We start from the raw sequence: 144,179 nt of genomic DNA, 5'->3' as shown, positions 1-144,179 counted from the left end.
GGCATGGGTTTGCACTGGCATACAATCTGTTGCCCTAGCTCAGCTCCAACGTGCATGTGTGCGCTGGCCAGTTGATTTTTGGCTCTCACATAGGCTCTGGGAGGGCATTTTTGGCTTCCAGAGAGCCTCCAGGAGGATTGGGGAGGGCATTTTTACCCTCCCCTGGCTCCAGGAAAGCCTTTGGAGCCTGGAGAGGGAAAAACACAAGCCTACTGGGCCCACCAGAAGTTGAGAAACAGGCCATGCCTGGCCTCCAGAGGGCCTTCGGGTGGTAGAGGAAGCTGTTTTTGCCCTCCTCAAGCATTGAATTATGGGTGTGGGTACTCGCATCTGCGTGATAGCGCTCGTGCACATACTTTCGGCACCTGAAGAAAATAAGGTTCGCCATTGCTGTCTTAGAGCTATAATGCCTTCACTGCTTAGGACCAAAAGGATCACAGGTTGTTTATTTATTTATTTATTTGTTTGTTGTTAGAGTTGAAAGGGACCATGAAGGCCATCGAGTTCAACCCCCTGCCCAAGCAGGAACCCTATAATACACCAGTCAAGTGGCAGTTCAATCTTCTCTTAAAAATGTCCAGAGTGTTGGAGTTCACAATGTCCGCTGGTAGGTTGTTCCATTGGTTGATCGCTCTGACCATCAGGAAGTTCCTCCTTATCTCCATGTTGAATCTCTCCTTGGTCAGCTTCCAACCGTTGTTCCTCGTCCGGCCCTCGGTGCCCTGAAGAATAAAGTGATCCCCTCCTCTCTGTGACATTCCCTTGTATACTTGTAGACTGCTATCATGTCTGCTCTGGCCCTCCTTTTCTCTAGGCTATCCATGCCCAGTTCCCTCAGTCTCTCTTCGTAAGTCTTGGTTTCTAATCCCTTAATCATCTTGGCCCTATAATAAAAAGTTCTGGTTTCAGTTGAATGTCAGACTTTAAAATCCTATAATCAACAAGCTTCTGTTCAGCATCTACAATGGATGTTTCAAGAAAGGATGAAGAATGAGTCTATTTTGCACCATGAAGAGGAAAATTTCAGTTATGTTCATTCTCCATTCATCATATTTTAGTCCTAAGTCATTTGGCATAGAAATACAATGGCAAATCTAATTGTTCTTTTTATATTATCTCTGGTTTTAAATTTGACCCAATTTTAACATCCCTCTTATGGAAAAATCTACGGGTATTGAGAGTGATCATCATTTTCCTTATTTAAAAACTGCGTGAAAAATCCAAAATCAAAATAAATTGTAATTCACAACTCAGCTATTGATTTAAATCTTTGCACACAAGGAAGAGAGACAACCTTGCCTGTTAAAATTATCCCTGTCCAATCTTTATATTCACCTTGAAGAAAGTCACAGAACTTAATTTCTACTCCCACCCAAACATCTCAAATAACTGACAAGAAATTCTTGTTCTATGCTGGTCATCAGCTGATATTTTGAAAACTCTGGTTGGTATCAGATGAGGATTTCAAAGTTTAGCGCAGCACTCTAGAGAAAACCAACTAGAAACATAGAAGACTGACGGCAGAAAAAGACCTCATGGTCCATCTAGTCTGCCCTTATACAATTTTCTGTATTTTATCTTAGGATGGATATATGTTTATCCCAGGCATGTTTAAATTCAGTTGCTGTGGATTTACCAACCACGTCTGCTGGAAGTTTGTTCCAAGGATCTACTACTCTTTCAGTAAAAATAATATTTTCTCATGTTGCTTTTGATCTTTCCCCCAACTAACTTCAGATTGTGTCCCCTTGTTCTTGTGTTCACTTTCCTATTAAAAACACTTCCCTCCTGGACCTTATTTAACCCTTTAACATATTTAAATGTTTCGATCATGTCCCCCCTTTTCCTTCTGTCCTCCCGACTATACAGATTGAGTTCATGAAGTCTTTCCTGATACGTTTTATGTTTAAGACCTTCCACCATTCTTGTAGCCTGTCTTTGGACCCGTTCAATTTTGTCAATATCTTTTTGTAGGTGAGGTCTCCAGAACTGAACACAGTACAGTGTTCCCTCGCTTTTTGCGGGGGATGCGTTCCGAAACTGCTCGCGAAAGTTGAATTTCTGCGAAGTAGAGATGCGGAAGTAAATACAGTGATCCCCCGCTCTTTGCGAGGGTTCCGTTCCAGGACCCCCCGCAACGAGCGGGTTTTCGCGAAGTAGCGCTGCGGAAGTAAAAACACCCTCTGCGCATGTGCAGAGGGTGTTTTTACTTCCGCAGCGCTAGCGAGGAGCCTAAGATTGGGGGCGGCGCGGGTGTTTTAAAACATCCCCGCCGACATGAGGGGCTCGCTAGCACACCCCCAAACCCGGGTTGGGGGTTCGGGGGTGTACTAGCGAGCCTCCCATGTCGGCGGGGATGTTTTAAAACACCCGCGCGACTTTCCAATGAGTCCCGAAGACAAACGCGTTGTCTTCGGGACTCATTGGAAAGTCGCGCGGGTGTTTTAAAACATCCCCGCCGACATGGGAGGCTCGCTAGCACACCCCCGAGCCCCCAACCCGGGTTTGGGGGGTGCTAGGAAGCTCCCATTGTTGGCGGAGACCTTTTAAAACACTCGCGCGGCTTCCAAACCGAGTCCTGGAAGCCGCGCGAGTGTTTTAAAAGGTCTCCGCCAACAATGGGAGCTTCCTACCACCCCCCAAACCCGGGTTGGGGGCTCGGGGGGGGTGCTAGGAAGCTCCCATTGTTGGCGGAGACCTTTTAAAACACTCGCGCGGCTTCCAAACCGAGTCCTGGAAGCCGCGCGAGTGTTTTAAAAGGTCTCCGCCAACAATGGGAGCTTCCTACCACCCCCCAAACCCGGGTTGGGGGCTCGGGGGGGGTGCTAGGAAGCTCCCATTGTTGGCGGAGACCTTTTAAAACACTCGCGCGGCTTCCAAACCGAGTCCTGGAAGCCGCGCGAGTGTTTTAAAAGGTCTCCGCCAACAATGGGAGCTTCCTACCACCCCCCAAACCCGGGTTTGTGGGCTCGGGGGGGGTGCTAGGAAGCTCCCATTGTTGGCGGAGACCTTTTAAAACACTCGCGCGGCTTCCAAACCGAGTCCTGGAAGCCGCGCGAGTGTTTTAAAAGGTCTCCGCCAACAATGGGAGCTTCCTACCACCCCCCAAACCCGGGTTGGGGGCTCGGGGGGGGTGCTAGGAAGCTCCCATTGTTGGCGGAGACCTTTTAAAACACTCGCGCGGCTTCCAAACCGAGTCCTGGAAGCCGCGCGAGTGTTTTAAAAGGTCTCCGCCAACAATGGGAGCTTCCTACCACCCCCCAAACCCGGGTTGGGGGCTCGGGGGGGGTGCTAGGAAGCTCCCATTGTTGGCGGAGACCTTTTAAAACACTCGCGCAGCTTCCAAACCGAGTCCTGGAAGCCGCGCGAGTGTTTTAAAAGGTCTCCGCCAACAATGGGAGCTTCCTACCACCCCCCAAACCCGGGTTGGGGGCTCGGGGGGGGTGCTAGGAAGCTCCCATTGTTGGCGGAGACCTTTTAAAACACTCGCGCGGCTTCCAAACCGAGTCCTGGAAGCCGCGCGAGTGTTTTAAAAGGTCTCCGCCAACAATGGGAGCTTCCTACCACCCCCCAAACCCGGGTTGGGGGTCCGGGGGGGCGCTGTCTCTCGGCGCTTTCGTGCTGAGTCCGGGAGCGAACTCGCTCCCCGACTCAGCTGGAAAGCGCCGAGAGACAGCGTGGACAGGCCCGTTCCTTGGCGCTGTCTCTCGGGGCTTTCCAGCTGAGTCGGGGAGCGAGTTCGCTCCCGGACTCAGCACGAAAGCCCCGAGTGACAGCGCCAAGGAACGGGCCTGTCCACGCTGTCTCTCGGGGCTTTCGTGCTGAGTCGGGGAGCGAGTTCGCTCCCGGACTCAGCACGAAAGCCCCGAGTGACAGCGCCAAGGAACGGGCCTGTCCACGCTGTCTCTCGGCGCTTTCCAGCTGAGTCGGGGAGCGAGTTCGCTCCCGGACTCAGCTGGAAAGCGCCGAGAGACAGCGTGGACAGGCCCGTGCGGCGAGAATGAACGGCGTGGGCGGGCGAAGGGCGGGCGGCAGCGAGGAGTTTGCGTGGGCGGTGGGGAAACTCCTCGCTGACGCCAGCAAGAGGGGGAAGACCCAGGGAAGCCGCTGCCATCTACGCATGCGTGCCCGGCACGCATGCGTAGATGGTATTTTTGACTTCCGGGTTGAAAAATAGCGAAGTACCCTATTCGCAATGGTTGGGGACGCAATAAACGGGGGATCACTGTACACTATTTTTGGCTATGAACAGTATCACAAGCCTTCCCGTAACACTTTAAACACCTAAATTGCAATTTTCCATTCCCTTAGCAACCATTCAGATTATTACTCACCATTTTTATTTATTAAAGTTTGTTAAAAAAAATATTTATTAAAGACAGTTTGGTGATGACATATGACATCATCGGGTGGGAAAAACCGTGGTATAGGGGAAAAACCCGCAAAGTATTTTTAAATTAATATATTTGAAAAACCGTGGTATAGACTTTCTGCAAAGTTTGAACCCGCGAAAATCGAGGGAACACTGTATTCCAAATGTGGTCTCACCAGCACTCTATATAGCGGGATCATAATCTCCTTCTTCCTGCTTATTATACCTCTAGCTATGCAGCCAAGCATCCTACTTGGCTGCTTAGTAATCATTTTTGGATGATTGAAATAATGGTCTTTGATTCAAACAAAAACTAAAACCCTGGGGGCGAGGATTTTTGACCCCCTCAGAGAGGGTCTGCAACTTGGGCATCCTCCTCGATCCACAGCTGACTTTAGAACATCATCTCTCAGCTGTAGCGAGGGGATTGTTTGCCCAGGTTTGCCTGGTGCACCAGTTGCGGCCCTATTTGGACATGGAGTCTCTACTCAGAGTCACTCATGTCCTTATCACCTCGAGATTAGACTACGGCAACTCTCTCTACATGGGGCTACCTTTGAAGAATGTTCGAAAAGTGCAACTTGTGCAGAACGCAGCTGCGCAAGCAGTCATGGGCTTGCCCAGACATGCACATATCTCTCCAAGACTCCGTGGACTGCATTGGTTGCCAATTGGTTTCTAGACATAATTCAAAATGTTGGTTATGACCTGTAAAATCCTACATGGCATCGGGCCAGAATACCTATGGGACCGCCTTCTGCCATATGAATCCCAGAGACTGGTCAGTCCCACAGAGTCTGCCTTCTCCAGGTTCTGTCAACTAGACAATGTCATTTGATGGGGCCTAGGGGAAGAGCCTTCTCTGTGGGGGCCCGACCTTCTGGAATCAGCTCCCGCCAGAGATTCGCACTGGCCCCACCCTCCTTGCCTTCCGCAAGAGTCTTAAGACTCATTTATGCCACCAGGCTTGGGGAACTAGACTTTTGCCCCCTGGCCGATGAATGTGTTGAGAGCAAGTTAATCGGATGGGTATGACTGTTTTTTATGGTTCTTGGATTTTTTTATATTTTAAATTTAATTAATTGGTTTTAATATGTTATATATATATTTATTATATGTTGCAAGCCACCCCGAGTCCTCGAAGAGGGGTGGCATAAAAATCCAATAAATAAATAAATAATAAATAAATAAAACTGGGAACACAAGATGGGTTATGAGTTTGTGGGTGAGGAGTTGGGGCCCTGAAAGCATATGTAGATGTGGCTATTTGGAAGCCCAAAGATATAGTTCTGTGGTATAAAACTTCTTCTGCATGCAAGATGTTGAATGCATCACAGCGGTCTTTATAGCTCGCTGACCAACATCTATCCAAATATCAAGTCATTGGATATTTGAGAGCAGCACGAAGGCCTGGCCCGTTTCCTGCCATTCCCCCTTTAATCCCGGCCATCTCGGGCTTTTCTGGGCTGCCACAGGAGCCTTTTGGTGGCTTAAGGAGGCTTTGGCAGTCCAGAGCAAATAAAGCATTTTCCTTTCTCTGGGCGCTTGGAGAAGGAATAAACCCCTGCCAGCGCCCAAAGAAAAGAAACGCTCCCTTCACTCTGGGCAGCAACTGTCCTCCTCCTCTTCTTCCTCCTCCTCCTCCCACCCAAATTCCGAGCTTTTATTTCTTTCCTAATGGGGATGAATAAGAATGCTGTTTTCAGGGCCAACCTGAGCATCTAAACCAGTCCTGAAACTGGGGTGTTGAGGATCAAGGCTGCAAATAATTAATTACTGAATTGGATATCATTGTTCCCCAAAAGTTTGCTATTTTGTTTTTTGCTTAACTGAATCATTTCAAACCTCTTTGTCCTAGGCAGTTATAGAAAAACTTTTCTCATACTCTTTCGGGAGATTTCTTAGATATTTTACAAGTCACTAAGAAAATAATTAGAAAACACTTTCTATATTGTGAATGTAAAATTAGGCTGGTCTGATCTTCTTTTTCCGTATTCAAAAATTGTATGAAAATGACAGAATCAGCATAAAGTGTCATTCTCAAGGATTGCTATCAGATCAAAGCCTTATACACAAAAGATACAGAAACCAGGGCATTGGACTAGACTAGATGATGCCCAAGGTCTCTTAAAACTGTATTATTCTGTTAGAGCTACATATTAGGACCCCCTCTTCAATTCATTTGGAAAGAAATCCACATCTGAATTTGGCCTAAATTCAGAACCCTTTAGGAAATAAACAGAAAAATGCCAGATGGAACACACTAATTATATCAATTCATTTATTTTACCATCACAACAAAGGTACTTCCGTAGAACAAGATTTAATATTCTATCTTCAGCAGGAAAATTTATCAAAGTCCCCGTAGCTTGCTGTACTTGTCCCTCTGGCTGTGGTGCTGTTAAATCTATTCTTCATGTATTGCTCTACTGACCCCTTATAATGACAGCTGGAAAAAACTTATTTGTCCCTTGTTACTACCTGCTTCAGGTTATTCTGCTGAATTTTATGTTAACTTCTTCAGGGAAGAAAACTGTTGCCAAGTTTTGTACAGCAGCAACACATCACATTTGTAAACAATTTATGTTGGACTCATAATATCAACTAGAAAACCTATGACACTTTCTTGAGAGAAAAGGTGTGAAGTGTGATATGACTAGAATGAACATTAAATTTCCTGAATCATATTGCTATTTATTTATGTATTTATTAGATTTGTATGCCGCCCCTCTCCGTAGACTCGGGGCAGCACACAACAGAAATAGAACAATTCATAACAAATCTAATAATTTAAAAACATTTAAAAACCCCATTATTAAGCAGACATGCATACAAACATACCATACATAAATTGTAGAGGCCTAGGGGGAAAGAATATCTCAGTTTCCCCATGCCTGATGGCAGAGGTGGGTTTTAAGGAGTTTACGGAAGGCAAGGAGGGTGGGGCAGTTCGAATCTCCAGGGGGAGCTGGTTCCAGAGAGTCGGGGCTGCCACAGAGAAGGCTCTTTCCCTGGGACCTGCCAAATGACATTGTTTAGTCGACAGGACCCGGAGAAGGCCAACTCTGTGGGACCTAATTGGTCGCTGGGATTCGTGCGGCAGAAGGCAGTCCCGGAGATATTCTGGTCCGATGCCATGAAGGGCTTTATAGGTCATAACCAACACTTTGAATTGGTTTGGTTTGAAAATTAAAGAATAAGACATCTGTATGTTAAAGAAGATGTATAGCTGGTCTTTGTTTAACAAAGAACATTTCTGATTGATTTGCCATTCATTAAGAATACTCTAACATTTTCACTTTTTCCTACCAGCTTAAAGTGACACCCAGATGACCCTGCTGGAACACTAGTTTCTTCAGATAAACCAGCACATTTGTGACCTGACCTTGCACTTTATGTACAGTATAATGAGAACAAAGCATGACTGTATTGGAAATTGATCTGAGGAAGGACATCTTCACATTCTGAAAATTCTTGGAATCGTGACAATGTCGTTTTTGTATGCACCAATGTTTATCACTGATGCAATTAGAATTGTGTAGGGTTTTTCCATAGTCCATTGCAAAGTTTATTTTTTTTTTATTTTATTTATTTATTTATTTGTCAAACAATTATAGGGTGATAATTTGTACATATAAAACATTAGATAAGTAATGATAAAAAGTAGACAATAGGACAGGGACAGTAGGCACAATGATGCGCTTATGCACGCCCCTTATAGACCTCTTAGAAAGGAGGAGAGATCAATTGTAGATAGTCTAAGGTTAAAGGTTTTGGGGTTAGGAGTATAAACCACAGAATCAGGTAGTGCATTCCAGGCATTGATTACTCTGTTGCTGAAGTCGTATTTTTTGCAGTCAAGTTTGGAGCGGTTGACATTTAGTGTAAATCGATTTTGTGCTTGTTGTTGTGGAAGATACAAGTTTCTTATTAAAATGATGGGAGATTTTGTCTTCAGTTTTGGTTTATGTGGTGGCAAATCAGAGAATTGAAGTAGATCAAACAATTTCTTTTAAAAATGAGTGGCTTTAGCTTCTTCACTGACAGCCTTGAAGGAATAGTATTCTTTCATGATTCCAGGAAAGCATCTGATGCATAGATTAGAGGAAACAAAATAAAATTCTGTGAGAACGATTCTTCAGGATTGTCGAATGTTGGGATGATGAAATATATACATTCTTCTATAGTTCTTGCTAGCAGAACAATATCTTTCCTCATTTTCATTTTTTCTGAATCTTGTCTTCTCCAACTTCCAATATGAAATCAGAAAGAATTCTTCCCTTTCTCTTAATTACATGTTTCTACCCTATTGAAGCTTGATGAAGCTTCTTATAAATATGATTTTTAATGCATCAATTCTCCATATTTTTTCCTCTTTTTCACAACTGGAAAAACCTGACAATAATCACCACAACAAATAATTAAAAATCCACTAAAGATCACATTTTTGCCACATATGTCACAAAGACTCTGGTCTATGGCTTAAAATCTCTCCTCCCAATCATGGAGCTCTCGTCTATGTTGAAAACAAAGTATTATGAGGTTTTTTGATGTTACAAAGAGCATTTCCATTAACATTGAAGGATATATTGAATTTAATGTGCTTTCCTACCCCCAGATATCCATGTTGCTGCAATTTCAGATGATGCTACAACAATAGCAAACTCCCAATGTCCCTTAACTTTAGCAAGGATCACGTTGTTGATAAATGTCTCACCTGTTCTTCCTGGCGCATCAATATAATTTAAGAAACATTACTTTCACAAATGAAAGTGTATGTCCCAGCCAGGATAATGTTGCAGGATCCAATCTAGGACCAAAGGTTTATTCTTCCAACTTTCAAGCTTGTACTGGAGCCAATCCTCAGGGAACTTCTCTCTCTCCAGAATATGTACACTGGGCTATTCTACCCATGGTTTTTAAATGGTTCCTTATTGTGTGTTAACTTTTAGTTGTAAACTGGGGGATTGACGACTTGTTATTAAGTTATTAATTGTTGTTTCCTTGTGCTGCCTAATAAGATAATCAGCACTCATATTGACAGGTAGGGGCCCATTTTGATTTGATGATTGAAGACTGGCCCCTCCAACAGGCTCTCTTCAATGGGCCCTCTTCAAAGTGAATACTCCTGTGATGAAATCTAGCCAATCATTTGGCTGCTGGTTAAAAAAAAAGATGCTATTCAGATTTCAGGCCACTTTGGATTGCACTCATGCCCTCATCACCTCGAGGTTCGACTACTGTAACGCTCTCTACATGGGGCTACCTTTGAAAAGTGTTCGGAAACTTCAGATCGTGCAGAATGTAGCTGCGAGAGCAATCATGGGCTTCCCCAAATATGCCCATGTCATACCAACACTCTGCAGTCTGCATTGGTTGCTGATCAGTTTCCGGTCACAATTCAAAGTGTTGGTTATGACCTATAAAGCCCTTCATGGCATCGGACCAGAATATCTCCGGGACCGCCTTCTGCCGCACGAATCCCAGCGACCAGTTAGGTCCCACAGAGTTGGCCTTCTCCAGGTCCCGTCGACTAAACAATGTCATTTGACCCAGGGGAAGAGCCTTCTCTGTGGTGGCCCCGGCCCTCTGGAACCAACTCCCCCAGAGATTAGAATTTTCCCCACCCTCCTCGCCTGTTATAAGCTTCTTAAAACCCACCTCTGCCATCAGCCATGGGGGAACTGAGATATTCTTTCTCCCTAGGCCTCTACAATTTACGCATGGTATGTTTGTATGTATGTTTGGTTTTATAAATAAGGGTTTTTTAGTTGTTTTAGTATTGGATTGTTACATGCTGTTTTTATCACTGTTGTTAGCCACCCCGAGTCCATGGAAATGGCCGGCATACAAATCCAATAAATAAAATAAATAAATGAATGAATAAAATAAAATATCATTGTAAAGAAAAATGAAGCATTGTTACACTTTTGTACATACATCATGGCATCTTGACATTATTCCATCATATCTCTTGGTCCTCTAACACATTTTGAAGAAAGGATGAGTCCTCTGATGCTTATAAAATCATCATTATTCAGTGCATCAGTCAGGCCTCTATATGTTGTTGATCTCAAGATCGCTTGATTTATTGGGATGTAACTGAGCCTCTCACCTTCAATCTTAGCCGGTATGTCAACCCAGTATTGTTGGAACAGACCGTCTCTTCTGACAGATTATTAAACTCATTCGTGTGGTTCATTATTTAATATGCATAGTGACACATGGCCATTGTTTCGTGTTATTCATCATAATGCCAGCCTTCAGCTTCAATGGGAAATAAAAGTTTGCATTGAAAACTGTCATATGAGGGATGTAATTGTGAAATTATTTGCCAACCACTTCCTTGGTTTTTTTTCAACATAAAGCGCCACGTTCTTGATTCTTGTTCACTCTAGTTTGGTATCATGATAATATCTTTGCAGCAATTTGTGCGTTAAATTTTCTCTCATGTTCAAATGCCAATCTTGCTCGGGATCAATGACAATGGACATTTTTGCAATGTCTCAAATTTTTCTTTTTACAAGTTGAAAGGATATCACAGGGTGGGGGAACCTCAGGTTGTCCCATGGCAAGTTTCCCATGATTGTCCTGTGCTGAGATGGCAGAGCTGAGATGGCCATGCCATGACCAAGGTAGCCATGGGGACATGGCAGTGGCAAAATGGTGGCACTGAGATGACCATGCCAAGGTGACCCTGGTGACAGGACATGGCAAGATGGCGGCACCAAGATGATAGCACCAAGGTGTCATAGATCCTGCTGATTGGGGTATGGCATTGACTGTCCAATGTATAGCAACGATGGATTTGCCTTTGAATAATCATAGAAGGATTCCATCCATTTCTTATTGGAAGAACTTATTTGGCACCAAAGGATGTCATTTGGATTATCGTAGGCATATTATGATGTTCTTCCTGAATTCATTTGCAATAACTTCATTCTTGCTGTATAAATTATGATTATTATTATGATTATTATTGTTGTTGTTTTGTTGTTGTTAATAAGAATAAGAATAAGAATAAGAATAAGAATAAGAATAAGAATAAGAATAAGAATAAGAATAAGAATAAGAATAAGAATAAGAATAAGAATAAGAATAAGAATAAGAATAAGAATAAGAATAAGAATAAGAATAAGAATAAGAATAAGAATAAGAATAAGAATAAGAATAAGAATTTATTTATTTATTGGACTTCTATGCCACCCAATCCTGATGGACTCAGTATTTTTATATTACTGTACAACAATATAAAAATACAATTTTAAAAGTCAAAAATAAATTAAAACAATAACCCCAGTTAAAACCCATGACTCAACAATCCAATCAACACATACATACCATTCAATATGATTTGGCCATGAAAGATGTAAAGTTCATGGCCCCCAGGCCTGCCGGCAAAGCCAGGTCTTTGTAGCCTTTCAGAAGGCCAGCAGTACGGACATCGGGGGGGGGGGGAGTTGGTTCCATAGAGCTGGGGTGGCCACAGAGAAGGCCCTTTCTCATAGTCCCGCCAACCTGCATTGCTTAGTCAACAGGACCTGGAGAAGGCAAACCGTGTGCGATCTTATTGATCTCTGGGAGGTATATGGAAGGAGATGGTCCCGTAAATAGACTGGCCCTAAGTCATCTAGAGCCTTATAGGTAAAATTGGAGAGTTCATTAGGGAGAAGTTGCAATTTGCTTCCTGATCTTTTCCTTCATACAGCAGAAATTGGTGATTTCTCCAGGGAAGGCACGGCAGTGAGGCAGTCTGTATCTATCATATCACTGTCAGCAGAAATATTATGCCATGTGAGGCATGAATTTTGCCTTGCTCTAGCTCTGTTGAGGTCTTGCCATTGAAGTTAAGCTTACAATGTTGAGGAACTCTCATATCCAGAATGTTTTATTTATTTATTATTTATTACTTAGATTTGTATGCCGCCCCTCTCCGAAGACTCGGGGCAGAATTGAATCAATCTTCCTTTTTCTTCTCCATCTCTTTTTACCTCCTCATGCCAGGCTTTTATTGTCATTTTGTAGATATGCAGCCCACGGGTGGGTTTCAACTTACCTCACTACTGGTTCACTTCCTCCAGTACCATGGGCCACGCAGTGCAAACCCCCCCCCCCATTTTTTAAAAAATGGTTAAAGTGCTGAAAATTCGGCATCTATGCATGCGCAGGGGAAAAAATTAAATTCATTTTTTAAAAAAAATTAAAGGTGGTGGCATCACCAGCGAGTCGCTACTGGTTCAGGTAAACTAGGAGGAGCCGGGGTGGCGCAGCAGGTACAGTGCTGTACTGCAGGCCACTGAAGCTGACCGTAGATCTGAAGGTCAGCAGTTCAAATCTCATCACCGGCTCAAGGTTGACTCAGCCTTCCATCCTTCCGAGATGGGTAAAATGAGGACCCGGATTGTGGGGGCAATATGCTGGCTCTGTTAAAAAGTGCTATTGTTAACATGTTGTAAGCCGCCCTGAGTCTAAGAAGAAGGGCGGCATAAAAATTTAATTAATAAATAAACTAACTAACTAACTAACTAACTAACTAACAAACTAACTAACTAACTAACTAACTAACTAACTAACTAACTAACTAGTCCGAACTGGGAGGAACCCATCCCTGGTGCAGTCCTTTTGTCCTTCATTTCTTCATCTTTTATTATTTGTTCTTTGTCTCTGATTCAGAAGACATGTATTTCTTTGTTCTTTTGTCTTGTCTTCTCTTCTCCTTTTGTGCCTGCTGTTGTCATTCTGGATACATGCATACCTCTAACTTTTTCTCATATTATTTGTCCTGGCTGATCCTACATCTAGAGTCTCCTACCACTGGCTTCATCCAATTCTTTTCTCTCCTCCTCCTTGTTCCTTCCTAACAATGTTTGGTGTCATCTGTTGACCATGATATCCCACCTTTCTTTCCACATGACATATTATAGGCTAATATTTTTTTTATCCTAATGCTGGATGGTGCCTTCATCACCTCAGAGGAGTGTCTATAATACATGACCATCAGTAATGGACAGCCAAAATTTTTACTGCCACACTGTGGGTGTGGCTTATGTTGTGGCTTGATGATCATGTGACTATATAGGAGTGGCTTGATGGCCATGTGACCAGGTGGCTTGAACGATCATCATCGTTCAAGTGAACTGTTAAGTCCTCAACTTACAACCTCACCAGTGTCGCTCTCTGGGGTGACAATTTGCTTCACGTTTCCTGCGCTCTTCTTCCTGAGTCACTCCCTGCCTCAGGTTGGATAGCTAGGTGAACGGGTGCCAATCAGGTGTTGAGAAAAGATGGGGGAGGAAATGGGCCCCCTGCAACTCCTGCCAGTGCTGGTCTCCCTGCCACCTTCCGTGGAGGAGGAGGAGGATGGGAGGGTAGGATGGTCAGCTGGAGCTGGGCACACAGCTTCATTTATGTTGTGAACCACCCCGAGTCCTCGGAGAGGGGGGGGCATACAAATCCAATAAATAAATAAATTTCCACTGGTGGAACAGCGTTCTACCCTGTCCTGCCTGTTGCCCACCCCTGATGACCATGGGATGCTGCAATGGACAGAGTTTACCAAATAAAGTGGGTGTAACATTGTGAAAAAATCAATTTCTTAAAATATTAATAGATCCCCATTGTTTTTATACATTCTTTAACTTACAAGAATTGAAGAGAGGAGATTCTTCTGTCCAACAATGTCCAATTCTCAATGACTGTCACAGAACATGTCTGGACAAGTTTCTGCCATTTTCTTGGCAAAGATTTTCAGAAATGGTTTTCCATTACAACCTTTCTAGGGCTGAGAAAAAGCGACTAGCCGAAGATCAGCCATCGGTCTCTTTGTTACTAGCTTAATGCCTTAGCCACTACATCAAAATTAACACAGCAAATTTGAGGTGCCTTGATTCACAAATTGTTGCAGCATAATGCAATAGGAGCAGGAATGACCTCTGACTTCCTGCTGACTTCCCCATTGGCTTTGCTTGTGGGAAGCTGTTGGAAATCATGATCATGGGATTGTGGTTAACCACAACAATGTTGCAGTGGCCACGACTTTGCAAATGCCACAGTTGTGAAAATCTTTGAAATTTCAATTACACAGGAATAATGAATCTCAGGTTTTGTATGCATTTTTTCACATAAATAGATGTAAGGTGTTATTCAAATATTTTTGTGCTTTGTTGCAGAGTTTGGACTAACTGAGGGTTGAAAATTTCAATGATTCTACATTCAGTGTAATTATATTTAATTCTTGTTAATGTATTTGTTGGTCATGAACTCTGATTGCCATTAAAGTATACCATACATTTAAATGATTGTTCTACAGTAAGACCTTCACTGATTTGCATCCATATTCAAATTGTTATTCCCTCCTCCATATCCTATAGATCTCTTAATTTATTTTCCCTAATGTCTTTCCAACTATTTACCTGAACCTGTTTTAAAAGTAGCTATTTAAAATACAAATTGAAAACCTATAATGAGCTGCTTTTCTTATTGCTACATTTCATAATTTTGTGTAACTTTCTCTAAAATGATTAGAGAATAATTAGAGAAAGTAAAATAATTAGGCTCTTCTTTTTTCTTTTTTCTTTTTTTTTTGAAATCATCTGTTATTCTACTCAAGTTTCAAAGTATCATAGATTTCTAGGCCAACTTCGTACTCAGTGCAAGAATCCTCAAATTATTTTAGATAACTGGCTATCCAGTCTTTTCTTGAAAACTTATGGTTATAGAGCACCCGCAAATCACAAGTGGACAGTTCCACAACATAGTAGCTCTCATAGTCAAGAAATTCCTCCATAGAATCTTCAACTACAGTACCTTAATTGAAGGAATGGGGTTGAAGTTCAGAGTAACTGGACTCTAGAATCTCTCAGGATATATCTAGTGTTCTGTCGGGCTCTCTGGTAGAATCCTCCCAAAAATTCACAGGTACAAATTTCAGACACACACACGTTTGAAAATTCAAAACAATGTTCTTTATAATGAAAATTTACTCAAACTAAGCCCTCTTTTGGTATAGCAAAGAGCACTCCTCTCCAAACAAAATGGTAATTTATACAAGTCCCTCATCAGTTCTGTGATACTTATCTTGCAGCTGTGAGGCAATTCAAAGTCCTTCTTTCGCAAAGTGAAACACACTTTACTCTGGTTTAGTTTCAAAGCAGGGAAAAATCAGCACACAAAAAGTCAAAGTCAGTAAAGCAGTCATGAAACACAACAAACAATCAGATAATCCTCCACAATGGCCAAACCCACAGGCTGCTATTTATAGCAGCCTCACTAATTACCACAGCCCCACCCAACCACAGGTGACCTCATTTTCTTTGATAATAATCTCTCAGTTGTTGTTGCCTATGCATCGCTCTCCGCATGCGTGGCTGTATCATTAACACTTGTTCTGAATCCAAGGAGGAGCTAGATAATTGATCTCCTTCTGAGCTGTCTGCCACACTCTCCTCCTCCCTGCCACTCATGTCTTCTTGGTCAGAGGAGCCTTCATCAGCAGATTCCACCGGGGGGGGGGGGCAAAACAGGCCTGCAGCATGTGGATGTCTCCCCCACATCCACAGTCCTTGGGGCAGGAGCTGGGCCAGAGCTAACCACAACATCTAATAGCTTAGAAAGTTTATCTATCTGTCTGTCTGTCTGTCTGTCTGTCTGTCTGTCTGTCTGTCTATGTATGCAATGTTTTACTTATCTGTAAAATGCTTTACCATTTAGTATATTAAAATACTATTTTTATTATTATTATCATCATCATTATTATTTCTAATTGTTTCTTTTATCTTTTGAAGATGTTACTGTAACTGGCATTGTTCAAATAAAATGTTTCTTGGCCTTTTTTCCTGGATTTGTATTATAAACCATAAACATGACAAATTTAAACTATGATCCAATAATCACAATTGGTAATCATTATTTATTATTATACTTCATTGCACAGGCAACCAAATATTTAGACTGAATTTGGCATTTTAGTCCATGTCATCCCAAGAACCTGGGATAGGTAAACAGTGATGTTTAATGGTATCATTGCAAGATGTAAGTTGTTCCAAGTAAATCTGCCTTTTGCAATTGACTGATGGTAATTTTGTCAATGCTGATGATAGTCAAATAATCCTACAGTCCTTTGGGGATTACGTCCAGGTTGCTTATTACTATTAATTACTATTCAACTTTATTTTGCTACAGTTGTTCTATTTCTACGGCATATCTGGAAATAGTAGTGTTAGAAACTATAGAAACTATCCACACATTTGCTTAAATCCATATGATTAGCAAACAAGTTAGATGTACATCAATATCTGCAACAAGAATATCTGCTTCTATATACCAGCAGTTTTGCCTCAGGTCAATTCATTCTTCAATTGGAATAATATCTTCAGATATTATCTGGACCAATCATCTCTTTGAGCCATCTTGAGACATGGTCAAAGTTAGCAACTGCACCAGCCATCTGTTCAAAACTAAATGCCTTGTCCCAAGTCAACATTAGTAGCTAGGTGCAAATGACTTCAGCTGCTTGAGATAGAAATGCAAGCAGAGGGACTATTTGCTGCACCTGTTCTTAAGTACAGTTCCTTCCAGAGGAGCTTATCCAGAGATAAGCTTCCACTTCTGGTTGACTGGAAAAAGCATGTTGGATTCGGTCACATTGTTGCAGAGGATCATGATTCACTTATTAAAAATGTATTCAAAATATTACTTGTATAACATCTCTGTCAATTCAGTTTAAGAAATATTTTGTTCATGAAAACATATTTCAATACTATAACTTTTAATAAGCTTAAAATAATGCATTCTATAAATAATTATGTATATTCTATATACCTATTACCCAACCTATTGTTGGATTTTGTGAGTGAGATAAACCATAAATTAGTTGGGGGTTTTTTCATAGAGCAGATTATTATTTCTAGAACAATGGAATGTTATGTTGAAACAGAATTGTGATACAAATTTTACAGCAGCATTGTTAATTACAATCTAAAGTACCAGTTTAAGGCCATGGATTATATTTGTGCATATTAATAAGGTGTGTATTTATGTGTTATTTTAAAACTAAATAGCAAGCCAAGAGTTTGTGGAACTGCCCCTTTATTGCAGCCCCAGAACAACTAGGAAAGAAGTGTATCTTCCATAGACCAGCCATATATCTCTCAAAGAGCAACCACTAAGCAACTGGTTTTTAATTTTTATTACCTTTTGTTAAAATTTATCTCTGATTAAATTCTAACCCAATCTGTTATGGAATTTGTAATTACAAGGCAAGTGAGTAAGAAAACCCAAAACACAGTGTTGGGATTCAAAAAAAAAATTTACTGCAGGTTCTATGGGCATGGCTTGGTGGCCATAGTGTGGCTTGATGGACATGGTGTGGTTTGGTGGGTAGGTCAGGGGAAGGATACTGCAAAATCTTCATTCCCTCCTGATCAGCTGGGATTCTGATCCCAGCTGATCAGGAGGCAGAGAACAGATGGGGCGGGGCCATTCAGAGGTGGTATCTACCGGTTCTACTGAAAATTTTCACTACCGGTTCTCCAGAACTGGTCAGAACCTGCTGATTCCCACCTCTGAATTAGCTAGTTGTGGTTATGAAACAGAGCCACATGGTGGCACATTCACTGAAAAAGGTAATCCTTTGATGACTGACCTTAAGGGAAGGACTCAAAGTTGAGGATATAATTCCCTATTGGCATTGAACAACTGGTAGCATCTGGCAAAACGTTTCTCATCTTACAAGCTAAGTAAGATGATTAGCAGCTGGTTGGGGAAATATTAGGGCGTACACCAGAGTGGGAAATATAAAAGCTTCCTACTTCTACATGGCTCCCTATTTATAAATTTTTGTCATTTTTGCAGATGGAAGTAGATAGTATGCTTTGCTTGATGCAGAGAATCAATTGTAACAGTAGGGAACTGAACAGTAGTTATTGGTAGATCAGTAGCCTGTTATAAGATGACAAATTTCAGGAATTTAATAGCTATTCTCTTCCAGAACTCTTAGGCTTTAAGGATGTCCATTCATGAAAACTGCCGTTGCTCCTGTCTATAATGACAGATCAGTTTAGATAAACTGAAATCATATATAATTTGATTATGCACAATGAAGATATCCTAGCTTGGATAACCAAGAGCTGGAAGGATATACTGTACTGGCAGGCTTGGCTACAATAGTAAGTCTATTATATAATTCATAAGGAAAATAATATAAAAATATTGTGGCTATGTTTCCATAATAATGATACCACTCCTCCAGATTCCTGTGAAGAAGTTGGGTCTCAGAAAGTGAGTCTACCTCAGCCTGAGGACCATAAATAAGCCAAGGTTTCTATTTCTATTTCTACTATAATTGATCATATGGAAAACTAATGAAGTTATTAGCAGAGTTGGAATTTCTGGAATGCTTTTGGTTCAAGACTTTCTCTGGGACTTCAGACTGAGAAAATGGCCAGGAGCAATTTTATCCAGCTCCAAGCAATATATCAGCAACTTTATCTATTTTTAGAAAGCTGGTAGATATGGAGACCTCCTCGTTGACATCTGCAGTGAGTTTCACATGAGGCTACCTTTGGATGTAATGAAGAAACATCAGCTACTCCCGAATTCAGTGATAACTAGCCAGCAGTCTTTGGAATAATCCAAATGGACAACATTGCCATCACACAATATTAAAATAATTTATATTGGTTGCCAATTTATTTCTAGATGAAGTAGAAATGACTAGTGCTCCACTATATATTCCAGATGACTTACCGGTAGATCAGGAATGTCCAGCCTTGGAAACTTTAAGAATTATGGACTTCAACTCCCAGAATTCCCCAGCCAATATTATAAACAAGAATTTTATGTAAGTTTCTTTTACAAGCTTCCCTAAGTACCAATCAAGGCAAAAGTCTTCAGTGCCCCATTATTTTTGTTAATTTACAGTACTGCCGATACACAAAGTTTAAAATTTTTATGTAGGTTAGTATTGCACTTAAGATTCTTGTACTGTATTATGTGTTTGGGGAGGGGAAGGAAAATCATACATTTCTGTCAGTAAAAGGCAGCAATAGACATTTACATCCAAGATTCATATCCAAGATTCAACCATAATCATTATTCAGCCTCAATGGACTATGTCAAAGTGCACCCAATTGACAAACAGTATACAATTACTTATATATGATTTTTTTTTGGCCAGCATGCTCTCTATTATTATTGATGCACTTCATTGATTCAGGCCTTTTCGGTGCTTTTGACTTCCTTTCTGATCTATATGAAATAATAGATAACCAATGATCTATTGGGTCATTGTTTCAGATACTGTATATCTCCTTACCATATTCCTCAATGCTTTGAAAGTAGCCTGCGTTTTGAAACATAGAAACATAGAAGACTGACGGCAGAAAAAGACCTCATGGTCCATATAGTCTGCCCTTATACTATTTCCTGTATTTTATCTTACAATGGATATATGTTTATCCCAGGCATGTTTAAATTCAGTTACTGTGGATTTACCAACCACGTCTTCTGGAAGTTTGTTCCAAGGATCTACTACTCTTTCAATGAAATAATATTTTCTCACGTTGCTTTTGATCTTTCCCCCAACTAACTTCAGATTGTGTCCCCTTGTTCTTGTGTTCACTTTTCTATTAAAAACACTTCCCTCCTGGACCTTATTTAACCCTTTAACATATTTAAATGTTTCGATCATGTCCCCCCTTTTCCTTCTGTCCTCCAGACTATACAGATTGAGTTCATTAAGTCTTTCCTGATACGTTTTATGCTTAAGACCTTCCACCATTCTTGCACAGTCAAACATCAGTAGGTGAAACACAAAATGTTTTATGGCATGTTATATTATGTCATAAAAGGCTTTACTATAATTTTGTCATATTTTATAAAAAATGCCTATTTTCAATTCACAGCAGTCATGGATTCTACACTTTGGATGGAAAATGTGAGTTAAGCCCTTTGAGGTACCCTGGTTCAAAAATTGTTCACCTACGGTTGTTTATTTTCTAAACCAGTGATTTTCAACCTTTTTTGAGCCGCGGTACATTTTTTTACATTTACAAAATCCTGGGGCACACCACCAACCAAAATGACACCCTAAGACACTCTTCTCTTTTTTTCCAACCCTGTCTCCTCCCCTCCTCTGTGTGTGTGTGTATACACACTCTTGAACCATTTCCCAAAACAGGTGAGGGCTGGGGGGTTTTCTCTCTTATTCTTTGGGTGCTTTTTATCATATGCTTTAAATCAAGAGTCACTTCTCTCTCTCCTTTGTTTCTCTCTCTTTCCTCTCATTCTCTGTCTCAATCATTTTCTCATTTCTATTTTTTCCTTCCCATCCTCTCATTTCTCTCTCTCCCTTCCTCTCCTTTTCTCTCTCTCTCTCTCTCTCTTTCTTTCTCTTTCTTTTCTCTCTCTTTCACTCTCTCTCTTGCTTTCTTTCTCTCTTTCTTTTCTTTCTCTCTCTCTTGCTTCCTCTCTCTCTCTCTCTCTCTCTTGCTTTCTTTCTCTCTCTTTCTCTCTATCTCACTCTCTCTCTCAGCAAAAAGTTGTGAGACCGGAACCTGAGCTTCCTTCATCGCGGCACACCTGACTATGTCTCGCGGCACATTAGTGTGCCACGGCACATTGGTTGAAAAACACTGTTCTAAACTATAACTATATGTAAATAAAATCTGGCAATACTTCATGTAGTTTCATTTTATTTTCCTTATACAGCATTTCCTTATTTTAAACAAATATACAATGCCTTTTTATTACAGTCTTTATTCCGGGGATACTTCCTTTCAGTAGATGTTACAATTTAATATTACCGGTACTTAAATTGAAGAACCACTAAAGGATTTCACTAAATCGAAAATAACTTTTTAAAAGTTTCTTTCTTTTGAATACCACCTGGCTTCAGCTTCTACAAAGCTTTTTGCTGGAGAAAAGTCAGATAACATCTCTTTTAATGCATGCCAACTGCAAGTATAAGCAAAAACTACAAGTGATTGAATCTTCTGACAAATTTTTCTTTACTAACAGAAGCTGCAGGAATCTAGCTTGATTACGGAATTAAAACTGGGAGTGGGTGTTAACGACTTTTGTATGTAATTTACATATTCCAAATTATTCTCCAAACTGTTATTAATACCACAGGGTGGAAAACTATGTACAATACTTATTAATTCAACAAAAGGGAAGGAAAGAGAATTTCAGGGGAGAAAACATTCCGAGAAAAAGGTTAAAGCCATTCTTTCACAGTGCCCCAACATTCTTGATATTTCATAATGTTCTCTGAATTTTGAATTAAATATGAAATTCATTCTCAAATGAAAATTTTGTAAGCATTCGATGAAATATAGTTATAGCTTCTTCTATATAATTGTGATATATACCCAAGGACTCCTATTATCAGCTTGGGATGATAAAAGGTTTGTTTATATGAATACAGTTATATGCATCATATGTAGCATTTATTTTGAAGTTACATATTAAAGGTCTCAAGAGGATATCATGACCCGGGGTGGCGCAGCAGGTAGAGTGCTGCACTGCAGGACACTGAAGCTGACTTGTAGATCTGAAGGTCAGCGGTTCAAATCTCATCACCGGCTCAAGATTGACTCAGCCTTCCATCCTTCCGAGGTGGGTAAAATGAGGACCCGGATTGTGGGGGCAATATCTGGCTCTGTTAAAAAGTGCTATTGCTAACATGTTGTAAGCCGCCCTGAGTCTAAGGAGAAGGGGGGCATAAAAATCAAATAAATAAATAAATAAATAAATATCCATTCTTACATGAAAATAGAGGAATAACTGCTAGTTAAAGTCAAGCATACTAGGCAAGATGGAACGAAAAGTCTTACTGTATTTTTTGATGTCTTTGGATTAGACTTGACTTGTGGCAATTTCCTTGGACAAGTCCATGTGGGTTTCTTAGCAACATTTTTTGAATGTTTTGCCGTCTTTCAAGGGCTAAGAGAAAATGGCTGATTAAAAGTCAACCGATCTGGCTTTGTGCTTAAGCCAGGACTAAAACTCAGTATCTCCCAGTTTCTAACCTGGTCCCTTTAACCACTACATCAACGTAGTTCTCACCATATAGGTAGCAACTTCTTATATTTCTACATAACTCTTTCCTTCCTTATCTGTTACTACAAAAGTATTTCTGTCGTGGGATACAGAACTATAAGACAAGGTCTTTCAAAGTGCAAAGACATTTTTCTGCAAAACTTCCTTGCTTACATGGAAAAGGTAAGAGGACCAGTAAGACACCGCTAGAAGAAATAGGATATGAATTTAGATTAATCTATACTTCAAGTTATTTTGAGTCAGGAAAAGCAAGTAACAATACTTGCCTCACTAGCTCCAGTTAGCCTGTGTAGGGTAGTCCGGTCTTCTGAATTGTATAGCTCCTTCCTTGCTAACAAGATAGAGACCTGGAATATTAAATGGCTTGCTATATATGTACTGCATAATCTTTTGTTGATAAAGTTGACAAAATATTCCCAACTTGGATTTCAGTACTGAGGCTAGTTATAAGAATAAAACTTTAGAAATTGTGTGTCTTAATTGAATTCCTTTCCTGTTACAGGTCTTTATTCAGAATGGGAGACATTGTGTTGGATTGGCAGTGGAGAAACTCAGAAACCCTGCCCCTCAAGACAAATGTGTGTTCTCTTATATACCTGATAGAGTAGTGGAAGAAAGAAAAGCACTAAAAAGATTATCTTCAATTTGACTGAAAGTTGATGCATAAACAAACACATACCAGTAGATATCAGAACGGTTAAAGTAATATGGGTGGAATATGATCTTCTTATGTGTTCTTATGTCTTCTTCTTCTTCTTATGTGTTTTCATTTTCATTTTTTAAAAATTGGGATCAGCTCCTGCATAACATACATTATATAAAATTATACACTTGTGTCCATCATCTTATAAAGGATATTGATCCTATAATACAGTTTCTTTCCAGAAACATGTGTAAGTGAAGTGAACCACAACAACACAAGAGCACACAACAGATTTAAACTTAATATTAACCGCTCCAAACTTGACTGTAAAAAATATGACTTCAGTAACCGAGTTGTCGAAGCGTGGAACTCATTACCGGACTCCATAGCGTCATCCCCAAACCCCCAACACTTTACCCTTAGACTATCCACGGTTGACCTATCCAGATTCCTAAGAGGTCAGTAAGGGGTGAGTACAAGTGCACTAGAGTGCCTTCCGTCCCCTGTCCTATTGCTCTCCTATATCTCCTATACCTTTCTTCTATTCCTATATCTCTTCTTCTATTCTTTCATTGATATGTTCTATTACTATACCTTCTTTTCTATTATTTCTTAGATATATTTTACTATGAGTATCTCCTCTATAACCTTCATCGTGCATTTTACTATGTGTATATAGATATATACCCACTAAAACCCTCATTGTGTATTGGACAAAATAAATAAATAAATAAGTAATTTGTGAATTCCATTTTGAATATAGCTCCATTGATAATTTCTGTGCAAGTTGCTGAATTTACTGGCATAGATAACAAAGAAACTAGGACAACCATGTACCTATGAAGGACAAATAAAAATATCATGCAAGAGGATAAACTAGAGTAGAATTTTTAAAATTGGCTGAAGGTCACAAGAAAACTTGCTGCTTTTTGGAAACATAACTGTTCTCCAAAATGGTTGTAAATCTTGCTTTTTGATCTGTGGACAAGCTTATTTTTCCATCACCCAGTCAACACAGTTAAATTTACCACGTATTAATGAATGTCAATAGAGAAAATTCCTTTTTCAGAGGTTTTCTGAGAATGCGTCTCTAAAACTGGCATAAATTATTTCTTGATAAACTTCCCATTTAGAGATTTAACAACAGGAATCATTTTGCTTTAGTTTCTTAAAATTCAGCTTGCACTGTAGATTTTTCTTTAATATCTCTGAGACATTGTGCTCATGAGAACCTAAAGATGAAAGACTGTTTTATGTTATAAAGGAACAAAAGGAAGAATGTATAAGTCAGGAGCAAAATGGGGGGGGGGGCATTGCACAAATACAGATATGGAGCAGTATGTGATAACTAGGTCATACTAGATTTGAATTCTGAGAGCTAAATCCCATAACATCACTAATACAATTATTAAAAAATTCTTTATCAAACTTCCCACATCTAATGTCCTGCAATAATTTCCAAAATTCAGTTAGTGTGACTGTTGGTCATATTAAATGAGAATTCTGGAAACAGTAGCCCCAATACATCTGTAGAGCATGAGATTTAAAAAGATTGTTCTGCACTGAGATTGCTCTTTGAAATTCTATGCAAATGCAAAGAATGTAAGTGCATTATTTCAAATACACAAATCTATGGGGTGGATGAAAATATTGATTTTTGATATACGTATGCTTATTTTCTCTATGCATTTCTAACAGAAAATAACCAATCCATATGCATAAGCAAGACATGCTGAAAAATAATCAAGTTGCATTTATGAAGAACTATAACAAGTGGCTTCAACTACAATGAAGGTGGATTGGCTTTCTTGTTTGTAAAAACGTTTGGAACCCAGAAATTGAACTTTTGATATTTTCAGAGATACTGTATTAATTTAAAATTAATTATTTTTGCATATTCTCAGCCAGCTTTTTCAGATGGAAATTGATTCTCAAGTAGACTTTATTCAACAGAAGAACTGTCAGTAAATATTGTACTCTTTCAGTAATGGTGCTGACATACCTAGGAAATCAGCCAGCTTATCTTCTAGGACAACCTGCTCTTCCACCCTATTTTTCTCTCTCAGCACTAAGGTACCGTGACTCAATTACAAATGGGTTGTTTTGGGTACCTTGTTATCTGAATCATAGTCATAGGGCCAGAAGGGACTTTGAGGTCTTCTAATTCAACCTCCTGCCCAAGTCAGGAATCCATTCTGAACACATGGTTGTCCAATCCTTTCTTTAAAGCCTCTAGTGACAGAGCACACACAACTCTTGAAGCAAGCTGCACCGTTGATTACTTGTTCTCACTGTCAAAAAATTCCTCTTTATTTCCAGATGGGATCTCTCGCTGACAAATTTCCACCTGCTGCTTCTTGTCTTGCCCTCAAGATGCCAAGGTGCCAATCAACACTATCTTCCCTGTGAAATGAGTGTGAAAAGTATTGGAAGATATGCCACCATGGCACCCTTAAACCTTCTCTCTGTTAGATTACATATACACTGGTACCTCTACCTAAGAATGTCTCTACTTACGAACTTTTCTAGATAAGAACCGAGTGTTCAAGATTTTTTTGCCTCTTCTCATTTTCCACTTACAAATCCGAGCTTCTGAAACTGTAACCGGAAAAGGCAGGGAGAAGCCTCTGTGGGGCCTCTCTAGGAATCTCCTGGGAGGAAACAGGGCCGGAAAAGGCAGGGAGAAGCCTCTGTGGGGCCTTTCTAGGAATCTCCTGGGGGGAAACAGGGCCGGAAAAGGCAGGGAGAAGCCTCTGTGGGGCCTCTCTAGGAATCTCCTGGGAGGAAACAGGGCCGGAAAAGGCAGGGAGAAGCCTCTGTGGGGCCTTTCTAGGAATCTCCTGGGGGGAAACAGGGCTGGAAAAGGCAGGGAGAAGCCTCTGTGGGGCCTCTCTAGGAATCTCCTGGGAGGAAACAGGGCCGGAAAAGGCAGGGAGAAGCCTCTGTGGGGCCTCTCTAGGAATCTCCTGGGGGGAAACAGGGCCAGAAAAGACAGGGAGAAGCCTCTGTGGGGCCTCTCTAGGAATCTCCTGGGAGGAAACAGGGCCGGAAAAGGCAGGGAGAAGCCTCTATGGGGCCTCTCAAGGAATCTCCTGGGAGGAAACAGGGCCTCCACCCTCCCTGTGGTTTCCCCAATCGCACATATTATTTGCTTTTACATTGATTCCTAAGGGAAAAATTGTTTCTTCTTACAAACTTTTCTACTTAAGATCCTGGTCGCATAACAATTAAGTTCGTAAATAGAAGTTACCTAGTGTTCTGTCTGGGTCCCCCCAGACGCCAATACCAACCAAAAAAAGTATCCAGACACACTGGTAAAAAGCAAAGGCAGTTTATATACTGGAAAGCAAACACAGGTAACAAAAACTGTTCTTACAGAAAGGAACACTATGAAGCTTCACAGAGGTTTCACGAAGGCCAGGCAATAAAACAGGATTCTTGCTGGCAAAAACAACACTGGAGATAATAAAACCCATGCCTCCCCAAGTCTTTCAGACTTCTAGGCCACAAGCCAAGATCAGAGACGCCAAGAATCGAAGCAAGGTCACAGGACTCCCAGTTGATAACTCTCCACAAGACTGTAAGGGCGGGCCTGCCTTTTCAACCCTGCTGAGGAGAACCGCACCCAAACCCAGCTGTTGCCAATTCAGGGATGGAAATACCTTTCTAATTGGCCCTTCTTTGAGCTGCACATCTCTGCCTCATGTCTATTATAGCCTGTGCGTCTTCATCCAATGAATCCAGGCTACTAGCTGGGGAGAGCCCCCCCCCCCGGGGGTCTCAGGCTGCTCTCCCTCCTCCTCTTCCTAACGTTCCTCTCCCCCGTCTGCCTGGTCCTCCCCCTCCTGGTCATTGTCCTCCTCCTCTGGGCATGGATCCGGCAGAGCTCCAGCCGGTCCCTGAGGAGCCTCAGGCTGAATCACAACACCTAGTTTCCTTGGATGCACCAAACAAGGGAAAAGTGGAATATGGACTTCCTGCCTGAAAGAGAGGGATACTTAGCCTGCTGTATCCCTCAAGTAGGATGCAGGAGCACAGAACTTTTAAACCTTGAAAGTTTGAACCTTACAGATGATACACAGCTGTCATTGGAAAGCTTTTGTAGTAGCTTCCTAGCTTTCTTAAAATAAGCCTACTGAGCTGAGCTTTTGTGTCCTTGGAAAATCTATTGCTGAAGGTTTTTGAGTTGCCGGCTGAGGGAAGCCTGACACAGCTAAAGATGTCTTTCAGCTTTCTGAAAGTCAGCTGTGTTTGAGGAATGTGATACACAAAACATTATGAAAGCACACCATATAAAAGACATACCAATGCTTTGTGCTACAGGGAAGGAAAAATGCAAAAAGCCTCATGTTCCACATCAAAAGCTAATTCACACACATCATGTCATAACTCATAATATGGTTCTTAGCTTAATATAGAGTATGAATCATCCATTATGGCTTACTGTTATGTGCAGAGCAGATTAAGATGCTGGTTAAGAAGTTGGATTAGGATGATCCATATTTAAGTCCACCTTCAGCTATAGAAATTCACTGGGTAACTCCAGACCAGCATACCGCATAGGGCTTGTTCTGGGTTAAAGCAAAGGGGGATTTCTCTATAAGCCATTCTAAGCTCCTCAAAGAGAAGTTCTTAACCTGGGATCCACAGACGCATGGAGATGCATAGATAGATTTAACAGAGGGCAGGATTTTTTTAAGAAGAAAAAAACCCTGCAACTTTATTGCAACCTCTAACTGAAATTTAGATTACATTGTATTGACTTAGTGAACTGATAAAGCAATGTATTACACTATGCTACACCTTTATTATATTTTAAAGCTGTGTCTGTGCATCATTATATTACAGAGGAAATCAATCTACAGTATATTTAGGTTTAAATATACTGTATGTAGATACATTTCTCTGAGAAGTTTCTGTAACATTTCATGGGTTCTATGATTGCACTCCTGACAAAAAATGGTGAAGAATTCATCTCAGAAGAAAGGCAAAACCGAACACGGGAATTAAATTCTAACACTTTTTGCCTTTGACTTTGACCCGAGGGAAGTCACAGAGGAGCAGCCCGAATGCACCTGCTCACGGCGCCCCATGTACTATTTTGCATAGGAACTTCCCATCCAGCTTGCGCACCAAGCGCGCAAAGAGCCACCAAAAGATGGAGAGGTCCGGAAGGGGAGCCTTTCCAAAACTGTTTCTTTGTGGAGATAATGGCGATTGTGAGGACATACGTACGTTAGGGGCGAAGCTCGGGCATTACAGACGCCCGTCAACCTGGCACAAAACTTGGGGAAAAGTGCTGTTAGTTTGGGGGGGGCGGGGAGGCGAGTCTAAAATGTGTGCGAGCGCGGGCCCAACGGGTAGCCTCCCGCGCGCCGCCGTCCGCTCAGTTTGCAGGATGAGGCGTCGCTCCTTCGCGCGCTTTTATTCCCCTCATTTTTTTGCGAAAAAAGGCGCTAGCGCCCCCGCCTGTCTTTGCCGCCCCTGCCCTCCCAAAGAGCAGGGAGGGGCCACGCGGAGCCGCGCGCATCTCTCGGCTCCTCCAGCTCTCGCCGCCTTCTCCCGACACCGAAAAGCCTGGGAGACGGGCAGGCAAAAGCCGCCGCAGCGGTAGCGCCCGAGTTTTGCCTTTTAGCATGCTCGCCTCTCGGCACCAGCGGCGACGGGTCATCGCTGCAGCCATCCGGCAAAAGCAGCAGCAGCAGCAGCAGCCGCTGCCTTTCTTCCCGGGTCTTTAACGCCCGGCTTGCTTCTCCACTACTGCCGCCGCCGCCTCCAGCACCTCCTTCTCCGGGTGGGGCGATTATGAACTGACCGGGCGGCTACTACTGATACCCCGGCTTCTCTCTTTTCCCTGGTAAGACTTGGCGTGTGGAGAAAAGAGCTGGCTGGCAGCTGCGAAGTCACCCCGGTCCCGGTTAAAAAGACATACCGCTCCCCAACCCAGAGTCCACAAGCCGTGAGGGGTCGCTTGCCCCTGCCGGGGGAAGAGCGGAGGGCGCGCAATGGCTCGCCTCAGCGCGCAACCTCCACGGCCATGTGCCAGGAAGGAACGGAACGGGGGTCAGCGGCCGCTTAGCCTGAGGGGGGGGAGGGAGGGAGAGACGGTGAGGAAGGGAAGAGAGAGAAAAAAAGGCGGGAGCTATCCAAAGCGCGGGTGGGGGGGATTAATGGGGGAGAGCTGACAGCGGGCGCCGGGGGAGGGGACTGTTGTTGCTGCCGCCGCCGCCGCCGTGTGTGGGAGCTGGTCGGCGCGTGCACCTCAGGGACTCGACTCCGGGGTCCCGGCAGGCGCGAGGACTGCGACTGAAGGAGCGTTTGGGTGGTTTCGAAAAATTCCTCGAACGCGGTGGGTTGGCGTGTGGTAAGGTCTTGAGCAAGCTTCTTTTTGTTTCGCCTCCTTCTTTCTCTCTCTAATGCGAGAGATGCTGCCTTTCCCTCAGACCCACGGCCGCCCCCAATTTCACTGGCTGCGCCTGGGTTTGGCAGCGGCGCTAAAAAAGCGAGCGAAGTGCCCCTAGCGCGAACACACAGACACTAGAGACTGTGGCGGCGGCGGCGGCAGCAGCTGCGAAGCGCGTGGGGGATCCGAAATATTTTGCCCTCGGGGCTGAGGGGCGGGGGAAGCAGCGGTTTCTCGCCGGCTTTCTCTATCTTTCTGGCTGCCTCTGTAGCGGCCCGAATACTATCACTGTACAAAAGGCAGCGGTGAAATAACGCCGCGGGGATTAAAAAAAAAAGATTCGAATGGACAAAGTTGGTTGGCGAATCTCTTTAAAACGTTCTTTTTCCATAAGGATCTTAAAAGAGAGGGGAGATTCATTGTGAATATTATCTCTTCCCCCCCCTCCCCTAACCTTTTTAAAAATACTTCTTCTAACCCATAAACTTGAATTTTAATTTGTATTGTGATTGCTGAACCTTTTCTCTTTTTTCTCTTTGCTTTTTTTTGTTTTGCCTAGTTACCAACAGCACCAATGGCCAAATTGTCTGAATGTTTAGTATGCATGTTGGGTTAGTTTATTAGTTTTATTAGGGTTTTAATTAATGTTTTATAGCTTACTTTTATATTTGACTTATTTTATTGTCTTGTATTTTATATTGTTGTAAACTGCTCGGAGTCCTTTGGGATTGGGCAGCATAGAAGTTGAATGAATGAATGAATGAATGAATGAATGAATGAATGAATGAATGAATGAATGAATATTTCATAGAATCATAGAGTTGGAAGGGACCTCCAGGGTCATTGGGTCCAACCCCCTGCTCAGTGCAGGATTCATTAATTTCCCATGAGGTGTTTTTATTCTACTTTATTTTATTGTGGGTCAAAGGAGTGTGAATGGGTTTACATATTACTTGAGGAAAAGGTACCTCCCGAGATTTTATATTAAGTGTTTAATGATAGCTTTCTGGGACTTTTCTGGCACTGGACTTTCCTTTGTTTTTCTCATGTTTAGACTTTGCACCGAATTTCAGAGAAGTCCATGTTCGTGAACAGAATGACTGAGTCCACACATTGGGCTCAGTCAGCCACAACACATAATGTTTCATTTTGACCTTTTTGGAAAAAAAATGTTTTGTGAATCCATCAATATTGTTTTATATCTTAATAGGTGATGTGGTCCAACCAGTTATGATTTAGCAAACCTTAATGCAGTGTGTGAACCAAATTTATAAGCATTCTTGAGAGATTTTTGTATTCAATTTGTGCCCCCCAAAACTATGTATTGTATAGGGAAGGGGAAAAGGTGATTTGAAGAGCTTTTGTTTCAGACTATGGTATTAGAATAGAATTAACTGTTTGGGCAGAAGTGACTCATAGCATGTTCCCATAGGTGTGTAGCTGGAAAGGAACCCTGTTGAATTCAGTGTCACTTCTATGTAAGTAAGCCAGTGGGGTTTACTAAAGAGAGAGGTGCAAGTAGAATTCCATTATGAATGCTATCGAGGGTTTCAAGTATGTTCTTGAGGTTTACATCATTCCTATCACCCATTACCTCCCACTTATGACTGTATGACTGTAACTTGTAGCTAGTATGCTTAAGATTTTTATTAATATTGATTGTTTCTTCATTGCTTCATTAATTGTTTTACCTCATGAATCTTGATAAATGTATATTTTCTTTTATGTACACTGATAGTATCTGCACCAAAGAGAAAACCCTTGTGTGTCCAATCGCTATTCTATTCTATTCTGTGTTTTTCTCAAATAAGTTTTTTATTGGTGTAAGAAAATCAGCACGTTTTAAAGGAATACATTTAAGTGTTAAAATAGAAAAAGGGATATTTCAGTTTCAAAATTAAAGTTTTTAATTAATTAATTTGGCATTTAAAACTGAAAATGAACAGGTGAGTTGCGTAGAATTTCCAAACAAAAGGTACAGTGAGATTTGAATAAAATTCTGCAGAAAGGTGTTATAAATGGTTTATTTTGCAGAGAGAGGTTCCCCCCCCCAATTAAAAATCCAGCTAAAACAGTGGAAGCATCGTTTTTAATTGTGAAATACCTATAGGTAAAATGGCCAGACATGAATGGTTGCATTTAGGGTATTAGGAACTATTTTGTTTCTTACTCTTAAAGTGTATATTCATTTTAATAGACTTAGTTATGTTTCTCCTGGTACTACTTCTGTGTTTGCTCTCCAAGGAGAATGACATTTTCAGATCAACTCCTTTAGGATACCAAATGGCAGGAAAAGTTCCCAATTTTATGGTCTGTTAAATAGTTTGACTATATGCATGGTTGTTTATAATAGTATGTCCAGCTGCTGCTGCTGCTGTGGTGATGGTAGTGTTTTTTTCTTTATTTGTTTTTTGGCTCTGCTTACCCAATTGCCATGAAAGAGTTAGACAAAGAATTACCATTTTAAAGACTCTATTTTTATGTTAATCTCACTGTTCTTTCTCTCCTAAATCCTCACACATTCATGTTACTTTGCAATACAGTTGAAAATAGACTCATAAAATAAAGCAACTGTGTAACAAAGTAATAGGTTCACTAAAGAAGAAAACTGATTAATTATAATTCTTATTTTATTATATATATATATGCTCATGGAGTTTATAAGCTATTAATTAAAAGCTTATTCAAAGATTAGCTACATAAACTATATACAATTTAAGGAGGAAGAGTTTTGTTAAATATTTGAATGGTTTGTTGCATAGGCAACAAATAGAAGCTATGGCTCAAAATTCAGTTTTGAAAGGCTGTCTTCCTTGTTTAATACTGGATATGGTATTAATTCACTGTGTAACTTCACAAATTCTAAAATATTTTCTTTTATTGGTTGCTTTGTAGACTAATAATAAAGATGATGTTGCCCCTCTACGCTTAAGAAAGTGAAGGAGTCTGGGTCATTAGCTAAAACGAGGAGAAACCATGTTTCAAGAACCTCCACTCTTGAAATTATTTCCAAGTAGTAACCAGGCCCAAGCCCTCCTGCTTAGCTTCTGAGCCTAGACATAGTCAACTTGATTCCCCATACTTGGTAAGATGCTTTTGAAGAAGCCAATCCCAAATTTTAACATTTTAAGGTTAGCAAGATTACAACTTGATTGAATCCGATAAAGCCTTGAAGGGCTAATATGCAATAATTTTATCCTGGGTTCCCTTTGTATTATTGTGTATTAATAGAGACACAAAGGTAGCTCAGACATAATTATGTTCTACCAAAGAATCTTCTACAATGTTCTCCCAGTCTACACATTGATGGTGTTTTGAGGATTTAGGAAAGGCGAGTAAGCACTTAGCTGTCTGTTTGATATATATCTGCTCTAAGGGAATAATATAGTTGCAATGATAAAAGGCTACCCTATTGATTGCTTTCTTCTTCTACAGGGGACATTTCCTTTTGTACAATAAATTCTACTTACTAATATATTTCCTGTACCAAGAAGTGATTGGAGGAATGTATACAACATCATTATGTCCACTATTTCAAAGTACAAAACTACGGTTGTCCTCGCAATCAAGAACTTTCTATGAAATTGAACTAAAAATGTATTTGGGAGTAACAAATGTATGCTAAATCCCCATTTGATGCTTGGAGGAAGTAACTGTAAATTCTGTGGCTTTAGACATTTGATAAATTTTGTAGAAAAAAATATTAAAATCACACATGCCTCACAATCCATCTAGTTTTTCCGCCTTTAGCGTTAAGAAAGAAATTTCAGTAAGCTTTCATCATACAAATGTTGTATATCAATAATGTCTTTAAACTCATGTTTGACTCCATAGTTTTTGTAGTGTACACAATGCATACATATATCACATGGATTTCTGGAGAGCTAGAGTTTTAGCTTTAACATTTACATAACCTTTCTGATTTTAAGAGCTGCTCTATGCGCATTTACTGTTTTTTCATTCTGGAAAATAAATATTTAGTTTTTAGTTAGCATATGATGGGTATACTGAAATATCGGCTCAAGATTGAAACATTCCTTTTTGCTTTCTGTGTTTTGCTTCAGTAGTTTATAACTTCATTCACATATATAAATAAACTATAAATAGCAGTTTATACTTTATGTAATGCATTCACTTCTTAAGGTAGGCTTAAACAAAGCTTCTCCTTAGTGATAAATTCCTTTGTTATATTATGAGATATTATGCACTTTGAGTCATTTAGTATAGAATTTTAATTTGGGCACCTGTTCATTTATGTGTGGGTTGTAAATAGTTGGGAAAGGAGTAGAAGTCTAAATTATATGCCATTTTATCAAAATAGCTAAACTTGTAGCAATCTATGTCAAGATACGGTACTTATGGAAAGCAACAGATATGTAATTGTAGTTAATTGATCCTGCAGACAGAGAATTAAACTCTAATTGAAAGAATAATAAGCTACTTGGCAAAGGAATATGTGTTTTGCATATACCATTAATGAAATTAAACTGGACATAAGGTAGTAACAGAAGAGAAATATTTTTGGCTGCTACCAGACTATTCAAATTATTTCAGTTTTCTCAAGGTATCTGCACAAATACTCCTCCTATGGTTAATACTAATTTTCCTTCCTGTACTAATAACCTTAAGAGAACATCGGGAAAAGGTTTAAAATTCAACAATATTTTTATAAAATAAGAGTTTGGGTTCCTAGACTCTTTCTGGAGGTGGATTAGTGCTTGGACGGTTGTTAGTTATTGTCATAGGCTTTTGTCACAACTATGGTAACAAAACAAAAACCATTAGCACCCAACCCTGGATACAGCCCTAGGAATAGCAGAAGTTACCAATGAAGTGAAATTGGTAATGTGACTGAATGGGGAAATCCTTAAATATTTGGGGGGAAGTCCTGTTAATTAATTTGGCTTACATTCTATTTGCATTTAAATATGATTATATTTTTCTCCCATATTTTCTCATTTTTAAAATATTGTATCATTAGATGAACTTTTCAGAATGTGGCTATTGAACATGCCATCTACAGGTCAAATATAACCTTTTGTCTGAAGAATCTTGCCCAATTCCGTAATAGAACATTCTTAACTTGCTGGTGGGGTTTTGGTCACTATAAGGCCATTCTTTGTCAAGTGGACCAGAAAACAGAGCTCTGTTTCATCACCTTCAATCACCTTCATTAGCAAGAGCAAGGTTTTTTCTATCGCTCTCTGTTTTCTCACCTTCAATCATCATCATTTTTATTTCATTAGAAAGAACATGTTTTTTCTATCATATATGTTGTTTTTTGTGATGGTGTCTTTTCAAACAAGGCTTCAATTTCACCTGGTCCACTTGACAAAGAATGACCCTACTTTATTTCAAAAAAATATGTTAATAGTCATGCTATGTTTATTGCAGATAAGTATGTGAGAATACACTTTAAATGATGTTTAAAACATTGCAATTATTTCTAATTAGCGCTGGCAGTTTTTCTTAACTTGCTTAAGAAATATTTCCCCAATATCACATTTTTACTGATTAATTTTGCCTTCATTGATGACTCAACAGTGAGAATAAATCAATATGGAACAGAAAGACCACTTATGTGAGGAAGAGACAGCTTTCTTCAATCTGATCTGCCTGAGAATTCTGAAAATTTTAGTCATCTTTTGTTTTCTAGCCTGATGATTTGAAGGCCATAAAGCTGTTAAATGCACAGCGAGTTTTTATTCTACTTATGAGATAGTTATTATTTTAGTTATGGGGATAAATTATATCAATTTCTTTAGAATGTTTCCTTTTATTATTCCTTTATTAGGGCAATGCTGTTGTAAATATTGAGGGAAGCATAAAGTTACTATCAAAAGACCTTGCTTATAAGTGATAAGTGATAGAGCTAATCATAGTTCCCTCTAAGCTGAGCAGTGAGCAATCGCTCACTTAAAAATCATCATCAACTCAGAGTTTTCCAAACCTGCCCAGAAGCCAAGAGGGAAAGAGTGAGAGGGAAGGAGAGAGAGAGGAAGAGAGGAAGAGAGAGAAACAGATAGAAAAAAGAGAGGAAGGAAAAGAGAAAGAAAAAGAATGGGAGTAAGGAAGAGAGAAAGAAAATCAAAATCTAGTTTGAAACTTGCTCAACTATTTAAGTGGCATTTTGATATTGATAGAGTTGCCCTATTATGAGCTGACTGTTATAGACACACAGTACAGTATTTTATTTTGAAATTCTCTGAGGCAAAACAGGGTGGGTTTTTTATTTGTTTGTTGTTTGTTTGTTTGTTTGTTTATTATTTTATTTATTTATTATTTAGATTTGTATGCCGCCCCTCTCCGCGGACTTGGGGCGGCTCACAACAAAATACAACAAATCGTAACAAATCCAAATAAATTTAAATATTTAAGAAAGTTTATTTATTTATTTATTTATTTATTTTTATTTATTTAATATTTCTGTGCCGCCCAGTCCCGAAGGGACTGCCGCTCAGACACTATACTTTTCCGCCCCCCCCCCCAAAAAAATAGAGGGAACACTGGAGCTAATCCGATAACCAATGAGAACAATGATTTCCAAGTAGATAGAACTCTGTTATGTCAAGTCAAAAATAACAGCCTTTTTCTCAAAAAAGTGGTAAGAGGTTTGAGTTTCATGTTTGGCAGTAAGGTTGATTTTGCACATATATGGCTGTTTCCTACAGTCAGTAAAACAGCATATCTGGCCATATTACATCAGTGTTCACAAAACAGGTTTGTTAATACAGATATTAATGTTAAGATTTATTGCTATCCTGTTAAAACTCAATTTTTATTCAAACTCAAGCAATACATGAATGCAAATGTAGGGTTAAAAGTAGCATAGGAGCAGATTCTATCTCATTTAGAGCTAGCTTTGATCAAGCCTGGGAAGCACCAAACTCAGTCTTATCAACATTCCTTAGATAGCACCCATTCATTTACTCAAAACATATGCATTAGTTCACCAAAAACCTTTCTTAGCACAGCATCCAGCACAAATTGTCTTTTTGGGGCAGAAATCATGGTTTTAAAACTTTATTCCAGCACAACTCCAGTTTCTCGTCTCTTCTATAGAGTGAACATTGAGGTTCTACGCCCCATTTCCCACAACCCCATTCCTTTATATTACCAGGCGATCTGACATCACACCTCAAAGAGCTAAGGCTGTGAATTAATACCTTTTACTCTGGGACTCTTCTTGCCTTCTGACCATTCTTTGTCTTGGTGCATATGCTCTCAGTGTGCATAAAAGAAAAAAATACATTTGTCAAGAATCATGGGGTACAACGCTTAATGATTGCCATAGGGGTCAAATGCAACATGAGAAAATATGATTTGACTGAAAGAGGAGTAGATGCTTGGAACAAACTTCCAGCAGACGTGGTTGTTAAACCCACAGTCACTGAATTTAAACATGCCTGGGATAAACATATATCCATCCTAAGATAAAGTACAGGAAATAGTATAAGGGCAGACTAGATGGACCATGAGGTCTTTTTCTGCCGTCAATCTACTATGTTTCTATGTTTCAAATAAGCAATGAGTCAGACCTGACCTGAAGTATCGCATCCAATTCTGGTCACCACACTTCAAAAGAGACATAGAAACTCTGGCAAAGGTGCAGAAAAGAGCAACCAAAATGATAAGAAAACTAGAAACCAAGACATACGAAGAGAGGATTTATCCAATTGTTTCCCATTAACATGTCTTCCCCACTGTCCAACTGAGACTATTTCCCCAATGTCACATCAGCCCCCTCAGGCTCTCCCCAGTCACTGTCTACTTCACCCTCACTCTCAGCTTTCTCTGGCAGCCCGCCTGGCCCAGGATACCAAAAGGAGCCTGGCTCATCCTCTTCAGAATCAGGCATGAGCTGATGTGGACAAGGCGCATTCACAACAATAGGATTATGGATTACAGCTTTAAAAAGATGTTTACTAGTACATTGTAATTTAGAACAGCGGCCTACAGCCTTTGGTGGATAAGGGACTGGTTCTTTGGAGAAAGGTATGACCAGAGGAGGCATGGTTTTGTGTGATGCCTGCATCTGCGAATGGGGGCTTTGCTTGTTTGTGCGGCCCACTGGCTGGCATGCCACAGCCCAGTGCCGGTCCATAAACTCTGGATTGGGGACCCACGATTTAAAAGGTATGACTGTACTGCAGCCACAGTGATGCAGCATAGCTGCGTAAATGCTATCTACTATGTAGATTTTAAATGGCATTTTCACTCATGGTATAAATTGGCAATGATGTTTGATAACATGGGAAAGCTTTTTTGCTTTGTTCTATTAGTAGAGGTTCATCTCTAAGGTCTGTCTATAATTAACATTTTGCTATGTTTCCAATTTGTGTCATTTTCCACAGGCAATATTGCATCGGGATTTTGCCACTGCACAGTGGCAAAACAAAAAGTGAAGGAGATGCAACATACCATGAATATTGATGGTGATGGATTAAATGAAATTATATTATTTAGGACAGAAGTTTTTTTTTCTCACAATGGCCCAGGAGATGTATTTAGGTTATTTCAGGGGTCCCCAAACTTTTTACACAGGGGGCCAGTTCACTGTCCCTCAGACTGTTGGAGGGCCGGACTATTAAAAAAACGTGTGAACAAATCCCTATGCACACTGCACATACATTATTTAAAGTAAAAAACAAAATGGGAACAAATACAATATTTAATATTTATTCTTCCTCTTTCTCTCTCTCTCCCTTTCTCTCTGTCCTTCTGTCTTTCTAGTTCTCTCTCTTTCTCTCTGTCCTCTCTCTCTCTTTTTCTCTCTTCTCTCTTTCTCTCACTCACTCTCTTTATATCTCTCCCTCTTTCTCTCTCCCTCTCTCTGTCTCCTCCTTTCTCTCTCTCTCCCTTTCTATCTCTCCTCTTGCTTTCTCTCTCCCTCTCTATCTTTCCCTCTTTCTCTCCCCCCTCTCTCTTTCTTTCTCTCTCTCTTCCCTTTCTCTCACTCACTCTCTTTCTCTCTCCCTCTTTCTCTCTACCTTTCTTTCTCTTTCTCTCTCTCCCTTTCTCTGTCCCTCTTTCTTTCTCTCTGTCCCTCTCTTTCTTTTTCTCTGTCCCTCTCTTTCTTTCTCTCTGTCCCTTTCTTTCTCTGTCCCTCTCTATCTTTCTCTCTGTCCCTCTTTCTTTCTCTCTGTCCCTCTCTTTCTTACTCTCTGTCCCTCTTTCTTTCTGTCTGTCTTCCTTTCTCTCTGTCCCTCTCTTTCTTTCTCTCTGTCCCTCTCTTTCTTTCTCTCTGTCCCTCTTTCTTTCTCTCTGTCCCTCTCTTTCTTTCTCTCTGTCCCTTTCTTTCTCTCTGTCCCTCTCTATCTTTCTCTCTGTCCCTCTTTCTTTCTCTCTGTCCCTCTCTTCCTTACTCTCTGTCCCTCTTTCTTTCTCTCTGTCTCTTTCTTTCTCTCTGTCCCTCTCTTTCTTTCTCTCTGTCCCTCTTTCTCTTACTCTCTGTCCCTCTTTCTTTCTCTCTGTCTCTTTCTTTCTCTCTGTCCCTCTCTTTCTTTCTCTCTGTCCCTCTCTTTCTTTCTCTCTGTCCCTCTTTCTTTCTCTCTGTCCCTCTCTTTCTTTCTCTCTCTTATCTCTGTGTGGGGGGGAGGCGGCTGCTTGAAAACCCCTGACCTCCATCGCCTCCCCCCCACGGCACAAGGCGAGCACACCTCGCCGCTGACACAGGCGCCGGGGACTGCCCTGTCCCCCTGTGCAAAACTACGCAGCCCCAGATCGCTCGCTTCTCCAGCCAGCAAAGCCGACTGCCTGGCTTTGCTGGCTGATGCAGGAAAGGAAAGCGTCACATTTAAAAAGCACGCCACTTTCTGGGACTGCGGCGCCGTGGTGGCCTTCAAGCGCGGCCCTTCGCAGCGCACCACCACTCTTTCCTGCAGGAAGAGATCGGGCACTTTACCGGGAGGTGGGTGCCGGACGCTGGGTGCCGGGGAGGGCGAAGGAGTGGACGCGCCTCTCAGCTGCAGAGCGGAACGGGGGTGGAGATCAGCAGCGGAGTCCGGCGTTGGGGGCCTGGGGCCATGCGGGACCGCTCATCCAGGCTTGCCGGTCCACGCGCGCCTGGATGAGCGGTCCCGCATGGCCCCAGCGCCGGACTCCGCTGCTGATCTCCACCCCCGTTCCGCTCTGCAGCTGAGAGGTGCGTCCACTCCTTCGCCCTCCCCGGCACCCAGCGTCCGGCCGCACGCCGCCTCCACCTCCCAGTAAAGTGCCCGATCTCTTCCTGCATGAACGGGTGGTGGGGCGCCGAGAAGGGCCGCGCTTGAAGGCCACCACGGCGCCGCACTCCCAGAAAGTGGCGTGCTTTTTAAATGTGACGCTTTCCTTCCCTGCATCAGCCAGCAAAGCCAGGCAGTTGGCTTTGCTGGCTGGAGAAGCGAGCGGTCTGGGGCTGCGTAGTTTTGCGCAGTGGGGACAGGGGGACAGGGCAGTCCCCGGCGCCTGTGTCAGCGGCGAGGTGTGCTCGCCTTGTGCCGTGGGGGCGAGGCGATGGAGGTCAGGGGTTTTCAAGCAGCCGCCTCCCCCCCACACCCAAACTTGAATTTTGCGTCCACTCACCGCGGAGGAGGAGGGGAGGAGGAGGTGGAGAGGCAAGGGGGCGGGGAGGAAAGCGGGCCTGCAATTGGCCAATTTCTTTCTCGCCTTTAGGGAGAGGAACTGTTGCTGCTCTGCCATAGGGCAGCAACAGTTTCTCTCCCTAAAGGCGACAAAGGAAGGGGCCAATTGCAGTCCCGCTTTCCTCCCCGCCTCCTTGCCTCTCCACCTTCTCCTCGCTGAACAGCCGACCGTGGTGAGTTGACAGGAGATTCGGGAGCTTATTTTATCGACCAGTAAAATCTCGTGAGCTTGCCACGGGCCGGTTAAAAGACCTCGTTGGGCCGCATCCGGCCCGCGGGCCGTAGTTTGGGGACCGCTGGGTTATTTGAACATAGACTGTAGCATAATCAAAAACATCTGTGCACTTGATTTATATTTTCTAACCATGGAAATGGAGGCAGTTTTTATCTGGACATATTTTGCCTGCACCTAGTCCAAATGAAAACAGCAAGATTATTAAGAAAACCAGAACTAACAAATACTATCCATACTATTATAAAATTGTACTTTCAAAAATCACATTAGAAATATATGTATGTTTCATAGTAAAATAGGCTATACTGTATATTCTCTATATAAATTTAAAGCAAAATATTGGATTTTTTGTCAAATCCACCCCTCCCCCAATGGTTTGATTTTCTCCTCTCTGGAAGTTTAATTTCTGTTGATATTAGAACAATTAATATTACTATTGAATATATTGAATTACATTGTATGAATTATACTGATCTATTGGAGTAAAGGAAGAGGGAGGAAAAGGGGGGGGAATATAAGAAAAGAACAATAACAATAACAGCTCATCAACAAGTAGCTCAATATTAAAAGTCTAACTGCGCATTATATACCTTAAGTCTAACTATATATTAGACTCATCTGATTCCAAGAAAATATTAGACATTCAAGTTAATAATCAATTAAAAAGATTAAAATGGCAACTTTCCAGAAATATACAAAAAAACCATCTGGCTCCCCCTCAACCCAAAAATCAATAGTTAGCATGTTAGCAACAGAAAAGGCCAGCAGTACTGGTAATATTAGCAACACCCCACAAACAACGCAGGAGGCATTAATGGCAATTCAAGAAACAATGCTCAAACTGGAGGAAAAATTAGATAGGAACCATGAGGCAATGAGGGAAGATATGCAAAAAATGGACAATAAAATTGAAATAATCCATCAAATTTTGGAAAAAAATGAAAGGAGAATAGAACAAATTGAAAAGAAAGTAGAACAAAATGACAAAAAAGTAGTAACAATGGATGATAAATTGATGCAATTAAATAGAGAGTTAGAAGAATCAATAATTAATTTTGAGGTCGATAGAGCAGAATTTTATGTCAGATTCCAAAATGTAGAAGAAGAGAAAGATGAGAATGACAGAAATGATAGCTAATATATTACAAAAAGATAAACAAGAAACAGCTAATGGAATAGATGAGATTTACAGGGTGAACACTAACTACGCCCGAAAACATAAGCTTCCTAGGGAAGTACACGTGAGATGTGTAAAAAAGGAGATTAGAAATGAAATATTGAAAATTACAAAAGACGAAGCAATAATTCATAATGGGAAGGAAATCAGAGTTCTTAAGCAAATCCCAAAAAAATTAAGGGACAATCGAAGGGGATACCGACCGTTGGCAGATTTGTTAAATCAAAGTAAAATTACCTTCAGATGGTTAATTCCGGAGGGGATGCTTATCACATGGAAGGGGAAAAAAATAAAAGTAAATAACGAACTAATGGCACAGGAATTTTATGATGAATTAATAGCGGAAGAGAGGGTGGAAACAGGAAGTCAAAAAGAGATAGAAGAACCCCAGGTAGAATCAGATAGCGGGAAAGAAGGAACTTCTAAAGATATAGTACAGGAGGAAGAAAGAATATTGACAAGAGCACAGAAAGAAAACAGGACAAACAGAAGACAAATAAGGAATTAAAGGGGGATGGGAACAGAAATTAAATTAATCTCAATTAATGTAAATGGCTTAAACTCATTTATGAAAAGAAATAGTATATTCAATAAATTACAAAAACAAAATTTAGACATTGTTTGTCTACAGGAAGTACACATTCCACAAAAAAATGAAAAGCAATTAGAAAATGAGAAAATTGGGAAAGTATTTACGTCCTTATCACATAACAAAAAAAGAGGGATTGCAGTTTACGTTAAAAAAGAATTAGATCCAAGGAAAATATATGCAGATAAAAAGGGAAGAACTTTAATCATGACAGTTAAAATTGTTAATGTATTTGTATCATTAGTAGTAATTTATGCACCAAATAAAAATTTAAAAAAATTCTTCTATAACTTGCACCAGAAACTGATTGAATTAGAAGTAGAAGACATTTGCATGATAGGTGACTTTAATGGTATTATCGATCCCATTAAGGACTATAAAAGTGCTAATAAAAATCGATATAAAAAAAGAAAAGTACTGCCAAAAACGTTTGATCAGATGTGTGAAGAATTAAACCTGAGGGATTGTTGGAGAACAAGGAACCAAAATATAAAAGAATATACATTCTACTCCAATGCGCACCAAAGTTGGTCTAGGATTGATATGGTGTGGGTTAATAATAAGATAGGAAACTTAATAAAACGAATTCAAATTGATAAAAACGATTGGGCTGATCATAACCCAATAAAAATTATATGGAATGAGGAGGAGAAAAAAAATAGGAGTTGGAGATTAGATCTACAATTATTAAAAGAACAAGAATATATAGATTGGATTGAAAGAGAAATGAAATTATTTTTAAAAGAAAATAACAATCCAGATACCTCCCTCCAGAATTTATGGGATACAGCAAAAGCCTATCAAAGAGGCTTAACAATAGCCTATAAATCAAGAAAAAACAAGGAAAAAAGACAAAATCAAAAAGAGTGGATATTTAAATTAGGAAAATTAGAAAAAGAATCCCAAAAAGACCCAGGAAACCCAAATATAAGGCAACAAATTATGCTGATAAAACACAAACTAGAATTAATAGAGATAGAAGAAGTAACTAAGAAACTAAGAGAAGTAAAACAAAATCAATTTGAGCACGCAAATAAACCTGGCAGATGGCTATCGTATAAATTGAGGAAAGAAAGAGAGAAGAAATTAATCCAACAATTAACAGATAAAAAAGAAATAACACATTACCAGTTAAAAAAAAAGAAAGAAATTGCATTAGAATACTATAAAGAATTGTATAGTGAAGAAAATATTAAGGAAGAAGATATATTAAAATATTTAGAGACATGTAAAATCAATTTAATAAGTAAAGAAGATAAAGAAATATTAAACAAAGAAATAACAAAAGAAGAATTGGAAAGAACAATTATGAAACAGAATAATAATAAAACACCAGGCCCAGATGGCTTCCCAATTGAATTCTATAAAGCAACATTCCATGTAACGGGAGAATTATTATTAGAAATTTATAATAAAATGTTAACGAATGGAGAATGCCCGGTATCATGGCAAGAAGCTAACATAACGCTGATACATAAAGAAGACACAGATCCAAAGTATATTAAGAATTATAGACCAATATCTCTGTTAAATGTAGACTACAAAATTTATATGGCAATAATAGCAGACAGATTTAAAAAAATATTAAACAAAATAATACACTCTGATCAGAATGGTTTCTTACCTAACAGACAAATTAGAAATAATATAAGAATTACATTAAATATGCTAGAATATTATGAAAGCCATAATGATAAGGAGTTTGCAATGCTATTTCTAGATGCTGAGAAAGCCTTCGATAACCTCAATTGGAACTTTTTCAAAAAATTAATAAATACTATGGATTTAGGAGAGAACTTTGAAAATACAATAAATAAAATATACTCCAAACAAAAGGCAAGGATAATTATAAATGGAGATTTAACCAATACATTCGATATTAAAAAAGGAGTGAGACAAGGCTGTCCACTATCTCCCTTAATATATATAATGTCTATAGAAATACTATTAAACCGAATTAGAGGGGAATCATCAATACAGGGCACCCAAATTAAACAACAAATTTATAAAACACAGGCCTTCGCTGATGATCTGGTCTTCTTCTTAGAGAATCCAGTTAGCTCAATGATATATTTAGTAAAAGAATTAGAGAACTATGGGAAAGTGGCCGGCTTAAAAATAAATAGGAACAAAACTAAAATATTAACCAAGAATTGTAATCAAGATTTAAACAAATTATTAATAAAAGAAACAGGTTTTCAAATAGAAAAGAAAATTAAATATCTAGGGATTTGGTTTACGACAAGGTATTCTTCACTGAAAGAACTAAATTATACAAAATTATTAACAAAAACAAAAGAAGATTTAGAAAAATGGTCAAAGTTAAATCTATCCTTAATGGGAAGGATCAATACAATAAAGTCTAATATACTTCCAAGGTGGCTCTATCTCTTCCAAACAGCACCAATACAACTAAACAAATCGTTCTTTGCTAAAATAAATAAAATAATTTCTAAATTTATCTGGTGCAATAAAAAACCTAGAATAAACATGAAAGCCCTACAAGATTTAAGAACAAGAGGAGGATTCGGTTTACCCAACTTAGAAATATACTACCAAGCCACTAAATTACTATGGATTAAAGAATGGGTCAACCTTGAAAATCCTAGAATTCTAACAATAGAAGGCCACGATATAAATGAAGGATGGCACGCACATTTGTGGGAAAAAGAACACTCAAAACATTCTCACTTTAAACAACACCAAATTCGGAATACACTATTGACACACTGGCGGAAAGTCAGGAAAAAATACTATAATGAAATTCCCAGATGGCTATCCACTCTAGAAGCTCAAATTCATCCAAACATAATAAGCCAAGAACAAAAAATAACCTACGAAGCCCTATTAAACACTAAAGGAAGTCTTAAAACTAGAGAAAGACTTAAAGAGGAAGGTATAGTAATAGATTGGCTTCCATATTACCAAATTCAAAGCAGATATAAAAGGGACTTGGCACAATTTGGAATATGTAATAAACAAAATGAAATAGATAAAATATTGACAGGATCTGACAAAAAATTTATAACTAAAATGTATATTTATCTATTAAACTATGAAAACATTGAAGAAATTGTTAAACCTAACATGATATCTTGGATGACCAACTTTGGATATGCAATTCAGCTAGAAGACTGGGAAAAACTATGGTCAGTTAACTATAAGATGACTTTGTCAACACCATATAAAGAAAATCTTTATAAAATGTTCTTCCGATGGCATTATGCGCCAGCACGCCTAGCCAAAATGAATGTAAACATTAGTAACAAATGTTGGAAGTGTAAAAAAGAAGTGGGAACATACTACCACATATGGTGGCAATGTAACGAAGCAAAAAAATTTTGGATTCAAATTAGGGCATGGATGGAAGAAATATTGGGCTATAAAATTGAAATAAAACCGGAAATGTATTTATTAGGCATAATTAGAGGCAAACATAGCAAAGAAAATTACTACTTAATAAATCACTTACTTACTGCTGCAAGATTAGCATATGCACAAGTCTGGAAACAAGATAAGATTCCAAACAAAGAAACGGTAATTAAAAAAATATTAGACTGCGCCAAATTTAGCAAATTAACATACGAAATTCAAAACCAACAAAATAAGGACTATTACAAAGTGTGGGAAAAAATTTACAACTGGGTGGAAATCAAGAAAAAGGTATAGTAAATAGAATTGTTAAAAAATAAATCTTGTAAATATATTAAGTGTAAATGTTTAATGTTGTATTGTTTGATGTCTAAATGTTTGTAAGTCATATAAAATAAAATAAAAATATTTAAATTAAGAACAATTATGGTAAATACACAGAGAATAAAGATCTATATTTCAGCCAGTAACGATGGTATTAATTCTTATAGTTGAGTTCTTAAAAAGAGACCTTTTTCACAATTTCTTTGATCCAGAAAATGGGCAAACAATTGGCATTCTATTAATAACTTATTAATAACAGGATTTATTTGGGTATTCAGTGTAATTAAAGGTAAATTTAAAAAATGGATGTAAATAGTACAAGAAAAATATTAGAGGGAAAATTGACATGAAATTTACATGAAACATATTACCTAGTGCTTATTTCACAAAATATTAAGATTAAGCATTCCATTTTATTTAAGTATATTTAGTTTAAGTATATATCTTAAATAATCTTGCAAAGGGCATTTTTGACACGTTTGCATGTTAGGATTTTATTATCACAGAAGAGTCTTTGTAAAATGTTTGCTTAAAATGTGTTCAATCCCTACAGTGTGATATAATTTAATACAGTGAACCCTCGAGTTTCGCGTCCTCAAGGATCGCGAAAGGGCTATTTCGCGAGTTTTCAACCCGGAAGTAAACTCCACCATCTACGCATGCGTGCCCTTCCACGCATGCGTAGATGGTGGAGTTTCCCCGCCGGGCAGAGGCTTCCCTGGGTCTTCCCCCTCTTGCCCCCGTAAGACCCCAGCGGCGGCGCGAGCAACGGCGTGGGCGGGCGGGCGGCACGCGCGGGGACACCCCAGCTCGGCTCCCCAGCTGGGAAGCGGCCCCAGCAACAGCGTGGGCGGGCGGGCGGTGCCCGCGCGCTTGGGGACATCACAGCTCGCTCCCCAGCTGGGGAGCCGAGCTAGGGAGTCCGGACCGCGCGCGCGTTGCTGGGGAAAGCGCGCGCGCTTGGGGAATCCCTAGCTCGGCTCCCCAGCTGGGGAGCGGAGCTAGGGATTCCCCAAGCGCGCGCGCTTTCCCCAGCAACGCGCGCGTGGTCCGGACTCCCTAGCTCGGCTCCCCAGCTGGGAAGCGGCCCCAGCAACAGCGTGGGCGGGCGGGCGGTGCCCGCGCGCTTGGGGACATCGCAGCTCGCTCCCCAGCTGGGGAGCCGAGCTAGGGAGTCCGGACCGCGCGCGCGTTGCTGGGGAAAGCGCACGCGCTTGGGGAATCCCTAGCTCGGCTCCCCAGCTGGGGAGCGGAGCTAGAGATTCCCCAAGCGCGCGCGCTTTCCCCAGCAACGCGCGCGCGGTCCGGACTCCCTAGCTCGGCTCCCCAGCTGGGAAGCGGCCCCAGCAACAGCGTGGGCGGGTGGGCGGTGCCCGCGCGCTTGGGGACATCGCAGCTCGCTCCCCAGCTGGGGAGCCGAGCTAGGGAGTCCGGACCGCGCGCGCGTTGCTGGGGAAAGCGCGCGCGCTTGGGGAATCCCTAGCTCGGCTCCCCAGCTGGGGAGCGGAGCTAGGGATTCCCCAAGCGCGCGCGCTTTCCCCAGCAACGCGCGCGCGGTCCGGACTCCCTAGCTCGGCTCCCCAGCTGGGGAGCGGAGCTAGGGATTCCCCAAGCGCGCGCGCTTTCCCCAGCAACGCGCGGGCGGTCGGGACTCCCTAGCTCGGCTCCCCAGCTGGGAAGCGGCCCCAGCAACAGCGTGAGCAATGGGGTGGGCGGGGCGCGAGCAACGGGGTGGGCGGGCGAAGGGCGGGCGGCAGTGGAAGCAAAAACACCATCTGCGCAAGCGCAGATGGTGTTTTTACTTCCGCACCGCTACTTCGCTAAAAATCGATCATCGCGTGGGGTCCTGGAACGGAACCCTCGCGATGATCGAGGGTTCACTGTATATCTAAATATTTCATAGTAAAATTGTTCTGTCAAAGATACCTTTATAAACACAGGGCTTACATTAAAATAGGATTCACATTGAGTTCCATGCCATGTTGCACAAGCCGATAAGCTGGATCGCATCTAGTTAGAAGGAACATAGTTTTTTTTTTTGGAGGGGGGGGGGGGTTTGCTGCATACAGTTACATTGTTGAGGTTTGAGAAAAATGGAAAATGAAATTCAGTTTCCAAGATTGGATTAAATATGTTATACTCAAAGGTTCACAAGAAACTTAGGATGGGAAAGTTGAATCCAGCACTTTGTCCAGTGTCATGTTCTACCATCATGCCATCAAACTGTACTCTTGCAACAAAAAAATAGAAGGCAAAAGCAGGCATTCTTTATTACATGATTGCCGAAAGACTTTAATTTTGTTTTGGTGAGGCAATTTGTGTCATGGAAAGGACACAGTGTGCTCAACAAAGTGAAGAAGCAACTTAGTTCACTTCAGTGGAGCAATTTAAGTGCTCCCAAACCACTTTAGGTCAGTGCTGCAGCAAAAGGACCTTCTCAGCCATTTCCACAATGTTGGTTGAACTACTTCCAGATGGGTACATCAAGACTATTCAGTGCATACCCCAGCAGCCCAGCCTGATGAAATTTTCACACTGTACTGAATGGACTCATGGCTTGAGCAACTGCTACAGACTACAACAACACAAGAGCACACAACAGATTTAAACTTAATATTAACCGCTCCAAACTTGACTGTAAAAAATATGACTTCAGTAACCGAGTTGTCGAAGCGTGGAATTCATTACCGAACTTCATAGTGTCATCCCCAAACCCCCAACACTTTACCGTTAGATTATCTACGGTTGACCTATCCAGATTCGTAAGAGGTCAGTAAGGGGCGAGTACAAGTGCACTAGAGTGCCTTCCGTCCCCTGTCCTATTGCTTTCCTATATCTCCTATACCTTTCTTCTATTCCTATATCTCTTCTTCTATTCTTTCATTGATATGTTCTATTACTATACCTTCTTTTCTATTATTTCTTAGATATATTTTACTATGAGTATCTCCTCTAATCTTCATCATGTATTTTACTATGTGTATATAGATATATACCCACTAAAACTCTCATTGTGTATTGGACAAAATAAATAAATAAATAAAATATTATCTTTGTCAGGTGTGGCTAAGGATTCCTACTCTCTTCTTCCAATTTACTCATCAAATACTTATGGTGAGTAATTGGTCTGAGGATGCTCTAGGCTCGACAGCTTCAATATATGTTGCATTTGGAAGACCCTTGGAGTGCACAATCAATGCAGGATGATCATCTTTAGTGCATGCTGCAGACATTCCCACAGTGTCTGCTGAAGCTGCATCATTTTAGGCAGTGCTATAAGAGAAGCTCTTGTCCGCTTATTCAGTCTCTGAAGCTCAAACCTGAGAAGGGAAGCAGAGCACAAGGAAGTAAAATAGTTAAATATGAGGAATCCACACTGCTTGATGAAGCAGCTTCAAGGGATGCCTCATTTATTTCTTCATCAAAGCGAAACATCTCTTGTAAGTTCATATAAACCTGTTAGATATTTCTCAGTTTATATCTTCTTTTTTTGCCAAAAGATGGCACTCAAAGCCTCAAATCAAAAATGTATAATACTTATTAACTATTTAATTACTTATTAACTATTCTAAATTAAAACAAAAAAGCATAAAATATCAACCATTTTCAAATCCACTATTGCATTAGATAAAAATAATTTCTTTAAGGTAGGCATGTCTCAAAATGTGTTCTTGTGCAAAGAGTTCAGGCAAGTGTAATGCCCCATTACAAATTATAAAATAATGCTTAAATTAACTTATTTATTTTATTTTTAAATTATTTTTTTTAAAAAATAATAAAAAACTGAATTGATGTTCTTAGATGCAAAAAGGATTACTAACAATTTGAACTCCTTTGTTTAAGGTTCTGAAAGATAACATTTTTGGGGGGAAAAACCTTCATAAAACGGATATGTTTGATGTTTACTTAACAGAAAGCACAAATAATTGTGAATGAAGATCTAATAAAACCTTCTGAGATACAACAAGGGACAAGGCAGTTTTGTTATCCTTCTGTTGTTTATTTTGGTTCAGGAAATAATGAATAGCGATACAAGATAACATGAGAGGATTAAGGGAGAAAAAAACCCTTATAAGTTAAGGTCTTTTGTTGGGTCCGACTCCAGAGCACCCTTTAAAGAGAATTGAAATACCGGTAATGAAGTTGGTACTTTAGCAATTTTAAAGATTAATAAACAAAAGTTAACAAAAATATGAAAATCTAAGTTCAGACAGAATTGATGAATAAAATGAGTTTTAAGATTGAGAAGCTAAATTGCTTGGTTATTGGTATGACAAATCTGTTACATTATTTCAAAATAATTACATTAAAATATATTAATAGGAGACCATTTCTGTAATAAAAAAAATGAATGTCCAGCTTAGAATGGTAGTTTGGTTTCAAGCAGTACCTGTTTTGACGCCTAATGCATCATTTAAACAGTGACAGAAGATTATATCTAAATTTGCGTGGCAGGAGAAAAAAGCACAAGTTAAATAAAGGTGCTACAAAATGCAATGAAAAGAGGAGGATTAACATTACCTGGTAATTATTTTGCAGTTTGGAGGTTGATTTAGATGGAAGAGTGCTGTTGATAAGCAGGTTTGGGAGATAGAAGGATGTGATTTGAGATTTAGCTGGCATGGATATTGTGGAATAACAAAGTCAAGATCAATATGGATCAATATGAAATCATTATGTAGATATGCCATATTGAGAATATGTAAAAAATACAATGTTACTTGTGCCCAGAATACTGTGTGAAAGGTCTGAATAATTATGCCCTGATATTTCAGGGTTTTTTTTAAAAAAAAAATTTACAGACATTTCTGAAATTCTGTTTTCACTTTGTCATTAAGGGGTACTGAATGTACAGTAGATTAATAAGAAGAAAAATGAATCTCAACAACTATAGAATTGGACTACGTTGGTTGGTTGATTTATCTAATATATGTGTATATGTGTGTGTGTGTGTGTGTGTGTGTGTGTGTGTGTGTGGAGAGGGCGGGGCTGAGTGGGGGAGGTGGGATCTGTTACTATCTGTTACTATTGAACCAACCACCTCCATTCACTGTTCTCTCAGTGGGCCCCCAATCCAAATGGAACAGCCATATCTTTAGGCTCTTATCAAAAGATAGGAAGGTTAGGGCCACCCTCAAATCTGGGGGCAAGATGTTCCAGAGGACAGGAGCAATAGTAGAGAGGATTCTTCTCCTGGACTCCACCAGCTGGAATAATCCTGCTGACAGGACCCATAGCATGCCTGCTCTTCTGGCATAAGTGGTATGAACAAAACGCATTGTGGTCTCTTAAGTAACCTGGACCCATGCCTTGAAGGGCTTTAAATGTGATCACCAAGATCTTGAATTTGACCCAGAAGCAGGCTGGCAACCAGTACAGTTTGCGGAGCAGTGGTATTATAGGGGCCATTCTTGAGGGACCAAAAACTACCAGCATTTTACATAAGACCATAAGAAGAGCCATGCAGAATCAGGCCAAAGCCCATCGAGTCCAGCATTCTGTGTCACACAGTGACCCACCAATTGTCCTTGGAGATCTTGAGCAGAAAGAGAAGGCAAGACCCTCCCTTTCCCCTGACCCCCAACAAATGGTACTCAAGGGAATCTTGCCTGCCTCAACCAACATAGAGGCGGCACATGGACATCCGTTTCAATAATCACCGATACACTTGGTATCCATGAATCTGTCTAATCCTGCCTTGAAGCTATCAAGGCTGACATGCTGCACCAGCTGCAGCTTCTGAATGCTCTTTAAGGGTAGCCCCATGTAGAGCACATTGTAATAGTCTGCGGAGTCTGCGGAGAGGGGCAGCATACAAATCTAAATAATAAATAAATAAATAAATAAATAAATAAATAGTCTAGCTGTGAGATGACTAGGATCTGAACAACTGAGTGCAAGGAATTTTGATCCAGGAAAGGCCACAGCTGGTACATATTACAAAGTTGTGCAGTCTCTTTCCTAGCGGTGACTGCCACCTGTTCCCTGAACAGGAGTTGTGAATGCAGGAGAACCCTCAAGTTGCAGACAGAGTCTCTCTGGGGCAATGCCACCCCATCCATTTACAACAGTGATTTGTTTAATCTTGAAGAATTTGTGAGATGGAACAAAAATAAAATAAAATCAAGTTTTAGGACCTTACTTGAAATGACTAAATATTAAGATTTTTAAAAATAAAAGGAGTATAGAATTGGTTTATTTGATCGAGGTTAATATAAAGGCTATCTGTGATCATCCTTAATTCACTTTTGTTGATCAGGACTAAACAGTGAAATTTTAAGGATTTCTTATAGATAAGAGATGGAGTATGAGCCGAAGATATCATTTGTTTTATTTTAAAATAAGGTAATAACTTACCAACTTTATATTTCTTGTGGTGAAGGGAAATAATTTCTTTATATATTTCTTTGGATTTTTACTTTATTATATTTTTCCTTTTTATATATTTTTCTTTTCTGCATCTTCTATTTTTCATGTTAAAGCATGTTAGATTTTATTTACTTTTAGATAAAAGCTAATATAAACCTCTTTATAAACTTACACAAGCTTCCTTATGAAAAGCATTCCAGTCTATAAAGGTTTGTTGCTGGCTAAGCATTAATGTGATACATCATTTCTTCCAGAATGAATGTAGGGGACATGAAATGATCAAACGTTAAACAGTTATCTCTCCTTGCATTTAAGACAGAAGTATATTGCTATTCTGGAACTGAATATTCTAGCTTACTCTGTTGCCATAAAAAAACCCAAAGCACATTTAAAATAAGCCTCTCCCTGCCACCGCGCTGCCGAGCAGATCAGCGGCTGGGCGGCCCGAAGAAATCTTCCCTGGGTCTTCCCCGCCGCCCACTGCAAAGGGGAAACCCCAATCTTCGCCTCCTTGCTGCTGCGCCGCTGAAAGGACCCTTTCAAATTTTTTCCAATGTAAGACATACCCCGAAAGTAAGACGTAGTGGGGCTTTTGGGGGTAAAAAGAAAGTAAGACACTGTCTTACTTTCAGGGAAACACGGTAGTAAATTAACAATGTTGGTCTATGAAAGTAGAAACATAGAAGACTGACGGCAGAAAAAGACCCCATGGTCCATCTAGTCTGCCCTTATACTATTTCCTGTATTTTATCTTAGAATGGATATATGTTTATCCCAGGCATGTTTAAATTCAGTTACTGTGGATTTACCAACCACGTCTGCTGGAAGTTTATTCCAAGGATCTACTACTCTTTCAGTAAAATAATATTTTCTCATGTTGCCTTTGATCTTTCCCCCAACTAACTTCAGATTGTGTCCCCTTGTTCTTGTGTTCACTTTCCTATTAAAAACACTTCCCTCCTGAACCTTATTTAAGTAAAGACTGTATCTTTAAGAACTTTTTGACTGGTTGGCCATAACAGGACACCAGTACCATTCCCTGTGGGGGGGAGTTGCTTTGAGATATCTTTGCTTGTGAGTCTGTATTATTCTTTGCTGTATGCGGTTTGCAATCTATTGTTAATATTGTTGTATACAGTATTTGTAAATAATAATATTGTTAATACTAAGTCTGAGTCTTGGTTAACCCGCATTATCTACACCACTGCAACAACTCTGCTGATTGTATGTCGAAGATTTCGCTCAGAAGTGCACTGAAACATACTAACAAGTTTACAGCACAAGTTATTCCAAGAAAACATACTGAGACCGAGACTTCACACAACAAAATTTATTCATTCATTCATTCATTCATTCATTCATTCATTCATTCATTCATTCATTCATTTATTGGATTTCTATGCCGGCCCTCTCTGAGGACTCGGGGCAGCTCACAACATATAAAATATACAATGCAAAATATCTTAATTCAAATATCTTAATCTTAATTGAGCAGTGCCTCAGAAGCAGTCCGCCATCTAATGTCTGGTTTCTGTAATACAGTTTTATGTATTACGTTTCAATGTTCCTTTACTTTCCCCTCCTAACTTACCTGTTCCACAGATTGTTGCTGTTATCTGATTGATGCAGCTACATGAGTGGAACAAATTGCATATCAATTGTTGAGCAAATTGCATATCAATTAATAGAATTTGTGGGAGGCTCACCAAGATCAGCTTCAACTTAAGAAGATAGTGTACATACTTGGTCAATTAATTTAAAATGAATGATTCGTGGACAACTCTTTTTCTGCTCACACTGTGGAAGAAGAATTGTGGTTTCTACTTTTGTTGCTTTGCTTCTTTACATTTTATTAAATAGTTAATTTCAGCCACAAATTTGCTCCAAAATTGGCTTTGCAATTTGGAGATTGCCTAAATGTATTGTATTTGACACAATGACCTAAGTGCTAAAGCCCACTGCAACTATATCGCCAAAAAGGCTTCCAGAGTTGTTAACCTGATCATACGTAGCTTCTGCTCTGGCAATCTCACACTACTGACTAGAGCCTACAAAACTTATGCCAGACCCATCCTCGAATACAGCTCATCTGTCTGGAACCCACACCACATTTCAGACATCAACACTATCAAAAACGTCCAAAGATATTTCACCAGAAGAGCCCTTCACTCGAAACAGAAGACCTTACGAAAACAGACTAACTATCCTAGGTCTTGAAAGCTTAGAATTGCGGCACCTAAAACACGATTTAAGTATTGCCCACAAGATCATATGCTGCAATGTCCTTCCGGTCAACGACTACTTCACCTTCAACCGCAACAACACAAGAGCATGCAACAGATTCAAACTTAATATTAACCGCTCCAAACTTGACTGTAAAAAATATGACTTTAACAATCGAGTCGTTGACGCGTGGAACTCATTACCGGACTTTATAGTGTTTACTCCCAACCCCCAACATTTCTCCCTTAGACTCTCCACGATTGACCTCTCCAGGTTCCTAAGAGGCCAGTAAGGGGCGTACATAAGTGCACTGATGTGCCTAACGTCCCCTGTCCAATTACCTTTCCTTTTCTCATATATCCTATATATTCTCTCCCTCTCATCCACTCCTCTTCTTTTTTACTTACTATCCCTATATATACTACTTAATGTCTATTTCATTCCATATGTATTGTATATTGGACAAAGAATAAATAAATAAATAAATGCTTCTTTTACACTGATACCCTGTTTCCCCGATAGTAAGACACCCCCGATTGTAAGATGTATCGGGGGTTTCAGGGGGGTCGGCTAATATAAGCCGTACCCCGAAAGTAAGACATATGTCTTACTTTCGGGGAAACACGGGGGGTATTGCCGCCTCCCTCTCATCTAGCTGCATGCCGCTAATCTGCGCGCCGCTAATCTTCGTGCCGTTAATCTGCAAGTAACCCAAATTGATGCCGTCGATTTCCTGATAACCAGCTTGGAAATCTCCATTGTAATCCATGGAAGTGGCAGCAGAAGCCGCAGCTGGAGCCATCCCGCAGGTCAGAAACATGTTTAAAATAAAAGGGAGGTAGGGAGGTCACCAGTGGGGAGTTTTCCAATATAAGACATACCCCGAAAGTAAGACATAGTGGGGCTTTTGGGGATAAAAAGAAAGTAAGACACTGTCTTACTTTCGGGGAAACACGGTAATTGTTACTTACAAGGTGACATTTCAGGAACCTGCTGCTATAGCTTCTTTGTTAGGTCAATCGTTTTCTCCTCATTTAAAAACACTCAGGTGGCATGTAGTATTATTGGCATTTTTAAGAAAAAAAACTTGCAAGCAAATCAAATCTATCTCCTGAAGGACCTGTCCTATATATGTTCTACATACAGGTTTTATTTCACTCATTGGGTTGTGTAACAGGTTGACTTTTGTGACTAGAATGAAATAGCTATAGAATCCCCCCCCCCTCCTTTTTTTCTCCTCTATCTGTACTTCCGGTTTATTTTTTAGGAAACATTACTTGAAACACTCTTGACATTCCCTACAGTGTTTGTTTTTATTGAGCTGTTTTACTTACATTCATTTTCAAAATACCTTGAATTTTTTAAACAGAATTGAAAGCATGGGCACTGAATGAAATATGTGTTTATTGATTTGGTAAGTTTTGGAGGTTCTTCTGATAAAACTTGTAATAATTTAGGAAGTGTTAAATTAAAGGCTTTGTGCCTATGTGTTTGTATCAAGTATAATATGGAATTAAACCTGTATGTATAAAATCTTCTGGCCCATAGCCATTTCTAAACAGGAGCCAACATTAGTAGCTAAATATGTGTTTATTTATTTGTTTGTTTGTTAATGGGCATATTGCATAATATGTATAATATTGTTACAAAAATATTGTTATTGTTAAAAATATTATTACTCAGTACTATATTCTCCAGGTATCTGTTACATGGTATATTCACATATTAAGGGAATTGCTCTTAGCATGAGGAAGGCTGATCCACCTACTCATATACAGTGATCCCTCGATTTTCGCGATCTCGTTCTTCGCGAAATGCTATATCGCGATTTTTCCCACCCGATGACGTCACTCTCTTCCTTCCTTTCTCATCTTTCTTTCTCTCTCTCTTTCTCTCTCTTGCTTCTTCCTCTCTCACACTCTCTTCCTCCCTCTCTCATCTCTTTCTTTCCTTCTCTCTCTTTCTCTATCTCTCCCCCTCTTGCTGGTGGGCGGCGGGTGGGCGGGCGAGCGGGGGGCATCAGCGAGGAAGACCCAGGGAAGGTTCCTTCGGCCGCCCAGCAGCTGATCTGCTCGGTAGCGCAGCAGCAGCGAGGAGCCGAATCGGGGTTTCCCCTTTGGGTGGGCGGCGGGGAAACCCCGATCTTCGTCTGCTCGCTGCTGCTGCGCTACCGAGCAGATCAGCTGCTGGGCGGCTGCAGCAGCAGCGAGCAGACGAAGATCGGGGTTTCCCCGCCGCCCACGCAAAGGGGAAACCCTGATCTTCGTCTGCTCGCTGCTGCTGCGCTACCGAGCAGATCAGCTGCTGGGCGGCGGAAGGAACCTTCCCTGGGTCTTCCCCGCCGCCCACGCAAACTCCACCACCTGCGCATGCGCGGCCATGAAAAAAAAGGGCGCGCATGCGCAGATGGTGTTTTTACTTCCGCAACCCTACATCGTGAAAAATCGATTATCGCGAGGGGTCTTGGAACGGAACCCTTGCGATAATCGAGGGTTCACTGTACATGTTATAAATAAGTCAGCAGTAGCAAAGTTATCAGCAGTAGCAAAGTTGTAATTTTACTTACAAATGACATATGGCAAATCAGAAGCACCATGGGGTGGTGTTTTTTGTTTTTTTTTGTATTGCTTCCTTCCAAACTTTTGAATAGGTGTGGAGTTCCTAACATTTTTTTTTTACATTACTGATTCTTTTAAAATATGCTTTTAAAATTTTTCCCAGGCTTATTACTAATTATATTCATATTATTCCTAAAATATTACTTATTCCTTAAAAGGAGCAAGTAGATAGATATGGGTAACCTGAAGTGGAATTCTTAAATTCTAATTTATTTATTCTATTTTATTCCTAATTACGGTAAACTAGATCTGCATTTAGAGAATTTCAGATTCAGTGGACAAATATTATGCCTATTACCCCCAAATAATGGACAAATATTGAATCTGGAGTAATGTGAATGATACATGTAAAAATGTAGATTAAATTGTGATATATTTATGAAAATGCTATAAATGCTGGGGTGGGTGGGTGGGTTTCATTGAACATTCAAGAACACAGGTCCCCAAACTTGGCAATTTTAATACTTGTGGACTTCAACTCCCAGAATTCTCCTGCCAGCATAGCTTGAAGATCTCTGCTCAAGAATAACCAATTTAGCAGCCAGTTCATTAAATCAGGAGTTATGGCAACATTTGTTTGTTTCTCATTGTGTTTTCAGGTCAGTGTAGATTCCTGACAACTGCCTATACATTTTATGTTTTTTCCCGTTTAGTTGTGTCTTGGATACTGCCTGGAGAGGTCCTATAGTTTTCTTAGCAAAGTTAAACCACTGCTACTTTCTAGGGCTGAGAAAAAGTAACTACCCAGAGGTCACCCTCCTGGATTTTTGACTAAGGTGGAATTAGAACTCATGGTCTTGCAAATTAGTTAGATCTAAGGAAAAATGTCCTGACAGTCAGAACAGTTGATCAGTGAAACAGCTTGTCTCCAGAAGTTGTGAATGCCCCAACACTGGAAGTTTTTAAACAGATGTTGGATAACCATCTGTCTGAAGTAATGTAGGGTTTCCTGCCTAAGCAGGGGGTTGGACTAGAAGACCTCCATGGTCCCTTACAACTCTGTTGTTGTTGTTGTTGTTATTATTATTTTCTAGTCTGATGCTTTAACCACTACACCAAACAAATTCTCAATATTTAAATAGTAAATATAAAACATTTCTAAGCTAGTTTAGAAAAACTCTTGTTTTAAAGGTTGGGCTAAAAAATATAAAATAAAAGGTGACTACAAAATGTATATAAAACAATTGAGTCTCTTTATATTTTTTGCAGAAAAGATAGCTATAGTAGATAGCTATACAGTGATCCCTCGAGTTTCGTGATCTCGATCTTTGCGAAACGCTATATCGCGATTTTTCCACCCGATGACGTCACTCCCTTCCTTTCTCATCTTTCTTTCTCTCTCTCTTTCTCTATCTTGCTTCTTCCTCTCTCACACTCTTCCTCCCTCTCTCATCTCTTTCTTTCCTTCTCTCTCTTTCTCTATCTCTCCCCCTCTTGCTCTTGAGCGGCGGGCGGCACCCAGGGAAGGTTCCTTCGGCCGCCCAGCCGCTGATCTGCTCGGCAGCGCAGTAGCAGCGAGGAGCCGAAGATGGGGTTTCCCCTTTGCGTGGGCAACGGGGAAACCCCATCTTCAGCTCCTCGCTGCTACTGCGCTGCCGAGCAGATCAGCTGCTGGGCGGCCGAAGGAACCTTCCCTGGGTCTTCAACTCCCAGGATTCCCCGCCGCCCACGCAAAGGGGAAACCCTGATCGTGCACCGAGTGGCGGACAAGCGGCGGCTGGACAAGCGGCAGACAAGCGGCGGGCGGAAAAGCGGCATCCGGAAAAGCGGCGGACAAGCGGCGGGCAGAAAAGCGGCGGAAAAGCGGCAGCCGGAAAAGCGGCGGCCGGACAAGCTGCGGCCGGACAAGCGGTGGCCGGACAAGCGGTGGCCGGACAAGCGGCGGGCAGGCGGGCAGGCAGGCGGCTCCTCAGCTGCTGGGCGGCGGAAGGAACCTTCCCTGGGTCTTCTCAGGTGCGGAAGTAAAAACACCATCTGCGCATGCGCGGCCATGGAAAAAAGGGGCGCGCATGCGCAGATGGTGTTTTTACTTCTGCACCACTACATCCCGAAAAATCGATTATCACGAAGGGTCTTGGAACGGAACCCTCGCGATAATAGAGGGATCACTGTAGTAAAAAAAGAAAAGCAAGATTCTGAAGGGATTTTGTAAACAGTTAAAAGGTTTGTTCTTCCCCCATGACATTGTGGTTTCTAACTGCAGATGCAAATGATGTTCTTTTTCTGAATCTACTTTGCTATAGCTTAATTCAGTCTCAGTTCTCATCCAATATCATTGTTTATCATTCCTAATTAGCAATTTTTCACCAACTTGGAGTGATTTTGACCTTCACAAATGCTTCAGTCTTTAATGTATGCTTTCATGATTTCGTGCCAGTAGACAGCATTTGCAAAAATTTTAAAAATGTAATAAATATTGCCGTAGTGTCAGCTGTGATTTTTCTGGGACAGTTGAGGTCCTTTGTTTAAAAGAGAGAGCCATTACTGTGGCTAAATGGCGTAGATATAAATGTGGGTGCTTCTTTTGAAATTTGAGCAAGCCCAAAGCATCTGCTGTCCCAGTCTTAGTAGGTGTAGCTGAAGAATCTGATTCACTGGTAGTTTGCTTATTTATTTATTTATTTGTGTGTGTGTGTGTGTGTGTGTGTGTGTGTTTCTTTCTTTCATCAAACGTATTAGATAACAGATGTAAGTATAAAAATGATTATGAATACAAGAAATGGATATGAATAAAAGAGAATATTAGGACAGGGACAGTAAGCATGCCGATGCGCTTATGCACGCCCCTAAAGGACCTCTTAGGAATGGGGTGAGGTTAAAGACCTCTTAGGAATGGGGTAAGGTTAAAGTTGATTATAGAAAAATAAAACATAGAAAATTGACTGCAGAAAAAGACCTCATGGTCCATCTAGTCTGCCCTTATACTATTTCCTGTGTTTTAACTTAGGCTGGATATATGTTTATCCCAGGCATGTTTAAATTCAGTTACTGTGGATTTACCAACCACGTCTGCTGGAAGTTTGTTCCAATCATCTACTATTCTTTCAGTAAAATAATATTTTCTCATGTTGCTTCTGATCTTTCCCCCAACTAGCCTCAGATTGTGCCCCCTTGTTCTTGTGTTCACTTTCCTATTAAAAACACTTCCCTCCTGAACCTTATTTAACCCTTTAACATATTTAAATGTTTCGATCATGTCCCCCCTTTTCCTTCTGTCCTCCAGACTATACAGATTGAGTTCATTAAGTCTTTCCGGATAGGTTTTATGCTTAAGAGCTTCCACCATTTTGGACCCATTCAATTTTATCAATATCTTTTTGTAGGTGAGGTCTCCAGAACTGAACACAGTATTCCAAATGTGGTCTCACCAGCGCACTATATAGCGGGATCACAATCTCCCTCTTCCTGCTTGTTATACCTCTAGCTATGCAGCCAAGCATTCTACTTGCTTTCCTTGCATTTGTTTCTTCTTTTCTTCTTTAAAATACATCAGCACCTGAGTTCCTATGATATCAAATAAGTATTTACTGGTTCATCCTTAAAGCAATAATTGACACCAGATAAAAAGATTAAGATGGATGCAAAAACATATTGCTGTCTGCATTGATGTCTCTGAACTCTGCAGTAATTATAAGCTCTCCTGGAAACTCAGATTAGGTAAAAAATATTTCAACATGAAGTTTGCCTGAACTATTAACATAACTCATTGTGAGACATGATTACTAAATTTTAAATGGGAATACTGGTCTCTTCTCAGACTCATCACAGTTATATGCTTCAAATGCATAAACATCTACACAGCATTTAAACCAAGAACAGAAAACATATTTGGTAAATAGTTAAACCCAGAGATGAGAGAAAGGCTTTGCAATTTATTCTTTTGAGAAAGCATTGGGAATTGTATGGGTTCTGTAGGCTTCCAGTCTTATTTTTAATATTATATAAATGTAAGAATTTCTTGTGTGCTCAACTATAATAGTATATTGATTTTTGAAAAAGTGACAGATAATTGCAGATACAGTACATCTATGCTGTTTTCCTTTAAGTGTATCTTGTAGTATCCATCATTTGCTGTTGTATTTATTTATTTATTGGATTTGTATGCCGCCCATCTCCGGATGGTACACGCATAGATTTATAAAGAATAGAATGCTTTTATTTCATGTTTTTCACTGAATATCTGTTTTCCAAAATGAAGAGAAAATCTAAATTAAAATGGAGTCCTAGATTTTTTTTGTCAGCTGATTCTGTCTGTGAATTCTAAAAGGATCATTCTTAATTTTAGCTATTTTCATCTCATATTTACTGCCTTTCTTTGGAAAAAAAATCAGGGATGAAGAAAAATTAATAGTACTTATTATTATTATTATTATTATTATATTTATTAGAGTTGTATGCCGCCCCTCTCCGTAGACTCAATAATAAAAACAATGTACAACAAATCTAATATTTAAAAATATCTTTAAAAAAACCCTTATTTAAATAGCAAGACATACAGACAAACATACCATGCATAAACTATTTGATGGTTATACAGGAAAAGACCTAGACACTATGTCTACATAATCTCTCATTTCACTGAAGCTCAGAATTGTGCACACGAGTATTCTAATGGAAAATGAATAATAAACAATAAATGGATCCCTGGGGAATTGTTTATATTATTTTATATTTATTATATTTATTTTATTTGTCAACAACTGCAAGGAAACAGAACACATGAAGAAATGGCACCAATAAATGGATATAAGGAAGCAAAGCATAGCCATAAACACATAAAATGAGTACATACAAATAGGTAGAGTAGGACAGGGATGGTAGGCACTCTGGTGCGCTTATGGATGACCCCTTGGGGACCGCTTAAATAATGTGTAAGGTCCACAGTAGGCAGTTTAAGACAATTTAAGTTAAAAGGTATGGGGGTTAGAAAAATTAACAACAGGATCAGGTAAAATGTTCCTGACATTTACTACTCTATTGCAGAAGTCATATTTTCTCCAATCATGGATAGCCCTAGTGCTATTGCAGTTGAAATGAAAGTAGTCGTTAATTTCTACTACTAGAAATTAGTAGAATTAACGTAGACAATCTTATGTACTAAGTTAGGTTGGAACATAGACAGTGTAATTCAAGGTTATCTAAGCCTAAAAATTAATGTGTACTGGAATAAGGAATTTTATTGAGTTCAGAGGAGTTGAGTACTCTTCTTGTAAAATACCTCTGGACCCTCTCTAATGTATTCATATCTGCAATACAGTATGGGTTCCAGGCAGGTAAGTAGTATTCAAGGATAGGTCTGGCAAAGGTTTTGTATGCCCTAGTTAGAAGTATAAATTTACCAGGGAGAAAACTTTGTAAAATAAGGTTGACAGTTCTTAATGTCTTTTTAGCAATGCTCTGAGGCTTAGATATTTTGAAATGAGTACACCAAGATCCTTGACAGAGTGTGGGTCATCTTTTAGATCATTTCCATCCAGCTTGTATTTGATGTTCTGATATTTATTGCCAATGTGCAGGACTCAACATTTGTCAGCAGAGATTTGGAGTTGCCAATGTTTTGACCATTCAGATCTAGGTGATTTTGTAGGGTGGTAGAATTGTCTATGGTATTAAACAGTTTTACATTGTTAGCAAAGAGAACACAACTGCTTACAATATAATCACAAAGGTCATTTATATAAAGCAGAAAGTATTGGTCCTAGAACGCTAAGGCGGGGAACACCACTATTAACTGTTGCTGGATTTGATCTAGCAGTTCCAATTTTAACTATTTGTTGCCTGTTTGATAGGAATGCAAGAATTTGAGCAAGGATCCAGAAATGCCATAAGAACTTAGTTTTAACAGAAGTTTGTCACATATCACAGAATCAAAGGCTTTGCAGAAGTCTATGTAGATTGCATCTATTGCTTTACGCAAGTTGGGAGGTCCAAATGTTTTTGCAATGTATGACTTGCAGATTACATGACAAAAATTTTCCTGAAATCAAATTAGTAGGTTATTTGTCACTAAATGGAGGGTGATGGATTGGTTTATGATGGCTTCCAGCAAAGGGAGATTGGTCTATAATTCACAAGAAGGCCGGGGTTACCTTTTCTGAAGATAATTATGACTGTTGCTAATGGCCATAGGACAGGCAAAGAGCTCATTATAAAATATACTTCATAGATGGTGCTTAGAGATTCAGCTATGGAAGAGGAGAGCTTTTTTGAGAAAGTAGGCACATATTCCATCACAACCAATAGATAGAGATGGCTTTAGTTTGTGTAGTATCCTTATTACAGTATCTTTAGTAAAATCAATATGGATTACATAATTGCAATTGATTGATATACGACTAGGAAAAGAGGGCCATATATATGTCATGGTGGGGTTTGGGGGTTTTTTTTTGGAAAGAGAATACTGGTTCAAGACATGATAGTATACTTAAAACCATTAAGAGTGGGAGGGGCTGATTAGGGAAGCATCTTCAGAAAACTTTAAAAATGATAGAAAAACAGACAGACATAGAGACAGAAAAGGGAATAAAGAACAAAGTCTATATACAACAATGGCATAAGCAAAATTATTCCAAAAATGTTTAATAAAATTGTTCAAAAAGACAAGCCAAATTCCATCCTCATAAATTATTCAGTTGGGAAGGGATTTCAATAATCATATCCTATCTGCATATCCTATCTGCATGCTTGATATTTAAAATGGAAATAAATCCAAAAGAATCTTAAAATAAATAAATAAAATAAATAACAGCTCATCTATTCTAGTCAATACAGTAAAGATAGAGAAAGAAACATTCTATTCTACCTTCGGTGTTTAGATTGATTGATTAAACGTTCAGTCAATTATGTGAAGTCAAATCAATGTTGACTCTTAGCAACCACATAGATTTTCTTTCCATGACAACCTGGTCCCAATTTGGTCCTTCAAGTCTTCCAAGAGTGCACCATTACCACTGTATCTGAGTTCATCCACCTTGCTGTTGATCATCCTTTTCTATGTTTCTACAAAGTCTATGCATTAAAATCTTATCCAAAGAGCCAGACCTTTACATAATGTGTCCAAAGTATAATGATTGAGTCTGGTTGGTTGAGAATTCTCATTTCATTTGATCAATAATAATTCATATGTTTGCTTTCTTAGCAGCAGTTTTGTTGAATAAGATTTTAAATGGACCTTGATCAAAGCCCCAAGATTTTATCTGCTTGTATTCCAGCTCTCTAGTAAACCGGGTAGTTGATACGGAAATGTACATAGCAATAAAAATAATTTGTTGTCAGGTAAACATAGGACATTGTTAGGTATTCAGCATTTGAACCAGCATTTTTAAAAAATATTGCCATTCTTCACATTGATTCATTTGCTTTTATTATCTTGTTACAAGCTTATTCTGAGTATAAATGATATGATGGGAAATTATAATTCTGGATCTGTGGTTTGCCATTGTAACTGCCAGCAGCTGAACCAGTATAACCAGCAGGAGGAATCTACCTGTAGATTTACCCCATGATGTGGGCTTACTGTATATAGTGAAAACATGATTCATATAAAAGAGAAAAGCTTAGATAACTATACAATTTGCCAAATAACTTCTCACCAATTATTAAAAAGTGAAGTGAAGAAGAAACATAATTAAATAAGGCTGAATGAATGCTGAATATTTGTAGATCCTATTTAAGAATAGGCAAAATAGAGCTGCTACAAAACAAAAATGGAAGATAACTACTGTACTATGTAAAAATCTAAGGAAGTTTTTTTTTAAAAAAATGAAACAAAATTATAAAAGAGTTGATTATGGAATAAACAGTGATAGTTGGAAAGAAAAAATGCTGCATATAAATATGTAGTTGTACATACGTATATGAGTGAATGATTTATCTGCTCTAATTAAAGATAATGCTGGTTAGAACAGGATGAATCTGAAGGCATTTGCTTCTGCCTAGTTAGCCTTAGCTGGAAACATAATTCTGTTACTAAGATGCCTGCCTTTAAAAAAGGTAGCCAAGGTTCCCCCGGACTAAATACCTGCAGGTCAGTTAGACTTCAGTTCTCAGAATTCTCAACAGTGGGAATTTGGGGAATTGAAGTTCAGATGCTATTGCCAAGCAACCTCCAATAATTTTAAACTGAAGCAAAGTTAATTGACCCAGGCTCAAAAGATCCAGGAAAACAAGGGTTGGGATATTTTATTTTAGGGGGAAAAATTAAAGTGTACAAGTGAAACATATAAATATATATGCACGTTTCAATTGCTAATATACAATTTTCTCTAGACTATATACTGCTATTACTATTATGGTACTTGCATAGAGAAATGTTTTACTTTTACAGATACTGATTTGTCTTTCATTCCCCTTTTATCTGGGGTTTCTACTGCTGTTTCTTTATTAGTGGACAACATCTAAGGCACACATGCTTTGCTGTGACTCTTCTTTTTCCTCTGGATGGCTCAATCTTTGTGAAGAAAATCACCTTCTTTAATTTGGCTGCTTTCTCTGTTGCTGGCTGCAGAGCTTCCAGAATCACATTTCCTCTCCCACCTATCTCAGGGTTGCTGTTTTTATAGGCAGCCTTGCCTTGGTGATGCTGGGGAGAAGGCTCAAACAGGAGGGGAGGAAGGCAGCATAGATGCCTGCAATTTTTCTAAGCACCCTGGTCTTCCACAGACTTGGAGAGGATATGAGTTAAAGAGTTAACCACCTTATTCTGTAGAGCAGCGTTTCTCAACCGGTGTGCCGCGGCACACTAGTGTGCCGCGAGACATGTCCAGGTGTGCCGCCAAGCTCCAGCTGGGCGGGGCGCTGCCGGTACTTCCGTCCTGGGGCTCCTGCTCGCAGCTGTCCCCCGGCTCCTGCTCGATGCCGCGGTTTTCGGCGCTCTCCTGCTGGGCCCCAAAGAAGGAAGGCAGGAAGAAGGAGAGCTCCATTCTTCACGCCTTTTTCCCGCCTTCCTTCTTTGGGTCGGCAAGTGTCCTTTGTGGCCCGGCGGGAGGGCACTGGCGATGGGAGCGGGGGGGCGGCCGCAGCGGCCGCAGGCAGTCGCGGGGAGATGGCGGCGGCGAGAGGGAGCGCTGTCTCTCTCTCTCTCAGCTGACTGCAAGCGGGAGCCCTGATGGTGGCGGTTGGACGTGCTGCTGGACGTCGTACATGCTGGCGCTGTGGGCCTGGCATATACGGTGTCCAGCAGCACGTCCAGATGCCGCTGTCAGGGCTCCCGCTTGCAGTCAGCTGAGAGAGAGAGAGAGAAAGAAAGAGAGACATATAAGAGAGGCAGAGAGAGAGAGAAAGAGAGACATAGCAAGAGAGGCAGAGAAAGAGAGACAGAGCAAGAAAGAGAGGCAGAGAAAGAGAGAGAGAAAGAGAGACATAGCAAGAGAGGCACAGAGAGAGAGAGAAAGAGAAAGAGAAAGAAAGAGAGACATAGCAAGAGAGACAGAGAGAGAGAAAGAGAGAGAAAGAAAGAGAGATAGCAAGAGAGGCAAAGAGAAAGAAAGAGACATATAGCAAGACAGTGAAAGAGAGAGGGAGCAAGAGAGAGAGAAAAAAGCAAGAAAGAGATAGCAAGAGAGACAGAGATAGAGAGCAAGGGAGAGAGAAAGACATAGAGGAAGGGAAGAAGGGAGAGAGAAAGAGAGCAAAATAGAGGAAGAAAGAAAGAGGGATGGAGAGAGAGAAAGAAGGGAAGGAAGGAAAAGAGAGAAAGAGGGAGAAATAGAGCGAAAGGGAGGAAGAGAGAGGGTTTTTTTGTCCAAACTTTTCTTTAGCCCGCCCCCCCGCCCCACCCCACCCTTTCAGTGTTCCCCAGGATTTTGAAAATATGAATAATGTGCCGCGGCTCAAAAAAGGTTGGGAAACACTACTGTAGAGTATAGAGGCAATGCCTTTCTTCAAGAAGTAATATTGAAAATAATGAACCATGCAGCCAGATTCTAAGGTAATTATTTTTTTACACTTTGAAAAGTGTAAGCTTTTAAGCATTTATTTCTTTTAGGAATTTGCAAATAACATGAATATATTTCAGTTTCATATGTATATCAGGTGAATCATGTGGGCTAAGTGACATAGGATCAGACTCAGAGACCAGATGTCTGAGAACCAGTTTGATGTCATGATTAAGATATCATGGTAAAAACAGGAAAACCATAAGTTCCAATCACTGCTTGGGCATGAAGCCAACTGGCAGATTTTGGGCCAGTCACCTTCTTTCAGCCCTAGGAAGTAGGCAATGGCAAACCTCTTTTTAAAAACCTGCAGGCGACTTTTCCAAGCAACATCCAAGAATTAGACATGAATGGAGTGGGGTGGGGTGGGGGTGGGGGACAGTTCTCTAAGAAGCTCTTGAAAATTATAGCAATATAAAATGAAAGTATTCTTGGAAAAAATGCTTTGAAACTAGTGGAAAGGGAAGATAATTGTGATTAGATTATTGGACTGTTGTAGCTTGACCTAGTCTTTCAAATCAGGGACTCTTCATGACCAACCTCAAATAATTTCTTTTATTGTGGTTATGCTTTCAATAAATTTGTTTTGTGGGTGATTTATTGTTGAATTTAATTAGCGCCTTTTTTCCTTTAAAGTAAACCAACAATGGTTAATTAATTAATTCAATTGCCATCAAATTTGTTGAATAAATGCATCCAGATTTTTTGCTTATAGTCCAATGCAATATCTAAGAAAACTAGTTCCACAATATTCTCCCTCCTACCCCCCCAAAAAAATAGAAATAATCCTTTCTTTTGAAGAAACCCAAACAAGTTCTACAAATCTTAACTCTCTGAAACATAACTTAAGTGTTCCCTATCTGAGAGTTTTGTGTAGTTTTGTGCAGTTTTCATCAAATTATATCCCAGTGTCCAATATCTTGGAAACGCCATAACCAATCTGGTGACATTTGGCAGGCTAGTTCCTATTATAAGAATGTACTCTCCGTGGAGTAACAACAACAAAACAATCCTTTGTGTTTCTCTCATGCGAGACAGATAATGAACAAATGTTGCTCTGAATTCAGGCAACATTTGGACTGGAAAATCTGGTTCAGTCCAGAGTATATTAAATAGTTCTTGAAGCTTTGGGTTGTACCTCTTAAAGAATATTGTATTTAATGCAAAGCAACATTTTATTTCCGATTGGAATAGTAAATCAACAGTAAATATATGCTTCTCTAGTCTCTTTGATTGGCAGGACTTGAGCTGCAATAATGTCTAGAAAACTAGGCTTCCCCACTCTCCTACCAACACACATGTGCCATACATGTGCCACATACACTGAATACTATATAATAAAAATTCACAATCCTTAAATCAAGAATTGGTTTGGCGTTACACAAATACATTCAAAATTGAAGTTTGAACAGAATGGGTGGGTGGGTGGATGATGTGCCATGAAGTTGTCCTCATCTGCTAATGACCACCTAGATCAGTGGTGGTGAATCTTTTTTCCCTCAGGTGCTGAAAGAGCGTGGATGTGTGCTATCGCACATGCGTGAGTGCCCATACCCATAATTTAATGCTTGTTTCCCAACTTCTGGTGGGCTCAGTAGGATATTTTTTACCTTCCCCAGGCTCCAAAGGCTTCCCTGGAGCCGGGGAGGGTAAAAACACCCTCCCTCATCCCCCCCAGAGGCTCTCTGGAAGCCCAAAAGCCCTTCCAGAGCCTCTGTAGGAGCAAAAAAAAATCAGCTGTCCAGCACACACATGGACATTGAAGCTGAGCTAGGGTAACAGTCTCTGTGTCAGCAAATATGGCTCCGCGTGCCACCTGTGGCACCCGTGCCATAGGTTCGCCATCACTGACCTCTATGATTAGAGATGCAAAGAAATAATGAAATGGCAGGGAAGTATTGGACAGGTAAAATGTGATCTACAGAGTCCAGTTAAGAGTCCAGTTAAGAGTCTATGGAATATATAAAGTTCAATTAGTTTTAGCTTTCTGAAACTGAGTTGACTACAGTCCAATTTTTAATGTGTAGTAGCATTTTATCTTTTTTAATGAGCACTTAAACTATTCATTGAGAGAAAGAGCATAAAATCTATGATCTCCCCTCCCTTTCCAGCAGCTCCTGAATCTGCATTGGGTTGTGGTTGGAGTGGGAATGGAAAACCTGACTACAAGATTCAATTCAATTCAATTTATTAGATTTGTATGCTGTCCCTCTCCGAAGATTCGGGGCGGCTCACAACAATAATAAAAACAGTATAACAATGGAACAAATCTAATAATAAAATTACATTAAAAACCCCCAACTTTATTTATTTACAGTATTTATTTATTTTATTATTTAGATTTGTATGCCGCCCCTCTCCGCAGACTCAAACTAAGTATAGTTTCATTATTTTAGGACTATTGATGTTCCCAAAGGGATTAAGTCTGTTTAATGAACTTGAACTGTCACTTTGTACTATGAATTGATTGTTGAAATTCTTTTCAGTCAGAATGACTATGAGAAAATCCTACTACTGAATAATATTGTTTTTTCTGTCTACTGTTATCGGTTACAGTCTGTTTATTTCATGGAAATATATTTTTTAGATTTGTAAAGATGCCTGTGAAATATTAGTAAAAGGAAAGAGGGGGGGAAATCTGTTTAAATTACCTAAGAAACATACATTCATAATATGCACAAATAGCTTTTACAGTATTGGTGTCAGCAATGAGGTAGTGCCTAATTCAGCTTCATTAATGCAAAACAACCACATTAATAAAAAGCATTAGAAATGGCCAAAATAATTTTAAAATAAATTTAAATTATTTTCAGCCAAGTCATTTTAAAAGTGCAAGCCAATGAAAATTAGGAAAATATCCAAATATTAAAGAATACCTTGGGGGTTTTTGGAACTCTTTTTATCTTTGGAATGCTTAGTTCAATGTATGGATATGCAATGAATAAGCAAAACGAAACACCAGCTCTAATTTGGCATAAAGTTGTGTTAGAAATTATATAAAATGTTTAAGCTAAGCTGAGGCTAAAAGAAAAAATTGAAAGCTAAGGTTTCAGCAACTTCTTTATCATGGATTTTGCAGATTAAAATAATTTATTATTATAATAAAATAATTATTAATAAAATAATTAAAATATAATTAAAATATATGAAAACTAAAGTAGTCATTGCAGAATAGCAAAGGAAACAAAAAACCTCTAAACCTGAAAAACGATTACTTTCCATAGATATTACAATAAAAAGAATCTCTCTATTTAGAATACCTGATAGAGGTATTCTTCTGACAGAGATTTTATTAAATGGGGAAAGTATTTAATTTATGAGAATAGAGTCAACAATAGCGCAGGTTATTATGTTTCTTCTCCAACAGTCATCTTCCAATCCAGGATGTATTCAGAATATAAAAAGGGAACAGAAGAATACAATCTTGTCACACTCCTTTGCCTGATATATTTATTATAAGTCACTTTGTCTGGTTTATAAATTCAATAATATATAATTTATTGTTAAAGTTTCAACAGCTTTCCTTTAAAAGATTGATGCAATGCTTCCATATCCATACTTGTTGCTTGTATCCTTAAGATTTTTATTAATATTGATTTTTTTCCTCATTGCTTATTTGACAATCATTAAGTGTTGTACCTCATGATTCTTGACAAATGTATATTTTTTAAAATGTAGACTGAGAGCATATGCACCAAAGACAAATTCCTTGTGTGTCCAATTTCACTTAGCCAATAAAGTATTCTATTCTATTCTATTCTATCAAGTTGTTTTTATATAACTCTTAGAATAATGAATATATTTTAAATAATCATCAAGACTTGGGAGAAAAGGAAATCAACCTTTATCTAGTTAGTGGAGAAAGTGAAAAGTGCTTAATTGAGGTATGAGCACAGCTAGAGCTTATACGGATTCTGGGAAATCACTGCTCAGCCACCTTTCTAGATTTTATGTGTTTATTATATGGGTTTAAGCTACACATTCCAGGGCTTGGCTATCTAACTGGCTGTAATTACACTCAGCTGCAGATAAAGTCCTAGAATAATACACAATAGGACCTCAGAACCATTGGGCATGAGGTGGCTGAGGACTGCCCCTACCTCATAGGACAAAGCATTACATGCCAATAGTAGGGGCAGGCTTTCACTGTACTGTACCAGGACAGCTCCAGAGGCCAGCAAATCCTTAATGTCTTGGAATGCCCTAGATTAGCAGTAGGCAAAGTTGGCTTTTCTATGACATGTGGACTTCAAGTCCCAGAATTCCTGGGCTAGCATGATTGGCTCAGGAATTCTGGGAGTTGAAGTCCACAAGTCATAGAAGAGACTTTGCCTACCCCTGCCCTAGACTCAACAGGACCTCATTGACATGCCAACTTGGCATCTAATAGTCAATGTAATGGCCCAGCTACAGAAGCCTTATGGGGCAGAAAAATAGCATAGAAGTTGAGCAGACCTAAGAAAGCCTGAAGCTGCACCCTAGATGAGGGGCAAGGCCATCTAAACGGCATCCAATTTAGAAGGAGTGGAATGGATGCCAGAGGCATCAACTAGGTATCCTAAAAATCCAACCCTGGGAACCCCAATTTTACACTTGTTCTTTCCCAGTCTTAGCCCAGCATTTCAAAAATGCAGAACAGCCCTTATCTTGCAGGTGAGGTCAGTCTGACTGGAGGCAGACATTAAGACATCATCAAAGTAGGGAACCATCCCCTGCAATCCTTAGAGCAGCCTTTCCATTACGCTTTGGAAGATGCCTGGGGCAACACTGACACCAAACTGGAGGCACTTGCACTTAAAAGCACTCCAGTGGGTGACAATAGTCTGAGCCATGGCAGAGGCTTCATCCACCTGGAGTTGCTGATAAGCATAGGCAAAATATAGTTTGGAGGACACGGTGCCCTCCCAAGGAATGCAGGAGGTGCTGCACTACTGGCGCAGGGTATGGGTTGGGTTGAAGATCACTGTTAAGTTTCCTCTTGTAATCAATCCTAATAGAGCCATCCTGTTTCAGGGGAATTACTATGGGGGTCTCCCGCTTAGAGTAGTCCATTGCTTCCAACACCCCCTGGGCAATGAGCCCATCTAGTTTTAGATCCTCCTTGGGGCGGAGTACTAAGGGGACCTGCCTAAGCTTTAAACAAATTGGTGACACCAGGTGGTCCAAATTAAATGAAATGGGGCTCCCCGTATATTTACTAAGGCCATTGTCAAACAAATCTGTGAATTCAGTGCAAGGTTGTCAAACACGTCGGAGTTGGTTGAGTTGATGCCAGACACTTTGAGGCCAAGGGAAGTCAACTATGCTAAACCCTGGAGACTAGGTAAGTGACCATTCACAACAATGGGTGGCAGGAGCCCAGAGAAGGATTTGTGAGTGGTCCAAGAGATCAAAGATTTGGAGGAGCTGGTGTCAACCTTCATCTTGCAAGCCATCCTTTATATCTTGACCATGAGGTAGAGTTTGTGGGCTGAGCTGGCCAGAGAGGCCTGGCTGACTGCCATGGTGTGAGGATAGGTGACTCTGGTTATTGAGAAGCAATCATCCCTGCGGTCGGTGGCTTCCAATAGGGCTTTTACTGGTAGGTAGGTTCAGCAGGAGCATTGGTGGCTGTCAAGGTAGCTTTGCATAACAGTGGCAGATTTGAAGCTGCAATCAGCTGTATTGTGGTTCCTGCCACAATCAAGACAAGAGGTTTTCGCAGCTGGAGTCCATTTTTTTTATGTTGTCTTGAGGTGACTCATGTTTTCCTCCTGGTCCGAGGAGTCATCTAAGTCAGCTTCCTCATGACAGATAGTTTGACTTTTGTTAGGTTGAGTAGTCGAAGACAGGAACTGCTGGATTTCTGTAGCTGACCTTTCAGAAAGTTTGGATGCCCTGGCTTCCTCTAGGGCTATCTGGAGTTTCACCTCCATGTGGGCTGACAAGCAGCATTGGAGCCTCATGTCTCACACCCCACAGACGAGCTAGTCCAGCAGGAGGTCATCAAGATTGCTGAATTTGCAATTCAGGGCAGCAGTCCAAATGACAGCCACATATTCATTTATTGATTCTTCTTCTTTCTGAGTCTACTGGCGAAATGCACGCCATCTTGCGATGCGAGATGGTGTTGGAAAATAGTGATTTTTCACCTTTTCTAGTAGGTTCTCCCATGCCACAATATAAACGGGTTGAGGTACTGTCAGGCTTAGGGTTTATTTTTAAAAGTACACTTGCTGTTCTTAAAACAACTCATATTGGATTTGTTTTTAAAAAACACTGTAAAGTAATACAAAATCCTACATTATCTACACATGCTAGTGGCTTCCAGACACCCAATTTCTGATTCTCGTAGAGTAATCATGTCTTCTCCATCTTCTTTTCTTTGAAATTCAATATGTTCCTAATCAAAATGCTTGTTCATTTTTTTAAAATCCTCCACTGCAAGATAAGAAGATAATAAAGTGCCTGACATGAAGAATTTCAACTGTTTCTAAAATAAAAACAAACTATACTTTGCAAATTAAGGGTTAGAACTGCCCTGATTGCTTCCTTAAACCTATGTGTAAATGTAATTTGAAACTGGAATATTGTTTCAAATGAGAGTCAATCCAGGACTGTGGTTAAAGAAGCTCTCAGAATGACTGAGGGCCGTTCAATTCATTCTCAGACCAATCGATTGTTGGAAGGAAAATTTTGAAGAGGGAGTACTACATATATCAAATAAGCAAAGAAATAAGCAAATTTTAGCTCTGTAACATGTGAAGTACTATTTTTTAAAAAGCATTTTAGGGCATGTACAACAAAGCTCATCTACCACTACAAATAGCCCCCAAACATCTTTTCTTAGAAACAAGACAATGGTGTAATTTCCCTGTCAGGTAAGAACAAATGAAGCTGTTTTGTGTCAAGTTAAAACATTGCTGCTACTTTTTCACTGCTGCCTATCAACTTTCAAGGCTATCCAAAGTTTTTGTCAGAAAGTGTGATATAACTGTGATTGGAGTAATAAATGTTAAACGTCCCTGCATGTGTCTTGTGTTATAAACTACAGTATAGCAATTTCTACTGTAACTGGAATTTGAACTTTAAAGCCTTATACTTTAACCTAATTTCTTCTTCCCATTGGTTGTGGATGGACAAATAGCTTTCTCTCTGTGAATTAACCTGAGGCAATATAAATATGCCTTCCTGCCATGAGTAGTCAGATGTGCATCAAGCTGATGATTAATTCTCTCCATAGGAGTTATGCTGCTAGGCTCAGACAGAAGAAATCTATTACAATCTTATATTCTTGTTATAAATTGAATTGACAAATTAAATAATGGATGTTGTGAATTCTTGTACCGTATGTTGTAGGAAAGAGATTGTGGTTTAGACAAAGGGAAAGAGAATGGGAGCTCTTTCTAAAACAGTCATGGGGGACATTTCCAGATTGAGACACGAATGAAGTTGTCATGCTCTGCCCCCAGGAACAAGAAAGCATATGGCTGTAATAATAATAATTAGTAATAATTTGTTAGATTTGTATGCCGCCCCTCCGAAGATTCGGAGCAGCTCACAAACCTGAGAAGGGGCCTTAATTCTCGGAGAGGAGCAGCATACAAATCTAATAAATTATTATTATTACTATTACTACTACTACTACTACTAATAATAATAATAATAATGGGATGCAAGGATACCATATTTTTCAGAGTACAGTGGTCCCTCGATTTTCGTGGGTTCGAACTTCACGAAACGGCTATACCACGGTTTTTCAAAAATATTAATTAAAAAATACTTTGCGGGTTTTTTCCCTATACCACGGTTTTCCCCGCCCGATGACGTCATACGTCATCACCAAACTTTCGTCCACCTTTAATAAATATTTTTTAAAATAAACTTTAATAAATAAAAATGGTGAATAATAATCTAAATGGTTGCCAAGGGAATGAAAAATTGCAGTTTAGGGGTTTAAAGTGTTATGGGAAGGCTTGTGATACTGTTCATAGCCAAAAATAGTGTATTTACTTCCGCATCTCTACTTCGCGGAAATTCGACTTTCGCGGGTGGTCTCGGAACGCATCCCCCGCGAAAATCGAGGGAACACTGTATAAGACATATCTTTCCCACACACACACACACCACAAAGGAAGGTGGAATTGTCAGTGTGACTTATATACAGAATACAGCCAGTTTTGGCCTTCCACATCCCATTTTTGCAAAAAAATGGACCTGATTTTCACAAAAATGGGATGTGCAGAGGGTTTGGGAAGGCTTCAGAGTGCTCATGGGGGCTAAAGAAAGGCAAAAACACCCCATTTTTTAAAAGGTGAAAAAAGGGCTGTTTTTCACAAATTGGGAGCATTTTTGCCTTCCTCCAATCCCCATAAGCATTCTTCAGGCTTCCCAGACCATCTGCATGCCGCATTTGTTGCAAAAATGGGTGAAAACAATGGGGTGCGAAGAGGGTATGGAAGGCCTTCAGAGTGTTCCTGGATCCTAGGAAAGGCAAAAATGCCCCTGTTTTTGCAAAAAATGGGGTGCGCAGAGGGTTTGGGAGGCTTGCAGAGTATTTCTGCGGTCTGGAAAGGACAAAACCTTTCCCCCCCTTAAATAATAATAATAATAATAATAATAATAATAATAATAATAATAATAATAATAATTTATTAGATTTGTATGCCACCCCTCTCCGAAGACTCGGGGCAGCTCACAACAATAATAAAAAACAATATTATAGCGAAACAAATCTAGTATTAAAAAAGAAGCATATAAAACCCTATCATATTTAAAAATCAAACAACACATACATACCAAACATAAAATATAAAATATAATTACCTCTTTGAAATCTTGATGCATCTTATACACTGGTGCGTCTTATAGTCCGAAAGATACGTTAATTCCTTGAGCGTAATTTTCCATAGAGGTAGCTTTTTAGCACTAATAAAGTGCTAAAAATTACCATCCCAATCAAACACAGATATTTTAGCCATCATCTGTCAATTTTTCCCTCTTTATTCAGCTAGTCTTCAAGTTATTGCAGTTTATTTAACAAAGGTTCAAAGTTACAAAAACCTCCCACCCCCAAATATTTACAACTGGTTGTGAAGTTGCCTATGTTTCAGCACCACCGTGGTCATCCGCTTTTATGACTGATGCTGCAACAAGTCCCCTTCCTATAATTCCCCATTTTTCACCATTAGGTACCCATAGGTACTGAAGCTATTTGCTAGTTCACTGGGTTCCACATGATCCTCTCCACCCTATCACCAATAGCTCACTTATACTGTATTTTAAAGATCTCCAGAACTCAAAATGTCAAAGTAGGAAATAAAAAAAGAGAGTCATGTGGCAGAAAAGCAGCCATCTTTAGCTCGGATGCTGCCAAAGCTGTTTTCCTTTTATTATCACCTGATGGTAAACTTCCCTCCCCACGCACACACCACTAGCTCCTCTAGTCTTATACTAGTGGAATTAACAGTGGGGAGGTGGGAAAAGGCATGCAGTCAATGGCAAACTTTGCTATAGACTAGTGTGTGCGCGTCTGGCTGCAGATTAATGCAATAAATAAATATTTAAATAAAAGTGAGAATAAAGAAGCTTTCTTGAGAGAAGAAAATTGCTTAGAGAAAATATTAAAAGAAAAGATCAATGATACAAAAGCACAAGCTAGTAATATATATAGAATGTTATCGCAAGCAGAAGAGGAAGTAATAAAAGGCTTGACAAGATGCTGGCAAAATGATTTACAAATAGATGAAAGTGAAATGAAAGAAATATTAGAAAATATACATAAGATTAAGAACACAAGAGTTAAAGAGATGAGAAGAAAAATCTTACATAAATGGTATTATACACCAGCACAACTTGCACACTTCCAGGGGAAAGAGAAAGGTAATTGTTGGCATGGTTGCCAAAAGAAAGGAATTTTCATGCATATGTTCTGGGAGTGTGTAGAAATTCAGAAATTTTGGAAGGAAGTGCAGAACTAAATAAATAAAATGTTAAATATTAATTGGACAATTACAAAAGAAATAGCGATATTAATTAAACAAAGAGAACTAAGAGATTTTAAAGAAATAAAAACTGCAGCACTGGAAAGCGCTCAAGTGGTAGTGGTATATATAAAAACTAGTAAATATTTGAACCCCCCACAATTGGTGGTGGTGGTGATGGTTATTGTCAATTGGGTGATGGGCACACGCACTGTGCACTGTTTTATGTTTGTTTTATGTAACCATATTTACAAAATCAATAAAAATATATTTTTTTTAAAAACTAGTGTGTGCGCGTCCTTATATATGCTTCCCCTTATATAGGCTTCCCCTCTTCGCAAAAGCACTTTTCTGAAGAGGGAAAGAGTGTGAGTGAGTGAATGAGTGAGTGAGTGCGCATGCATGTGTCCTTGTGCACACTTTCTGTCTTAGCAAAAGTGCTTTTGAAAAGAGGGGAAATATGCATAACGATGCACACACACAAGCCTGTAGGAAGGAGAGGTTGCATGCATCCTTCTTCCCCACCATTAAACCACTATGTAAGATTAGCTAATAGTGGAGGGCAGAGAGGTCTATCATCTAGTGACAATGAAAGGAAAAAAGTTTCGCCAGCATCTGAGAAAAAGTATTTTCTACCAGAGACTCTTCTCCTTCCCTAACCCAACATCTTGAGCTCTGGAGATATTTGAAAGATAAGTAAGCTATTGATAGTAAGGGATTGGTGCGGAGAAGGCCCAAGGAACTGTGAGGACCCCAAGGAATGAGATATCGTAGGGTGGGATGGCCAGAGGAAGATAGTCTTGTTCCTGCACTAGCCTCTCCACAGTCTTCTCCATCCCTGGGGTACCCCATGCACACTTAACAATCCATGCACTCTATTAACAAATGCATTAAGGAGAGCGGGGGGTAGAGTTCATTCATTTAACATGATTCAATTCACGTCCTCTTGAGTTATGACTATAACGGGCAGGATTACTTGTACTTGATTCTTTTCCAATCTAGCACTATTGCTTAGACCCTGGTCCCTACTGTTCTGTCTAAGCTAGGAAATTGAAATTCACAAACAAAAGACCATCCAGGAAAATATAAGATGAATATATTAATAAAAATAGTTCATAATATCTCTGAGTTAAAAGTGAAAGGAATCTTTTTCAGGGCATCAGTCCATGGCTAATTAGTTTTCCGGGCCAGATTCCAACAACTCATTAAAAGTTCTCTGATAAGGGTCTATTAATCATTCCAACTCACAGCATTCTGGCAGAAGTCTCTGTTACACAGTCTGTGTATCTTTTTTCAAAGCAGTCAGGAAACAAATTGGATCTTTACAGCACAGAATAAACTCCTTCATTATAAAACATTGTCCGTCACACTGAATCCTCACAAGATTTTCCTTTATATAGTCACAAGGCATGGCCAAGTGTTCTATAGAGCTATTCACAGCCAAACCTCTTTCTTCTCAAATAATCCTGTCTGGACATAATTCTGCGCACCCTTGTATCTATAAGTGGTTCGTTATCATCCTCTGAGTCACTCGATAACACTTCTGGGGGTACAACAGTCTCTGGTTAGCTTTCTCTTTCTAACTCCTCATCCTCTTCACTCTCAGACTTGGGTGCCAAGAATTGGATCTTTACAGCACAGAATAAACTACTTCATTGTGAAACATTGTCCGTCACACTGAATCCTCACAAGATTTTCCTTTATAGAGTCACAAGGCGTGACCAAGTGTTCTATAGAGCTATTCACAGCCAAACCTCTTTCTTCTCAAATAATCCTGTCTGGACATAATTCTGCACACCCTTGCATCTATAAGTGGTTCGTTATCGTCCTCTGAGTCACTCGATAACACCTCTGGGGATACAACAGTCTCTAATTAGCTTTCTTTTTCTAACTCCTCATCCTCTTCACTCTCAGACTTGGGTGCCAAGAATACTGGTCTAGGATATCAATATGCATCCATGATCAGCTGAGCAGGACATGGACCAGCCATAACACCTACTACCTAAGTCATGTTTTGGAGTCTAATCTTGTTAGCTTGTTTCTTTAAATTTAAAAGGCTTTCTGGTTTGACTGTCTGATTGTCTTGTGTTAATGTTATTTCAGATTCCTGGTGTTTGATAATACATAGCAGGATGTGGCTAATTGTGTCATTTCTTATCCATTTTCAGGATGTAAATTCTACAAGTTGGAATTGGAAATGAGGATGAATGTGAACTTTCCTGTGACTTGGCACCATGGTTTCACTGGCCAGCATTGCTGACTATTTTTCCACTTAGTTTATGAGGTATTTTAAGACTTTGATTTGCTGAAGGCAACTATAGAAAAAAACAACAACACAAGATATTAGAGTACAGTGGTACCTATAGATACAAGCTGCTCCACATGCGAGTATTCCAAGTTATGAGCCACGACGCGAGCGAAAATTCTGTTCGACACCCGAGCTCAAATTCGGGATACGAGCCAAGCTTCCACTAGGGGGTGCAAGAATCTCCTTGCTTCCAGTTATCTCGGCGCGAAAAACAAAATCTAAAGGCATTAGCTCGATATGCGAGTTGATCGACTTATGAGCTAGGGTCTGGAACGAATTAAACTCGTATGTCGAGGTACCACTGTATATGTAGTCCTCAATTTAGGAATAGAATTGGGACCTAAATTTCCATTAAGAATGATGTTTATTGAGTGAGTCATGCCCAATTTTACAACCTTCTTTTGCCACAGTTCTTAAATGAATCACTGCAGTTGATAAGTGAATAATGTGGACATTAAGCAAATCTGGCTTCCTCTATTAACTTTGCTTCTTAGGGTAACCTGGCCCAGGGCCAGGTTGTCTTCGACACCGTTTCTACCTCATAGTTCCCAGCGACCGGTAAGTTCCCACAGGGTTGGTCTTCTCCAGGTCCTGTCAGCTAATCAGTATCAGCTGGTAGGCCTGCAGCGAAGGGCCTTCTCTGTGGCTGTTCCGGCTCTCTGAAACCAACTCCCCCCTAAGGTCCAGACTGCCCCCACTCCACTGGCCTTCCAGAAAGCATTGACAACCTAGCTTTTCCTGTAGGCTTAGGGCCGTTGATTTTGCAATTGCGAGGTCCGGCCTGAATGATATGTATGTATGTGATTTTTTAAACTGTTTTTAAATCTTTTATGAAGTTTTTACCTGTATTTTATATATCTTGTTGTAAGCTGCTCAGAGTCCTTCGCGAGTTGGGTGGCTTAGAAATACAATAAATTAATTTAATTTAATTTAATTCAGTTCTCAGAAGCCAGCTGAGAAGGTCACAAACGTCGACCATGACCCTGGGATGCTGTAGTCATCAGAAATATTTACCAATTGTTAAGCCTCTGTATTTTGATCACATAATCGTGAAAATGTTGCAGTGCTCACAATTGTGGTTGAAAAACACTGGCTTAAGGAATGTAACTCTGTAAATATTTTAATAAATTCAAACGACAGACACAAGATTTAAGGGTGTTTTTTCCTTCATAATCCAAAAGGGGTTAAATGTTTTTGATCCCAGCCATTAGGGAAGTTAACTTCAAAACAGAGTCTGATAATCAGTTTGCTCCAGTTCAGGTGTAACAGGAAGCTAAGGTTCATTGAAGACTTCTTGATTTATTAGGACCGCTGAAGAAGGAAAGCTTAAGTTATAGCACAAGTCTTATATGTAGCTCACCTTATTAAGAATAAATGTTAAAATCTCATATGTTCCATGAACTGCAAGAGGTCAATTTCTACAGTCAAATCTCTAGGCAGATGATCTTGAAAAAAAAATAGTAACTACACAGCACCACCAAATTTTGCAAGTCAGGCTCAAGATTTTTGTGGTGTTTCATCATTCTGATAGGGAAAAATCTGTTACAGATCTAAGCTAGGATTGTTAGCTCAAATTACCAGCATTCTTCATTCAAAAGGCTAAAATTATTAGAATTTTTCATTAATAGAAATTATCCTATTCCCATCCTAAGCATTTATTCTACACTTCTTGGGATCAAAGTTGAAATAAACTTTTTTGAAATTATAGATTGCCATGTCGACAGGAAAGAGCTTAGAGCTCTGCTATTTTAGTTACACATGTTCCTGCATAACTAAGAGATATTTTAACTGTTGTAACTATTTTCTTGTTTAGTAATGCATTGAGGAAATATTGCCAATAAATTCAGATTGAAGCTTCGCATACCTATGCGAAAATGATGAAGTAATTAAGAGGCAAACTAGCTGGTAATAATTTCAAATGAAAATTATAATTCCATCTAGATACAGTCCTTTTGTGTTCAGAATTTTTATTCAGGATGCTGTAATATTTTGCATGTACAGTGATCCCCCGATCATTGCGAGGGTTCCGTTCCAGGACCCCCCGCAACGAGCGGGTTTTAGCGAAGTAGCGCTGCGGAAGTAAAAACACCATCTGCGCATGCGCAGATGGTGTTTTTACTTCCGCAGCGCTAGCGAGGAGCCGAAGATTGGGGGCTTGCCAGCACCCCCCGGACCCCCAACCCGGGTTTGGGGGGCTGCTAGGAAGCCGCCCATGCCGGCGGCGACGTTTTAAAACAGCCGCGCCGCTTTCCAATGAGTCCCGAAGACAAACGTCAAACTTCCGCGTTTGTCTTCGGGACTCATTGGAAAGCGGCGTGGCTGTTTTAAAACGTCGCCGCCAGCATGGGCGGCTTCCTAGCAGCCCCCAGACCCCCAACCCGGGTTTGGGGGGCTGCTAGGAAGCCCCCCATGCCGGCGGCGACGTTTTAAAACAGCCGCGCCGCTTTCCAATGAGTCCCGAAGACAAACGCGGAAGTTTGACGTTTGTCTTCGGGACTCATTGGAAAGCGGCGCGGCTGTTTTAAAACGTCGCCGCCGGCATGGGGGGCTTCCTAGCAGCCCCCCAAACCCGGGTTGGGGGTCTGGGGGCTGCTAGGAAGCCGCCCATGCTGGCGGCGACGTTTTAAAGCAGCCACGCCGCTTTCCAATGAGTCCCGAAGACAAACGCGGAAGTTTGACGTTTGTCTTCGGGACTCATTGGAAAGCGGCACGGCTGTTTTAAAACGTCGCCGCCGGCATGGGCGGCTTGCCAGCACCCCCCCCCAAACCCAGGTGGCTAGGCGAGCAGCGAGCGAACGGCGGGTGGCCGGGCGAAGGGCGGGCGAGCCGCGAAGGGCGGGCGAGCGGGTGCTGGGGAGGGCTTCTCGCCCTCCCGCCAGCAAGAGGGGGAGCGAACGGCGTGGGCGGGTGAAGGGCGGGCGAGCGGCAGCGAGGAGTTTGCGTGGGCGGTGGGGAAACTCCTCGCTGATGCCCGCCGCTCGCCCTCCCAAGAGGGGGAAGACCCAGGGAAGCCGCCCAGCAGCTGATCTGCCCGGCGCCATCTACGCATGCGTGCCCATAGGAAAAAAGGGCACGCATGTGCAGATGGTGTTTTGACTTCCGGGTTGAAAAATCGCAAATTAGCCTGTTCGCAATGGTCGGGAACGCAATAACCGGGGGATCACTGTACCTGTATATAATGGATGTATCTAATGTACTGAGGATAAAAGCATAAGATTGAAGAATTCAAGTAGCAATAGACAATGCTCACAAATTGGAAGTGAGTGAATGACTAAGCCACAAAATAATGACATATTTTTAAAATGTGCCACTGAAAAATTGTTTCTTTGATATATGATTTTAGAAAAAATAATGAAAGTAGCATAGATTAGAGAGATATCTAATGGGTCAATTCTTTGTTCAGCCAGAGTGAAGTGAAGAATATATCTTCTTTATATTTTTAATAATTTATATGCACACAGTTTACATACTGATTTTTCTAACCTACTAAAATCAATGACCAATTCTAGTGTCTGGATGTTAAAAGAACAAATTATTTTGATCAAATTGTTTCAAGTGAAGATGAATGTGTCAGAAAACAAGCATTGATTTATTTTATAAGAGAAAGATAATTAAATTATCTTGTTTAGAATCTATTTGCTTGTCATGAACTATGCAAACTAATTTTATGTTTTTATTTAAGTCAAGAAAGAATAATAGTACTAACATACCATTTCAGATTGTATTTTTTTTAAATGACTTTCAGCCTTTAAATAGATTTTTAAAATCTTACTTCCTCACATTTTTTAGGGATGGCAATCTTTAGTCACAGTACAAATTTAAATAAATCCCCTAAATAAATTTAAATTAAACTGCCAGAAAAATGTGGGAGCATTAGTCATGATGTCATACCCAGAAAAATGTGTCATTTTTTTTCAAAAATGGCAGCCAAATAATATAAATATATATCTAAAGGTAGAGTAATAAAATTTGTTATGAACTCTGTAATTCTTTAATTTGATTACTATGAATATTACATTCTAAAACTTTATTATGATGTATGCAGCATAAATATTTTATATTGGTTGGTTTTCTCAATATTTCTAAAAATATCTCTTCTGTAATCATCTTAATGATTTTAACAAGTTTAAATCAAAATGAAATATCAAATTATGACCCACTGGTTGTGAATTTTCAAGAAAAGATTGGACAACCCTTTGACCAAGATTGTACAAGGGCACCTGCCTTGCACAGGGTTTTGGACTAGAAAACCTCCTGACCCAATGAGTCGATGGTAATCTATTAAAGATGTTTGAAGTTGATTGTAAAATTGTAAGCTTTATGTGTGCAATTATTTTTAGGATTGCTGCATAAATTTCTTTTTTTTAAAAGTAACATTGTGAGTCAATTCATCCTGAAACTCTTTCTTAATGCTGCAAAATATATTCAAATAAGCCAAGTTTGTTCAGTGATTAAAGTGAGATTACCCGTCATCCAGATGAGGTATAATTTTAATTTCTTCTTATTAAAAGCAAATATAGCAAATACTCAAATTCTACTTGAATGACATATTTTGACTTAAAAGTAGTTATACATTATTATGTGTGGTGTATCAACCACAGTTCACATATTAAAAAAAGTATTTAAAATACAGATTAAATAAATTAAATGGTGTTTGGCAGTTTACAAAAATGTAAACATTAAAGCCACATGGTGAGCAAAATAAAAAAAGTCTTATAAAGGAATGTTTTTGCACTTTCTCCTAAACTGAAATGAGGAATGAACCAAGGGGGAAAAAGTCTTTTAAATCATAAGGGAACAGTAATACTTGAGTGTCAGTGCTAAAGATACATGGCAGGATCTGTAAAACTGCATAAAAATTGACGGCTTAGCAGTGGAAGTAAATTAATATACCATATTTTTTGGAGTATAAGATGCACCTTACTTTTGGAGGAGGAAAATAGAGGGGGGGAAATCTATCTATCAGGTATTCATCTAACTAATGTCCTTAGTCTGTTCAGCTTCAGCACATTATTTTATCATCTGGCTAGGGCTGAAAAACTCTTTTTCAGAGGGAGTAGGATAAAAACAAGCCTGCAAAGATTTAGGGCAGGAAAAACTGCTTGGGACGGAGTAGGAATAAAAATAAATGCTGCCAGACAGAAGATCATTAGTGCTGTGTTAGGGCTGAAAAAGCCTTTTTCAAAGGGAGTAGGAATGAAAACAAGCCTGCAAAGACTTGAGGCTGGAAAAAAACCTTCTTCAAAGGCAGTAGGAAGCAGTAGAGAAGATCATTACCACCTAGTTAGGGCTAGGGGGAAAAAAGCTTTGGAAAAAAAACTACATTTGGAGTATTTCTCAAATTTCCAGCCTCTTTTAGGAAGGAAAAAGGTGCGTATTATACTCTGAAAAATATAGTATATACATACAGATAAACATGCATTTATTTTATTTATTTATTACTTAGATTTGTATGCCGCCCCTCTCCGAAGACACACATAAACATATCCTTGTCATATTTATTTAATAACTTTATATGGCCATCCATTTTATATGCATGACTCTGGACAGTTAAAAGTTAAAACTGTAAAAACAAAGAAAATTAAAAACAATATTAATAACTTAATGATAAAATTAATAATATTAGTAACATAGCTGACAACATACAAGATATTCCACATTTAATACAAGCATAATACAACCATGACCAAGAACTAGGTTCATCCACCCCATATCTGGGCACAATATCTTTTTTTATACTGAATAATTATTTCCTTCCTTCCTTCCCTCCTTCCTCCTTCCTCCCTTACTTTTTATTACATAAGGCAGTAAATAAATAAAAGATATCCTATTAAAGATTTTCAAGTCAGTTCTATAATGAAAATTAAAGTACAAATTCATTTTCTGTTTCTCATAACATTTTTCCTCCTTGTTTTTCTTATGACTACAGACGTAAATGTGGGTTAACAATTTCTAAGGTGTCATATATAAATTACACTCAAAACTATACATAAACAAGTTTTCTTTGTCATATATCTGATAGTTCAATTAATTACGTGAAAATTAATTCAAAGTATGCATGCAACTTTTGAAGACTTCAAATTATTCATATTTTCAAAATATTTTCAGTATTTAAGATACATTGTTTATTCAGTTTCCTTAAACATAGTTGGAATATATACTGCTCAAAAAAACAAAGGGAACATTTAAACAACACAATAAAGTAACAATCAAACTTCTGTGAAATCAAACTGTCCACTTAGGAAGCAACACTGATTGACAATCAATTTCACATGAGAATATTCTCAATGTTTCTCAATGAGAATATTTCATTCATTCAGATCTAGGATGTGTTCTTTGAGTGTCCCCTTTATTTTTTTTTGAGCAGTGTAGTTGAATATCCATGCCAAGTTATACATATTTCTGCAGGTCTGACATTTGGGAGAAGAAGGGAATTTCCAATAGACCTTTTATTGACCTTATGATTCATTTATGCCAGAAGACATTTTTCACAGGACCTCTAATTCAATTATACCAGGTGAATTCCTGTAATCCTGTACAGTTACCTGCTAGGTCAGAACAGGAGTGTGCTATTTGAATCACAGTTTTTCAGTTCATATGCTTTTCTACATTGTAATAATTACCTTGTGTTCCATTTCTGCTGCACCACTGTTAACCTTTCAACTAATATGTCGGGTGTAGGAAAAGGGACATTTTAGAAGACAGAGAAGTTTAAAATTATGACCTCTTTGTTCTTCCTCAGCAGACATATTATTCACAGATAACTTTAGGATGATGCTGTTAGTACAGCAGATGGACTGTATGATAATTCATGCTACTGGCTCTTATAGTTCTTGGGAATTAGATAATAGGATTGTTCTCACTTTAAAACTAAAGGTTTTTCATCTGCTTTAGCTAAAGCTAAAAAGAATTACAGTACTGTAGTATCAGATTCTGAAATGTGACAAACAATTCATCTACTTAATTAGTTGTTTTGGTACCACAGAAGATTGGGTAGGGGTAGTGGGTATTTTTTTCTTTCCACATACAGTATAATATATACCCTTGTAGTAAAAGTTATTTAGCTAGCTAAGACAACTTATATATATTTCCATTTAGAAAAGGTTATTTAGCAAGTTTATCTTATATTGTAAATTATTCTATTAGCCTTTTATCTGTATTCCTACTTGTAACAATTAAAGCAGACAACATGAACTCCCTAATTTAATACCTCTTGAGCAGAGGAGAGCAAGGACTGTACACTAGAAATTGTGTTACCGAAGGGTGATCCCAGGTTAGTGGGCCTTCTCCGGGTCCCGTCGACTAAACAATGTCGTCTGGCAGGACCCAGGGGAAGAGCCTTCTCTAGGGCGGCCCCGACCCTCTGGAATCAGCTCCCCCTGGAAATTAGGATTGCTCCCACCCTCCTTGCCTTTCATAAACTCCTTAAGACCCACCTCTGCCGTCAGGCATGGGGGAATTGAGACATCTTCCCCAGGCCTATATAGTTGATGTATGATATGTTGTGCGTATGTTTTTAAATTATGGGTTTTTAAGGTTTTTTTAAATATTAGATTTGTATTTTATATTGTTCTCTGCCATTGCTGTGAGCCGCCCCGAGTCTACGGAGAGGGGCGGCATACTAATTTAATTAATAATAATAATAATAATAATAATAATAATAATAATAATAATAATTTTTAAAAAAACAAAATCAGTGATAGGGTGTGATACTAAGCCATCTCCATGTCTGCCTGCTGAGGGGAACTGAACATCATTGGGATGCAAACACAGAGCTCAAATATTGAAGATTTGAGCTCCATTCCTGCACCCTGCTGCAGGCATTGCCTTGTGCTCAGTGGAGGGGAGCTGAAATCCTGAGATAAGCAGCTCTCTCATCCACCCTCCAGAGGCAGGAAGAAGCTGAAATCCTATCAGAGAGCAGTGTTCTCATATATCCAAGATACCCTGTGCTTTTTACTTGGTATCTTCCTACTCAACAACCTGTAAGATTGCTCAACAACCGCAACCAAGTGCGCCAACATTATGTTTGTTTGTTAGATTTTTATGCTGCCTTTGCTACTTTACAAGTAACTCAAGGTAGTGAAACATACATACAGTATTATTCTTTCCTCCTCCTATTAGTTTCCCCACAATAATAACCCTGTTAGATGGGTTGGGGTAAGTCATTCAGTGAGCTTTCCTATCTAAAGCAGGTCTAGAATCTACAGTCTCCTGGTTTCAAGGCCAGCACCTTAACCGCCTACTGACCTTTGCTGTCTCCTGCTTTTAACAAGGCGTGTCTGGCCTAGCTGTCAGGCCAGTTGAGGCTGGGCTTCATGCTGCACTGAAAGCAGCCCGCTGAGACTCATCACAGCCTAGCCCAGCCACATGGTGCAAAGCTACAGCCCCCTCAGTCCAAACCCAGCCACATTCTCATGAGGAAACTCATGCTTGGGTGAAAATGTCATGTGGTTAGCAGCTATCTCATGTCTTCTCAATAGCAGAAGCAAGGAAAGATCAAAAGTCAGTTGAGGCAGCAGAGCACAGGGGCCAGAATGCATAGTTTTGTTTGTTTGTTTGTTTGTTTGTTGATTGATTTGATTTGATTTGATTTGATTTGGACTCGGGGCGGCTAACAACAGTGATAAAACAACACGTGACAATCCAATAGTAAAACAATTAAAAACCCTTATTATAAAACCAAACATACATACAAAACATACCATGCATATTGTAGAAGCCTAGGGGGAAAGGATCTCAATTCCCCCATGCCTGATGGCAGAGGTGGGTTTTAAGGAGCTTATGAAAGGCAAGGAGGGTGGGGGCTATTCTAATCTCTGGGGGGAGTTTGTTCCAGAGGGCCGAGGCCGCCACAGAGAAGGCTCTTCCCCTGGGTCCCGCCAAACGACATTGTTTAGTTGACAGGACCCGGAGAAGGCCCACTCTGTGGGATCTAACTGGTCGCTGGGATTCATGCGGCAAAAGGCAGTCCCAGAGATAATCTGGCCCGGTGCCATGAAGGGCTTTATAGGTCATAACCAACACTGAATTGTGACCGGAAACTGATCGGCAACCAATGCAGACTGCGGAGTGTTGGTGAGACATGGGATATTTGGGGAAGCCCATGATTGCTCTCGCAGCTGCATTCTGCACAATCTGAAGTTTCCGAACACTTTTCAAAGGTAGCCCCATGTAGAGAGCATTACAGTAGTGGAGCCTCGAGGTGATGAGGGCATGAGTGACTGTGAGCAGATGGTGGGGACATAGGTAGATGGGAAGAGTCACAGCCCCCTGCATCCTAAATGTAAACAGTCTGCCAAATGCCTGAACTTTAATCAATGTGACAACGAGGGTGCTGCAATGGCCATAATCTTGAGCACTCATGATAAGTGCCTTCGTTCAACCCTACCAACTGTATAGTTGTTGAATTCATAGTCATAAATCTAGGAGTACTTGTCCTGTAACATTATTCTTTATCTCTTACATTTTCTAAGATTGTATTTGCAGACAAAATATTTGTCAGATTGAGCATGAGCACAACTATCTTTACATGGCATGGGCTGATGAATTCTAATCCTCCTATCTCGGATAGGCTTTGTACAATTTAGGGATTAAAAGGGATTAAGGAAGGGAGGGAAAGAATAAGATGGTTACTACTTGATAGGGAAAAAAAGGTGGAAATCATAATTCTGTTCCTTCTGCTTGTCGGTTGGTCTTTTTCCTTTTTCCTTTTATCTCTTCTGTTTTTCTTATTTTTCCTTCACTTTTTATACTTTTATTATATTCAAACATTTTAATAATTTTTTTTTTAAAAAATAAGCTGCTTTAGTGGGGAAATTAAATCAGTTTAAATGGTTAAAATCACTATAATAATACCTCTTTTTTATAGTGATGCACCAAATAGAAAAAGATCAGTAAGTTATATGATTTTTTTAAAATTCCCTATTCCCTATTATTTGGAAATCAGCCAGATAGCTTAGTCGATCCATTAAAATAATGAAAAACTCTTGACCAATTTGAGAAGCCAAGGTGACATGAGTTGCTCTCTTTGTCTCTTCACTGATTGAGATATATGGGGTTTTTTGTCTATAAAAACTCAGCAGTTTCTTGTGACTCAAAGAATATTTTGGGTCCATAGGAAATTATTGACAGGTAAAGATAAATATTCTCTGAATGATGTGCTTTATTTTGTTGCTGATAATATTTTCTTCTATGAAATTCTGTATTTTTTCATTGTATCTTTGGAAACAAATATTGAATTTGTGAGGTTCTGTGTTTCCTTTTCCTACTGTTTTCTCCATTTTGCTACCAGTGTAATATTCTTAAACTGCTCCAAGTAGCAGTCATTTGAAACTTAACTGCCTGGCTTTTCTCACTGTTCAATTTTTATTTGAGTTCATCAAAATAGGAGGTTTATAACTTATGTGATTTATTTTTTTTTGCACTAGTATTCTATTAACCATGTTTTAGAATAGAATAACAGAGTTGAAAGGCACCCTGGAGATCTTGCTATTGATGATCTAGCATTTTGTGTTCTCGTGGTCAACCGTGGTCATTCAATAAATGAATCATATCTTAAAGTGATATCAGAATACAGCCAGCATTTATAATTGACATATTTCTTGCCATTTCTGTTACGTGTAAACAATATTACCGAGGTTAAATACTATATTGTATATGCTTGTCTAGGTACAGTATATGCATGGAGGCTTCCTATTCCATCCTGAAACCTTCCCAATGATTGGAGGATCTAGGCTGGGCAAGTCCCTGGCAGGACATTGAACCACATTTAGACAGGTTGATGTTAATATTGGTATATTGATGGCCATCATTCCAGGACACAGCCTTGTTCAATGTAGCTACATCACTAGCAATTGTACACTGGGCTACAGAGCATGTATAACTCCAGGTTCTGAAGACAAGCTATAATTCATTTCTGTAATTACTTTACTCAGCTAATACTACTATTGTAAAACATATTTTCTACTTAACCTGTTTAGACTTCAAAATAAATTTGCTTTTGAAATGTCTGATTATAATAATTCAAAATCCTTGCTAACCCGGAAACAAACTTCTAATTGAAAGGTGGTGATGGAAGAGAATCCATCTGTCTTTTAACAGTGCCTAAACCTGAACTCTGATTTTCCTAGTTTCATAAGGCTTTGTTTCTTTTTTTAAAAGGAACTCTAAGCAATAACAATGAATGAAAGAAATTGCTTGAAAGAAGTAGAGATGCTTCTTCCATTCATTTTTAAATTTTTATTTATATATTTTGTCAAGCACATATTAATATAGGTATAATTTGAATACATGAAATGAATACATATAAAAGAGAACATTAGGACAGGGATGGTAGGCACAACCCATTCAGTTCTCCTGTAATAAATAGAAGGAGATCTAGTTTAGAAACCTTCAAGTACCTTTTGTTACAAATAATAAATTTAGCAGAGGGGAAACATTCAGCTATTTGTAAATGATCAAAGGAAAAAATAAAATTTAGCACATGTTTCAACAGAGAATGTTTTTGTAAATAGCAACCTGTATGATCAGTTCTGGACATGTATAGTCCACAAGTCTTAAAGAGACAACTGCCTTACAATATTAAAAATCGAAGAAATAAAATATTCCACCCCCATTTTATTACATACAAATTTTATTGAATAAAATTAAATTTTATTAGAAAATGCTGTCTATATCACAAATTATGTGAACTGTTAGTACAGAAAAGTAGTCTATCTTACAATAAGAGGAGCATGGTTTTAGTATAGGTTGTTCAGAATCATCACATTTAGAGTTCTTATTTTTCTGAAAAATAGATTGCTTCTTTGCTATCTTGTGAATATTTCAAGAGTTTCATTAATACTATATTTTTTTCCAGGTCTTATTTCTTTTCATAAAACCCTTAAGGCACAGAGGAATTGTCACAAACATTGCCATGAAACCCAATCTGAAACAATGGAAACAAGTAATGTTGTTTGGAATATTTGCCTGGGGCCTCCTGTTCCTATTTATCTTCATATATTTCACAGATAGCAACACCACAGACGCAGTTCCTAGTTCCTTCTCGTATGTTGAGACTAAAAGACTCTTGCCTATTCAAGGCAAACATAGGATTATCATGGGAGCAATTCATGACCCACCCTTCTCCGAAACAGTCAATGAGATGCTCTTCAACAAAGATGTTTTAGATTCATTCAAGTCAGATTCTGGGAATATTAAAAAATGGACTGGCTTAGATAATAGTTTTGAAAGTGAAGAATTTTTTCCTTCTCAGTTAAGAAAATCCAAAAGCAATTTTCATCAGAGGAACAGTGATTATTTATTTGCTGCTGGTCAGTCTCAGTTATCAAATAATGTTCAGCGAATAGTGAAATTAAACTCTGCACAGGGGGAGGCTCAGAAGAGGAATATTTTACAGAATACTTGGTTTCCTCAAAAGAAGATTAAGAAAAGACACATAAATCACAGAAGAAGAGAACTGGTTGAAGAGTCCCATGAATGGAATGAGATTTATTCCACAATGTCAAAATCGTTCCTGTTCAAGCTTTGGAGGGGGGACGTCTCCTCCAAGATGCTGAATCCTCGCCTTCAGAAAGCAATGAAAGATTACTTGAATGCCAACAAACATGGGGTGAAGTTCAGAGGGAAGCAAAACTCCCAACTGACTTCAGAACAGCTCTTCTGTGAGCTCAAGGCACGTGTAAACATCAGAACCATTGATGGCGAGGAAGCTCCCTTTTCAGTCCTTGGTTGGAAAAAATATGTCCCTCAAACTTCACTGAATAAATTATATCCTCATGGATTTGGAAGCTGTGCTGTTGTTATGTCTGCTGGTGCCATACTGAACTCTTCTCTGGGGCATGAAATAGGTGGGTAAAGATGTTTAGCTTATTTGAACTCTGGTATGTAGCTGGATTCCAGATAACTACATGTTGGCTATTTCTGTACTCTTTGGCCTTTGTGAGATAAGGTGGGTTAGACCAAAGCTACGCAAAGTTGGCTGTTCCATGACATGTGGACTTCAACTCTCAGAATTTCTTAGCTAGCATGATTGGCTCAGGAATTCTGGGAGTTGAAGTGCACAAGTCATAGAAGAGCCAACTTTGTCTAACAAGCGTTGGGTTGGACCAGAGGTCCTCAAACATGGCCCCTTGAAGACTTGTGGACTTCAACTCCCAGAATTCACCAGCCAGCTATGCTGGCTGGAGAATTCTGGGAGTTGAAGTCCACAAGTCTTCAAGGGGCCAAGTTTGAGGACCCCTGGGTTAGACCAACATTTGTTAAAAGGCATCCTATTTTGTATAGAGGCAACCATACTTCCTCTGAATCAAGTGGTAATATGCATTGTGAAAACAACGAATTTATAAGTATTATGAAAAGGATTTTTTTTCTTCTAATACTTAGTTTCTCCCTTTTATATGATCTTTTCTATCATCTCCTCTCCCCCCGCCCCCACCCACCCTCCACAAAAACTTTTCTGAACCAATGTATTTGGAGGTCTGTAGAGCTTCTCAGTCATCCTGGTGATGGTTATCTCAAAGGTACTTTTCAAAATGCAACTGGTCTCGGGTTTTTCCTTGAAGACATTTTGCTTCTCGTCAAGAAGCTTCTTCAGTTCTGAACTGAAGAACCTTCTTGAATGAGAAGTGAAACATCTTTAAGGAAAAAAACAAAAACCAAAGCCCAAGTTGCATTTTATATATGATATTTCCAAGCTGAGTTTCAAAATATATAGCAAGCAGCACTGCGATGCCAATTAGGTTAAAGTTCCATTACTATATGGAAGCAGAAAAGTTTAAACAATGAATTAACTATAGTAACAGATTTTATGTAAAGGCTAAACCATACATTTGACCTTGTTTCCCACCAGATGTTGAACGGCAACTATCAGCATTCTTTACCATTGGTTGAATGGGGCTGCCAGATATTAAAGACCAGCAACATCTGGAGACCCCAGACAGTACTGTGCCCAGGCAGTGGTGTTCCTAGACAAGTGAATCATTTGAAAGTATGGAAGGACATTAAAGTTAAATAGCTTTTAACCCTCTATATGAAATTACAATAAAAGTATCAGTAAATATAATATATTCGTTGTAATTAGTGTTAATACAATAATTTGTTAGCTATTTTATTATCATTAATTGTCAGTACATGAATTTGAGTCATGAACAAAATAGTCATTTCTTTGCATATAATGCTTTAAAAGAAACTTATAAAAGTTCTCTTTTAAATTGTAGTGTAATGTAAATCTCAGTCCTTTCCTTTTCCCATTTATTCATTGGTATAATATAACCAAAGGTTTTAGCCATTTTCTTATACGTCTTCTTTTTTTGTCTCAAAACTAAATAAAAACATACGTTTTAGCAATTACATGTTCATCATTGTCGCATAATTCAGTTTCAAATTCTGCTTCATATTCTTCAATTCCAAATGTCCTGTTATCTTCTTTAAATCTTTCTGTCAACTATGCAAATGAGAACCATTGAAAAGTTTCTCAACCAGTTGGTCTTTTGACTTCACCTTATAGTCTCCATGTTCTTGTTTTAACAATTCACAATATAATATATTCCAAAAGATGATTCAACATGTTTTGCTTGATTAATGTATTAGTCAGAGAATAATGCTTTCAAAGATTATTAAAGGAAATTTGGCGTTTTTTCCTCTCAGCATTTTTACTTCTTACAAATAGCAATGTTATGAATAAATTAAAATCTTTATAGTTTGGTATCCTATTTAAAGAATGCCCCCCCCAGACCTCTCTCTGGAAAAGGCCATAGATAATGGCATTCTCTCTTTTCTGCTGTTGATAAGTCACTGGACAGCCTGATAGCTCTCCAGATCAATAGGCACCATTTGACTTGTTGCTAATAATTGTAAATTTTAAAGTAATCCAAGGCGATGAAGATTATAGTATTATAAAAATATGTAGTATTTGTATTAATTTTTAAGTCCCAATGGACATAAATTTGAACTGTTTGCTTTAGTGAAATTAGATTTCCACATAATTGAATTTTCCAGTGCAAAGAAAAAAAATCTAGCGTGAGCCAACAGTTTCTGGGACTTAATTCTTAAGTCCCAGAAACTCTATTTTTATCTGTAGGATTATCAGTCATCCAAGTCGTAGTTGTTTCAAAGGTGCATTTTTTCTTCAAAGGGCAGCTGAACTGTTTTTTTTCCTTGAGGAGGAAATGTTTTGCTTCTCATCCAATAAGCTCCATCCCTGCTATCAGAATTGATTAAGCTTCTTGGAAAAGAAGATTTTTTTTTCTTCTTCCTCCGAAAAACCCCCCAAACAGTTCAGTTCCCTTTTGAAAGGAAAAAAAAATCCTTTGGGACACTTTATTTTGGTTCCCCCAATAAATAATCCAAGTAATAGAATCCTGTAAAAGGCAGGATCGCTTGCTTCTCCCTTTTCTCTAATTTTCCTCTCCCCCACGGTTTTTTTAACTATAATTTAATAATCTTTGCACCATATTGCACAGTAACAGAAACATAGAAGATTGACGGCAGAAAAACACCTCATGGTCCCTCTAGTCTGCCCTTATACTATTTCCTGTATTTTATCTTAGGATGGATATATATTTATCCCAGGCATGTTTAAATTCAGTTACTGTGGATTTACCAACCACGTCTGCTGGAAGTTTGTTCCAAGCATCTACCACTCTTTCAGTAAAATAATATTTTCTCCACTTGCACTGCTACGGAGAGTCCAATCATGGGTTATTCTTCAGCCTTGCTGGAAGGGACTGAGTTAAAAATTAGCATAAATAACTGGTCCACCCCCTTTGTTACCCTTCCTGTGTCAGTCTAAAAAACTCAGTCATAGTGAAGGGACATATGAGTCTCCTATGACTCTTGTAGTCTAGTTGCTAGATGTTAGAATTTTAAATGTTAAAATAATTAATAAATAATGTATTAAATATTTAAAATTATTTGATCTAATGAATTTTTCCTTTCTCTTCTCTCTTTCAGATCTCGAGAGGTGATTTTCTCGGCGGGATGGGCCCCTGCTCTGCGGAGTAAGCCTGCATCATTGTCACCCAGGTCGGAGCCTCTTCCCTGCGAGGGTACTGCTCCTAGGACCGGGAGTCGCCATGGAAGGGGGTCCCCGGCCTGCGTGGCCATACCCCATTGAAGCGACTTGATGCCCAGCGGTTAGAAAGGACGGAAGGAAACCGGCAAGCCGAAATTTGAATTTCCCGCCGAACTCACCGTTCCGAAAGCGACGGAGATCGCGATGAGAAGCCGGCTCTGCAAATGGCAATTTGGCGGGCGCGAAGATGGCGAGCTACATAGGAGGCCGCCATATTGGGTGACTTCCGCCCGCCATTTTAAAGTCGGCAATGACGCCGCTATTTTTCCCCAGAGTGGGAAATCGCCCGGACATCCTGCCACAAGCAGGAAGGGGCAAAGCAAGTCTGGCGGCGGCCATTTTATTGCCAGATTATTGCTGATTCTCCTCACCGCAGTCAAATCCGGTGCCGCAGGGTCAGTAAACGACCTAAATTCCCAAGAATGTCGGATCTCCCTCAACAAGGGACAGCGGACCCTCCTGCCACTAAACCCAAGGAGAAGTCTCACTCCTCAAAGGCAAAATCGAAGAGTTCACAATCCTCTTCTGCACTGAAGGAGGCTGAGAGGCGCATAAAGGCACTTGAGGAGCAACTGGAGGCACAAAGGCAGGCCCCTGGTCCTCAGCCAAATCAAGGTCAGACTATGGGAAATATGGCCAGTACTACCCCCACGAGACTCCCAGAAGGTACCGGTTTAGCCACAGACAATGACTGGTCACCAGATAGATTGGGGGGGGGCTTCCCACATACCAGACCTACCAGGCCCTGAACTCCACAGGCCTTCTTCCTCCTCATGGCACATGGCTTCACAACCACAGCCAACAGCCACGTTTACCCCTACTGCAGCGGGGCTCCGCTCCTCCCCAGAGACCTGGCAACGCTTGCCACCTGCCTTGCAGGATATGATTGCCTCCGCTTACTCCCATGGCATTGTAGCCGGGGCCCAACAATATTCTAATATAGCCCCACCTACACCTTCGCCACGTCCTCCTCCTCCACAGAGGAATATATGGGCAGCTCCAGTCCCCTCCTCTCCTGAGCATGACTCCTTCCAGGAGGACTTTAGAGGCCAAGGCTCAGATCCAGATGATAGCCTGACTGAGGATGAGGGAGCACCACCAGAACCTCCCACCTACGCTGGACTTTTCAGACCCTCCATATTTCGTGTCTTACTTAACAAGGTGAAATTGGTAGTGACACCGGGCACAGAAAAACCTACAGAACCAGCAGCTGCCCCTCAACCCGCCAACAGGGTGCTCTCAGAGCCCCAAAAGGAGGCAGATCTTATCCCTGCTCCACAGCTCTTCTTAGACAATGTTAAGCGACCATGGCAATACCCAGCGGGAGCACTGGGTCCAACGGCCTCGGAGCGTAAATTCTACGCCTTCGAACCAGAGCTGGAGAACCTTCTCGAATTTCCTTCTATAGATGCTCCAATTGCAGCTCTGGTGTCCAATGCGCTTGTTCCATCCGAGCTAGGAGATGGCCTGAAACCAGAGGAGCGCAGGGCAGAGAACCTGAACAAAAAAGCTCACCAGATGACGGCCTGGGCCCTTAAAGCAGCTTCAGCAGCAGCATTTTTTAACAGGGCCTCAGTCCTGTGGCTCCAAGAAATGATTACGAAACTGGGACCAGAGGATGCTCGCTTGAGGCAAGATTTAAACAAATTATTGGCGGCAGCGGAATTCTCAGCGGACGCCACTCTTTCCGCCTCACGCTTTTCCTCAAGGGCCCTAGCAGCAAATCAATCATCGCACCGTCTGCTTTGGCTCCGCATGTGGCAGGCAGACGCCAAGTCCAAATGGCGCCTGGCCTCAGCCCCCTTCGACGGGGCAAAACTGTTTGGAGAGTTTCTTGACAAAGTCCTCATAGAGGATAAAGATAAGAAGAAGGTTCTGCCACGAACCTACAGGAGGCAGGACAGACGCAACACCCCTTACTACAAGCGTCAACCCTTTCGGACCGACGCTTCCTCCACCAATCCCCAGGGAGGAAGGTCGTACACCCAGGGTTCCTACTCACAACCCTCTTTCAGATCAGACAGGGGCAACTTTGGAGATAGGAATAGACAATTCCAACAGTCAAGGAAAGCCTTCAGAGGCTCCAACAGGGGCGGCTTTCGTAGAAACAAATGACTCCACAACTCCCTTTCCAATAGGAGGACGGTTGCAACACTTCACCGCCTCCTGGGAGTCTATCTCCTCAGACACCTGGGCTCTCAGTACAATAGCACAAGGCCTGACCATAGAATTCATTCAAAGGCCCCCGAGCAGGTTTCTACAGTGTCCAGTCACTTTCAACAGTCACAAACGCAACCTCCTCCTCCAAGAAGTTCACCACCTCTTGGAAATCGGCGCCATAGAGAGGGTCCCTACACATCAGGAGGGACAGGGGTACTACTCTATAGTATTCGTAGTACCCAAGGCCTCGGGAGGCTGTCGCCTCATTCTCAACCTCAAACAACTAAACACGTACGTAAAATACCGCAGGTTCAAAATGCACTCCTTGAGGACAATTCTGACAGCAATACGTCATGGAGACTGGCTGACATCAATAGATCTCAAGGAGGCATACCTGCATGTCCCAGTTCATCCCAAATACAGAATACACCTGCGCTTTTGTTTCGAGAACCAACATCTACAATACAGAGCCATGCCATTCGGACTATCGTCCGCCCCTCGGACTTTCACAAAAATCATGGACATTCTCATAGCAGATCTACGAACCCATCCACTACGCCTCATGGCGTATTTGGACGACGTCATCATACTCTCAAGCAGCCCATCGCGGGCTCAACAGGACTTATCAGAAGCCATGCAGACATTGGAGTCTCTCGGCTTCTCAATCAACTACCAAAAAAGCCACCTGACTCCAACCAGGTTCCTATCACACCTGGGCACCAACATAGACACCTTGTCTGGCAAGGTGTTCCTCTCACTCGATCGCCAGAGCAAAATCCGGACCGTGATATCAGAGCTACAACACGCCCGAACAGTACCACTGGCCTTTCTATTCCAGATACTGGGAATGCTCATATCTTGTATAGACATTGTACCCTGGGCCAGGCTCCATGCCAGACCCCTAGAGTGGCTCCTTATTCCCTTCCAAAAGAACCGGACCAGTCATTCTTCAAGACAGATACCAATTCCTCCGGACGTCCGTCACTCCCTGCCATGGTGGAGGTCCCCAGCTCTCCTGCAAGGGTCCTCCTTCCTAGCTCACCAGGAGGTAATCATCACGACGGACGCGAGCCTTTGGGGCTGGGGCGCTCACTCCGAAGTGGGAGTAGCCCAGGGACAATGGAGTCCCGAGGAGCTCAGGTGCCCCAACATCAACTACCTGGAACTCAGGGCGGTGCATCTGACACTCAGGCACTTCGCAAGACAACTGGAGAATCAGCATGTGCTAATCCGCACAGACAATGTGGCAACAAGAGCCCACATCAACCACCAAGGGGGCACAAGATCAGGCCGCCTCATGTCAGAGTCTCAGGCTCTATTCAAATGGGTGGAATGACATCTGTCATCCCTGAGAGCAGAGCACATATCAGGCATCTCAAATATCCAGGCGGACTGGCTCAGCCGGACAGCCATCGACCCGGCGGAATGGAGCCTGGAGACAAAACTATTCAGGGAGATCACCCGCAGATTCGGGACTCCGGAGGTAGACCTTTTCGCTACCCATCTGAACAACCAGTTACCCAGGTTCTTCTCCCGCTTCCCAACACCAGGAGCGGAACGAATCAACGCCCTGACCTGTCCCTGGCCGGAGGGCTTACTCTACGCCTTCCCTCCAGTGTGCTTGATCCCACGAGTGATACACAAATTACTACAAGAACAATCAGAAATACTCCTAGTAGCCCCCCATTGGCCCAGACGACCGTGGTTTGCGGACTTGATAGATCTGTCCATTTCTTCACCTTGGCGAATACCACATCGAAAAGTAGTTCTGATACAGGGAGCAGTGCACCACCAGGATCCACAATGGTGGAATCTTGCCCTGTGGCACTTGAGGGGGAGAGACTAAGGAAGGAACGGGTACCTGAAAAGGTAATCAATACCATCCAGGCGTCTCGCCGCCCATCCACGACCAGGATATACCAGGCGACCTGGAAAGCTTACTGCACCTTCTGCAGAATTCGCAACCAGGACCCACAGTCCCCCTCAGTAATCCAGATTTTGGAATTCTTACAGGCGGGCCTGGACAAGGGGCTGACGCCAAACACACTTCGCAGACAGGTGGCTGCCATTGCCACCATCCTTAAAATGGACTTTTCCCGACCTATTTCACAACATCCATGGATTCGGGATTTCGTTAAAGGAGCAGCGAACATCAGCCCTCCTCCAATACACCGTTTCCCTACATGGGACTTGCCATTAGTGCTACACGCCTTAACAGAACTCCATTTGAACCTCTGCGCGAGATACCACTTTGCCTGCTATCACTCAAGACCGCCTTTCTAACAGCTATCACATCAGCCAGGCGAGTCTCCGAATTGGCTGCCCTCTCAGTCAGACCGGACTTATGCATCTTCCACACAAACAGGGTGGTTTTGCGGTTAGACCCCACTTTCCTCCCTAAAATAAACACAGCGTTCCATAGATCTCAGGACATTATCCTACCTGACTTCTGCACCCATGGATCACATCCACTAGAATTGAGATGGCACAAGCTTGATGTGCGACATGCCATCAAAATTTACATAAGACGCACAAGTACCTTCCGAAAAACGGAATCCCTCTTTGTATCCTACTTTCCAGCTTCCATGGGATCTAAGGTATCGTCAAAGACCATTAGTTGTTGGATCCGTTCCTGTATCTGCACGGCATATAAAGCAGGCGCTACCCCTATACCAAAGGGCATTACAGCACACTCAACAAGGAGTGCGGCCACGTCAGCGGCTTGGGCAACCCAAGCCCCGATTGATGACATCTGCCGGGCAGCAACCTGGGCTGCCCCCACTACATTTATAAAACACTACCGTTTGGACTCTTATGCTTCTACGGAAGCAGCTTTTGGACGCAGAGTGCTGCAAAGAGTATGCCAAGATTCTGCGCCCCTGGTCCAGCCTTCTCCCTCCCTAATTGGTTGACCTTGGGTATATCCCATGATTGGACTCTCCGTAGCAATGCAAGTGGAGAAGAACCGTTGCACTTACCTGAACGGTCTTCTCGCTACACTGCAAGGAGAGTCCAAACCCACCCGGCATTTAGTCCCAGGGTCACAGTTTCCTTGATAAGTGTTGGTCTTTCTTCTGTTCAATTGGTTAATAAAAGTTACTGGTTTACTGTCACTATGACTTCGTTTTATTATAAGACTGACACAGGAAGGGTAACAAAGGGCATGGACCAGTTATTTATGCTAATTTTTAACTCAGTCCCTTCCAGCAAGGCTGAAGAATAACCCATGATTGGACTCTCCTTGCAGTGCAGCGAGAAGACCGTTCAGGTAAGTGCAACGGTTCTTCTCACGTTGCTTCTGATCTTTCCCCCAACTAACCTCAGATTGTGCCCCCTTGTTCTTGTGTTCACTTTCCTATTAAAAACACTTCCCTCCTGAACCTTATTTAACCCTTTAACATATTTAAATGTTTCGATCATGTCTCCCCTTTTTCTTCTGTCTTCCAGACCAGTGTTTCCCAATATTTGGACTTCAACTCCCAGAATTCCCCAGCCAGCGAATGTTGGCTGGGGAATTCTGGGAGTTGAAGTCCAGATATCTTCAAGTTGCCAAGGTTGGGAAACACTGCTCCAGACTATACATATTGAGTTCATTAAGTCTTTCCTGATATGTTTTATGCTTAAGACTTTCCACCATTTTAATAATAAACATAATAAGCATCTAAAGTAACAAAAACTGCCTCCCTTCCCCTACATTTTGATACTTCTCTCTAGTTTTCAAAATGGCTACAGCTTTGATTGGATTTGTTTTTACTGAATTGTATCTTTTTTTTAATAGAAAGCTAAGTGTTAAAAAATGTTAATTAGCTAACATCGGAAGTTGAAAGATGAAAAAGTAATGAATTGATTCCCTTGACGAATAAACACATGTGGCTGCAGAAATGTGTTTTCTCTTGACATCTACAAGAAAAAACTCTTAAGCAACATTTCATGTGTAACCTCAATCAGACATTTTATCCTGTACTTCAGACATAAGAAAAACTCTTTATAAGTGCAAAATAAATTATGCAGTGCTAAAATATGAACAGTTTTATTTAAGGATAATGCAAATCCATGTCTGAATCCTCTAAGAACTATGCAAAATTTGAAGCCTTCTAAACCAGGTGGTGCAGGCAGTTTTCCATTCACCTCCTGACTATCTGTTTTTCAAGATGTTGCTCTCTTACTAGCTCTCACAAATATTAAGTTGTCCTGGCCAATAAAAAACCACTTTATTGTCCTGGGCACTGTCCTGGGCACTTAAATATCTTTTATTATTTTTTACATTTAACTATCCTTCTTTATCTTATTACTTGTTATTCTTTTATTTAAAACTAAAATGTTTGTGAGCATTGGAAATGCTATCATTATCCATTTACTACAGTAGGCATCTCTAATCATAAGAGCCATACCACAGAAAGTCGAAAGTGGATAATGTCAAATATTAAGGGAAGTCCTACTGGTTTGAAAACTCTGTTGTAAAATATCTTAACCATTTTGCCCTTTTCCCACAGTGTGAGAAAATAAAACAGTTCAAGTTAATAGATTTATTTTCAATGTCTTTCAGTGTCTAATTTTCATGTCCCTACTCCTTGGAGATTCACTGAACATACATTAATTAAAACATTTTCTAAGCCAGGTTTAGTTTTAAGGCTTGTGAGAGAACAATGACATTTATTATATAAATACATGTAACACTTTTGCCACTAATCTTTGTCATTTAAACAGAATTAACAGTTTTGTCTCATGCATAACCTTCCTGGAACTTTTTTTTCCTATTTTTTATGTTCACTACATTGTGACTTTATTGAAAATGCTTCTCTTGCATCTGTGATGATACACATTTCCCTCTCTTTGAAATATTCATTAAACATCTATCTGTGTGTGTGTGTGAGAGAGAGAGAGAGAGAGAGAGCAAATAAAGATACTAGCTTGCATATGGAAGAGACCATCTTGAATAATACTTGGCTGAAAAAAATTTCTTCCAATTTCCTGAAACTTTTATTTTTCTGGAGGGAAAAACAGCCTCTGTCTTGCATCTCACTCTCAGATGCATGAGAATTTATTTTAGTGATGTTTAGGAGGTTGGTTTTATCTTTGTGAAGCAGTGGAAGGTACTGCATAGCATCCTGTATCTCTCTTATCATTATGTGGCCCCCTGACTGTCCTACTTGATTTGAGGAATCCTCACGTGGACAGTTTGCCTCGTATTCTCTGAGATGCTTTTGAAACATGGGGATCAGAGAGGCTGCAAACTACAGAAGAGATCACTTAGCATCAAAACAAAACATTCCAACACAATTTCAGAAGCAATTTATTTTCCATTAATTTAGTTAAATTACAAATAGTTCTCGGCTCACAGTTGGGAACAGAATTTTCACTGTTAATCAAGACGTTTATTAAGTGTGTTGCACAGAATTTTACAACATTTTTTGCTACAAGCAAACCACTGTAGCTGTAGTGAAAACCATGCAGTTGTTAAGAGAATCTGGCTCACACATGTCTGTTATCTTTAAATTCTTTTTTTTAAATTGATTTTTTTTAAATTTTACAAAAGACAAAACATAAAGCATAAAATGTGCCATCACCAAAAAGAAAAAGAAAAACTCCCTTCACCAAGGAAGATTCAATTTTGTATCCTTCATTTGCTTCATCTCTGGGTTACATTGTTCATTCTTTATAAAGTGATTGAATTTTATTTCTTACATTTGCATCGCTTACTGATGTTGTTAATATATAATTTTTAACCTCCTCCCACTGCCTCATTGTTGCTGCTAATTTCTCTTCATTATAATTATGTAGTCTAATTTCCATAATTTCATAGTGAATGTGGTCCGCCATGTATCTGCACCAATATTTTATCGTCCATTTATTATCATCTTTCCACCCAAGCACTATTGTTGCCTGGGCACTTTCTATAGCTGCAGTTTTGATTTCTTCATATTCTTTTACCTCACTATTTTTTATCAATACAATGATCTCTCGGTTAGCGCGGGGGTTACGTTCCAAGACCTCCCGCGCTAACCGATTTCCGCGTTATATTGGATGCGGAAGTAAAACCACCATCTGCGCATGTGCGCCATTTTTTTCATGGCCGCACATGCGCAGATGGTGGAGTTTGCGTGTGGGCGGCGGGGAAGACCAAGGGAAGATTCCTTCAGCCGCCCAACAGCTGATCTGCTCCGCAGCGCGGAAGCAGCGAGGAGCCGAAGATGGGGTAAAGGCAAAGGGGAAACCCCATCTTCGGCTCCTCGCTGCTGCCGCGCTGCGGAGCGGATCAGGTGTTGGGCGGCTGAAGGAACCTTCCCTTGGTCTTCCCGCCAGATCACTTGCCGCTTGCCGCTTGCCAGTCCACACACGCCCCCCTGGATGAGCGGCCCCGCATGGCCCCAGCGCCGGACTCCGTTGGCGAAGGGCGAAACCGGAAGGGGCGAGGTGGGGGAGAACGGGAGGCTCAGCATTCCGTCAGTCGCAGCGCTGGCTGTCAACTTTTCTTTTTAGCACTGGGGAGGCAAGTCAGCTCCTGCCCAGTTTTAAAAAGAAAAGTTGACAGCCAGCGATTGTTCCGCTGCTGCCAGCATGGAGCCCACGGGGGATTCGCCTTCCTCCCACCCGCAGCCGAGACTGATCGTGGGCTCCTTCGCAACCTCGGAGAGCTTCCAGGGCATGAAAGCTCACGAAAACCAGGAAGCTCTCCGAGGTTGCGAAGGAGCCCACGATCAGTCGGCTGCGGGTGGGAGGAAGGCGAATCCCCCGTGGGCTCCATGCTGGCGGCAGCGGAACAATCGCTGGCTGTCAACTTTTCTTTTTAAAACTGGGCAGGAGCTGACTTGCCTCCCCAGTGCTAAAAAGAAAAGTTGACAGCCAGCGCTGCGACTGCCGGAATGCTGAGCCTCCCGTTCTCCCCCACCTCGCCCCTTCCGGTTTCGCCCTTCGCCAACGGAGTCCGGTGCTGGGGCCATGCGGGGCCGCTCATCCAGGGGGGCGTGTGTGAATGCCACGGGGCTGGGCTCGGCTCCCCCCTCAGCTCCCCCCCTTACCAGCCCCGCCGCGGAAGGCTCCATTCTGTTCCCTGCTGGCCCGATTGAGCGGCCGGCGGTCTCCATTCAGGGAACAGACGTCCACCCCCTCCTCGGAGTCCCCGGCACCCAGCGTCCCCACGCCGCCTCCACCTCCCGGTAATGCGCCCGACCTCTGCCTCTCTCTTTCTCTCTCATATACCACGCCGGCAACAGGGAGAGAAAGAGAGAGAGAACTAGCATGGACTTATTTTTTATTTTTTAATATTTTATTTTTTTAATTAATATTTTTTGAAAAACCGCGTTGCAGCGTTTCGCGCTAATCGAGAACGTGCAAATCGAGGGACCACTGTAATGCTTCTTCCTTCGTTATTTTCCAATTACCATTCGTAATTTTATTCACTTCCGTTTGTATTTGTTTCCAAAATTTTTGAACTTTATTACATTCCCAAAACATATGCATAACATGTCTGTTATCAATGCTCGAATTTTGATCACATGACTGGGGATTCTGCAGTGGCCATAAACTTGACTTCTAAGTCACTTTTTTCAGTGCCGTTGTAAATTTGGACAGTTATTGAATAAATGATGGAAAATCAAGGACTAGCTGTAGTAAACTTCTAATAAAGGCTTAGCCATAGTAATATCTGGGAAACAGCCATTGTATGGATAGCACCTAATCTTAATCTAAAATAAACAAATACGATTGGAAGTATGATTGCAAATGCATATATATATGTGTTATATTTTTGTAGTTATTTTACTATGCCTGCTTGACTTCTTAGGGGATCTGTGGATACAGGCAGCTTCCAGTCGGATTTTCCTGTTGCACTTATCATGAGCTAAATATGTGTGTATATGAAGCAATAAAAATTTTGCAAAACAAATTTTAGTTATGAAACGTGCAGTATCATATCTAATTCATAGCAACCCATATCATTATTTTATCTTCTTCTATTTTCGTAGAGTCTTAACATTACTTCCTTTATACAAAGTTACACGGTCAGTATTCTCTTCCCCCCCCCATCACAGTCCTATAGCCCACTTGCCTTCCCACCCCCTTATCTCTCTTAAAACAGTGTTCTGTCATTCCAGACCTAATGTTTCACTCCTTATTACCTGCTCTGGAGAGTTTCTCTTATATACTCTCCAGACTGATGATGACAGCAACAATAATGGTAGCACATATACTTTTATCTGCCAAGTTTCAGATATTTACAGCACATTTGTGATATATTTATTTCAGCAGATGAAATTAGCTGCAAAGTTTTTAAGATGGATTCATCCACTGGCAATCCATACAATACTCATTTCTTTCATATTTCTCTTTTCTTCATAAATTATCACCCACTTGTTCCTTTGTTTGCTTAATTCTTTTGCTGTGTTTTTTTTAAATATTGAGGCCACCATTCATTTCTTTTCTCCTTTAGTTACTGAGAAAGGAATGCATAGAGGGAAAAAACAAATGTTTTATTTCCTAGAGCATGTGTATTTTATCTTCCTGCCTGTGCAGATGTTCCTTCTGCTGATGCTCACTTTAACTTTATTGTTTATTTAAGGTATCCTTGCTTTATATCACATCAGATCTCATGGGGCTTGCTGTCATAGTCAGGTTCAAACTTTACAGTTTTAATATGCAATTTTGTACCATATTTATATTGATACTTATAAGAAAATTCCCCCTACTTTACTAATCTACTTAGAACATAAGAACATAAGAAGAGCCATGCTGAATCAGGCCAAATCCCATCGAGTCCAGCATTCTGTGTCGCACAGTGGCCCACCAATTGTCCATGGGGATCTTGAGCAGAAAGAGAAGGCAAGACCCTCCCTTTCCCCTGACCCCCAACAAATGGTACTCATCTTGCCTGCCTCAATAACCACCAATACACTTGGCATCCATGAATCTGTCTAATCCTGCCTTGAAGCTATCAAGGCTGACAGCTGTCACGACCTCTTCTGGAAGTGAATTCCATAAACCAACGACCCTCTGGGTGAAGAAATATTTCCCTTGATTTGTCCTCACTTTCTTACCTATGAGCTTTAGGGAGTGCCCCCTTGTCTTAGTATTGTGTGATAGAGAAAAAAAAACTCTCTATCCACTTTTTTTATCCCATGCATGATTTTATACACTTCAATCAAGTCACCCCTTAAACACCGTCTTTCAAGGCTGAAGAGACCAAGGTGTTGCAACCTGGTATAAGGGAGGTGCTCCATTTCCTTTATCATTCTTGTTGCCCTTTTTTGCACCTTTTCCAGTTCTATTATATCCTTCTTGAGGTGCTTTTTTCTTACTTTTTGTGGGGGAGGAAAAGGTGAGTGATAGATGACAATAACATGAAAGAAAATGCATAGAAGTGGAAAACACTAGCATCTGGACTTCCTATAAAATATCATGAATGGATGACAGGACAAAAAGCTTTTTGGAAAACTCCTTGTATCTCATCATGGAACTGTAAGCCCATCAAAGTAGTCCAGGCAAGAAACCAGAACCATTAGTGCTAAGTCTACTACCTTAATATTGCCCTGACTTTGACTCTTTCTCTTCTCCCAATTACAGGAACATTCTTTCTCCTAACAGCTACATTACATTGATCAAACTAATGACAACCCTTGGTGATCAGTCACATTCATCTTTCTCAAGACGAATCTGACCCCAGCTTGGTTTTTTTAATTCTTACAATGGTGCATACATTGTTGTTGCAATCAAGGCAACCCAGCTTTCTGCTTTTTTTCTCTTTCCTTTAATCTTTCCCAGCATTACAGAGTTTTCAGATACTATTCAATCTAGCCAATACCTATCATGTAGAATTTCAGGGCTTATCAATGCAGTATAGAATTCTTTCACAGCACAATGGCATAATATTGTATGAATAACTGAACTGTGTCTGATGAGGAAATAAACATTGCCAGGGTATATTCCCACTCCCTCGTGATTTAAATGTTGGCATAGCAATCCAAGACAAAGCAAAATATATTTGAAGATAAATATGAAAAATTTATAAAAAATATCCAAATTACATAAACTTTAGGAATTGCATTAGGATTGAGTATTTCTTCAGAGCATAGCTTTTAAAACAATAGTAAAAAAGGAAATAATAAGCGTAACTATTTCTGCAACTAGGTATTTGCATTTATTGTCTCTTTGTGAAAAGAATTATATATAATGGAATAATATTTACATGGACTATTGATTTTTCTATTCTAATTTTAAAAGCTTATTAAAATTTCTGTTCACATGGACTACTCACATTTCCATATTAACGTTAAAAGTTTATATATTGTCTTTGTTTAGACTGTTCTTTGTACAAAGTGTGAGTAAATTTAAATATTATGGTAGAATATAATAGAAAATGAGTCATGTGGTAGCCTAGATGTGCAGCCTCACAGTCAAGTGGCTGTGAGTTTGATTCTAGGTAGCAGCAGATATTTCTCCTCCTGGGCACAAAGAGAACATATCTGCTGTGAGCTCCATGAAGGTGTCAGGAAGGGCATCCGGCCAGTAAAAGCTCAGCTCCATTCAATCACCTTGATTTCATCCTGATGCAAGGGATTACAGGGTCATTAAAAGAAAAAAATGACAATATAGTAGAAAATGATTTTGCATAATACCGGCAGATGAACCATGTTTACTAAAATCATTTAGAATATAGTGGAATATACTTTTAAGTAAGCATCTGTATGATTGCACATGTATAAAAACCCAAATGTAACTTTTTTCACATTAGATTCTCATGATGCAGTTCTGAGATTCAATTCTGCTCCAACAAAAGGTTATGAAAAAGATGTTGGAAATAAAACTACAATGCGCATCATTAATTCCCAGGTAAATCTGTTGAAGATCCATAAATTTATTTTTCTTTCCCCCTAGGCCTTTACAATTTTATGCATGGTATGTTTGTATGTATAGGTTTTATAATAAGGGGTTTTTAGTTGTTTTAGTATTGGATTGTTACATGCTGTTTTTATTATTGTTGTTAGCCGCCCCGAGTCTGCGGAGAGGGGTGGCATACAAATCCAATAAATAAATACATAAATACATAAATAAATACTTAAATAAATACATAAATAAATAAATGTTATTTTGTAGGAGATTTTGACCTTTTTAAAGCAATATGAAACTTAATAAATACATTTCTAAAAGTTTGCATGTATCTATCTATCACTATCCACCTACTCTACAGAATTTCTTTAACCACTCAACAACATAATTTTAAAATGTATAATCTTAGATTCTACTGTTCAAATAAACTCATATTTTATTTATTAATAGAATAGAAAAGAAAATAGAATAGAATTCTTTATTCTTTATTGGCCAGGTGATTGGACATAATAAAAATGGATTGCTGCTCTTAGATAGTTGATAATCATCAACCAGCATATCTATTAGTTTCAGTGTAAAATTCTGTTACTGTAGGGTTGTAAGTAATAAACCTCTGGTGTCATAATACACTATGTAGGGGGGAAATAATTTTATATCCTAGGGATCACATAAAAAGACTGAAGAGGAAAATAAACAGGAAAGTCAGACTCAGTGGATTTATTAATTCATCTCTCCCATTATCTTTATTATTTCATTATTTATAAATTGTATTTTAAGTAGACAGCTTCATTTATTCTGCATTTTAAATGTAAAAAATTATGCTGCCTAGGCAAATAATCAGGGGAGATCTTTTGGATTGTAGAATTTTCCAGATATGGAATTCTTATCTTTAAAAATGCATGCAAATATGGTTTGGAGAAAGATATTTTGAATTGGTTAGATATTTTGTGCAGAAGTAAATATGAATTTTTGAAATTTTAAAATGCCATAGGATATGAAAATTGGGTGTAATGGATATAGATATTAGTACATACTGTACTGGCATTAAATATTCAGACTTTTACACCATTAGAACTCACTGGAACTAGATAAACTAGAGATGACATAAACCACAAAGTTGAAGAGAATGGAAGGAAGATAAGAGCTGTAAATGATTAGAGATTCATGTAACAGAATGAATACTCCTTTTTGCAAACATGCAGCACCCTCTTGTGGCAGATACATTATTCACTTCAAAACAAACTTCTATTTGTAAGCATTTTGAAATTTATATTTCTTAACTATGACTCGCAGCTAATAATTTCCCTACTTCTCAGGCTATCAATTATTTCTTAAATACGTGTTGGAAAATATTTCATGCGGTATCCCTGTATATGCTGAAAAATGACACATACAGATTATTCTCACTTACCATAATGGGGATTGGCAACATCACTAAATTCTGCTTTCACTAAGGAAACATCACATGACCAGGCTGCACTTACATCATCCGTTTTGCTTCCATAGCTGAGCAAATCACCACAGTCATTAAAGAAGCATCAATGACTGCCACTTCTTTTTAATTCTGCTTGTCAAAAGCAGGTTGTGAAGCACACATATACCAATCATGTGACTGCAGGATGCTGCAACAGTTGTAAATGCATCTCCAGCTATTGTGATTTACCAATAGCTAGCATTATTTTAACAGTGACAATTACTGATTGAAACCTAAAGAGAATTTTTTTTTTAATGGTTTATCCTATGTAGGCAGAAGTGTGCTCTTTGGCAGACCTATTCTCTCTTACTACTTTCTTCCTTGAAAGTGATAAGAGGACATTTAACCTTCTTCTCTACATACAGAATGTGTAATAGAACTTACATTTTCTTTTCCAAAGTGGGGAGGGGGCATTTAAACCTGATGATATGAGGATTGGGGGGAATGATTTAAAGTTAATTTGTAAGTTAAACCGCCAGATGGAAAGAAAATAGAAGGGAAATAAAATTTGGAATATTTTTAGTAGATATGTGTTTCTTTGCATTTAACAGATTCTTACTAATCCTAATTATCATTTCATCGGTAACTCCTTGTATAAAGATGTTATTTTAGTGGCTTGGGATCCTGCTCCTTACTCTTCAAATTTGGATAAGGTAAGGCATAAGTTATTGTGTTGATACCACTGTGTACTTTATTCAAAAGAAACCAGCTTCACAGTGTTCCTCGGGGCTTTTGCCAAAATTGAATTTATGATAGGAATTGTTAAACAATTTATAGGGTCTAAATTTGAATGTTTAAAATATTAAAAACAATGTTGTTTTCCATTTTTCATTGAAATGTATTCACAGAGCAGAAAAGGACTAATCTGTCAGGACATAGTTGGACTTTAGCCCTTTTTAAAGATCTAGCTTTGGGGAGTTACAATTTTTTTAAATGTTTTCTGATTCATACATGGAACTTCTATGAACATTTTCTATTTATCCAACTATTATTTTTCAAGACAAGCAAAGTTTTAGAAAAGAATAGTAAGCAAAAAAAGAAAGGATGAAATAGATAGCAAAAAAGGCATGAGAATGAATCACCACTATTCATTATTTTATCGAATTTGTTTCCACCCTGCTTCATACTTTGCCTTGTGTTTCTTTAAAACTTTCCCCTTTTTAGGATATAAATTCAGCCATAACTTTGTTGAACTTTTGTTTCCTTTCAATTCATGTCTTTTTTTCCTTCATGTACCTCTTTTGCAGCTCAGCTTCATTCATTTTATTTGCCCAAACATTCCCGTCATAGTTTTTCTGTACTAATCACCAACTCTTGTATTTGGTCTACATTCATTCAGTGACTGTTCAAAGTCATGATGATGCTGAATGAGTGATACTGACATTCTAACCACTGTAGTACACCCATTTAGTACACCCATGATGATGTGACTGGGTTCGGGTACTTGGCAACTGGCTCTGAACGTTGGTTCCAAACATTGCTGAGTTTTTCAGACACATGCCACAAGCAAAGTCAATGGGGAAGCTGGCAGGGAAGATCATAAGTAGCTCCTGCCTGTGGGTAAAATGCTCCCGGTTCGATCATGCCTGTGGTTCGTCGGAGAGCCAGTCGCCAAGGAAGCATGAGTCTCCACCATTTGGGTTCTTTTACCCTCTGCACATGCACAGAAGGTAAAAGAACTCAAATAGCGATGACTGAGTGGGTGGGCAGAGCCTCGCTGTCCCTTTGTGAGCAGCTCTCCGGCAATATTTGACTTCTTTGTATTTTTGACTTCTTTTTAACTGTTTTTTTTAATTTTATATTGTTGTAAGACTCCCTGAGTCCATAGGGATTGGACAGCATAGAAGTCGAATAAATAAATAAACAAACAAACAAGCCTATAGGCAAAAGCGAACCAGGATATTTCACTCCTGCTCCTGCCCCTTTTTCTTTGGCAGAGCAATCACATGAAGACCTGGCAGGATTGGCGACTGCACGGATTGATAAGCAATATCATCATTTATTTATTTATTTATTATTTAGATTTGTATGCCGCCCCTCTCCGCAGACTCGCAGTCATGTGACATCATGCTTTATGACTCCATCATTTAACCATGGAAATTTTAGTCTCACCATTTTAAACAAGGACTACCTGAAAATCCTGCACTTGGCGTTGCTGTTTGCTAGAGCTGTAAATACATAAAGTAATTCATTATGTGCATTGAAAGTGAACACAAGAACAAGGGGACACAATCTGAAGTTAGTTGGGGGGAAGATCAAAAGCAACATGAGAAAATATTATTTTACTGAAAGAGTAGTAGATCCTTGGAACAAACTTCCAGCAGATGTGGTTGGTATTTCCACAGTAACTGAATTTAAACATGCCTGAATTTAAACATGCCTAAACCATATTTTATTTATTTATTTAATTGGATTTGTATGCCGCCCCTCTCCGAGGACTCAGGACGGCTCACAGCATATATAAAAACAGAACAATAATGTAATCCAATTAATACTACAATTTAAAAACAATTAAAAGGAAAAAAAAATAACCAAACAATTAACTTATTAAATATATCCATCCTAAGATAAAATACAGGAAATAGTATAAGGGCAGACTAGATGGACAATGAGGTCTTTTTCTGCCGTCAATCTTGTATGTTTCTATTGCTGAAAACCCAGTTCCTGCACATGCGCAGAAGCAAAAACAAGATGGCGGTATTTATAGCAGCACCAAGGGAGCTGGTTCAAGGCCGTGGCAAGCCTGGGTCTCTGTCTACTGGTTCCATAGAACTGGGAAGAACTCACCGCTGAAGTAGATTCTGGGGGGGATTATCAGACATAATAGTTGTTAAATGATTGGTCATTAATTGAGGACTATCTGCAGTCAATAAGTGATTAAAATAGTAATAAGTATTTAAGTAAAAGATGTAGCATTCTGCTGCTCCTGTGCTATACCAGGGTGCCTTCATATTTGATTACAATGTGATATGTCGATAATTTTTGGTGTATGCTAAACACTCTTTTTATTTTCCCTGCTAGTGGTATAAGAATCCAGACTACAACTTGTTTACTCCATACGTACAACATCGCAGTAAGAATCCAAACCAGCCATTCTACATTCTTCATCCAAAATTTATTTGGCAGCTCTGGGATATTATTCAGGAGAACACTAAAGAGAAAATACAGCCCAACCCTCCTTCGTCAGGTTTCATTGGTAGGTATGTCCCATGGTAGATTTTCTCATGAGTTCTCATAGTTATTTATATCTGTTGAAATCTTGAATATCAAAATGGTAAAAAAAAAATTACAGAAACTCATGGAAAACATGTTGTTCCGTAGTCATATCAATTGCTCTTTACTTCCTAATTTTTCAATTGTTCTTATTTCCTAATTTTTTCAGGACACCTGGAATTTCTGGGGAAAAAATCATTTATTATTGAGGCCTATGGTGGACAAGAAGCTTTTATTTCGTTTCTTACAAAGATAGAATACAGTGATACCTCATCTTACAAACGCCTCATCATACAAACTTTTCGAGATACAAACCCGGGGTTTAAGATTTTTTTGACTCTTCTTACAAACTATTTTCACCTTACAAACCCACCGCCGCCACTGGAATGCCCCGCCTCCAGACTCCCATTGCCAGCGAAGCACCCGTTTTTGCGCTGCTGGGATTCCCCTGAGGTTCCCCTCCATGGGAAACCCCACCTCCGGACTTCCGTTGCCAGTGAAGCGCTTGTTTTTGCAATGCTGGGATTCCCCTGCTGGGATTCCCCTGCAGCATCGCAAAAACACAGAAGTCCGGAGGTGGGGTTTTCTATGGAGGAGAACCTCAGGGTAATCCCAGCACCGGAAAAATGGGCGCTTTGGCTGGCAAAAGGGGTGAATTTTGGGCTTGCACGCATTAATTGCTTTTCCATTGATTCCTATGGGAAACATTGTTTTGTCTTACAAACTTTTCACCTTAAGAACCTCATCCCAGAACCAATTAAGTTTGTAAGACAAGGTATCACTGTATAACATTAATGACTAATGACTAAAGTCATAAATCATATTACCAGATCACAGTTCAACTCTAGATATGAAAGTATTTCAAGCTATGACTTGCTGACATTTGGGAATTAATTGAATATTTTAGCTTAAGTCACTGAAATTATAAATAAATTTGCATAAAGATGTTTCAGTGATATTTGCATAATCACCAAAGAATTTATGAAACAATGTCACAATTCAGGGCATGCAGATAGTGTCTGCTTTCTAATTTAACAAGGTCATCCAGCTGATTTTATGCCGAAGGCAGGACTTGAACTGGGAGTTGAACCTCCCTGTTTCTAGCTAGGTGCCTTAACCACAGCATCAGACTGGCTCTCTTGCCATTAGTTGGGTAATCTTTTTATGTAGTCTTATTTTCTCACTGTATTCTGTAACTTACTAGAGCATACAGATCACTAATACTGTCATTAGCATAGCGTACATAGGTTATTGTTTCTTCCTCTAATTTTAAACTCACAATAATCTTTGAATCCTTCTTTCTTCAATATATATTCAGCACATAGGTTGGTTAAATAAGGAAAGAGTTTATCACTTCATTCCAGTCTTTTGCCAATGTTTATTTATTTATTTAATTTATTTATTTATTTTGTCCAATACATAATACACATTGAAGAGAAAGATATGTAATAATATAAGTAAAGAAAAGAATAGAAGAAAAGATATAAAAGTATAGGTGAACATATTTGAAAGGAAGAAAAGATAAATGAGATAAGGAGAGACAATTGGACAAGGGACGGAAGGCACACTGGTGCACTTATGCATGCCCCTTACTGACCTCTAAGGAACCTGGAGAGGTCAATTGTGGATAGCCTAAGGGAAAAATGTTGGGGGTTAGGGATTGACACTACTGAGTCAGGTAATGAGTTCCATGCTTCGACAACTCGGTTGCTGAAGTCATATTTTTTACAGTCAAGTTTGGAGCGGTTAATATTAAGTTTGAATCTGTTGCGTGCTCTTGTGTTGTTGCGATTGAAGCTGAAATAGTCATTGACAGGTAGAACGTTGCAGCATATGATCTTGTGGGCAATACTTAAATCATGTTTTAGGCGACGTAGTTCTAAGCTTTCTAGACCTAGGATTGATAGTCTGCTTTCGTAGGGTAATCTGTTTCGAGTGGAGGAGTGAAGTTTCAAGTTTCAAGTTTTATTGGATTTATATGCCGCCCCTCTCCGAAAACTCGGGGCGGCTAACAACAATCATAAACAATGTACAATAAGGGCTGTTCTGGTGAAGTATCTTTGGACATTTTCAAGGGTGTGAAGCCATTCGGTGTGTGGTAGTTCAGTAGTTAGAATGCAGCATTTCAGGCTAATTCTGCTGACTGCCAGGTGCTCGCTCCTACTGACTCAAGGTTGACTCAGCCTTCCATCCTTCCGAGGTCAGTAAACAAGGAGCCAGATTGTTAGTGGCAATATGCTGACTGTAAACCATTTCCCATATAAAGACGCCTAGCAGGAAGAGAACAGAAGCTGGTGGCAGCCAGAAAAAACATCTGAACTTTCCATCATAAGTGCTGATGCAAAAATGAAGATCCCACACCCAAAATTGTGTGCAAACAACTCCCGTATGTCTTGTTTTATATAATGTAACTCTTCAATTGTCATTTATTTGACAATAGTTTCTGAAGTAACAGCATTCATAACTTGGAAGGGGAAGCAAAGTATATTTTATAATGTTATGTAGAAAACACATTCAGAATGTGTAATTTCTCTTTATTATTAAATAATAAATATAGCCGCTTATATCACAATATTGACAATTTCTATTTTTAAAGTTATCTGTTAGTTATCTAGAGACTGTATATGTTTATAAAAGCTTACCTTTTTATGATAAAGTGTTTAGAGCGATTGTAAAATGGCATATTTAAGTTTAAAAGGAAAATAACCTTATGGCTTTACTGTATGTACATATTAGAACACTGTCTTTTGCTAAGTCTATAGAACAGGAAGAACAGTAACAATATACTTTTTTTCCAACAAAGGAATAAATTATTTTTAATTAAATTGAACAGTTGAACATATTGCACTGAGCAATGAGCATTAATGGCATTGGACCAGAATATCTCCGGGACTGCATTCTGCCACACAAATCCCAGTGACCAATTAGGACCCACAGAGTTGGCCTTCTCCGGGTCCCGTCGACTAAACAATGTCGTCTGGCGGGTCCCAGGGGAAGAGCCTTCTCTGTGGCGGCCCCGACTCTCTGGAACTATCTCCCCCCGGAGATTAGAACTGCCCCCACCCTCCTTGCCTTCTTTAAACTCCTTAAAACTCACCTCTGCCGTCAGGCATGGGGGAATTGAGGCATTCCCCCTTCCCCTTGGCCTATACAATTTATGTAAGGTATGTCTGTGTGTATAATAATGGGTTTTTTTAATTTTTTAAAATTTATTAGATTTGTTGTGAATTGTTTTATTATATGTTGTGAGCCGCCCCGAGTCTACGGAGAGGGGCGGCATACAGATCTAATAAATAAATTAATTAATTAATTAAAATATTTGCAGATATGGTATTGTAGACATTAAAGTATTAGAAATTATATTGTACTTTCTCTTTTAAAAAAGGGAGAGTTTAGATAGCTCAGGTCCAAGAAAATGGTTACCGGTAGTTCTTATAATAATTATGCCACACTCCATACATATTTTCTGAGAGAGAAAGATAATCTGCCTGAAAATATTCAATTGCCTCACATACATAATAAAGGAATCACATGACATAATTTGAAAGGCTATCCTAGCCCAAACCAGGGTCACCTGCATGCTTAACAATGGATACATTTAACAACTTCCAGAGATGGGAGTCTACTGATTTCTCTTGCTATGTTGCATATTGAATCAGTATAGGAACAAGATGAAAAACGTTTCAGTAATCACCTCGGTCCATATCAGCAGAGCCATGAAAAACAGCTCTCTTCCTTTTCTCATCTAGAAGAGACACTTTGTGATGACTAAGAAGGTCAGAGGCCCAGGACTATTATTGTGCTAACAGTGAGAAAGAAGAGACTCCTTATTATACTTTGGGCTTCTGGGAATGAACCTTCAGTGCATAAAGACCTCCTTGTGAAATTTTTCCTCTCTTTTTTTTAACATCCAGTAAATAGGAGAGCCTTGATTTCTCTTCCAGCAATGCAAGGCTGATAGCATTTGCATAAGTACATACATGAGCGTGCACTCCTCCATAAATTTATCTTACGTCTATGATAATACTGTATGCAGTAAAAAGCAGAAAATAACTTTGAAACTCTAATTACAAAGCTGGGCAAAAAATTGAAATCCAGAAAGGGGCTTCTTAAACCAGCTTCATTTCCAGCTAGTTTGCACATGGGATTCAAGCCTCTTAAATCTGTAGTGTAGTGTAAACAAAGGAATTGCCTTTCTACAGCCTTCAGACATTTTCAGACTATCATGTTGCTCCCTGAATCCCACACGAGGGCATCTTAGTCAATCTACAGCCTTGGCAACAAAATCTGATCTTTAAATATCCCCATCATAAAGTAGTAGATAGGCTAATTAAAGCAAGATTCAGATAACCCTCAGAGATTCTCTAGCCAACTTTCTTATCTAAGCAGGACTTTGGAAATGTTTAATCTGTCACAGCCTTCACCATTCACCCTCATAAGCATTATGTTACTGGAACAAAAGGAGGAACCAAGAAAGCCTTGGAAGTCAATCCATTCATCTAGAATTACATACCAAGAAGCAAAAAGAACTGATTCCTCTGAGTGTGGAACCTGTAATCCCAGGTTGTTGTTTTTTTAAAATCAACATTATAACCAAGCTTATCTGTGTAAGAGAACCAAGAATTTGGAAGGCACACAAGTATAATTTTCCAAACAGAAATTCTCAGAAAAATCTTTATTGAATCACTATTGCCTACATTCTGAATGAATGAATGATCTGGGCTTCCTTAGGCAATTGGTTAGCCAAGAAGAGATTACTGGACTAGATTGACCACAGGTCCAATCAGAAGGACACTTCCAAAGCTCTAAGCCAGTGATGGTGAACCTATGGCACGGGTGCCACAGGTGGCTTACGAAGCCATATCTGCTGGTACATGAGCCATTGCTCTAGGTCAGCTCCAACCTACATGTGTATGCTGGTCAGCTGATTTTTAGCTCGCACAGAAGCTCTGGGAGGGCATTTTTGGCTTCCAGAGAGCCTCCACGGGTGGGGGAGGGCGTTTTTATCCTCCCCCGGCTCCAAGGAAGCCTTTGGAGCCTGGGGAGGGTGAGACACAAGCCTACTGGGTCCAACAGAACTTGGGAAACAGGCCATTTCCAGCCTCCAGAGGACCTCCGGGGGGGCGGAGGAAGCTGTTTTTCCCCTACCTAGGCATTGAATTGAATTATGGATGTGGGCACTCGCAGATGTGCAATAGCATGTGCGCACGCTCTTTCGGCACCCAAGGAAAAAAAGGTTCTCCATCACTGCTCTAAGCTGTCAGAAAGTGGATATGCCCAGTAGCTAAGCTGCTACAAAAAAAGGAGCAGCTGTTAACTAGTTGCATTCACTGTCAACAAATGTTATTCCTGAAATATATTTGTCAGTATTCAATTAGGGAGGACAATGTGTGTATAAGTTGTTTTTATACACTTTTAATATCTTATTTAGCTTTGCTTTATTCTTGCTTTTCTTTCTTTCTTGGAGTTTGTATTTTAATTTTGTGACTAAAAATAAAAAATATTGAAAGAAAAAGGAGCAGTTTTAAAAAGTTGCACTCACTGTAAGCAAATATTGCTGCTTTCCTAACTACAATTCAGATAGTGTTTTCCGTGTACTAATATCCAACTGAATTACAAACAGAAAGGCTCAACTTTATTTTTCTATATTTTTGTTTTTGTCATCGTTTAAATTCAAAGTATAATTGTTTAGATACAAGTTGTCCTCAACTTACAACAGTGCCCATTTCAGTCTTAAATTGTGATGAGTGTAAAGAGGGTTACCATGTGACCAACATAGTTTTACAACCTTTTTTGCAGTTGTTAAGCAAACTGATTGTTGAATATAGGCTGGTTTTCTGCAAAAATGTTATAAAACACAGTCACATGGCGGGGACACTGCAAATGGCCATAAATGATGGCCAAATGCCAAGCATTCAAAATGTGATCATGTGACTGGGGGGTCGGACAGCCATTGTAACTTTGGGATTGAGTCATATGTTGCCCTGGGAAAGTCCATCTTAACTTTGAAAGCTAAGTGGGACAATTTGGGATAGATAAGGAGCAATGGTAAACTTTATACAAGTTGATTACCATAACAGTTTGTTCACAGAAAATTTTGAAATTTTAATCTTGCTGTTTTATTAACTTTTTTACTTGTTAATTACTTTGTCATTAATAGAGTAGATAGATGGCTGGTTAATAATCTGCAAATAGAATTAGTAGTTTAAAATTTGGGGGTCTTTAATATTGTCATAATATATTTATCAGTATTCAGCTGTGAGGATAATAGGTACAGATGAGTTTTTTATTTGTTCGTTTAGTGGTTTTGAAAAAAAATCTTGATTTTTTTTATTTTAACTTTTTTAATAAAATTAAAAATAGAAAATGATCTTTGAAAACTTGAGTTGTAAGTGTGAACTTCTTTATTCGGGTGATTCTATAGGTGTTTGAAGGAAATGCCTGTACAAATCCAATGCCTGCAATAGGAGCACAATGTCTTTATCCAAAGTTCAATGTTTCACTGGATCCCATTTATCTTAAAGTCAGATAGCAATATCAATAGCATTTAGACTTATATACCGCTTCACAGAGCTTTACATCCCTCTCTAAGCAGTTTACAGAGAGTAAGCATATTGCCCCCAACAATCTGGGTCATTGTTCCCTGTAGGCTGCGCGCGTAAGTACGCGCGCACCCCAAAATACCCCCCGTGCACCCTTTTCCATGGGCGTGCAGTCCCCATCCCCCTGCCAGCCCACGGGGGGGCGGGGGCAGGGAGGCACCGGCAATAGAAGGTGCTGCCCCCGCCCACCCAATCCCCCCCTCTCCTCCTCTTCCGCCGAAAGAAAAGCGCGGAAGCTGCCTGCTTGAGCCTCACATTGCTCCACCCCGCTTCGCCCTGCCTGTCATCCTCCGTTGTGTTTTCAGGGGGAGCGGCGGGAAAGCCCTGTGCCGGCCAGGAAAGCCGGCTTTGCTTTCCGTGAAAGCAGTGCGCCTTTTAAACACGCTGCTTTCCTGCACCTCTTTCCTGGGGGGGGGGCAGTTTGGATTTGTTTTATTATTAATTTCTTTTAATAAAAAAGAAGGGATTTATTATATTTGTTTGTTTGTTTGTTTGTTTGTTTATTTGAACTTCTATGCCGCCCAGTCCCAAGGGGACTGCCGCTCAGACACTATACTTTTCCACCCACCCCGAAAAAAAATTAGAGGGAACATTGATCTGGGTCCTCATTTTACTGACCTTGGAAAGATGGAAGGCTTAGTCAACCTTGAGCCTACTGAGATTCAATCTGCCAAACTGTTGGCAGCTGGTGATCAGCAGAAGTAGCTTGCAGTATTGCACTCTAACCACTGCGCCAGTGAGGTTCTTATAAGATGAGAAAAATGGAATGTCTGGTTAATTAAAAACAATGCATAGATTTGCTACTATTTTAATAAATCAAAAGATTATGCTTATCTTGCATATTCTACTTTTTATTCTAATACATAGTTATATTATTTTCCTGTTTATGCTGTACTTCATGCTCTCAAATGTAGCATCATCCAGATGTGTTGGTGACTCTGGTTTCTGGTAGTTACTATCATAACCAGGTTGAAGCATGATTTTGTCCTGGTAACCAAACATGCATATTAACAACAAGGTACAACAAAATGTTTTTTAACCTGAATTTTGTTAAAGACAATTCCATTCCTGGTAACCAAACATGCATATTAACAACAAGGTACAACAAAATGTTTTTTAACCTGAATTTTGTTAAAGACAATTCCATTTAGAAATGTTTGATTCAACATATGTATCTGCAGCCATGAAAAGGAATCCTCACTCTGAGTATTGCATTGGCAGTTCTGTGTTAGCAAAAACTTCAGAAGAGAAGGATTTAGGGGTAGTGATTTCTGACAGTCTCAAAATGGGTGAGCAATGTGGTCGGGCAGTAGGAAAAGCAAGTAGGATGCTTGGCTGCATAGCTAGAGGTGTAACAAGCAGGAAGAGGGAGATTGTGATCCCCTTATATAGAGCGCTGGTGAGACCACATTTGGAATACTGTGTTCAGTTCTGGAGACCTCACCTACAAAAAGATATTGACAAAATTGAACGGGTCCAAAGACGGGCTGCAAGAATGGTGGAAGGTCTTAAGCATAAAACGTATCAGGAAAGACTTCATGAACTCAATCTGTATAGTCTGGAGGACAGAAGGAAAAGGGGGGGGACATGATCGAAACATTTAAATGTGTTAAAGGGTTAAATAAGGTTCAGGAGGGAAGTGTTTTTAATAGGAAAGTGAACACAAGAACAAGGGGACACAATCTGAAGTTAGTTGGGGGAAAGATCAAAAGCAACGTGAGAAAATATTATTTCACTGAAAGAGTAGTAGATCCTTGGAACAAACTTCCAGCAGACGTGGTTGGTAAATCCACAGTAATTGAATTTAAACATGCCTGGGATAAACGTATATCCATTGTAAGATAAAATACAGGAAATAGTATAAGGGCAGACTAGATGGACCATGAGGTCTTTTTCTGCCCTCAGTCTTCTATGTTTCTATGTTTCTAAAAGAAAAATGGAGTTGACATTGTAAGTTGACATATTACAGTCTGTGGCGAAACTTATGTTGATGTATGTGCTTTATTTTTAGGGATTTTCATCATGATGTCCATGTGCAATGAAGTCCATGTGTACGAATATATTCCATCTATCCGACAAACTGATCTCTGCCACTACCATGAACATTACCATGATGCAGCTTGTACCTTGGGGGCTTATCACCCTCTGCTTTATGAGAAACTGCTGGTGCAGAGGATGAACACAGGAGTCAAGGAGGATTTGTATGGGAAAGGGAAAGTGATTTTGCCAGGTTTTCGGTCAGCAAGATGCCGGCGACGATTCTGGTTCCCATAAGAATGATACCTTTCATAAACAATGTGCAATAAGGTGCTATAGTCATACTGATAAATAGCAGAAATACTTGAAAAATGGATCCTAGACTAATCAGTCTTAAGTCTACAGTGTGTAGTTAAGTAGCAGGCATGACGGAAATTCTTGTTTCTAGGGCCTCTTATTTTTTCTTTGCAAGGTTTTTTTTTTTAAAAGATGCAGCTTTTTTGAGAAATGCAAAATATAGTGAAAATAAACTTGAGTATTTATATGTGGTCTGCCGGAAAACATCAAACGTTTCTACTTACGTGTGTCAGATTAAAGCCTTTTAGAGAAAGCTTTTATTAGTTTAGTGTAATCCAATAAAACCGTTCTTAGAACAAAAATAAAAATGGAATGATAGCAAAAAGTTCTAGCCTAGGATTTCTATCCTTTCCCTCTTCTTAATTTTTTTTAAAAAGAATAATAAAAAGAACAGAAAATGGATGTGTATTTAATACAATGAGCCATATTCTTTTCATTCTTTACTTTGTCTAGTGGTAGAATATTGGCATCCCAGTCTTACAAGTATTTTATACTAAGACTTAAGACTGTATTTGATTAAATATATATATAGATAGATTTATAGATAGATAGGAAAGAGTGACAAGAGAAACGACTTATTATTTCAAAAACAATTTATTATTTTGAGCTGATGTATTAGCCAAAAGCCCTCGCAACCTCAAAAAATCCATAAGGGGAAAAATACCCTGCAGAGTGGAAGAGAACATGGTTTTTATGCGGGAGATTCCAAGTTAAATTCCAGTATCGTCAGCTAAGGCTAGGGAGTGGAGAAGTCTAACCATTGCCGATAAGTATGGGATTAGATTGGGATGTCAAACTCCTGGCCCGTGGTATCAGTGGTGATACTGATATGGAACATTGAACAGTGTTTATTGGAACAATGATCTAACCAATTATCCATTTTTATCCCCAAAACAAACAAGTTGATTCCTCAGGGAAGTTCAGATGTATCGCTTAAAGCTTATAGACCAGTGATGGCGAACCTTTTTTTGGGGGGGGGGGTGCCGAAAGAGCGTGCGTGCACATAATCGTGCATGCACAAGTGCCCACACCCATAATTCAATGCCTGGGAAGGGTGAAAACAGCTTTCCCCGCCCCTCGGAGGCCCTCTGGAGGCTGGAAACGGCCTGTTTCTCAACTTCTGGTGGGCCCAGAAGGCTTGTGTTTCGCCCTTCTCAGGCTCCAAAGGCTTCCCTGGGGACAGGGGAGGGTAAAAATGCCCTCCCTCATCCCTCCAGAAGCTCTTTGGAAGCCAAAAAAGCCCTCCCAGCCTCTGTGCAATCCAAAAATCAGCTGGCCAGCACACACATGCACGCTGGAGCTGAGCTAGGGCAATAGCTCCATGTGTCATCTGTGGCACCCATGCCATAGGTTCGCCATCACTGTTATAGACCCTTATGGAGAGAGAGACTTTAGGCATTAGCTAACCATTTTCTTAAATATGAAGAGAAATATGAAGTCTGTTGAGCTGCCTTACCTAATTGCAACGCAAAAACATTTACTTTGTACCCTAACTAAAATTGTAACTTTTAAAAAATTACTTTGAATCAAGATGAGCAAGCTGGTGTTTCAGAACTACATGGGAAACACTTTTTTTAAAAAAGAAAAAGCTTCTGTGCACTAAATACTAACTAAAATAATTTACACATTTTTATTATGCGCTGAATCAAAAGGAGGGCTGATGTGGGGGAAATGGCCAATTGTACATTCTGTTCTTTAGATAAACATTCTTTTTAATATGTGCACTCAGCTGAGTTTGATAAAATAATTTCCATCCATGTGCACCTTCTGCTTTTTTACCAATAAGCAGCCAAAGCTTACTTTATTGTTTTAAAAAGTATCATTTGATACATGGCAGTATACTTTGAGCAGTCACTTTAATCGTGTCATTTGATATTCCTTCAAGGATTTTAATTCAGTATATGGTGCCAAATGGTCTTTTTCCAATTATTGCCTGTTTTCCAAATGTAGACAAACGTATGGATGCCATGGTCCTATTTTTGAATGCCATGGTCCTATATTGTTTCTTATGTCACTATTTCAGATATTCCAGTGCAACCACTTCTACCATTTAAGTTGTGGTTGTTTATTCTATCAATTACAATAGCCTTAGGCTGTGAAGTTTAGATATATATATATATATATTCTTGGCTCTTCTTCTGAGACTATTAGTTTTACAAGAGAAGAGCTCCTGTATATTTTACTCCTTATTACTTGGACAGGAGAAATAAGAGAATAAGAACAGAAGGATTTTGGTATGCCATTCTGTTCTTCCTGTGTTACTAATTTTTAAAAATGTCATGAGTAGAAGAAAGCAGAATGAATTATAGATTATTGGAAGTTTATTTCTTTTGAGACAGTAATTGAATGTGAACTAAATGTTGAATAGAATGTGTATATTTTTAGATTACCTTACTATATATACAGAGATGGGTTCCTCCCAATTTTGATCGGTTCTATGGAACCGGTAGTAACTTGGCAGCCTGGGTCACTGAAACTAGCTGCAACCCAGGCCTACCACGCCCCCAAACCATTTCTCTTGGCACCGTAGGCGTCACCATATTGTTTTTTGCTTCTGCGCATGTGCAGAAGCGGTGTTTTTAGCACTGCACATGCATGCACAGTGCACCACTGAGCAAATCGGCAGCGAAAAAACCAGAACCCACCCCTGTATATATACAAAGAGAGGGGGGAGAGAGTATGAACACTTGTATTTTGGTTTATCTATAAATACTGCATTATTAATATTTGTACTATAATTCAGTAAAAATCTCACAAACACATGTACATTCTATTTAAGAGTTCGCTTTTTTTGCTGGTTTAAAAAGCAAATACAGGTAGTCCTTGACTTACAGCCACAATTGAGCTCAGCATTTCTGCTGCTAAGGAAGGGCAGTTATTAAGTAAGTCATGTCCTATTTAATGACCTTTTTGCCATGGCTGTTAAGTGAATCACTACAGTTAAGTGAATTATGTACTTGTTAAGCAAATTTAGCTTCCCTAATTGATTTGAAAATGACAATCCCAGGACCCTGGGTCACTGCAGCAACAGTCGTAAGTGTGAGAACTGGTCATAAGTTACTTTTTAAAGTGCCATTGTAACTTTAGTCCTTAATTGAATGGTTATAAGTCAAGGACCACCTATAATGTTTTTTTAAAGGCAAGGATTGATTGGAAAGGTAAGTTTCAGTTGACATGAAGACTATACTGATAGCCTCACTTATCTCTGTATTGATAGCGATACAGGTGAAAAGCTGCACTCAACTTTTTTTGGTAAATGATTCATTTTCTATTATTTTATGGTCTATACTTTCCACTGTGAATTTTTTAATTGTGGTGCTCTCGATTTTTATAAATAATGCCTTCAGATGGTGAAATTGAAATGTTTTAATATATATTGCAGGGAATTAACTATTGAGCCAATTTTCTGTTGCTAGACAAAAACATAATATTCATTAAATTGTATTCTTCTAATCTTATATATAAATTGAAGGCATATTGAAGCTATCATTGGTCTTCCCATTAGCCTTGCTTTCTGAAATCTTGTGTTGAATCATAGTTTATATCCTACATGTGTGCTCTTATTCTGCCAGTTTTACACTTAAAAAGAATAAAACCCACATTAGAAGTAGAATCCAGTTTCCTATGAATTTCAGGTTTTATGATGTTAAAAGATAGAGTTCTTACAGTCAAGATAAATTTAAAGTGGGGTCATTGTTTGTTGGAATTTTAGAAGTCAAGGATGTCCAAATAAGATTTTTCATTGGCCTGGGAGAGGAATTGTTTGCTCTTCACTGAATCCACAGTGTTGCTTAGTTAAGTCTCTGATTCAATTTCTCTGATAGAACCCGAGTTGCCTCGATCTCTGAAAATTTAATTACTTTTAATAAAGAGTACAAATAGTCCTATTCATATATAAACAATGCCTTCTTGTGAATCAGAAGAGTTTTCCTGGATTTAGTTCTAAAGATAATATTCTAGTACTCTCAAAAGGATTAACTTTCAAATAGAAAGTTAATCTTAATCTTGAGGCAATTACAAAAATTGGAAGATGAGAAGTATTTAGTATCACTTCAGTTATATAATGGTGGGATTAGTACAGCAAGTCCCTGGATGACTTTGGGCTAGTTGTAGAGGGAATTAAATTGAAGAATAATGTAACATCAAAATATTGATGTTGATGTAGCAGGAAAACATAACATTTAAATCATACTTTAAATCAGAATAACAGAATCGGAAGGGAATCTGAAGATCTTCTACTCCAAATCCCTATTTAAGCAAGTAACCCAAACCATTTCAGACAAATGGGTGTCCAATCTCCCTTTTAAAATATCCAGTGTTGGAGCACCCACAACCTCTGAAGGCAACTCATTCCACTGATTAATTGTTCTGTGACAAAATTTCTCCTTAGTTCTAGGTTGCTTCTCTCCTTGATTAGTTTCCATCCATTGCTTCTTAATAATAATAAAAATAATAATAACATAGTTGGAAGGGACCTTGGAGGTCTTCTAGTCCAACCCCCTGCTTAAGCAGGAAACCCTACACTACTTCAGACAAATGGTTAGCCAACAACTTCTTAAAAATTTCCATTGTTGGAACATTCACAAGTTCTGGAGGCAAGCTGTTCCACTGATTAATTGTTCTAACTGTCAGGAAATTTATCCTTAGTTCTAAGTTACTTCTCTCCTTGTTTAGTTTCCACCCATTGCTTCTTGTTCTACTCTCAGGTGTGTTTGAGAATAGGTTCACTCCCTCTTCTTTGTGGCAACCTCTGAGATATTGGAACACTGCTATCGTATCTCCCCTGGTCCTTCTTTTCATTAAACTGGACATACCCAGTTCCTGCAATCGTTCTAAATATATTTAGCCTCTAATTATTTTTGTTGCTCTTCTTTGCACTTTTTCTAGAGTCTCAACATTTATTTTATTTATTTATTTAATTACATTTAAATGCTGCCCATCTCCTCGCGGACTCAGGGTATCCTTTTTGCATCACGATGACCAAACCTGAATGCAGTATTCCAAGTTTGGCCTTACCAAGGCCTTATAAAGTGGTATTAACACTTTGTGTGATCTTGATTCTATCCTTCTGTTAATTAAGCCTAGGACTTAGTTGAGTTTTTTGGCAGCTGCTGAACACTGCTGGCTCATATTTAAATGGTTATCCACTAATATTCCAAGATCCCTCTCACTGTTACTACCGTTGAGCAATGTACCACATATATTCTACCTGTGCATTTTGTTTTTCTTGCCTAAACGTAGAACCTTACTTTTTTCACCATTGAGTTTCATTTTGTGTGATAGCACCCACTGTTGAAGTCTGTCAAGATCCTTCTGTTTCTTGAGCCTATCTTTTGGAGCATTGGCTATTCTTGCCAGTTTGGTATCATCTGCAAATTTGAATTGTTTCCCATCTATCCCCACATCCAAGTCATTGATGAAGATGTTGAAGAGTATTAGGACTAAAACAGATCCTTGGGGCACTCCACTGCATACATCCCTCCATGTAGATGCAGTTCCATTGAGCACTATACGTTGAGTGCAATTGGTTAGCCAGTTTTGAATCCATCTGGTGGGGTTGCTATACATCCCACATTTTTCTATTTTATTTAGTAGTAGGTTATACTTTGTCAAATGCCTTACTAAAGTACAAGTAAACCACATCAATAGCATTCCTCTGGTCCACTAATTTTGTCACATTTTCAAAGAATGCAATAAGATTAGTCTGGCATGATCTATTTTTGATAAACACGTTAACTTTTAGTTATTACTGTACTTTGTTTGCTTCTAGGTGTTCATTGATTCGTTGCTTGTTTATCTTTTCCAAAATCTTTCCTGGTATTGAGGTCAGGCTGATAGGTCTGGATATGTTTTTTCCTCTTTTTTGAATAAGGAAACTACATCAACTCTTTTCCAGCCCCCTTAGCAGTTCCCCAATGCTCCAGGATCTTTGAAAGACATCTTGTTCTGTCTCCAAGTGCTTAGTCGATTCCCTCTTTTTTGTTGCACCTCCTGAGATATTAGAACACTGCTATCATATCACCTATAATCCTTCTTTTCATTAAACTAAAAATACCCAATTCCTGCAACTGTCCTTCATATGTTTTAGCCTATAGTCCCTTAATAATTTTTGTTGCTCTTTTCTGCACTCTTTCTAGAATTTTAACATATTTTTTATAATCATGGCATATTCAATGCATAGGCAGAGAATACCTAAATGTCCTCATGTTTACATAAATAAAGCATCAATAATCAAATGCACAATTTTTTCAAGCCAAAAAACATGCTTGCCCCTTCCGTTGCTATCCCAGGATAGCCTGCCAAACAGTGGGTAAAGTTAGTACAAGAAGTACCATATTTTTTTAATCCATAAGATATGCACCTGGGTTTATGTAGAAGAGGAAATATTCCACTCCATAGCGCCCACCACCAGTCAGCTGAACAATGGCAGGATCCTGGCCTCTTGTAGCCCTGCTGATCAGCAGGCTAGCCGACTGGAAATGCCCCCATTGCTGCCTCCTCCATGTCTTTTGCTTCCACTGGGGAATGCTGGAACATTTGCTGCAGAGCAGCTGATTGGTGGCTTGATCAGCCTCCCGGAATATCGCCAATCAGCCGTTCCAGGCAGTGTTGATGCAATATTCGCTTTGTAAGATGCATAGACATTTCCACCCACTTGGGGCGGGGAGTGCATTTTATGGAGCAAAAAACTTGGTAAATGACTGAGGACAGAACAACTAAATTTCTACTACTTTAATTAAAATTATATTGCTAAAAATGGCCATGAAAAATTAGATCTATTGCTGCAGATGGCTACCTTGGTTTAAATTTAACATAACTGATCCTTTGGTAACACAGTAAAAAGTACATGGGGGAATATGTTCGTGTCCATATATAAATAGCCTCATTCCAGATAATTAAACTATGATTAGCACAGTCTTGACAAATGTCATCTAGTATTTTATACTCTAGTTTCTATCATCTGCAGTTACTAGAATAGAAAGGGTGAAAACTGCAGTTTAAAACAGCTAGATTTAAAAGATTTTAATCCAAATGACTGAATTTAAACTTTAATGAGCATACTTATTTGAAAATATAGTGTAGTAGAGTCAGTGGTATTTATTGCCAAAGGGAGGGTTCTGAGTTGTAAATATATGTAGAGAGGTGAAAGGCATGTTTGCAATGCTTTAGTCTTAATTTTTTTCTCATAGATGAATTATTAAAAGCAAGCAGAACAAATTGGGCTAATTTTAAGGCAATCATGGCAAACTGGATTTCAGAATGTAAAGCCTTGCTTGAAGAGATTTTGAAGTCACAGAGCATTGGACTTATATTTCATACTTAGCACCATATTTCAATTGGGCCAAAGATACCATGTCACCCCTGTGGTTATATCTCTCATTCTTCAGTCAAATATCTGAAGCAGATATTAGTATTATGTATAGATTGAAAAACATATGTATTAATAAAAAAAAGATATGTATTAGTAATAATTATTATAAGAAAGTCTGCTTATTAAATATAAAATATTAATGAATGTACAGGTAGTCATTAAGTGAATCACCTGTAGTCATTATGCAAAACATCATGTGATTGTGACTTGCAGATTCTGGCTTTCTCCATTGGCTCCAGTTGGTGGAAGCCAGCAAATGGCAATCACATAATTGTGAGACATTGGAAAAATTGTAAGCGTGATGAAACAAGGCAATTGTTAAACAGGACTACCTGTATTGAAAAATATTCAGGCTCTATATGATACTGATCACTCGAAAGATCTGCTTGTTTGAGCTCTATTCAAATACTATTCTAGTCACAGATTAAACTTTGAACTTGGTAATGTAAGTCAAAGTTCCTCACTTAATTTGATTGCAACCCATACTTTTTACCAGTTTAAATACACAGGCGTGTATCTGCCAGTGTGGTTTTCTAGTGTTCCAGCTGAGCATGTACAAGCTGGAAATTCAGATTACTTTTTTTTTTTTATAGAGTTCAGAAGCTCAACCATCTACGTCTTATGAAGGTAAATTAAATATCAATTGAATTTCATTTAATATCCAACTTTTTCACCTGGTGTTCTATTATTTGGAAATAAATGAATTACACTGTGGGCGATTTTTAATACATTTCCTTTTCATAAATAGAGTTTGAACATAACACTGTCTTGAGTGTAGCAAAAATACCTTAATAACTGGTTTAGATTTTAGTAACTGATGCTTCTTGAAAGTTTATGGAACTAACTTTTAATATTGCAAAATTTCTGCTGCTTAATGAAGGACTGCATCCTATATGGTTAGATCAAGGCTGGTTCATGCAACAAACTTTCCCTTTTGGAAAACAAAACGAAACAAATGGCCTCAACACATGGCTGAATCTACTGAATAGAATGGACTGTGTGTTAGGAGAATTGCTCTTATTGGGAATCTTTTCCAGTTGAATTTTCTACTTCCCACTCCAACTCTCCAAAATGTAGCTAGTAATATTCAGTTTGATACTCTGTGGGGAGACCTTTGTGGGGGGATCGAAAGCTGCGAGAAGTAAGAAAAGTAAGTTGCACAAAACTATCTTTCTCTTCGTGCAGCTTTGCATACAGTGCATGAGTTGAAATTTGTTCTTAAATTATTATCTGTGAACTGGATTCTTTAAAGCTAGTTGCTGAGTTATTCAGTAGAAAACGGTGTACTTTTTAATAGCCTTGACAATTATTTTGTATGATGATTTTTAAGTGAATGTACACTCTTCAGGAAATGAAAATTTGAGATTTTCCAGGAGTCGTGTTTTTAAAAAGTGTTTGTATACATTTTAACACTTTTGTATTTTCTATTTTGATTTTATATATTTTTATGTATGAATAGTGTATAGGCTTTCTTGTAAATAAAGTTCTTTTTTTGTAAATTAGAAGCTCTAATTGTTTTCTCATTTAGCTTGAAGAAGTGAAATTGCCTGGGCTAGATATCAGCTACTTCTCACTCCCTGGGCTACAAAACAGCTATCACAATCCTGTTCTCACTTCCCAAGTACAGTGCTCCCTCACTTTTCACGGGGGATGCATTCTGAGACCGCCCACGAAAGTCAAATTTCCGCAAAGTAGAGATGCGGAAGTAAATACACTATTTTTGGCTATGGACAGTATCACAAGCCTTCCCTTAACACTTTAAACCCCTAAATTGTGATTTCCCATTCCCTTAGCAACCATTTAGATTATTACTCACCATGTTTATTTATTAAAGTTTATTAAAAAAAAAATTATTAAAGGTTAAAGGTGGACGAATGTTTGGCGATGACATATGACGTCATCGGGCAGGAAAAACCGTGGTATAGGGGGGAAAACCATAAAGTATTTTTTAATTAATATTTTTGAAAAACCGTTCAAACCCGCGAAAATCAAGGGAACACTGTAGTAACAATGCTACCTTGGCCCATCTATTGAACCAGCCCAATGTCACCTGCCTTAAAAACAGCCCTGGGAAGATCTGGCCCTTCCCTTAGCCTTTTGGGCTACCTATCAGGAAGAAGATTGAGTAACATAATTTTTTTGGAGTTTGGTTTCACTTTTACTCTGATATAGCCACTCGACTTTTGTTGTTTTGGCCTGTCAAGGCTGTCTGAATCCTTGATAACTGCCCAGAGTCACAGACAAATGAATCTTAAAGGATAAAATATTGTAAATGTTTCATGAGTTACTAATTAGAACTGATTAACGTCAAATGGTTTGGAGACCAGTGAGATGATCAGTTTTCTAAATTAATTTAGTTGCGATAGAATAACTGTACAGGTCCCTCGATCATCGCGAGGGTTCCGTTCCAGGACCCCACGCGACGATCGATTTTTCGCGAAGTAGCGGTGCAGAAGTAAAAACACCATCTGCGCATGTGCAGATGGTGTTTTTACTTCCACCGCAGCAGCGAGGAACCGAAGATTGGGGTTTCCCCGCCGCCTCGCTGCTGCCGCTTGTCCCCGCGCGCGCCGCCCGGCCTTCGCCCGCCCACCCCGTTGCTCTCGCTGCTTCCCAGCTGGGAAGCGGCCCCCGCGCGCGCGCCGCCCGGCCTTCCCCCGCCCACCCTGTTGCTCTTATTGCTTCCCAGCTGGGAAGCGGCCCCCGTGCGCGCGCCGCCCGGCCTTCCCCTGCCCACCCCGTTGCTCTTATTGCTTCCCAGCTGGGGAAACTCCACCATCTACGCATGCGTGGCCATAGAAAAAAAGGGCACGCATGCGCAGATGGTGTTGTTTACTTCCGGGTTGAAAACTCGCGATATAGCCCTTTCGCAATGCTCGAGGACGCGAAACTCGAGGGATCACTGTATATGCTTGTGCGTAAGCCCATCTGCAGATAAGATGAGCTTCAAATTTTTAACCCAAAAAATTGTGGAAAAATTAAATGCCAACAAAATTTTAATGTGAAATATTTTAAAAAATAAAATGTTGTTTTTTAAAATTATTTAAAAAAATAAATAACATTTAAAATGTTAACTTTGTAAGCAGCACAATGTCTGTGAGTTGGGAAGCCATATAAATTTGTATAATAATTGAAAAATGCTCCATTCCCAAATAAGCTGACACTCCGCCCCGAGTCTTCGGAGAGGGGCGACATACAAATCTAATAAACTAATTAAATTAAACTCTAAATCAGGACTGTCAAACTCCTTGCCCACGGGCTAGATGCGTTACACGCTGGCCATGCCTACACCCAGCTTAATGAAGGGGGGAAAGTCCCCATAGGTCACGTGACACCACCGTGACATTGCGATGCTGCAATTTCGCTGAGGGTTCCCTCGCTGGGAAACCCCACCTCTGAACTTCCGTTGCCAGCGAAGTGCCCATTTTTGCAATGCTAGGATTCCCCTGCAGCATCGCAAAAACACGGAAGTCCGGAGGTGGGGTTTCCCATGAAAGGGAGCCTCGGGAATTCCACCAACAAGAAAACGGGCGCTTCGGCTGGCAAAAGGGGTGAATTTTGGGCTTGCACGCATTAATCGCTTTTCCATTGATTCCTATGGGAAACATTGTTTCATCTTACGAACTTTTCACCTCATGAACCTTGTCCTGGAACCAATTAAGTTCGTAAGACAAAGTATCACTGTATATATATATATACTGCTGAAAAAAATAAAGGGAACACTTAAACAACACAAATATAACTGCAAGTAAATCAAACTTCTGTGAAATCAAACTATCCACTTAGGAAGCAACACTGACAATCAATTTCACAAGTTGTCAGCACATTCAACAGAATACAGAACAGAGTATTCAATGAGAATACAGTGGTACCTCTACCTAAGAACGCCTCTAATTAAGAACTTTTCTATATAAGATTTTTTTGCCTCTTCTTAAGAATTATTTTCTACTTAAGAACCTGAGCCCAGAAAAATTTCCCAGGAAATTTGAGAGTGGCACGAAGGCCCAGACAGTTTCCTGCCATCCCCTCTGGGTTTCTCCCTCTGGCGCAGTGTATGGGAGACAGCCTCACGTCGGGTGTATGGGAGGCGCGTGCTCTTCGCCGCCTCAGAGTCCCTCTTTTTTTTTTTTAACCTTAAAGTTTTGGATTTTTTTGATTCCCCTCACCTCACCTTCTTCCTTCAGCAGCAACTGTCTTCCTCTTCTTCCTTCCCCTTCTCCCACCCAAATTCCGAGCTTTTATTTCTTTCCTAATGGGTTTGCATGCATTATTTGTTTTTACATTGATTCCTATGGGAAAAATTGCTTCTACTTACAAACCTTTCTACTTAAAAACCTGGTCATGCAACAAATTAAGTTCTTAAGTAGAGGTACCGCTGTATTTCATTCATTCAGGTCTAGGATGTGTTCTTAGAGTGTTCCCTTTATTTATTTTTTTAGCAGGGTACTAACGTGTCCTTTCTCACATAAGCCAAAGTAAATTTTAATGTATTTTGGTATCTAAAATGTTTGTTTTTTACAAGTATACATGACAATAAATAATAGAGGAGTGATGTGCTGTAATGTGCAGAAATGGACAGATTAACCCAAAAACTTAAAAATAAAGAAGAATCAAAATATTATGAAATTTGGAAAAAAAATTATGACTGGGTCGAGACAAGGAAAAATAATAATAATAATAATAATAATGGTAGTAAATAAACTAGATGTTCTTAAAATCATTCCGAGACACAAAATTAAGATCAAACCAATCTGACTTTAGATTAATTGTATGATAGAACAAATGGGTGACAACCGCTGATGCCATAAGCTGCATATTGATATCAAAAGGAAAAAACAGAACTGTTAGGTCAACAGTTCAACGGGGAGGGAGGGGGAACTAGGGTCAGTTCTGTATAAAGTATTTTAGAATTTAAGTACAACAACTATACAAATAATAATTATACTGTGAAATGATGCAATATGTACAACACTATATACCTGATCTTTTTAATCTTTGTATTGTAATAAAAATTTATTTTAAAAAAAAAGTTGGAATATTAAATTATAAACTATTTGGCTGTCCCTTTGCAGGGGGCAGAAATATTGACTTTAAAGAGGAAAATCTAGCCTTAACACCCCTACCCTATAACTCTGGAATAAAGCTCACGAGCAGTGGTTCTCAACCTGGGGGTCAGGATCCCTTTGGGGGTCGAATGACCATTTCACAGGGGTCGCCTAAGATCAATGATTCAAAATTCTGCAGTAACACAAGGATAAAAAACAGAAAATCTCATACAAAACGATGGCATGGGAAGATAATCTAAGGACCCAAGCAACCTTATCCTGAAAAAGAGAAAGAACCTAAAGGACACACAACTCTATATTCTGCTGTTGTAGCTGGAGAACGGAAGAAACTATGCATTCAGCTTCTATATTTCAGCCTATCTGTGTTCTGTATAGGCAATACAAGGAACGCATAGAAAGCTATAAACAAGTGGTTCTCAACCTGGGGGTCGGGAGTCCTTTGGGGGTCGAATGACCGTTTCATAGGGGTCGCATAAGACCATAACAAAAGGCAAATTTCCCATGGTGTTAGGAACTAAAGCTTCCATTCTGGCGCCTTGGAACATATTTTTACAATCCAACCAATCAGGTGTTTACAGTGGGGGTGTCCCTATGACCTTCCTGCCAATCAGGTTAAAGTTCTGTTGGGAGAATTGGCGCTAGACTTATGGTTGGGGGTCACCACAACATGAGGAACTGTATTAAGGGGTCGCAGCATTAGAAAGGTTGAGGACCACTGTTCAAGAGCCCTATTAAATAGATCCAGTCTATTCTAGGTCCATAATATGCCCACAGCCTATTAGCTGATTTACATCCATTCTGCCTTCACTGAAATCAATGGGAAGATGATACTACTAAGTTTCTTCCCGCCTCACTGTCATGAGCCCAATAATACCTTCAGAATGAGAACTAATCTACTTAGTGATCTACCTCTGGTGGTATTGCTCCATTAATCATTAATTCTATTGCACCTAATTTAATTTTGAAAATGAACTAGATCACTGGTCTCCAAACTATTTGTTGTTAATTATTTCTAATTAGCAACTCAATGAAACATTAACCATAATTAGCCATTAACTATTGAAGCCTGATTTGATTGCCTCCTGCCTACCACAGGGAATGAGAATAATATTTTAAAATAGAACATTCAGCAACAATTCCAAGTGTCAAAAACATATTTTCCCTTATGTATGCATTGTAACTCCATTTTCCTGCAAGGAATGGTCCTTATAACCTTATGAAGTTTTGTTCTAGGTTCTATACATCCAGAATGCCAATTTCAGCAAATGCAAAGTGCTTGTTCAAAGTAAAATTTCCAATCCACAAAAAGAGGTAGTTCCCCTATATTCAACATTGCTTAGATCTAATCTCTAAAATTGTGTCAAATTCTGAGCATCACCCTTTTTTTAAAATGAACAAGTTACATACAAGGCCAGCATTAAGTAAGCAGGGGCAGTGGTTCTTAAACTGGGTCAGTTATCCCTTTTCCACAGACTGAATAATGCCATCACATACACAGACACAATTTTACTTACAAACTTTTCTAGATAAGAACCAGCTGTTCAAGATATGTTTTGCCTCTGCTCAAGCATTATTTTCCACTTACAAACCTGAGACTCCGAAAATGTAACTGGAAAAGGCTGTGGGGGCTTCTCTAGGAATCTCCTGGGAGGAAACAGGGCCAGAAAGGCAGGGAGAAGCCACCGTGGGGCCTCTCTGGGAATCTCCTGGGATGAAACAGGGCCGGAAAAGGCAGGGAGAAGCCTCCGTGGAGCCTCTCTAGGAATCTCCTGGGAGGAAACAGCCGGAAAAGGTGGGGAGAAGCCTCTGTGGGGCCTCTCTAGGAATCTCCTGGGAGGAAACGAGGCCTCCACCTTCCCTGTGGTTTCCCCGATCACATGCATTATTTACTTTTACATTGATTCCTATGGGAAAAATTGCTGCTTCTTACTAACTTTTCTACTTAAGAATCTGGTCATGGAACTAATTAAGTTCATAAGTAGAGGTACCACTGTAATTATAAATTTGTCCATAACTTCCAGGTATATCCTCCAAGTTTAAGAACTGTTAGATTAGGGGACAAAACCAAAATATTACAAGGCTTATAGAAGGAGAATCATCAGAAAACCCAATGCGAAAATACTAGCAGCTTCAAGAAACAACTTGGAGAAAATCAAAGATTGTTCAGAGTCAGACCCGCAGTACAGGACACACCACCAAATTCTTGAGTTGCAGGAAAAGAGATTCTACTTGAAAGTTAGAAAAGGCATAATTGTGATGAAACATCTGCATTGGCGGGACTGTTTTTCAGAGGGCAGAGACAGCAGAAGCTTAGAAATTTCAATTGGCGGGGAGGGAGTTAAAGAGAGCCACCATGGCTTTTTCCAGAGTGTACTTATGATTATGCAAATAGTTGTTTCAATCTGGCAAGAATTCATCTATAAATAAGGAAAACTGTACCTAAGTTGCTCTATGTGTTGTTCTTGGTTTTTGGGACCTGACAATTACATAATAGTAGTTCAGTAGCGGAAGGAGATAGTTCAAGCATTATGTATGTAATTTGCACTTCTGTGAGAAGAAGTAATGAAGCTCAGTGCCCTAAATGGATTTTTTTCCTCTTAAAAAAAGGTAGCAAATGATAGAGGCATGCATACTATTGGAAGCATATATACTAAAATAAATGTCAACATGGTGGAAATTCTTAACTAATTGAGGGGGTGAAGTAGTTTACTTGATTCAAAACATTCAAAACATTATGTGTAAGATTTTTTGTGGCTCAACAAGCATGAACTGAGCTTTCTAGTTTTCAAAAAGCTACTTAAGAAAGTAGATAAATAGATAAAAGGAAGGAAGGAAGGAGGAGAGAGAGAGAGAAAGGAAAGAAAGAAAGAAAGAAAGAAAGAAAGAAAGAAAGAAAGAAAGAAAGAAAGAAAAAGAAAGCTGTAGATGAAACATAGCCTGGCTTATATTTTAGTTTAAGTAACTAAAGCCAGGTCCCAAATCAAAATGAGACAAAGACTAGATCATTGAGATAGATCAATAGACAAGCAATACCAAATTCACCACTTTGGACCATCCCATAATGTCACAAGTGAAATCAAAACAAAAATCAAAGAAGTTACTGAAGAGACAATCACCAAAAGCCTCTCAACTTCTACTGTACTTTTTATGTTAGTTAAATAGAAATGCCTACAAATTATTTTTACATCAAATTATTCTTTGATATACAGTAGAACCCCGACTTACGAGACTAATTGGTTCCGGAAGGAGGCTCGTAAGTCGGAACGCTCATATGACGAAACATTGTTTCCCATAGGAAACAATGTAAAGTCAATTAATCCGTGCAACAACAAAAAAAACCCGCTGCCGCCAAACGCGGAAGTTAGCGTTCGGCTTCAGGAGACAGCTGCGAAGCGGCGCGGGTGTTTTAAAATGTCGCAGCCGGCCTGGGGGGCTTGGGGGCTTGCCCCCCCAGCCCCCCAGGCCAGCTGCGACGTTTTAAAACACCCGCGCCGCTTCGCAGCTGTCTCCTGAAGCCGAACGCTAAGCGGCGCGCGGGATACGAGCGCCAAGGAGCTGTCTCCTGAAGCCGAACGCGGAAGTTAGCATTCGGCTTCAGGAGACAGCTCCTTGGCGCTCGTATCCCGAATGTGAGCTCGGGAGGCGAACAAAAATGTCGCTCCTCTCCCAGCTCTTATCTCGAGTAGCTCGTAAGTAGAGCTGCTCGTATGTCGAGGTTCCACTGTATTCTTTTACATCAAATTACAGGAGTTTTTTGGGGAGGCAGAGGTGATACTCTACTTTAGTTCACACGTGGAAATTATAAATAATTTGATTTTATATTTAGAAAAAACAGAACACCATATCTAATAGGATTACAAAATATCTAATACAATATGTTGTACTATTTTACTTATGGTTTTAGTTTATAGAGCTCTTGTTTTTTTATGATTATAAGCCCCCCCCCATGTTACCCTGAGATAGTCAAATAATCAAATCACTTTCAGACTAGGAAAACAGAGAACACCTGCCTATTATTGTACTTTTTGTATTGTTTTTATATTATTTTGTAAGCCGCTCTGAGTCCTGTGGGATTGGGCAGCATAGAAGTCGAATTAATAATAATAATAATAATAATAATAATAATAATAATAATAATAATAATAATATAATAAGAAGAAGAACTGGTGGGATCATAAGCCTGAAAAAATGGTCAAAAATGAGCAAGCAAAACTACTGTGGGACTTCTGACTTCAGACTGACCAAATTCTGAAGCATAACACACCAGACATTGTGATCGTGGAGAAAAAGAAAGTATGGATCATCGATGTGGCAATTCCAGGGGCAGCAGAATTGAGGAGAAGCAGCTAGAGAAATTAGTGAAATACAACAATCTAAAAATCGAGCTGCATCGACTCTGGCATAAGCCAGTGAAAGTGGTCCCAGTGGTACTTGGCATGCTGGGCACAGTGCCAAAGGATCTCAGCGGACATTTGAAAACCATCGGAATGGACAAAATCTCCATTTGTCAATTGCAAAAAGCCGCTTTACTGGGATCGGCAAACATAATTCGCCGCTACATCACACAGTCTTAGGTGCTTGGGAAGCGCCCGACTGGTGATGAAATACGAAATCCAGCATAGTGATCTCGTTTGCTGTGTTGTATTGACATAATAATAATAATAATAATAATAATAATAATAATAATAATAATAGAACCAGATCTTTATCAAACCTCCAAAAGGCTCTGAAAGTGAGGCAGTTCTTGACTTGGAAGATGTGCTGTTTCATAGAACAGGAACTTGCGTTTAATGAAAAAACTTCTCAATTAATGGTCTTAGCGTGCAAGCCAACTGCAAAATATTTCACAATCATGATTTTGCATAATAATATCATTAATGCTAAAAGCACAATAAGTTAAATGGCTGCCCAGCTCCTCAGAAATTTTAAATAAACAGTAAGTAAACCACCTTTTTGATGCTTACTGTAGTACAATAATCCTTGACTGACAACCACGATTAAGCCCAAAATTTCTGTTGTTAAATGAAACATTTGCTAAGTGAGCTTTGCCCTATTTTACATTTTTTACTTACCTAAGTTGTTAAGAGAATCACTATAGTTGATAAGTTAGTAACCTAGTTGTTAAGTGAATTGGGCTATGCTTGTCAGATCGCAAAAGGTGATCACATGACCTTCGGATATCTGAATTTTGATCACATGATCATGGAGACGTAGCAGCATTTGGAACTGTAAAAACGTTCACAAGTCACTTTTTTCAGTGCTGTTGTATCTTTGAACGGTCACCCTAAGAACTTTTGTAAGTTGATTACTACATAGAGTCTGAAAAACATACATAACATATTTTACAAAGTCCACAATGAAATCCACAGAAGTCTGGATTGATTCTACATGTCAACAGTTAAAGTCAAAGTGACCTTAAAGAACTGCAATTTTGTCTAAAGAATTGTATGACATCTTAATGACCATTCACTATGTTATGGTATAAGCTTTCATCTACCTGAAGCTATTTCATGAGGTATGAATTATATCCACAAATTGGCATAAGAACGTTCACACTCGGTTGTTAGAAAGGATTGAAATCAGGAGGCAAATAAAATACAAAAAGAATAGACCCTGACAATATAAACAGAAATGAATCCGAGTTCTGAAATAAATTATTAAGAAATAAAGTCATGTGGTTAAAGACCACTTCATCTATGGAGTCTATAAAAGTCTTTGTTGCGGGAGATTTATAACTTCTTAAATTGCTGCAAATCTCTTGATTTTTGTTCTAACATAAGTTTGGAAAATGTTAAAATAAAAGCAAAGTAAAGATAGCAATTATTAACCAAATAGTGGCAAGCTAATTAACACTTAGTAGAATACAGCCCCATAATCTCTTTCAATTTACAAATGGTAGAATTGAATTTCTGAATAAACAGTAATTGAGCAGTTTCCCAGTGGAATTTCTTTTTAAGTTTTTTTGTTCAGAAAGATTTATTTTAAGCTTCCTAGGTTCTTTTTTTTCCCTTTCTTTTTTACTTGCCAATGAATTTTGTACTTGCAACAAGGATATATTTGAAGGCATTCTACACAATATATCTGTGCAATATCCATGGAACTTAGTTTTTGATTAATAAAAATACACAGAACTTGCCTGTGTGAATGTATCTGCCATTAAACAAAATCGTATTGAACATGAGTGGTGAGTCAATAATGAATCATTGCCGCTTTCAAATCGGGTGATGTGACCACAGTATTTACTATAGCAAAGGCTGACTTGCAACATGTTATAAAAACAGCAAGTCAGAAACTACAGAATTTTTTCCATGCATGTGGCATTTGGGTATTACAGAGTTATTACTGACTATAAGGCAGTTTCTCTGACATGTAACAGTGACATGGATTTTCTAAATAAGCTAAACATGTTTTTTGGACAGTATCCTGATGAAGAGGTGCTCAGGTTTGATAGAACTGCCATTTGGAAGATCTTGCATAAAGTCAACATAAAAAAGGTCCTGATAATATCCCTGGCAAGTTCTTAAAGAGTGTGCTGATCAGTTGGCCTCTGTTCTTACAGATACAGTGGTACCTCTACTTATAAGTAGAAAAGTTTGTAAGAAGAAGCATTTTTCCCATAAGAATCAATGTAAAAGCAAATAATGTGTGCGATTGGGGAAACCACATGGAGGGTGGAGGCCCTGTTTCCTCCCAGGAGATTCCTAGAGAGGCCCCACGGAGGCTTCTCCCTGCCTTTTCCAGCCCTATTTCCTCCCTGGAGATTCCTAGAGAGGCCCCATGGAGGCGTCTCCCCACCTTTTCCGGTCCTGTTTCCTCCCAGGACATTCCTAGAGAGGCCCCACGGAGGCTTCTCTCTGCCTTTTCCAGTTACAGTTTCGGAGGCTCGGGTTTCTAAGTGAAAAATTGTTCTTGAGAAGAGGCAAAAAAATCTTGAACACCCAGTTATTATCTAGAAAAATTCATAAGTAGGGGCGTTTGTAGGTAGAGGTACCACTGTATCTTCAATCTTTTGTTGCATCAGGCTGTGGTTCTATCATGTTTTAAGACTGCAAAATCTATAATTACATGCCTTAACGATTATCATTCTCACTTCCATTATGATAAAATACACTCACTTCCATTACGATAAAATGTTTTGAGAGCTTGGTAGAAGACTATATTGTTTCATGCCTTCCCCCTACATTTGACCCATTATAGTTTGCTTATTAGAAGACCTGCTCTGTAGATGATGCACTTTCTTGTGTGCTTTATCTTGCACCTGGAAGAGAAGAATACACATTTTCAAATTCTGTTTGTTGATTTTAGGTCAATATTTAATGCAATCATTCCTCAGCATTTGGTGAACAAACTGGGACTAACCTTTAATACTTCTTTATGTAACTCCATTTCCTTATTGATTGTTCTGTCGAGCTCTCTGGCAGAATCCTCCCGAAAATTCAGATACAAATGTCAGACACACACACGTTTGAAAATTCAAAACAATGTTCTTTATACCGAAAATGCAAATAAACTAAGCACTCTTTTTGTATAGCAAAGAGCACTTGTCTCCAAAAAAACTGGTAATTTGTACAAAACCCTTATCAGTTCTGAGATACTTAGCTTGCAGCTGTGAGGCAATTCACAGTCCTTCTTCTTGCACAAAGGAAAGCACACTTGGCTCTGGTTCAGTTTCAAAGCGGGGAAAAAGCAGCCCGCAAAGGTCGAAGTCAGCAATGCAGGCACGAAACACAATGATCAGATAATCCTCCACAATGGCCAAACCCACAGGCTGCTATTTATAGCAGCCTCACTAATTACCCCAGCCCCACCCAACCACAGGTGGCCTCATTTTCTTTGATAATAATCTCTCAGTTGTTGCTGCCTGTGCATCGCTCTCCGCATGCATGGCTGTATCATTAACTCTTGTTCTGAATCCAAGGAGAAGCTAGATAATTGATGTCCTTCTGAGCTGTCTGCCACACTCTCCTCCTACCTGTCACTCATGTCTTCTTGGTCAGAGGAGCCTTCATCAGCAGATTCCACCGGGAGCAAAACAGGCCTGCAGCATGTGGATGTCTCCCCCACATCCACAGTCCTTGGGGCAGGAGCTGGGCCAGAGCTAACCACAACAATTGATATACCCCAGTTTGTGCAAGGTGGAAGAAAAGTTTCCAATTTCATCTCGTTGAGTACAGGTTCGTCAGAGGGCTGTGTTTCTTAAGTCTGTTACTGTTCATCTTGACGACCCATGACTGCTATGCCAAGTCTTCTATGAACCATGTTGTGAAGTATGCAGATGACACAGCAGTGGTGGATCTCATCCGGGATAACAATGAATATTCTTATAGGGAGGAGGTGAAAGCTTTGGTGGACTGGTGCAATAAAAATAACTTGGACTTTGAATGTCAATAAAACAAAGGAGATCATTGTTGATTTTAGAAAGAGCTGGCATAATCATACTCCACTTTGTAGCAAAACTGCAGCTGTGGAGGTTGTCAACAGTACTGTGGTACCTCTACCTAAGAACGCCTCTATTCACGAACTTTTCTAGATAAGAACTAGGTGTTCAAGATTTTTTTGCCTCTTCTCGAGAACTACTTCTTGAGTAGTTCTCGAGAACTATTGTATTTTCCACCTACAAACCCGAGCTTCCGAAACTGTAACCAGAAAAGGCAGGGAGAAGCCTCCATGGGGCCTCTCCAGGAATCTCCTGGGAGGAAGCAGGACCGGAAAAGGCGGGGAGAAGCCTCCATGGGGCCTCTCTAGGAATCTCCTGGGAGGAAACAGGGCTGGAAAAGGTGGGAAGAAGCCTCCGTGGGGCCTCTCTAGGAATCTCCTGGGAGGAAACAGGGCCGGAAAAGGCAGGGAGAAGCCTCCATGGGGCCTCTCTAGGAATCTCCTGGGAGGAAACAGGGCTGGAAAAGGTGGGAAGAAGCCTCCGTGGGGCCTCTCTAGGAATCTACTGGGAGGAAACAGTGCCGGAAAAGGCAGGGAGAAGCCTCCATGGGGCCTCTCTAGGAATCTCCTGGGAGGAAACAGGGCCGGAAAAGGTGGGGAGAAGCCTCCGTGGGGCCTCTCTAGGAATGTCCTGGGAGGAAACAGGGCTTTCACCCTCCCTGTGGTTTCCCCAATCGCACACATTATTTGCTTTTACATTGATTCTTCTTACAAACTTTTCTACTTAAGAACCTGGCCATGGAATGAATTAAGTTCGTAAGTAGAAGTATCGCTGTATTAAGTATCGGAGGGTGCAGATAACTAACAATCTGACTTGGTCTCTTCATACAGTATCTTTAGTGAAGCGTGCAAACCAGCATCTGCACTTCCTGCATCGGATGAGGAGAGCACCTTTTTCTCTTTCTGTCCAGGTCACTTTTTACAGAGGCATGATTGAGAATATTTTAACAAAGTGTATCACTGTTTGGTTTGGTGGTAGCAGTGCTTCAGATAGATGGGTTCATACAGAGAATGGTAAGAACAGCTGAGAAGGTTATAGCAAGTTTCGTTCCCGTTATTCAGAATATTGCTAACAACCGCTGGGTGCTTAGAGCTCAAAGCATTGTTAGAGACCCCATACACCCACTTCACAGTCTGTTTCTCTTGCTCTCCTCTGGGAGGAGGTTTCAAAGTATCTATAGTAGGATTACTAGATTCTGTAACAGCTTTTTTCCTTATATCATCTAAATGTGAATTTGCAGGATTCTTCCCCCCCCCCCCGCTGTGATGTTTCTCCGTGTCATATACAGTAGGTGTATGTATGTGGGTATAATGGTTATCCTTTGATGACTGAATACAGTGAAATTTTATTTTTTTTAAAAAACAATTAAATTATTTTTTGATTAAAACATACACACATAAAAGACAAACACAG

The 144,179-nt window shown here is 39.7% G+C and overlaps 1 protein-coding gene across 2 annotated transcripts; it reads left to right on the top strand.

The window, feature by feature from the left end:
- The first annotated feature begins 79,112 nt into the window (after positions 1-79,112).
- Positions 79,113-122,216, top strand: ST6GAL2 (ST6 beta-galactoside alpha-2,6-sialyltransferase 2). Of its 2 annotated transcripts, XM_070751843.1 has the most exons (6): positions 79,113-79,188; positions 91,073-92,063; positions 108,174-108,271; positions 110,294-110,395; positions 112,764-112,938; positions 121,569-122,216. In XM_070751843.1, the coding sequence occupies exons 2-6, from the start codon at positions 91,130-91,132 to the stop codon at positions 121,829-121,831; spliced, it is 1,572 nt and encodes a 523-aa protein (XP_070607944.1). In that variant the 5' UTR covers positions 79,113-79,188; positions 91,073-91,129; the 3' UTR covers positions 121,832-122,216. The 2 variants fall into 2 exon arrangements, with proteins under 2 accessions (XP_070607944.1, XP_070607945.1); XM_070751844.1 differs by lacking the exons at positions 79,113-79,188; positions 91,073-92,063 and adding an exon at positions 93,147-93,202 and having other exon boundaries at positions 121,569-121,886.
- Positions 122,217-144,179: the final 21,963 nt, after the last annotated feature.

This window comes from Erythrolamprus reginae, chromosome 4 (genome assembly GCF_031021105.1).
Source record: "Erythrolamprus reginae isolate rEryReg1 chromosome 4, rEryReg1.hap1, whole genome shotgun sequence".
In the NCBI taxonomy this organism is placed as follows: domain Eukaryota; kingdom Metazoa; phylum Chordata; class Lepidosauria; order Squamata; family Dipsadidae; genus Erythrolamprus; species Erythrolamprus reginae.
The sequence above is the reverse complement of the archived record's forward strand: the minus strand, read 5'-3'. Positions and strand labels throughout refer to the sequence as shown.

Excerpts from the sequence above, each read along its gene's own strand:
- ST6GAL2 (XM_070751843.1), top strand. The coding sequence starts at position 91,130 with ATGAAACCCAATCTGAAACAATGGAAACAAGTAATGTTGTTTGGAATA. Across the intron at positions 108,272-110,293 it reads TGCGCATCATTAATTCCCAG|ATTCTTACTAATCCTAATTA; the intron begins GTAAATCTGTTG and ends TGCATTTAACAG. Across the intron at positions 110,396-112,763 it reads ACTCTTCAAATTTGGATAAG|TGGTATAAGAATCCAGACTA; the intron begins GTAAGGCATAAG and ends TTTCCCTGCTAG.